At 42.9% G+C, this 144,179-nt stretch overlaps 1 protein-coding gene across 4 annotated transcripts; it reads left to right on the top strand.

Moving 5' to 3' along the window:
- The first annotated feature begins 32,389 nt into the window (after positions 1-32,389).
- XPNPEP1 (X-prolyl aminopeptidase 1) lies at positions 32,390-99,068 on the top strand. Of its 4 annotated transcripts, none has more exons than XM_049855071.1 (21): positions 32,390-32,511; positions 52,824-52,912; positions 59,012-59,136; positions 72,662-72,725; positions 73,888-73,992; positions 77,303-77,395; positions 77,714-77,857; positions 79,039-79,134; positions 80,792-80,873; positions 82,546-82,756; positions 84,284-84,373; positions 85,026-85,076; positions 86,211-86,269; positions 86,476-86,553; positions 88,763-88,834; positions 89,876-89,936; positions 91,403-91,472; positions 92,403-92,576; positions 93,244-93,320; positions 94,527-94,625; positions 98,527-99,068. In XM_049855071.1, exons 1-21 carry the CDS (start codon positions 32,480-32,482, stop codon positions 98,653-98,655), a joined length of 2,001 nt encoding a protein of 666 aa, XP_049711028.1. In that variant the 5' UTR covers positions 32,390-32,479; the 3' UTR covers positions 98,656-99,068. The 4 variants fall into 4 exon arrangements, with proteins under 4 accessions (XP_049711028.1, XP_049711030.1, XP_049711029.1 ...); XM_049855073.1 differs by lacking the exon at positions 32,390-32,511 and adding an exon at positions 32,762-32,884; XM_049855072.1 differs by lacking the exons at positions 32,390-32,511; positions 52,824-52,912; positions 59,012-59,136; positions 72,662-72,725 and adding an exon at positions 72,749-73,792.
- Positions 99,069-144,179: the final 45,111 nt, after the last annotated feature.

Below are 144,179 nucleotides of genomic sequence, written 5' to 3'. Positions count from 1 at the left end.
TCCTACGTGCTTTTGCTCGGAGACCACATTCTTTACACAGTATTCACACACTTTTACAAAGGGTTAAAAAATAGCAAGACACATTTCTGTCTCCTGGGTGTTGTATTTCTTATTCATGTCACAAGAGACCTCTAGGGCAAAAACCGAAAAAAGAAAAAAAAAAAATCAAAACTTGCTGTTGAGTAGATTTCAACTCATAGTGACCCAATGGGACAGAGTAGAGCTGCCCCATAGGGTTTCCAAGAAGTGACTGGTGGATTCAAACCGCCAACCTTTTTGTTAGCAGCTAATCCCTTAACCACTATGCCACCAGGGCTCCTATAGGAGGACATGTTAGTTAATTAAAAGAAAGTATGCATAAATCACCTTTCTTTTATTCACAAGGTTGACTTTGAAAAGTAAGTATAGTGTGGGTGTGTATGGTTGTAAAGTTACTTCACAGCAAATGTTTGCAAAGTTCTTTGAGATCCATGGAGGGAGGCTGATTGGCCAATGCCAAGAATTATTAGAAACACAGACTTTGCTGTTTTTGGCCCCACTCTAGGAGACTCTTATCATCTACAAGTGTTTGGCTTTAGAAAGGGTACCTCACAGGAAGTCTAGGGCATTTTATGACTTCAGTGCATTCCCCGTCTGTCCAGGTCTGAAGAGTCCACTATATGGTTTCTCAGTCTGCAGCATTTTTAAGACATTTGGATATTTTGCTCTCCCTTGTCCTTTAGTGGAGCCAGGCTGAGCGTGTGTTATGTAACATCACCACCTCAGTCTGTAATGAGCAACTTCTAAGGCGGAGGCAGTGGGGGGAGCAAAGCTACCTGCCCTCTGCCAACTCCTCCATGCTCTGCCAGCACACCTGCAGAGAGCTCTGATGGCTCGGCCTGGAAAAGAGACTGCTTATTAAGTTTCATTGTGTGAGATGACACAGGGCCTTTCCAGGACAGGCTAGACTGAAAAATCTCTGCCTTCGTTTCTTGGCCAGGTTTTATCCAAGGTCTTTCAGGGCCCAGGGATCATTAAGCAGCTGCCTTCCTGAACCCCTGCCTTTCATTCTCACCTGCTTTGAGAAATATGATCAATTCAGACAGAAACATGAAATATTCATAGGTAGCTCCCAGCCATCAGTGTCTCAAGAGCTGACAGGGTTAAACTGGGAAGTGTCACATGTTGGTTATGCCTCAGTAGCACTTGTCCAAGTTCTGAGTCTGACCCATTAGTGTGCTAAGTCAGATCAAAATTTCATCACTATGTCTTAAGTATAAGACTGGCAACACTTCCTCCCCCACTTGCCTGTTATTGCTAGAATGGGAGAAGGTATCAGTTAGGGCCCTTTTGTTGAGGCAGAAAACCCAATTCAAATTGGTTTAAGTGAAGAAAGAAATGTGAAAGACCAAAGGTAGGTTGATTTCAGGACTGACTGCCTTCAGAGCTCAAATGAGGTCATCAAGACTTGGTTTCTCTCCATCTCTGCCTTCTGTTAGATTGGCTTCATTTTTAGCCTCCATGTGGTGGGCCCAGCAGTTCCATACTCCCCCTTGTGGCTACAAGATGGCTGCAATAGTAGTAGCCTCTATAGTATAAAGCAGAGGTCAGGAACCTTTTTCTTTAAAGGTGCCAGACAGTAAATATTTTAGGTTTTGTAGGCCATACAGTATCTATTACAACTACTCAACTCTGCTGTTATACTGTGAAAGCAGTCTCAGATAATATGTAAGTGTTCCAACAAAGCCTTGTTTACAAAAGCAACCAATGGGTTGGATTTAGTCTGTACTCCATAGTTTGTTGATCTCTGGTGCTATAATGTTTTTGTAAAATGGCTGTCCAGCCCGGGACTAATCTCCCAGCTTCCCTTGTAATAGGGTATGGCCATGCGACTGAGATCTAGACAATGGAATGTCAATGAAATGACATGGACTGTTTCTGGGTCAAAGCTTTTAATAAACACATACGCCTCTTTGCAGGAGTCACTGGGTGGCGCACATGGCTAAGTGCTTGACCTAAGTTCAAACTGGAGGCTTGAACTTACCCAGAGGTGCCTAAGAAGACAGACCTGCTGACCTGCATCCGAAAGGTCACAGCCTTCAAAATCCTATGGAGCATAGTTCTACCCTGTACACATGGGGTTGCCATGAGTTGGAATCGACTTGACGGCAACTGACAACAAGAATAACATGCCTCTTCACACTCTCTTCACCTTCTGTGGCTAGATGCAGATGATGATGAAATTCCAGGAAGTGGCAGAGCCACTAGATAAGGGAGTCTGACAAGAGACAGCTGCCTCAAACTGTATGGGAGTAGAAAATAAATTTCTGTGTGGTTGAGTTATTATACATTTTGGGTCTATTTGTTACAATAGTTTACCTACTTTTACTAATACAGATGTTGGTTTCAGAAGGGCAGTGATTAAGTCACAAACACGTAAAATATGTGGCACTAGCTTAGTTGTGCAATGGGAGACAAGGAAGTAGCTATAAAAATAGTGACCCATGTTATGGAGTGGCAACATGTTGTTATAACTGTTGCCTACAATCACTTGGAAGGTAAGCCAAGTGTCTATTCAGTCTGTAGCTCAAAGAGGGAGTCATTAGAAAGAGACAGACTATTAGTGTGTGTTACAGTTGAGTTCCTTGCTGCTTATGTTACAAGAAAAATATGATTCCTTGCAAGAACTGACTGGTTCATTGAGCAGAAGTAAAAAGGAATGAAGAGAGCCCCAAAATTTGGAAAAGCCTATGAATTCTGAACACCAAACAGTAAGAAATAAAACCTGTTTCCCTAGAGTTGATTTAGACTGGAAAAAAGAGAAAACACAAAGCTTTGAGAGGACAAAAGCCCATTAAGAACTCCCAGTTAAATATAGGAGCTAAACCCTGTAGCAAAAATCAGATTAAGGGTGTAGTTTCCCACCCAAGCCTATTGTTAAGATAGCCTCAAAGTAGTCACCATTTTGTAGAGAAAAAGCCTTGGAGACAAAGAAACAAATAATTTATGCTTTAGACTATGTTTAGGAAAGAACTTGGGGTGTGGTTTCTGGCACTTGGAATTTATTGGATGCACATAAGTGAGGAGCTTATTAATTTTTTGAAGGCATCGTACTACCAAAGAAATTAGAAGCTTGGATGAAATAATCTTTGATTGGTCAAGCCTTACCCTTGGGTCCTAAAATTTGAGTGAGCAGGAAGCTGGCTGTGAAGGTTGTCCAGTCTTCAAGAAGGGCAGTTTAAAAGTGGCCACAAAGAAAACAAAAGACAAGAATCACCTGATTTTATCAATTGATGCAGAAAAGGCATTTGACAAAGTTCAGCACACATTCATGATAAAAACTTTCAGCAAAACAAGAATAGAAAGAAAATTCCTGAACATAATAAAGGGCATTTATACAAAGCCAATAGCCAACATCATCTTAAATGGAGAGAGTCTGAAAGCATTCCCCTTGAGATCGGGAACCAGACAAGGATGCCCTTTATCACTGCTCTTATTCATCATTGTGCTGTAGGTCCTAACCAGAGCAATTAGGCTAGATAAAGAAGTAAAGGGCACCCAGATTGGCAAGGAAGAAGTCAAAGTATCTCTATTTGCAGATGACATGATCTTATACACAGAAAACCCTAAGGAATCCTCAAGAAAACTACTGAAACTAATAGAAGAGTTCAGCAGAGGATCAGGATACAAGATAAACATACAAAAATCAGTTGGATTCCTCTACACCAACAAAAAGAACACTGAAGAGGAAATTACCATATCAATACCATTTACAGTAGCCCCCAAGAAGATAAAACACTTAGGACTAAGTCTTACCAGAGATGTAAAAGACTTATACAAAGAAAACTACAAAACACTTCTGCAAGAAACCAAAAGAGACCTGCATAAGTGGAAAAACATACCTTGGTCATGAATAGGAAGACTTAACAGTATAAAAATATCTATTCTACCAAAAGTCATCTATAGATTTAATGCAATTCTGATCCAAATTCCAATGACATTCTTTAATGCGATGGGGAAACAAATCACCAACATCATATGGAAGGGAAAGAGGCCCTGAATAAATAAAGAATTACTTAAAAAGAAGAACAAAGTGGGAGGCCTCACTCTGCCTGAGTTTAGAAACTATTATACCGCCACAGTAGTCAAAACAGCCTGGTACTGGTACAACAACAGATACATAGATCAATGGAACAGAATTGAGAATCCAGACATAAATTCATCCACATATGACCAGCTGATATTTGACAAAGGCCCGAAATCAGTTAAATGGGGAAAAGATAGCCTTTTTAACAAATGGTGCTGGCATAACTGGATATCCATCTGCAAAAAAATGAAACAAGACCCATACCACACACCACGCACAAAAACAAACTCAAAATGGATCAAAGACCTAGATATAAAATCTAAAACGATAAAGATCATGGAAGAAAAAATAGGGACAACATTAGGAGCCCTAATACATGGTACAAACAGTATATAAAACATTACTAACAATGCAGAAGAGAAACTAGGTAACTGGGAGCTCCTAAAAATCAAACACTTATGCTCATCCAAAGACTTTACCAAAAGAGTAAAAAAATTACCTACAGACTGGGAAAAAGTTTTTAGCTATGACATTTCTGATCAGCATCTGATCTCTAAAATCTATATGATACTGCAAAAACTCAACAACGAAAAGACAAATAATCTGATTAAAAAATGGGCAAAAGATATGAACAGGCACTTCACTAAAGGAGACATTCAGTTAGCTAACAGATACATGAGGGAATGCTCAGGATCATTAGCCGTTAGAGAAATGCAAATCAAAAGTTCAATGAGATCCCATCACACTCCAACAAGGCTGGCATGAATCAAAAAAAAATAATAATAATAAATGTTGGAGAGGTTGTGGAGAGACTGGAACACTTATACACTGCTGGTGGGAACGTAAAATGGTACGACCACTTTGGAAATTGATTTCGCTCTTCCTTAAAAAGCTAGAACTAGAACTACCATGTGATCCAGCAATCCCATTCCTTGGAGTATATCCTAGAGAAATAAGAGCCTTTATACAAACAGATATATGCACACCCATGTTCATTGCAGCACTGTTTACAATAGCAAAAAGATGGAAGCAACCAAAGTGCCCATCAACAGATGAATGGATAGATAAGTTACGGTATATTCACACAATGGAATACTGTGCATAGATAAAGAACAATGATGAATCTGCGAAACATTTCGTAACATGGATGAATCTGGATGGCATTATGCTGAGTGAAATTAGTCAGTTGCAAAAGGACAAATATTTGTATAAGACCACTATTATAAGAACTGGAGAAATAGTTTAAAAAGAGAAGGAAATATTCTTTGATGGTTATGAGAGCAGGGAGGGAGGGAGGGTGGGGAGGGGTATTCACTAATTAGATAGTAGACAAGAACTATTTTAGGTGAAGGGAAAGACAACACACAATACAGGCGAGGTCAGCACAACTGGACTAAACCAAAAGCAAAGAAATTTCCTGAATAAACTGAATGCTTCAAAGGCCAGCGTAGCAGGGGCAGGGGTTTGGGGACCATGGTTTCAGGGGACATCTAAGTCAACTGTCATAATAAAATGTATTAAGAAAACGTTCTGCATCCCACCTCAGAGAGAGGCGTCTAGGGTCTTAAACGCTAGCAAGCAGCCATCTAAGATGCATCAGTTGGTCTCAACCCACCTAGATCAAAGGAGAATGAAGAACACCAAAGACAAGGCAATTGCGAGCCCAAGAGGCAGAAACGGCCACATAAACCAGAGACCACATCATCCTGAGACCAGAAGAACTAGACGGTGTCTGGCTACAACCAATGACTGCCCTAACAGGGAACACAACAGAGAACCCCTGAGGGAGCAGGAGAGCAGTGGGATGCAGACCCCAAATTTTTGTAAAAAGACCAGACTTAATGGTCTGACTGAGACTAGAAGGACCCCAGTGGTCATGGCCCCCAAACCTTCAGTTAGCCCAAGACAGGAACCATTCCCAAAGCCAACTCTTCAGACAGGGATTGGACTGGAAAATGGGATAGAAAAAGAAGGTGGTGAAGAATGAGCTTCTTGGATCAAGAAGACACTTGATACTATGTTGGCACCTCCTATCTGTAGGGGAGATAAGAGGGTAGAGGAGGTCAGAAGCTGGTGGAATGGACAGGAAAAGAGAGAGTGGAGAAGGCTGTCTCATTAGGCAGAGAGCAATTAGGAGTATATATGCTATGCAAGGTGTATATAAATTTTTGTATGAGAGACTGACTTGATTTGTAAACTTTTACTTAAAGTACAACAAAAACTATAAAAAAAAAAAAAGTGGCCACAAAGGACGATGTACAAGGAAGGAAATCCTAGAGGGTAGAATAAGGGATCCCAGAGAATAATTGACAAGCAGTTCCTCCCAGAGAACAAATTAAGAGTCCAAGGGAGGAATTCCCTCTCCCCCCGCCTGGCAAGTTTTCACATTGCCCACCCAGCAAGGTTCCATCACTGCTATCAATCAAGCACTGCTGTTTTCCTCATTCTTTCTTTCATGGATCCAAGTTTTACTGCAGTTATCAAGTCTCTGCTCCTCTATGGTATATGGATGTGTGTTAGAAGGGCAGGTAATTGTTCTTTTAGTTAATTAGTTACTGGACCAAGAGGAGTCACATATAGACCTGATTGGGAAGATATTGTGTCCTCGAGAGTTCTGGACTTTGAGCTCCATGTAGAGACTGAACAGGACTTAGGGTAGTCTTCCTCAAGGAGGACATGAGTATGGTCTCTGTGTGGGAAGAAGGGTGCAGATGGACATTTAGTGTCCAGAAGGGCAGACCATGATAACTGGTGGCTGTTTACTAAAAATTCATTTTCTCTTCTTCCTGAACACACAGCCAGACCATAGTTGTCAGGCTACACGTGCAGTTAGTGTGGCTATGCAAGTGAGTTCTAGCCAACAGAGTGTGAGTGGAAGTGATGTAGGCTATTTCTAGGCTAAGCAGCTGGTATGTCCCCTATTTGTTTTTGTTCCTCTTCTGTTGGCTAGATAAAGACAGTGATGTGGCCCTAGGTCCTAGAGGATAGTGCAGCCACAAAATGGAAGGAAACTGGGTTTCTGAGTCATCACATGGAGTAGAGCTGTTTGCTGACCAAGATTATCCGCTTCAGACAGTTGGACGAATGAGAAATACATATCTATTGTTTTTGAGCAACAATAAAACTTCCTCAGTTTGTTGCCACAGCTTTTGTTGTTGTTCTTAGGTGCCATCGAGTCAGTTCTGACTCATAGAGATCTTATGCACAACATAATGAAACACAGCCCAGTCCGGCACCATTCTCACAATTGTTGCTATGCTTGAGCCCATTGTTGCAGCCACTGTGTCAATCCATCTCATTGAGGGTCTACCTCTCTTTCAATGACCCTCCACTTTGCCACAGTTTGGCCTACTTAATACAAGAAGCAACATGGTTTCTCTTTGTCTGCTTACCCTTTCCCCTTCTGCGGACTGGCTTTCTTTGGTCCTCATTATGTAACCCAGATGTTACTGGGACTTCCTTTCCCTTGATCTGTAGGTGAAATTGGAAGGAACTCCCCTTTCTTTGTTCTATGGATACCCAAAGTTGGTCCCCAAATTCTCTGAATTCCTGATGGAGCTTCAGTTCTCATGAAGTCTTTCCCCTCCTCAATTCTTCAGCCCATATGGTCTTCATTTGGTTCCATGGTTACCGGGCACAAAATTCAGGCCCTTTTTTAAGCTACACATGCACACAAACACACACACACACACACAAACCCACCCCTTATTCACATAAATCATTTATGAGCGTGAGAGATTGTACTGAGGAACCGGTGAGGAAGCAATGGAGTAAAATCTTACAATCACAGTAGTGCAAACTTCACATGAAACAGCAGATATCACCATTATTAAGCTACCCCACCATGGTGAGTTTTGCTGGCTCTTCATTTTACCTAGACCCAATGTGTCTCTTTAGTTTTCACTCTTCTTTCTTCCTCTTTCTCCACTTTAGTTGTACCAAGAGCCAGACAAACTCCCTTGGATACTATGGATAGGCTAACAATTTTGTACCCTGGAAGACTAACAATAAGGTGTCTTTTCAAATCAATATTCGGAAGGAATCAGAGCCCTGAATGAAGTGAATGGGGAAAAGCAAAGGAAGAGGACCACACTCAGCCTCTCTTTTGTCATCCTGAGCAATTCAGCCCTGGCCTCAAATATGCATGTCTCACTGAGAACAAGAAAAGAACTGCATTTGGCAAACTTACCCTCCTTAGAAGTTATTGTTTTAAAATCAACTATTTTTATGTAGTGGTGTCCTCGGGGATCACCCCCAACCCCATAAAGCTTATCAAAGTATTTGTTACACAATAAAGCAATATTTCTCCCCATAAATTCTAAAAAAAAAAAAGTATTTGTTACAAATCTATCATTCTCTAAGAGTAGGTTTGGTAGTATAAGGATGCTACAATTTGTAAGATCTTAATATAAGCAAAAATCAAACAAACAAATCTCATGATGCAAGACTTGTCATAGCAAAGGATGGCAGCGATTTATGTTGGCCAATGCAAGAGAGTAAGCGGAGTTTATAGTGCACTGGAACCTAGGTTGAAACTTTTGCAATATTGAGCATATTTTAAATTTTAGAGTATTTGTATTGTTTTCCAAATTAAAAAAAAAATGAGTTTTTACTACTACTTTTGTATCACACTCTTTTTAATATACCCAAATGAAATGTGCTTCAAAAGTTGCTGCACCGAACTTCAAAGATTTGAGAGAAGGAGATAAAAAAATGCACTTTGTGAGGCAAAATGAATGATCATTTATGGTCCTGCACAGCTGCATGTTCCAGTATCACGTTAGCCTCTGGATCTGCTCAGCATTCATTCTGGAATTTTTAAAGTGTTGTAACAGTGTGCTTTCAGAATAATATGCTCATGCACCCCCACCCCCAAGCGTGTAATAGTGTCAGGATGTTTTATCTGCTGCCATATATCTTGCGCATGACAAATTCATTTCCCCCTCAAAAAAACCATCGCACATGTCCACACTATCTATAATTTTTAAATCCTGACATCTACGCTATTACCCTCTGACGTTTAGATTGGCCTGAGTTGGGCATAATTGGTGGATGATGTTTTTAAGGAATGAAGGAACGTCACTCTTTTCTTCCTCATGGGTCCCCTTGGGAGAAAGTGATGTCAGGAACATGCCAGACTTAACCATGCTGAAGAAAGCCCCAGTACTCTCCCCAGGTTAGCAGGAGCTTAAGCAGACCCGATATGTAAGCATCTTCACCTCTGGGAATGCTAACAAGGTTATCCTGTACTTAGGTTTGGCTTTATAATAATACATCTGGAATCAATAGAGTTTCCTAATTTCCAAAGTGCTTTCCTATTTATGATTTCATTTTGCCCTCACAGGAGGAGGAAAGGGAGCTGGCTAGGATGAGCAAACGTGAGTTTCCCCTGCTGTGTAGCTGGGTGAGTTCCTTTACCTCTCTCAGGCTCAGTTTCTCCAACTGTGAAGTAGTATCATAATTGCTGTTGGCTGCTTAGGGTTGTGTAAGTGCAAACGTGCCTGTGAGTTGAGTGGAAAAGTACATTGGAAAATATAAAAATGCATAGATAGAAATGAGCTGTGATGATAAAAGCCATTCACATACTTTGAAAGTTTTAGAATAAAGTTTAGAATAAAGAAAGAAAACACACAGAGGAATCACGGTCACAAACAGGACATACTACTTTGGTAGGCTCAACTTTTGGTCTCACTTCAAGCAATACCTAAGCTGTAGGTTGAAAGCCATTGCTGGTATTGGCTCTTTTTCTACTGTATCCTCTCCCACTCAGGAAAGCATATTAGAATGCAATTAAGTGAGAGATGTTATAAGGATAATCTTGATTTCACTTTATTTTCTAAAAACTCAGGATTCTCATATGTAATGAAAACCCTGCCCAAACTGACTTAAGTTAAAGATGAAATTTATTGGCTTGTAGACTGAAAGAATATTCAGGAGCAGATGCTGCAGTTGTGGCTAGATCCAGGGCCTCAAATGGTATCACCAGAACTCTTATTTATCCAACTCTTGGTTCTGCTTTTCTTTGTATTGACATCATTTTCAGACAATGTCTCTTGTTGAGTGACAAATGGCTCCTGGCAGCCTTAGACTTGTATCTTCAAAGCTTAACGCCCTCTGTGGAAAAAGAACATTCTTTTCTGTATAGCTTCAGCATAAATTTTGGGATTAAGACTCATTGGACTGATTTGAAATCGCTGCCTCTTGTCCCTGAACACCAACCACTGTGTTCAGGTCAATGGGATTTGTCAATTGTTTAGGACTGTATTTTCTCTCTCTCTCTCATCCTCCTAGTGGGGGAATAGGGGAAGGAGGAGGTGGAGTCAACTTCATTGGAACCATATGGACTAAGAGTAGGTGTGAGGTGTTCCCAAAAGGAAAATTGAGGGGCTCCTACCAGACAATAGGAGAATGGACACTGGGTGGGCAAAACCAACAGATGTTCACGATACTAAACATGATACTGAAACAGTTATTACTAAAAAACTATAACATACCTTAGAAATAGGTTGTGTTAGAATAATACGGTCGAAAATTTGTAATCTAGTGCAACTCCCTCATTTTGTAAATTTACCAGAGCTTGGTAAGTTTGTTTTGGGCATAATGATTTGAAGTTTTGCCTGTGATTTTGACACATCATTAGAGGCTTTCTAAATGTAAAGAGCCAATATAAAGGCTTTTCTCACAAATTGCTGGGTAAGAAATTGTCCCTCCAAAGGTGAGGAGGAGATTGCTAAAGTCTGCTTTGTATAGACAGCATCTGTATTTCTTACTGTGAAAACCAGAAACTTACAAGATGTACTACTCTGATTTCCCAAATTTTCACAACTCAGGGGCAGCAGAAGGAAGTGTAAGTTTTATCATCTGGGTTAGAGACAAGAAAATTGAAATAGAGAAAGAACCAGGCTCATGTGTAGGCAGAGTGGTTAGCCACCTCCATGGCGTGACTGGAAGCTCTTCACAATGCCCTGCTATTCTTGGGAACTTCTAAAACATGCAGTCTCTGCCATTAGAGTCATAGCTGAAATGCTTTCTTAGGGAGATATGTGTAACTTAACTGGATCGAGGCATTATATTACCAGAAGGCCAATGCATAATTAGTGTATTTTTAGGGGTTCAGTTCAATTGAACAAATAATTATTGAGACCTACTACTACTTTAAAGTGTTAAAAGCAAAGATGTCATTTTAAGGACTATGGTGCACCTGACCGAAGCTGTGGTATTTTCAATCACCTCCTATGCGTGTGAAAGCTGGACAATAAATAGGGAAGACAGAAGAAGAATTGATGCCCTTGAATTATGGTGTTGGCAAAGAATATTCAATATACCACAGACTGCCAGAACAATGAACACATTTGTCTTGGAAGAAATACAGCCAGAATGCTCCTTAGAAGCAAGGATGGTTGGACTCCATTTCACATACTTTGAACATGTTATCAAGAGGGATCAGTCCCTGGAGAAGGACATCATGCTTGGTAAAGTGGAAGGTCAGAGAAAAAGAGGAAGACCCTCAATGAGATGGATAGACACAGTGGCTGCAACAATGGGCTCAAATGTAGCGACAATTGTGAGAATGGCACAGGACAAGCCAGTGTTTCATTCTGTTGCACATAGGGTTGATGTGAGTCAGAACTGGCTTGACAGCATCTAACAAAAACACTACTAGTTACATCACTTAGGGTGATTCTGGTTGCAAGTAATAGAAAATTCAGTTTAAACAGTCTTAAAGTATAAAAGGAATTTATTGACAAGCTCAGTGTGGAGGTGGCCTTCAGGAGAGACTTGATCCAGAAATTCAACAATGTCATCAAAGACTCAGTTTTTTCTCTCTTTCTTCTCAGATCTCCAGAGTGCCTGATTCCTCCTAAGGTTAGCTGCCTCACGGTTACATGACAGTTGCAAGAATGTTCTAGGAGCTAAGTGCTTCCATATTTACATCTATCAGAAGAAAAGTAGCTGTCCAAGGAGTTTATCTACAAGGTTGAAGCAGTTTTTTCCCAGGGAACATCTCCTCCCATCTTACTGGTTCAAACTGGGCCAACTATTGTCTATCCCTAAACAAAACACTGTGGCCAGGAGGATGGGATTTGCTGATAAACAAGAACCATGCCCGAAGCCATCTTCCCCAAAGCCTTTGCGCTGTGTGGGGGAGGAGTCTAACTTGAATGGAAATCCATGTACTGCCAACGGAAGGAGGAAATCTAAATATGTGTCTCACCAGGAAAATTGGAATCATCAAAAATGAAATGGAATGCATAAACATCGATATCCTAGGCATTAGTGAGCTGAAATGGACTGGTATTGGCCATTTTGAATCAGACAATCATATAGTGTACTATGCTGGGAATGACAACTTGAAGAGGAATGGCGTCACATTCATCCTCAAAAACAACGTTTCTAGATCTATCCTGAAGTACAATTCTGTCAGTGATACGGTAATATCCATACGCCTACAAGGAAGACCAGTTAATACAACTATTATTCAATTTATGCACCAACCACTAAGGCCAAGGATGAAGAAATAGAAGATTTCTATCAGCTTTTGCAGTCTGAAATTGATCGGACATGCAATCAAGATGCATTGATAATTACTGGCGATTGGGATGTGAAAGTTGGAAACAAAGAAGAAGGATCAGCAGTGGAAAATACAGCCTTGGTGATAGAAACAATGCTGAGATTGAATGACAGAATTTTGCAAGACCAATGACTTCTTTACTGCAAATACCTTTTTTTAACAACATAAACGGTGACTATACACATGGACCTCATCAGATGGAACACACAAAAATCAAATTGACTACATCTGTGAAAAGAGACGATGGAAAAGCTCAATATCATCAGTCAGAACAAGGCCAGGGGCTGACTGTAGAGCAGACCATCAATTGCTTATATGCAAGTTCAAGCTGAAACTGAAGAAAATCAGAGCAAGTCCATGAGAGCCAAAATATGACCTTGAGTATATCCCACCTGAATTTAGAGACCGTCTCAAGAAGAGATTTGATGCATTGAACACTAGTGACCAAAGACCAGACGAGTTGTGGAATGACATCAAGGACATCATACATGAAGAAAGCAAGGGGTCACTGAAAAGACGGGAAAGAAAGAAAAGATCAAGATGGATGTCAGAGAAGACTCTGAAACTTGCTCACGAACGTCGAGCAGCTAAAGCAAAAGGAAGAAATGATGAAGTAAAAGAACTGAACAGAAGATTTCAAAGAGCCTCTCGAGAAGACAAAGTATTCTAATGACATGTCTAAAGAGCTGGAGATGGAAAACCAAAAGGGAAGAATACTCTCGATGTTTCTCAAGCTGAAAGAACTGAAGAAAAAACTCAAGCCTTGAGTTGCAACAGTGAAGGATTCTATGGGAAAAATACTAAACGAGGCAGGAAGCATCAAAAGAAGATGGAAGGAATATACAGAGTCATTATACGAAAAAGAATTAGTTGATGTTCAACCATTTCAAGAGGTGGCATGTGATCAGGAACCGACGGTACTGAAGGAAGAATTCCAAGCTGCTCTGAAGGCATTGGTGAAAAACAAGGCTCCAGGAATAGATGGAGTATCAACTGAGATGTTTCAACAAACAGATGCAGCGCTGGAGGTGCTCACTCGTCCATGCCAAGAAATATGGAAGACAGCTTCCTGGCCAACTGACTGGAAGAAATCCATATTTTTGCCTATTCCCAAGAAAAGTGATTCAACCAAATGTGGAAATTATAGAGCAATATCGTTAATATCACATGCAAGCAAAATTTTGCTGAAGATCGTTCAAAAACAGCTGCAACTGTATATCAACAGGGAACTGCCAGAAATTCAGGCCAGTTTCAGAAGAGGACGTGGAACCAGGGATATCATTGCTGATGTCAGATGGATCCTGGCTGAAAGCAGAGAATACCAGAAGGATGTTTACCTGTGTTTTACAGACTATGCAAAGGCATTTGACTGTGTGGATCATAAACAAATTATGGATAACATTGCGAAGAATGGGAATTCCAGAACACTTAATTGTACTCATGAGGAACCTTTACATGGATCAAGAGGCAGTTGTTTGGACAGAACAAGGGGATACTGATTGGTTTAAAGTCAGGGAAGGTGTGCCTCAGTGTTGTATTCTTTCACCATACCTATTCAATCTGTATGCTGAGCAAATAATCCGAGAAGCTGGACTATATGAAGAAGAATGGGGCATCAGGATTGGAGGAAGACTCATTAACAACCTGTGTTATGCAGATGGCACAACCTTGCTTCCTGAAAGTGAAAAGGACTTGAAGCACTTACTAATGAAGATCAAAGACCACAGCCTTCAGTATGGATTGCACCTCAACATAAAGAAAACAAAAATCCTCACAACTGGACCAATGAGCAACATCATGATAAATGGAGAAAAGATTAAAGTTGTCAAGGATTTCATTTTACTTGGATCCACAATCAACAGCCATGGAAGCAGCAGTCAAGAAATGAAAAGACAGATTGCATTAGGTAAATTTGCTGCAAAGGACCTCTTTAAAGTGTTGAAGAGCAAAGATGTCACCTTGAAGATAAGGTGCGCCTGATGCAAGCCATGGTATCTTCAATCACATCATATGCACGTGAAAGCTGGACAATGAATAAGGAAGACCGAAGAAGAATTGACGCCTTTGAATTGTGGTTTTGGCGAAGAATATTGAGTACACTATGGACTGCCAAAAGAAGTACAGCCAGAATGCTCCTTAGAGGCAAGGATGGCAAGACTTCGTCTTACATACTTTGGACACGTTATCAGGAGGGATCAGTCCCTGGAGAAGGACATCATGCTTGGCAGAGTACAGGGTCAGTGAAAAAGAGGAAGACCCTCAACGAAGTGGACTGACACAGTGGCTGCAACAATGAGCTCAAGCATAACAACGATTTTAAGAATGGCTCAGGACCAGGCAGTGTTTCGTTCTGTTGTGCATAGGGTTGCTATGAGTCGGAACCAACTCCACGGCACCTAACAACAACAACGATTAGAATGATATTAAATATTCACAAATATAGCAAGGGAATCAAGTTTCAAGGGAGGGAAGAGAGGATGATTTTAATTTTTGATTTGAAGAGCTGGCAGAATATCTGGGTGATGTGTGGAGGAGTTAGTGAGAAATAAGGACCCAGAATTAAGATATTCAGGTTTGGGTCAGAGATATAGATTTGGTACTTAAGCCCCTGGAGGCAAGTGTCCAGGGGTAGGTGGGGGGTGACCTCCCCCGTAAAGTGCAAGGCAATTTCCCAGGGATAGGTGCAGGGTGAGCACCCAGGTATAGTACAGGATGAGCACCCAGGTACAGTACAGGGTGACTGTCCAGGTATAGTACAATGTGATGCCCAGGTCTAGTACAGGACAAGCGCCCAGGGGGAATGCAGGTTGAAGGAGAAGGAGCCCTGACACCTGTAGAAGTAGGAAGAAGAAAGGACACCCAGAGGGCTGGAGAAAGTGAGGAGACCGCTGTATGAAGAAGGCCCAGCATTTCATGCAGAGCCCTGACACCTGTAGAAGTAGGAAGAAGAAAGGACACCCAGAGGGCTGGAGAAAGTGAGGAGACCGCTGTATGAAGAAGGCCCAGCATTTCATGCAGGAGGGAGGAGTCATCTCCGAGGCTGAGTAAGCTGAGGCCTTAGCAGTGTCTGTTTAGTTTGGCCACTGGTAGAGCATTGGTGACCTCTCTGGATGGAAGCAGAAGCCACCTGCATGAGCTGGAGGAGGAGTCAGTGAAGACAGATGAGAAGTGAAGGAGTGGAGGCAGAGACATGGGACAACGTTCTGTAGAACCTGGCTGTGAAGGCTAAGAGGAGAAGAAGAGAGGGCGGAACTGAAAGGAGAAGGAGAGGCTATCTTTTTCCAGACAGGACTTTAGAGAGCTTAGGTTTCTTTTGTTTTGGTTTTGGTATTGTGCTACTTAGTCTGTTGGTGCTTCTCTCTCTGAACAGACTGGGCAGGTGTGTGTATAGGAAGTGGGGCTGAAGTCTACCTACTGCAGATGGCAAACTGCAACCCCCCAAAATACTTCTTCCTCCTCAACTGGGTAAGGACTGGTATCACCTTGGTGGCCCACCTGTAATGGGCTCAGGTATCCAGGTGCCTTCCTACTGTCCTCCCAGCTATCTCCACCTCACCTGGAAGAAGGTACTGAGGCCCCTCCCAAACTCCAGGCGAGGACCTCCTTAACTCCTAATGTGGAGACTACTTGACACAACCACGGGGTTCACCCTCCCTCCCACTCCTATCTTCATCTTACAACTTGACCTTCATCTGTTTCAAAATTCCTATTTGGGTAATGCCTAGGCCTTAGACTCTGAAGAACATTCTTCAAAAGGCTCTAGCCTCTTATCTCTTCTGATTCCTGTCAAACAGAACCCACAGCCCCTTCTCTTCCTGTTGCTGATAGGGCCCCTGCTGACCCCTCACTGCCAGCTCCCCATGGAAAACACCCTGGACTGGGGCAGAGGCTAAGGACAAGCTGTGGTGACAGGGCCCATGTAGAGGGTGTCCCTGGGCTCAGGCTCTTCTCTTGAAACCTTTGCTGTTCAGTCAGCACTGAACTGCAAAGGGAGAAAATCTCAGTGCAGGCATTTCAGAGGCTGGGAGAAGGGAAAGGAGAGTTCATGGGTTCGAAGAAACGCTCGGTGAATGATTCTAATTAGCATGGAGGCTCCCTCTGATCTGCGGCAGGGTAACGGACTCTGCACTCCTCAGACCAGTGTATATTCTGGAATTGTAAGTGACTTCTGAGATACCAGAAGAGGACTCCAGGAAATTGCAGGAAGGACTTGAAGGAGTGTAAGTACTTGGTCTGGGCTGAAGCTTGCCCTCATTTGGGCCCTGAGGGCTGGCTTTTGTACCAAGTGAGCTATTAGCTTCTTCTCCGAAATTGTCATTCCAATCCCACACCTCAGTAGTGGAGCATCAGCTACTTAGGGTTCCAAGTGCTCCAGGCTTTGTTTCCATCTTCCTCTGTTTTGAGCCCCAAATGATTTTGGCAAGAATTTATTGAGACCAATCTGTTCTGTGCTCAGCAGTGTGCGCCGATAGTAGGGTCACAAAAGTAGATTTTTCCTACCTTTAACTCACTCCTGAATTTATGTTAATAGTCCAGCTCCAAGGACAAAACTTATGCAAATAAAATGTTGAGAGAATCAATCAACTTTATATTCAGTTCTTGGGAGAATATAATCAGGCAATGCAGGGAGATGTCAGTGTAGTCTAGAACTGTTGTCGTTAGCCACCTATGAGTTGATGGGATTCATGGTGACACCACGCACAATGGAACAAAATGCTGGCAAGTCCTGCGCTATCCTCATGATGGGTTGCAGATTGGACCTTTGTGATTTTCACTGGCTGGTTTTCAGAAGTAGACCGTCAGGTCTTTCTTCCTAGTTGTCTTAGTTTGCAACACACAAGTCACCACTGAGAGACAGGTAGCGGCTACACATTGAGGTGCATTGACCAAGAATAGGAAACAGGTCTCCCTTACGGAAGGTAAGAATCCTATCACTGTACATCAATAGGGCTTAGAACAGATTCGAAGAAATTTCCTGGAGTCCGGCTTGCATTTCCACCCCAGATATATTGAATCGTAATCTACATTTTAACGATATCCCCAGGTGATTCTTATGCATAATAAATTTTGAGAACTACTGCTGTACTGGTGGTTCTCAGAATTGGTTCCCAACCAGCACCATTAGCATTACCTGGGAACGTGTTTGGAATGCAAATTCTCAGCAGGGCTTCAAACCAAAACTAAGCGGTTCCAAGCCCTGGCCGACAATGCCTCATTGGTTTAGCACTACCCTGTCCAATAGGGTAGCCCCTAGCCACAGGCGGCTATTTAAATGTAAAAAGTCCACTGTGGACCAGTCAGTTCTGACTTACAGCGACACTGTGTACAACTAAATGAAATACTGCCCTGTCCTGCGCCATCCTCACAGTGATAGTTATGCTAGAGCCTACTGTGTCAGTCTATCTTGTTGAGGGTCTTCCACTTTTTCGCTGATCCTCTGCCAAGCATGTTGTCATTCTCCAGGGACTTGTCCCTCCTGATAACATGTCCAAAGTACATGAGATGAAATCTTGCTGTTCTTGCTTTTAAGGAGCATTTTGGCTGTACTTCTTTCAAGACAGAAACCCTGGTGGCATAGTGGTTAAGAGCAACATCTGCTAACCAAAAGGTCAGCAGTTTGAATCCACCAGGCACACCTTGGAAACTCCATGGGTCAGCTCTACTCTGTCCTATAGGGTTGATATGAATCGGAATTGACTCGAAGGCAATGGGTTTGGTTTTTTTTTTGGTTTGGCCCTTCAAGAAAGATTTGTTTATTCTTCTGGCAGTCCATGGTCTATTCAATATTCTTCACCAACACCATAATTCAAAGGCATCAATTCTTTGGTCTTCCTTATTCGTTGTCCAGCTGTCACATTCATGAGGCCATTGAAAATACCATGGCTTGGGTCAAGTGCAGCTAGTCCTCAAAGTGACATCTTTGCTTTTTAACACTTTAAAGAGGTCTTTTGCAGTGGATTTGCCCAATGCAACATGTCATTTGATTTCCTGACTTCTGGGCCAATATTTCCCATGTACCCTGCTCACTGCTCTTCTCCACTAGTTGTGCTTTGTGAAGAGTTTGTTAGTTTCTCTATCTCTGCACGTCTAGATTTGAGGCACCTGAGCTTCTTGGGGGAGGGAAAAGTCCTGAGTAGTGTGGACTGTGTATGCTGTCCATATACTCTTTCATTCCTATATTCAATAAAAATGAGCATGGGCTCTGTGCTAGGCTCTGAGAATGTAATGGGAAACAAGACTGGGATAGCTCCTACCATCAGAAGTTTGGAGTTGTGGGTAGGAGAGCATAGATAACACCTAAAGTGGTGGAGAGGGCAAAGAAGACTTTCTTATGGAACAGACATTTTACCTGAACCCTTAAGATGAGTACAATTAGCCAGGTGAAGAATGCCTTGGGGTAGAGATGCAGGAAGGTTTTCATTCTGAGGGAACAATGTGCAAAGGTCCTGAAGTACTCTGACCAATACGGTAGCCTCTCACCACAGGTGGAAAGTGACCCCTTTGCAGACCTGAAGGTGTGGCTACAGCCCAGTGAGAGAGGGGCACGGACGAGGTGGAGGGCTGGACAGAGCTGTGTACTGCACAGCAGTTAAGGTTTTTAGACTTTTAAAGCCTGTTTGCAATTGACATACCCCAGGAGCTGAAAATCATGGTATACAATAAAACTTTCTTTGGAGAGTTTTAACTGATTTTTTTTCTCATTATTTTACACTCACGTGATTTCAGCCCCACTTCACTTCAAAGAAAGGAAAAAAGACCTGGCTGGTGATGAGGTCATACAACAGCAACTTTTTTGCTCCATTTAAGAGCAGCTCCTCCCTGGCTCTTGCTTTCTTAAGCCGCTTGCGGGCCTTGGTGCTGAAGAGCTGGGGGAAGCCATGGGGATAGGCTGTTTTTACAGCTGTGCTGAACTCCAACCCCAGAGCCATCCATCCTACTCCTCACACACTCCAGCGACTCCGGTAAAAAGGAAAAAGATGTAAATTGTGCCCTTCCACATGTGTTCTGAGCTCATTTGTCTCTGAGTCTCACCCAGGGGCCTCTTAAGATCTGACTTTTAAGTAGTGAGCCGAAACTGCCAGGAAAGGTGACTCTTTAGCACAACAGTAAGACCTACCCCACAGGCAAATCTACTCTAGTGTCTACAGGTGTGCCTTGCTTTACACAATAAGGGCATTGATGAAACCCTCTACTGATGGGATCCTGCTCTGCTCAGGGTCATCACCCCATCTTCTGGAGGAGGAAACTGCTTTTCTCACGAATGTAGCGAACTAGATAGTCTCCAAGGCCCCTGACAGTCCTTGATTTTCTGAAGACGTAGAGTTATCAAAATTTTTAAATGTAGCCTGGGAGCTTACCAATAATAATAAAGCCAATGTTTATTGTGTTCTCTCTCTGCTCCAGACACAGTGTGAAGAGCTTCCCTTGTGTTCTTTCTCTTAGTCTTCAGAACAACCTTCAGAGGCAAGTATTATTTTTCCCACTTTGCAGATGGAGCTTTGAGAGGTAAAACAAGTTGCCCACAATTTCACAGCTAGTAAGCAGCAGAGAGTCAGAATCGACTTGATGGCACTGGGTTTTTGGTTGGGAAGCAGCAGAGTGGGAATTCAAACCCAAATCTATTTGAATCTAAGTCCTGTGGTTTGACATACCTGGGAGTGATTGGAGAACCAGGTTATGACAAGGTAAAACTCCTTTCAGCATCTGGCACTCAACTGCAGGCTAAGGTTTGGTCACCTCCATGCATTGGGCAAATCTGCTGCAAAAGACCTCCTTAAAGTGTTAAAAAGCAAAGATATCACTTTAAGGACTAAGGTACACCTGACCCAAGCCATGGTATTTTCAATCACCTCATATTTAAAAGCTGGACAATGAATGAGGAAGACCAAAGAAGAATTGATGCCTTTGAAGGATATTGACTATACCTTGGATTGCCAGAAGAACAAACATATTCATCTTGGAAGAAGTACAGCCAGGCTGCTCCTTAGAAGGGAGGATGGCAAGACATTGTCTCACATACTTTGGACATGTTATCAGGAGAGACCAGCCCCTGGAGAAGGATAACATGCTTGGTCAGTGAAAAAGAGGAAGACCCTCAACAAGATGGATTGATGAAGTGGCTACAACAATGGGCTCAAGCACAGCAACAATTGCGAAGACGGCACAGGACTGGGCAATGGTATACTTACATAGGCTTGCTCTGATTGGAATCGACTTGATGACACCTAACAATGATACAACATGGGCTAATAGCTTGTGGAAACCATAAATGGGCAAATTGCTTTTGATACCCAACACTTGAGTCCAGGGATGAAAAAAACAAAAACCAAACCCTTTGCTGTAGAGTCAATTCTGATTCAGGGTGACCCCATGTGTTACAGAGTAGAACGGCTCCCTGGGGTTTTCTCAGCTGTAATCTTTACAGAAGCAGATCACCAGGCCTTTTTTTCTGCAGTGCCGCTGGGTGGGTTCAAACTGCCAATCTCTGAGTTAGTAACTGAGCGCAAACCATTTGCGCCACCCAAGGACGTGAGTCCAGGAACACCAGCTGACGGTTTAATTTGTAAAATATTTTGCTCCAGGGCATCTGCTGGCCTGGGATCCACTGGGGCCTGTAGGTTACTATGCCCAGGTTCCCAATTAGCAATTGATGAGATGAACTGATAGGCTGCGCAGCAGAGCCAGCTAGATGGCACTTTCTGGCAATAAGTAGGGTCCAGCTCCTCACATTTGGGGACTGGTCTCTATGAGTCGGAGTTGGCTCGACGGCACTGGGTTTTGGTTTTGGTTATGTTGTTCCCAAACATTCCCATTGTGGGGACTGATGGTTTGTGGCAACACACTGGCTTTTTTCTTTCTCTTCGAAGTCTGAGGAGGCCTTGCTGCAGTTGCTGCTTATTTTGGGAACTTTGGCCAAAGGGAGGTCCCACAGCCTCCTTCTGACCCTACTGCTCGGAGGATTCTGGTGTTCCTGTTTTGATCATCTGCTCACCTGATAAATCTTTTGTCATGGATTGAATGGTGTCCCCCCAAAATACATGTATCAATTTGGCTAGGCTATGATTCTTTGTATTGTGTGATTGTCTACCATTTTGTCAACCGATGTGATTTTCCTATGTGTTGTAAATAGTATCTCTATTATGTTGATGAGATGGGATTAGTGGCAGTTATGTTAATGAGGCAGGATTCAATCTATAAGGTTGAATTGTGTCTTGAGCCAATGTCTTCTGAGATACAAAAAAGACAGGTGAGCAGAGAGACAGGGGGACCTCATACCACCAAGAAAGAAGATGCAGGAGAATAGTACATTTTTTGGACCCAAGATTCCTGCCCTGAAGAACTTCTAGTCCAGGGGAAGATTGATGACAAGGACCTTCCTCCAGAGCTAACAGAGAGAGTAAGTCTTCTCTTGGAGTTGACACCCTGAATTTGGACTTCTAGCCTACTAGATCGTGAGAGAATAAAATTCTGTTTGTTGAAGCCATCCATTTGTAGTATTTCTGATATGGCAGCACTAGGTAACTAAGACATTCTTCAAACCTGCAAAGATTTCTGTTGCTCACCAGTGTCTGCCTGTCTGGCTGTCTGCTTGTCATGGATTGAATTGTGTCCCCCAAAAGATATGTGTCAACTTGGTTAGGCCATGTGTGGTTGTCCCCCATTTTGTGATTGTAATTATATGTTGAGGGGATTAGGGTGGGATTGTAACATCACCCTTACTCAGGTCACCTCCCTGATCCAAGGTAAAGGGGGTTTCCCTGGGGTGTAGCCTGCACCACGTTTTATCTCTCAAGAGATAAAAGGAAAGGGAAGGAAGCAGAGAGTTGGGGACCTCGTACCACCAAGAAAGCAGCACCGGGAGCAGAGTGCATCCTTTGGACCTGGGGTCCCTGCGCCTGAGAAGCTGCAGGGGAATATTGAAGACAAGGACTTTCCTCCAGAGCTGACAGAGAAATAAAGCCTTCCCCTGGAGCTGACATCCTGAATTTGGACTTGCAACCTACTAGATAACTAAGACACTGCTGTTTTTCTGTCTCTCTTTTAAGCAGGGCCATAGAGTTGGGGTGCTTCTGCAAACAGCAAATGTGCAGACACTTCATGCATGTGTGTGAAATTTCTTCATTTTTATGAGTTGGCAACTATTATTGGATTAAGAAACCAGCCAAACCCATTGCCGTTGAGTCAATTCTGATTCGTAGTGACCCTATAAGAGAGAGTAGAACCGCCCCATAGAGTTTCCAAGGAGTGCCTGGTGGATTCCAACTGCGGACTTTTCGGTTAGCAGATATATTCTTAACCATGAAGTCACAAGGGTTTATTATTTGGATCAAGGATCTTAAATTCAAACGCTTTAGAAAGTGGGCAGGTACGTGATGAATGTCTTAGTTATCTATGCTGCTATAATAGAAATGCCACAAGTGGGTGGCTTTAACAAACAGAAATTAATTTTCTCACAGTTTAGGAGGCTAGAAGTCTGAATTCAGGGTGTTGGCTCTAGGGGAAGGCTTTCTCTGTCTGCTCTGGAGGAAGGTACTTGTGTCTTTCAACTTCTGCTCCTGGGCAATCTTCATGTGGCTTGGCATCTCTCTTCCCCCATCTCTGCTTCTTTCACTTGCTTGTTCAATCTCTTTTATATCTCAAAAGAGGTTGGCTTAAGACATACCCGGGAAACCCCAAAGGCTTGTTGGTTAAGTGCTACGGCTGTTATTCAGGCTGTTATTCAAAAGGTCGGCAGTTTGAATCTAACAGGTGCTCCTTGGAAACTCTATCAGGGCAGTTCTACTCTGTCCTTTAGGTTTGCTTTGAGTCAGAATCCACTCGAAGACGGCAATGTGTTTGGCTTTTTTGGTAAGACATACCCTACACTAATCCGGTCTCTTTAACGTAACAAAGACAACCTCTTCCCAAATGGGATTATAACTGCAGATTTGGGGGTTAGAATGTACAACACATATTTTTTGGGAACGCAGTTCAATCCATATGAATGAGTGAGGCCTGCTGGGTGGGGACTGGATGGTACTACTCAACACCAGCCTGTTTGTTGCAAAATTTAAGCAGGAACCATGGGCCCACTGTTAATAAATGTTTGTGTGTGTGTGTATGTGTGTGTGTGAAATTTCTTCATTTTTATGAATTGAAAACTATTTTTTTCAAATCTAAAAATATTATGTAGGACAAGGTAAACACATCTATGGGTGAGAATCAGCCCATGGTACCCAATTTACAACTTTTGATCAGGGTCTTTCACTTGAAAGTAGGTTACGTGGTAGGAATTATCCTGGGAATCACCGAATTCTCCACTTTCCTTTGTGTGTATGGGTGCAGCCCTTGTTCTAGAATCACAGCTGCCCCAAATGTTTGCTAAGCACAGCTAACTGAGAGATTGTGGAGTGAACTGACAAGAGCAATTCAGGGGAAGCAGAAGCTGGGTTCCAGTCTTGCTCTGCAGTAAACCAGCTGTTTGACCTTGCACACATGAATCTCTTTGGTTTGAGTACCTTTATAATCCCATAAATCTATGGCTTTGGTTTAAATGATTGAATTGTATTCTTTTGTTTGTATCTAAAATATATAGACTAGTTACTTAGAGATTCAGGCTGCACTGAGAAAACAAATTTGATTTAAAAGAGTAAGGGGGACCTTCAAAGTGTTAGTTTTCTAATGGTTTCCCCAAAAGGAAAGCTAAGAAAGGGTTCATTCTAAAATTAAATGCCACTCCTAATCCCCAAATGGCAAAAGCCATTAGGAATTTTATTTGAAATCTGGAGAAAGTTGATGGAGGGATGAGGAGCAATATACAAAATAGTAAGAATAGGCAAGGATGTGGAGAAATTGGAACACTTATTACTTACTGCTGGTGGGAATGGAAAATGGTGCAACCACTTTAGAAAACAGTTTGGCAGTTCCTCAAAATACTAAACATAGAGTTACCATAACTCAAAGTAAACCCATTGCCATCAATTCTGATGCATAGCAACCCTATTTACTCCTAGGTATATACCCAAGAGAAATGAAAATACAACACTTGTACATGAATGTTCATAGCAGCATTATACATAATAGACAAAAAGTGGGGACAATCCAAATGTCTACCAATTGATGAACCGATAAATAAAATACAGTATATCCATATAGTAGAATGTTATTCAGCCATAAAAGGAATGAAGTACTGATATGTGCTAAAACATGGATGAACCTTGAAAACATTGGGCTAAGTGAAAGAAGTTGGTCATGGATGACTACATATTGTGTGATTCTATTTATATGAAATGTCCAGAATGAGAAAATCTGTAAAGGCAGAAAGTATATCAGTGCTTGCCCAGGGCTGGAGGACGGAATAAGGGGTGATTGGAGAGTGACTGCTAATGGGTACAGGTTTTTTTCATGGGGTGATAAAAATATTCTAAAATTGATGATGGTGATGGTTGTACAACTCTGTGGATATACTAAAAACTACCAAATAGTACACTTTAAATGGGTGTATTTTATGGTACATTAATTATATCTCATAAAGCTGTTTTTAAAAAAAAAGAATAAAAGAATATTTTAAATGAAGAGATGAATGAATAAAATCCAAAACGAAGGTCAAAGAGAAATAGAGGAAAAGAATGTTATAAGACTAGGTTAAGTTATTAAGATATCTTTTTAGAGATATTTTGTTTTGAAAGTGCTGCTTTTAGCTGGCAAATTGTGATCAGGGAAAGGAATAACTAGCAATAATAGTGTTTTTCTTTCTGGGTTGTGGTCCTAAACAGTAAGTTGTTCTTCTGGGTATTCTTGTATAGTGTTTTGAAGCTCAAGCAGCCTGTTGCTGTTTTTCAGCTCCATTTACTTGAATTTGACTGGCTTGAGTTAGTAATGAGGATGCATTATGGCAAGTGACATTCATGACATCAGTATCAACAGGACTGACAAAATTCTGGGAGCCCTGCCAAGCCCCAGTGAGTCGCCCCATGCCTTGCAAAATCCAAATTACAAAACAGAAAGAATGAAGGACTTGCTAGTTTGGTGCTAACTTTAGAGGAGCCCTGGTGACAGAGTGATTAAGTGCTCAGGCGGCTAACCAAAAGGTTGGCAGTTTGAATCCATCAGCCACTCCTTGAAAACCCTATGGGGGCAGTTCTGCTCTGTCCTGTAGGGTTGCCATAACTTGGAATTGACTCGATGGCAAGAGGTTTTGGGGGATTCTGTGTTTAAGTGCCAAAGGTGAAAACATTCTGGCAAGAAATAGTTACTTTAACGCAACTGCTAGGGCAGTTTCAGTGGAGTTGAAATCCAGGCCATGGTTTGTCAGATTCTCTAGGAAAAGAGTCACAAACATGGTCTGGCAGGTAAAGTAGAAGAGCTTAGGTGGTCAAATGGAGGGCTTCTTGTCCTATGTCAAGGGAGAAAGACCCTGATCAGTTCTTGCTGCTTGTGGCTGCTGAGAAGAGCCAATGTTGCCAAACCAACCTTCTGGTTTTCCAAAAGAAACTGAAGATAATGCATTTTTAAATTGGAAAATCTTCCTTTTTGAATGCTGGCATCTAATTAGAATTAAATTAGAACAGAATGGGAGAAAATATTCGCAAATCATGTATCTGATAAGGGACTTGTATCTGGAATATATAAAGAACCTTTACAACTCAACAATAAAGAGACAAATAACCCGATTTAAAAATGGGCAAAGGCTATGAATACACAGTTTTCCCAAGGGGTTATACAGATGGCCAACAAGCACATGAAAAGATGCTCAACATCATTAGCCACCAGGGAAACACAAATCAAAACCACAATGAGATACCATTTCACACCCACTGGGATGGCTATAATTAAAAAAAAAGATAATAGTGTTAGTGAGGATGTGGAGAAATAGGAATCCTCATACACTGCTGGTGGGAATGTGAAATGGAAAAGTTTGGCAGTTTCTTAGAAGGTTGTGTATAGAGTTACCATATGGCTCAACAGTTCCACTGCTATGTATGTACTCAACAGTAGTCAAAACATTACCCATGCAAAAACCTGTACATGAGCGCTCATGGCAGCATTATTCATAGTATACAAAAAGTGAGATTAACTCAAACATTCACACAATGGAATATTATTCAGCCATAAAAAGGAAATGAAGTAATGATACATATTACAATGAAGATGAACCTTGAAAATGTGCGAAATGAAAAAAGCCAGTCCCTAAAGACCATATATTGAATGATTTTATTTATATGAAAGGTCCATAATAGGTACTATAGAGACAGAAAGTAGTTTAGTGGTTGCCCAGGGCTGTGGGGATGGGGGGAATGGGAGAGGATGATTGCTAAGGAGTATGGAGATTCTTTTTGGGGCAATAAACGTGTTCTAAAATTGATTATGGTAGTGGTTACACAACTCTGTAAATATATTAAAAACTATCGCACACTTTAAACGAGTGAATTGTATGGTATGTGAATTATTGCCCAATAAAGCTGTCACAAATATATATATATATATATATATATATATATATATATATATATATATATATATATATATATACATATATATGTGTATATATATAGTGAGGGCCACCCAAAACATATCTGCCAGGCTGTCAGCTTCAAGTCTTCCTCACAGGACTTGATCATTGCATGGTAGCCTTGGAAGGGGTTCATTAAGCTCAATCCTTTAAGAAACCAGAAAAGAGTAGACTCTGCCTGTTTTAAAGTCACGCACCTATTTTCCGCCAGAGGGCCAGAACTTATCTCTTGACTATGACCTCTAGGTTATGCTGCCTTTATCCAACTTTTAGGACACAGCCAGGAAGGAACTGGGAGATGTCAGCATTGTAAACATCTTTGGAGAAGTCAGCATCATAAACACCTATTCCTTTTCCCACAATTTGCAAAGGTCCCCCAAAGGCTAATAGAGAAGAGGATAAAATGTGGTGAAAACAGATACTCCTTAAAGGAAGGCACAACTGCAGTGCTTCCCTGAGTCCTTGTTCGTGTAGCATGGGAGGGTCTATGTGTTTCAGAGAAGGCTTACTCTGAGTATTTTTGATTCATTTACACTTAGCTCATCAATATGTTGTTTGTGCAAGAACCATTTGATGTCCAAGAAACCCTCCGGGCCTCTTAAAGTTTTATTTGAACCAGAGAACTGAACTTTGCCAAGAGTAAATGGAATTCAGATATCAAAAGGTCTAAGTGTAGTTTTCATTGAACACAAAGGGTAAGTGGATTCTGAACTGAGCCAAATGCATTCTCCCACCCTTAATTTACAGTACATTGTTTTGGCAGACTCTGAAATCCTGAAAGTTGGCTTTTCTTCTCCCATTCCTTTCTGGGGTGTAGCCACAAGCCTATCTTTTAGCTAACTTTACAAAAAGGAAGGAAAGAACTTGGCCATAGTATAACAATTTATGAGAGCCTCACTCATCACTGTTTCTATAACTATCGGTTTTATTAGAACAAATCGAAATGTTTGGAAAGATGAAAATCCTCCTCTGAAGTTGTAATTTAGTTTGATCTTGTGCAAAAATTTCTATTGTTTAGTCTTCTCATCTGGGGTTTAGCAAAAGGGAAGTTGTCCCCTATCCAGTAAGTGGTCAGGCCATCAACCAGTTATCATGTTGAATGCTAGAGGCATACTATTGCCTGTAGAGCTCAGATTTGGAGGATGGAACAGGTTCTTTCGTGATGTGTTCAAAGGAGAAGGGGTCAGAGAAATGATTAGTACTTTGAGCTTCTTTTTAATAAAAAGAATTTTTAAATAAAATAATTGTTTTGCAATCTACCATTTTCATTTATCATTTCATGATTATTTATATTAAGAAAATATCTACTTCATGCAGAAAATTTAATTTTACAGACAGAACATAATCAATTCTGTAGAGTCTCTTGGCCACAGGCAACAGAAAACCCATGTCAAACTGACTTAAACGAAAAAGGGAATTTTGGGGCTGACATCTGAAAAGACCTTGTTTAAGGCGTGGCTGGATTCAGGGCTCAAAAAATATTAGGAGGTTTCTGTTTCTCTTCCTCTGTCTCTGCTCTGCCTTCTGGTGCTTTGGTGCCATTCTCATGCTGTGTGCAGAGGCAGCAGTTCCAAAGTATATGCGTCCCGGTTCTCACCTGGCACAGGGGAGCAAGGCTCTGTGCCAGCACTCACAGTGAAATTCTCATTGTATTGCAATCCCTGAGCCTTTCACTGTGGCTTATGCCTGTGTCACATGATACACCCCTGGAATCCAAGGATTTCACCAGGATAACATAAACTGAGACGAGTGAGAGAGGAGGGGCAGATCTCTAGCAGGAAATAGGATGGTTACCAGGAGCATAAATGGATATTAAAAAAACAAAAAACAAACCCATTGGTGGAGACAATTCCGACTCATAGTGACTCTACAGGACAGAGTAGAACCGCCTTATAGTGTTTCCAAAGAGCGGCTGGTGGATTCGAACTGCAACCTTTTGGTTAGTAGCCTGAGCTCTTAACCACTATGCCACCAGGGCTCCAAAATGTTAGGGGACCAAAGTAACAGGTCCATAGTTTATATACTTGGACATTTAGTACTTGTTTCCATGCACTTCAGGTTTCTGTTTACATGAAGGCCCATACAGTCTGAGTTTGAATGATGAAGCTGACTGTCTTCCTCTATCCTCTGCATGGACTAGGAGGTTGGATGAAATGACCTCTAGAATCCCTTCCATAGTTAATGCCCTCAGCTGCTGACCGAAAGGCTGGAGTTTCAAGTCCATCCAGAGGTGTCTTGGAAGAAAAGCCTGGAAATCTACTTCTAAAAATTCAGCCACTGAAAATCTTACAGAGCTAGGGGCACCATGAGTCAGAACTGATCTGACAACAGCTGGTTTTTCACTTGTGCAAGTTATTAAATCTCTATAGGCCTCAGTCACCTGAATCAGTACAATGAGGATAATAATAGTACTTCACTCACTGGGCTGTTGTGGGCACATGTCGTTGTTAGGTGCCATCAAGTCAATTCTGACTCATAGAGGCCCTATGTATAACAGAATGAAATATTGCCTGATCCTGTGCCATTCTCACAATCGTTGCTATGTTTGAGCCCACTGTTGCAGCCACAGTGTCAATCTACCTAGTCCAGGGTCTTCCTGTTTTCGCTGACCCCCTGCTTTACCAAGCATGATGTCCTTCTCCAGGGACCAGTCCCTCCTGATAACATGTCTAAAGTACGTAAGACGAAGTCCTGCCATTCTCGTTTCTAAGGAGCATTCTGGCTGTATTTCTTCCAAGACAGGTTTGTTTGTTCTTCTGGCAGTCCATGGTATATTTGATATTCTTTGCCAACACCATAATTCAAAGGCCTCAATTCTTCTTTGGTTTTCCTCATTCACTGTCCAGCTTTCATATGTGTATGAGATGATTGAAAATACCATGGCTTGGGTCACATGCATCTTACTTCTGAAGGTGATGTCTTTGATTTTTAACACTTATGAAGGTGTTTTGCAGCAGATTTTCCCAATGCCATACATTGCTTGATTTCTTCACTGCTGCTTCCATGGGCGTTGATTGTGGATCCAAGTAAAATGAAATCCTTGACAATTTCAATATTTTCTCCATTTATCCTCATGTTGATTATTGGTCCAGTTGTGAGGATTTTTGTTTTCTTTACTTTGAGGTGTAATCCTCACATCACATAGCACTCAGTAAACGTTGGTGTGACTGTTAACACCTCTTAAAAGATGTGAGGACTACCAGAACCAGGAGAAGAACCTGTCAGTCTGGGTCTTTTCATCCTGTGGTTATAATTCTGCCTAACTTCTCCCTGAGGTGTCTTCAAAGAACTTCTAGAGGGGAGGGAAGCTTTGTTGTCCTGTAGACAGGAATTCAAATCGGGCTCAGGGAACACAAAGTGTTTCTCTTTCTTCTCTAAATCCAGATGCTGTAAATTCTGAGCCAAGGCTTCTTCTCCTAGGCAAAGTGATTATGAAATACCCGTTCTCTTCAGGTCCTGCCTATCTGTCTCTCTGGTATCAACTTTTCTGTCTTACAACTTCATCTTTCCCACCCTGTCTCAGGTGAGGCCTGGGATCAGTCATTTTATTTATGGTCTCCCTCTTCCTTTGACTCCTTAAATTTGGGAACAAGAAACAGAAGTCTGTTGCTTTCCAAGGACACATGTTTTAGTACTTTCATACTCTTTCTGCAGGACCTAGTTTAGTTTATCTAAATGCATATTGAATAACAACTAGAACTTTGAGTTCTTGCAGGCAGCAAAAATTATTTGATAAAGGTGCATTAGGCCTTCATCAGGGTCAAGAAGGAAGTAACACTCAACCTTTGAAAAAACATGGTCATTTTTATTTAGTGCCAACTCTGTGCCAGGTGCTGTTCTAAGCAGCAGGGACATTAAAAATGAACAGGAGAGCCACCTGCCCTTGAGAAGAGTACGTTTTGGGGGTACATGTTAATGCAGAAAATATATATTGAGAACATACTGTGTGTCAGGTATTGCTCATCATGAAAACAGACACAACCCCTATACCACTGGTTATGTCGCATGTGTGTCTGTGTGTGTGGGGAGGTCGAATACAATACAGATAAAATCTTTCAGCATGTTAAAAGGTTAAAGTGCTATGGGGAAAAAAATAAAGCAAGGTAAAGGGGATTAGAAATGATGGTGGTGGGGGCTAACAATTTTAAACTGGGTGGTCAGGGTAGGTTTTGTTAGAGAAGGTGACACTTGAGAAAAGGCTAGAAGGCAAGGTGAGGTTTTAAGGTGAAGAAGGCAGCCTGATATCTGGGGGGTAAGAACTTTCCGGGCAGAGAAAAAGAGGCAAGTGCAAAGGCCCAAGGCCATGAGTGTGTCCAGCTTTTTCAAGGACTAGCAAGGCAGTCAGTTTAACTAGGGCAGAGTGAGCTAGGTAAGAGGAGCAGGAAATGAGGTTTAGGGGCAGATCATGTAGAGGTTTTACCTTGCCAGAAGTGAGGAACCATTGGGAAGTGCTGAGCAGACAAGCAACAGAATCTACGACTTCAAAGAATCCCTCAGGCTGCGGCTTCTGCGTTTAGGCTAGACTGCAGGTGCAGGGTGACAGCAGAAAGGCCAGTCAGGACCCTGTGTCATTACCTGGGTGACGCAGTAGTGACCAACGCCAGAAGGGTGACCGTTGAAGGTAGTTAAGAATTTGTAGATTAATGGATCTATTTTGAAGGCAGGGCCAAAAGTATTTTCTGGCAGATCGAATGTGGGGTGTGAAAAAGAAGAGGCATGATGACTCCAAGATTTTCGGCCTGAGCATCTGAAAGAATGGAGTCGCCATGGACTGAGATGGCAAGATCGATGGAGCACATTTTTATTTTGTTTTGGTGCCTTGGATCAGGAGTTCTGTTTTTACACGTTAAATTTGAACTACGTATTAGTTATCCTAGGGGGCTGGATTTGGAGGCTGGCTGGGGAAATAATGTAGGGATAGCTCTAAAGCTCTGAGAAGTGAGACCCTGCTCCAAAGCACGGCGACCCCGTAGACATTCTTCCAGAACTGGCCACGCCCCCCTCCTCCTCTTCCTCCTAAAGGCCGGAATGTCCCCGGGACAGCTCGTCGCGCCTCAGCTCTTTCAGCCAGCAGAGCCCTTCTTTCTTCTCTTTGGGAAATGGCGAGAAAATAGAACAGAAATGATGACACACCCCTGCCTGGCGCCTTAACCCCCTGCAGGAAAAGAGGCAATGCCCGCGGGGGTGCAAATACGAGGGTGGGCGGGGCCTCGGCGCGCGCACGCCACAGAGAGGGGCGTGGCCGGCCCCTGGCCGGCCTGTGCGCGCGCACCCACAGCCCTCCTGCCCTTTCCTGGCTGATCAGCTGGTCTGCGCGCCTCTGACGTGAGCCCGGGCACGTCACCGCCGAATGGCAGCCTCCAGAAAGCCACCGCGAGTAAGGTGAGCGCAATCTGCTGGGGAGCCGGCGTCCGGGCAGCGCGCGACCCTCCGGGCCTGGGCGCTCGGGTTACACCCGGAGGGCACGGACGATCGCTGAGGAGCGGAGGGCCTGCCCGAGTCGGGCGAGACCCGGCTGGCGGGAGCCCCCCGAGCGGGCGCAGGGGAGGGAGCCGAGCAGCCGGCAAGTTCCGGCTAGTTTCCGGCGAGGCCGCGGGCATCCCTGGCAGTCGGAGCCCGGCGACTAGCCGAGTGTGTCCACGGAGCTGCCGCTCGCGGCCCTGAGGGCAGTGGCCCTTGCCGCCCCCCGGCCCCGCAGGAAGGCCACGCTGTTGCAGGAAGTTGGCCCCTTCTGGCTGCTCCCGGGTCCGAGAAGGTGGGCGAGCTGCACTCGTCTTCCCCGATAATCTAATGTTCAAGTTACAACGCTGACCATGCTGACACCTGCAGTTCACCTTACTGATCTGCCACCGTCACAAAGATAGGCAGCCACGGACCCCCCCCCGCCAAATGGTTTCAGAGCCTCCGTGAGGAAATACTTGGGCATAATCTCCAGGGAAATCTCACCACATAGCCTTCTTGGGCACTCCCTGCCACAGGAAGGTGAGAAGGAAATCCCCCGGCCTCATCTTAAACAGTTTCAGACTATCCTCCCTCCCCCCAGCCCCCAACCAGGTTATACTTCTCGGAGCTGCTAACAAGTGAGAGACTCATATGATCAGAGTTCACAAAGGCCAGAAGCCAAACTCCCAGGGTCACACCCTCACTCCCCTCCCCCTCCACCAGTTGAGAACTGAATGAACACACTTGACGGCATGGCCAGGCTTGTTTGCTAAACAGGGACCATGGCTTCTGTTTGTGAGTGGACAGATCCCAAGGAGACCCTGACTTGGACTTGGTATTGCCACACAATATGTTAGAGAACCAGACTTATCTTGTGGGAGGGTGTGGTGAGGCATGGTGAGGTGTAGTGAGTGTAGCCAGGTGTTCTGGAAGGAGCTTCCTGTTAAATACTGGAAATGGGTTCAGGCAAATGGATTACGATGCACTAGGCTATAGGCCTAGAGATAGCCTTTGAAGATCTCCATGGTTTTTACTACATTCATAGAATCCCAACATTTTAGAGGCAGAAGGGCCTTTAAACATCAGCTGGTGGAGCTTCTTTACCTTACACATGAGGCCCTGTGTGAGGCTGAGAGAGGGGGGAATGGTGATTTTCCCAGGCACTTCCCCTAGTGGCAGAATTTGAGTGCCATCTAGTATAAGAATGAGGACTCTTTCAGTTTAGATGGTGGAAACAACTCAAAATGACTTAGGCAAAAAGGGATTGAGTTGGCTTCTAGTGCAGCTGGGTCTAGGAGCACAATAATGGCGTCAGACTTGCCTCTCTTATTTCTTCAGTGTTGGCGTCATTCTCAAGTAGTCTCCTTATGGCAGGTTTGGACAGTTTTAGGTTGTCAGCACCAGCAGAAATGTTCTTGGGTGCCGTCATGTCAGTTTCAACTCACAGCAACCCTATGCACAACAGAATGAAACATTTACTGGTCCTGTGCCATCCTTACAATTGTTTTTATGCTTGAGCTCATTGTTGCAGCCACTGTGTCAATCCGCCTTGTTGAGGGTCTTCCTCTTTTCCGCTGACCCTGTACTTTGCCAAGCATGATGTCCTTCTCCAGGGACTGATCCCTCCTGACAACATGCCCCAAGTATGTAAGACCCAGTCTTGCTATCCTTGCTTCTAAGGAGCGTTCTAGTTGTACTTCTTCCAAGACAGACTTGTTTGTTCTTTTGGCAGTCCAGGGTATATTCAATATTCTTCACCAACACCACAATTCAAAGGAGTCAATTCTTCGATCTTCCTTATTTATTGTCCAGCTTCCGCATGTATATGATGTGATTGAAAATACCACAGCTCGAGTCAGGTGCACCTTAGTCTTCAAGGTGACATCTTTGCTTTTCAACACTTTAAAGAGGTTCTTTGCAGCAGATTTACTCAATGCAACGCATCGTTTGATTTCTTGACCGCGGCTTCCGTTGGTGTTGTTTGTGATACAAGTAAAATGAAATCCTTGACAACTTTAATCTTTTCTCCATTTATCATGATGTTGCTCATTGGTCCAGTTGTAAGGATTTTTGTTTTCTTTATGTTGAGGTGCAATCCATACTGAAGGCTGTGGTCTTTAATCATCCTTCGTAAGTGCTTCAAGTCCTTTTCACTTTCAGCAAGCAAGGTTGTGTCATCTGCATAACGCAGGTTGTTAATGAGTCTTCCTCCAATCCTGATGTCTCATTCTTCTTCACATAGTCCAGTTTATCGGATTATTTGCTCAGCGTACAGATTGAATAGGTATGGTGAAAGAATATAACCTTGACAGACACCTTTCCTGACTTTAAACCAATCAGTGTTCCCTTGTTCTGTCCAAACAACTGCCTCTTGATCTATGTAAAGGTTCCTCATGAGCACAATTAAGTGTTCTGGAATTCCCATTCTCCTCAATGTTATCCATAATTTGTTATGATCCACATAGTCGAATGCCTTTGCATAGTCAATAAAACACAGGTAAACATCCTTCTGGTATTCTCTGCTTTCAGCCATGATCCATCTGACATCAGCAATGATATTCCTGGTTCCACATCTTCTTCTGAATCCTGCCTGAATCTCTGGCAGTTCCCTGTCCATATACTGCTGATCTTCAGCAAAATTTTGCTTGCATGTGATATTAATGATATTGTTCTATAATTCCCGCATTTGGTTGGATTGCCTTTCTTGGGACTAGGCATAAATATGGATCTCTTCCAGTCAGTTGGCCAGGAAGCTGTCTTCCATATTTCTTGGCATAGACGGGTGAGCACCTCTAGCGCTGCATCCATTTGTTGAAACATCTCAATTGATATTCCATCAATTCCTGGAGCCTTGTTTTTCACCAGTGCCTTCAGAGCAGCTTGGAATTCTTCCTTCAGTACCATCGGTTCCTGATCTTGTGCTACCTCCTGAAATGGCTGAATATCGACTAATTCTTTTTGGTGTAATGACTCCGTGTATTCCTTCCATCTTCTTTTGATGCTTTCTTCGTTTAATATTTTCCCCACAGAATCCTTCACTATTGCAACTGGAGGCTTAACATTTTTCTTCAGTTCTTTCAGCTTGAGAAACGCCAAGCATATTCTTCCATTTTGGTTTTCTATCTCCAGCTCTTTGTACATGTCATTATAATAGTTTACTTTGTCTTCTTGAGAGGCCCTTTGAAATCTTCTGTTCAGTTCTTTTACTTCATCATTTCTTCCTTTTGCTTTAGCTGCTTGATGTTCGTGAGCAAGTTTCAGAGTCTCCTCTGACATCCATCTTGGTCTTTTCTTTCTTTCCTGTCTTTTCAGTGACCTCTTGCTTTCTTCATGTATGATGTCCTTGATGTCATTCCACAACTTGTCTGGTCTTCGGTTACTAGTGTTCAGTGCGTCAAATGTTTTCTTGAGATGGTTTCTCAATTCAGGTGGGATATACTCAAGGTCGTATTTTGGCTCTTGTGGACTTGCTCTGATTTTCTTCAGTTTCAGCTTGAACTTGCATGTGAGCAATTGATGGTCTGTTCCACAGTCGGCCCCTGGCCTTGTTTTGACTGATGATATTGAGCTTTTCCACCATCTTTTTCCACAGGTGTAGTCAATTTGATTCCTGTGTGTTCCATTTGATGAGGTCAGTGTGTATATCGCTGTTTATGTTGGTGAAAGAAGGTATTTGCAATGAAGAAGTCATTGGTCTTGCAAAATTCTGTTATTCAGTTTCTGGCATTGTTTCTATGACTAAGGCCATATTTTCCAACTACCAATCCTTCTTCTTTGTTTCCAACTTTCGCCTTCCAATCGCCAGTAATTATCAATGCATCTTGATTGCATGTTTGATCAATGTTAGACTGCAGCAGCTGATAAAAATCTTCTATTTCTTCATCTTTGGCCCTAGTGGTTGGTGCGTAAATTTGAATAGTAGTTGTATTAACTGGTCTTCCTTGTAGGTGTATGGATATCATCCTATCACTGACAGTGTTGCATTTCAGGATAGATTTTGAAATGTTCTTTTTGACGATGAATGCATCACCATTCCTCTTCAAACTGTCATTCCCAGAGTAGTAGACTATATGATTGTCTGATTCAGAATGGCCAATACCAGTCCATTTCAGCTCACTAATGCCTAGGATATTGATGTTTATGCGTTCCATTTCATTTTTGATGATTTCCAATTTTCCTAGATTCATACTTTGTACATTCCAGGTTCCGATTATTAATGGCTGTTTGCAGCTGTTTCTTCTCATTTTGAGTTGTGCCACATCAGCAAATGAAGGTCCTGAAAGCTTTACTCCATCCACGTCATTAAGGTCGACTCTACTCTGAGGAAGCAGCTCTTCCCCAGTTGTCTTTTGAGTGTCTTCCAACCTGAGGGGCTCATCTTTTAGCAGTATATCAGACAATGTTCCGCTGCTATTCATAAAGTTTTCACTGGCTAGTGCTTTTCAGAAGTAGCTTGCTGGGCCCTTCTTCCTAGTCTGTCTTAGTCTAGAAGCTCAGCTGAAACCTCTCCTCCATGGGTGACCCTGCTGGTATCTGAATACTGGTGGCATAGCTTCCAGCATCACAGGAACACACAAGTCCCCGCAGTACAACAAACTGACAGACACGTAGGGGCCAGCAGAAGTAGAACTACCTTTTCCCAGTGGTTGGACCAGAAGTCCCAAGTCTGCTTCTTACTGGGCTGACTTGAGACATGTCCATCTCTGAACCAATTATTGTGGCCAGCGGGACGGATTGACCAGGCCTGGGTCCCAGAACCTGGTGGGTAAGTAGATGAGACGGACCCAACCCATATTGACTGAAAATGGAGAAGAGACATTTTCAAAAGGGAAACCAAGGTGCTCCTGTCAAGAAAAAGAGGGATGAATACTGGGTAGGCAAAGACAACTTTGCTCACTGCCACAGCCTAGGACTTGTTCTAGTCTACTGCCACTCACCTCACTAGGCATGATTGAACATTTTGATCCTTGTTTTACTCCATCGTGAGTGTTAGGCATGTATGGCTCTCAGCATGGACTTCGGGTGGATGCTATGCAGAGCCCTGCCAGGATTTCTTTTAAAAAAGAGAAAGCGAAAAAAATGTGTAGTTTGTAGTAGTTCTGCCATGACCATCTCGTACAGAGATTGAACAGGACGTGCTCTGCACCCATCTTTTCCCTTACCCACCTTGTAGCTCATGATATTGAGAAGGTATAGGCTGAAGAACTCCTGGAAAAGGCAAGAACCCTGTGCTGGAAGTTGGGATTCTGGGCTCTGGTTGAAGCTCTGCCACCAAATAGATTGGAGACCATGAGCAAGTCACTCGATCTTTCTCTTCTGTGTCTTTGTCTAGAGGAGGGAGTTGAGTTGGATTGTCCCTGAGGTATATTTCTAGGTCTAATATTCAGTAATAATCCTGATTCAACTTGGAGCCTGAGACCGTATCTGCCCAAGTAAGTGATGTGTAGATGGATCTTGGACTCTACAGAGGCAAGAGCAGGGCCACCATGGTGACCCCTTTGATACTGCCATAAAGGTAAAGGTGGGGTGATGCTCAGGTAGAGAGCTTGAGCTCACCTGTCAAGAGACTTGGTTTCTGGTCTTGGCTTTGCAGCTATTGAGGTGTATGGACTGTGGCAAGTTATCTTTGTTTTCTTTCTTGTAAAATGAATGGATAGGACTACCTTTGGATAACCTCTCTCCTGCTCTCTAGTGCTGTGTCTGAGCCAGGCACTGGGGCTAGTTAACTTTGAATATAAAGAGAAACTGACTTCCTTGGCTCACTATCTTATACTTACATCTGAAGTCAAGAGGGAAATTGGGTGAGAATGTGACTTTAATCTCTGTCCAAGAAAAGCAGGTGTTTTACATTTTACAATTTATAACAGCTTTATTGAGATCTAATTCACATACTGTACAATTCACCTATTAAATTATATAATTCAGTTGTTTTTAGTGTATTCATAGATTTCTGTGACCATCACTGTGATCAATTTTGGAACATTTTTATCACCCCCTCAAAAAACCCTGTACTCATTAGCTGCCACTCTTTTTCTTTTAGGCTTATCCCAGTTCTAGGCAAGTTTCTGTCTCTATAAATTCGCCTATTCTGGACGTTTCATATAAGTGGAATCATAAAATATGTAATCTTTTGTGACTGGCTTTTTTCACTTAGCATAGTGTTTTCAAGATTCATCTATTTTGTCACATGTATCAGTACTTCATTCCTTTTTATTGTCAAATAATATTCCATTGTATGGATATACCATATATTTTTTTTAATCTACCATCAGTTGATGGGCATTTGAATTGTTACAACTTTTTAGATATTATGAGTAATGCTACTATGAACATTCGTGTACAGGGTTTTTTGTGGGTGTACCTAGGAGTGGAATTGGTGGGTCATATGGTAATTTTATGTTTAACCTTTTGAGGAACAGCTGGACTGTTTTCCAAAACAGCTACATTATTTTACATTCCCACCAGCAATGTATGAGGGTTCTAGTTCCTTCATGTCCTTGCCAATACTTGTTATCGTCTGTCTTTTGTATTATAACTTTCCCACTGGGTTTGAAGTAGTATTTCATTGTGGTTTTGCTTTGCTTTTCCCTAAAGTAGTTAAGGGTTCCACTGTTACCCAAAAGGCTGGCAGTTCGAATCCACTAGCTGTTCCTTGGAAAACCCAATGAGGCAGTTCTACTCTGTCCTGTAGGGTTGCTATCAGTTGAAATTGACTCAGTGGTAGTGGATTTGGTTTTTTTTTTTCTGGTTTAATGACTAATGATGTCAGCGTCTTTAGTGAAATGTCAATTCAGACATTTGCCTATTTTTATATTGTGTTATCTAAGAAATCCTTGCCTAAGCCAATATCATGAAGTTTTATGCCCATGTTTTCTTCCATTTTATAGTTTAGTTCTTAAATTTGTGACTACGATCCATTTCGAGTTAATTTTTTATATGGTGGGTAGGGATCCAACTTCCTTCTTTTGCGTATGGATATCTAGCTGTCTCAGCATCATTTGTTGAAGAGACTCATCTTTCCTTATTGAATGGTCTTGGCACCCTATCAAAAATCAGTTTACTGTAAATCTGAGGGTTTGTGTCTGAACCCTCAATTCCATTCCATTGACCTATAAGTCTATCCTTATATCAGTATGACAGAGTCTTAATAACTGTAGCTTTGTAGTAAGTTTGAAATCTCAAAAGGCAAGTACTCAAACTTTGTTCTTTTTCAAGATTGTTCTGGCTATTCTAGGTCCTTGGCATTTCCACATAAATTCTACGATCAGCTTATCAATTTTTGCATAGAAGTCAGCTAGGATTTTGATAGGAATTGTATTGAATCTGTGGAACAATTTGAGGAGTACTGCCATTTTAATAATATTAAGTTATTCAGTATTCCAGTCCATAAACACGGAATGTCTTTCCATTTATTTAGGTCTTTAATTTCTTTCGATAATATTTTATAGTTATTCCCAAGTATTTTATTGTTTTTGATGCTATTGTATATGGAATTTTCTTAATTTCATTGCAAGTATATAGAAAGACAACTGATTTCGTATCCTATGTCTTTGCTGAAGTTCTTTTTTTTTTAAAAAATGGTGCTTTAGGTGAAGGTTTGAAGAGCAAATTAGTTTCTCATTAAACAATTAATACACGTATTGTTTTGTGATATCATTTGCCGGCCCCGGGGCATGTCAGCACTCTCCGCTTCTCGACCTTGGGTTCCCCATTTCCATTCATCCAGCTTTCCTGTCACCTCCTGCCTTTTTGTCCTTGCTCCTGGGCTGGTGTGCCCATTTAGTCTCACATACATGGTTGAGCTACCTTTATTATTGTTTGTTTTATGGGCCTGTCTCATCTTATGCTGAAGAGTAAACCCCAGGGTGTCTGGGGAACATACTCTTGGGGTTTCTCCAGTCTTAGTCAGACCAGTAAGTCTGGTCTTTTTTGTGAGTTACAATTTTGTTCCACATTTTTCTGCCGCTCTCTCTGACACCCTCTGTTTTGATCCCTGTCAGAGCAGTCAGTGGTGGTAGCCGGGCACCATCTTGTTATGCTGGATACAGTTTGGTGGAGGTTGTGGTAGCTGTGTTCCACTAGTCCTTTGGACTAATCTTGCCCTTGTTCTTTGGTTTTCTTCATTCTCTCTTGCCCCACATGGGGTGGGGCCAGCAGACGTATCTTAGATGGCCGCTCACAAGCTTTTAAATCTCAGATGCTACTTACCAAAGTGGAATGTATAACATTTTCTTTGCAAACTATATTATACCAATTGAGGCAGATGTCCCCCAAGACCATGGTCCCCAGTCCTCAGTTCAGTAACTCCAGTCCCATGGAAGTTTGGATGTGTCTATGAAGCTTCTATGACTTTGCCTTCATCAAGTTGTGCTGACTTCTCCAGTATTGTATACTGTCTTACTCTTCACCAAAGTATCCACTTGTGTGTTGTCTAGTTGGTAACCACTTATCTATTGTCTGTTTAGTGTTTCTTCCTCCCCACCCCTCCCTCTCTAGTAATCATCAAAGATTGTTTCTTTCTGTGTGTAAACCTTTACATGAGTTTTTACAGTAGTGGTTATGATTGAGTTGTGTCCCCCAAAAATGTGTGTCAACTTGGCTAGGCCACAATTCCCAGTACCGTGTGATCATCCACCATTTTGTCATCTGATAGAAATTTCCTACTGTTGTGAATCCTACTTCTGTGATGTTAATGAGGCAGGATTAGCGGCAGTTATGTTAATGATTCAGGACTCAGTTTACAAAATTAGGTTGTGTTTTAAGTCAATCTCTTTTGAGATTTAAAAGAGAGAAGTGAGCAGAGAGATGGGGGACCTCATACCACCAGGAAACAAGAGCCAGGAGAATAGTGTGTGCTTTAGAACCAGGGTCTCTGCGCTGAGAAGCTCCTCGATCAAGGAAGACTGATGACAAAGACTTTCCCCCAAAGCAGACAGAGAAAGACTTCCCCTGGAGCTGACACCCTGAATTTGAACTTCTAGCCTCCTAGACTGTGAGGATAAATTTCTCTTTGTTAAAGCCATCCACTTGTGGTATTTCTGGTAAGCAGCACTAGATAACTAAGGCATTGGCCTTATATAGTATTTGTCCTTTTGTGATTGACTTATTTCACTCAGCATAATATTTTACTCCAGATTCATCCATATTATAAGGTATTTCACAGATTCATCATTGTTCTTTATTGTTGCGTAGTATTCCATTTGTGTATGTACCATAGTTTGTTTATCCATTCATCTGTTGATGGACACTTAGGTTGTTTCCATCTTTTTGCTGTTGTGAATGCTGCAGTGAACATGAGTGTGCATACATACATCTATTCATGTGACTGCTCTTATTTCTCTAGAGTGTATACCTAGGAGTGGGATTACTTGATCTTATGGTATTTCTATTTCTAGCTTTTTAAGAATCATCATATTGTTTTCCAAAATGGTTGCACCATTTTGCATTCCTACCAGCAGTGCATAAGAATTCCAGTCTCCCTACAACCTCTCTAGCATTTGTTATTTTGCGTTTTTTTGATTTGTGCCAGTAATGTCGGGGTGAGATGTTATCTCGTTGTTGTTTTGATTTTCATTTCTCTTTTTTAATGGCTAGTGATCGTGAGCACTTCATCATGTGTCTGTTAGCTGCCTGGATGTCTTCTTTGGTGAAGTGTCTGTCCATATCTTTTGCCCATTTTTTAAATGGATTATTTGTCTTTTTGTTATAAAGTTGTTGAATTTTCCTGTAGATTTAAGAGATTAGACCTTTGTCAGATATGTCATAGCCAAAGATTTTTTCGCAGTCTGTAGATTCTCTTTTTACTCTCTTGGTGAAGTCTTTTGAGGAGCATAAGTGTGTAATTTTTAGAAGATCCCAGTTATCTAGCTTATCTTTTGGTATTCATGTATTGTTATTTTGGTGTGTATCCTATTTATGCTGTGAAGGGACTTGAAGCTCATACTGGTGAAAATCAGAGACCAGAGCCTTCAGTATGGGTTGCACCTCAACATAAAGAAAACAAAAATCTCACAATTGGACCAATAAGCAACATTATCATAAACAGAGAAAGGTTGAAGTTGTCAGGAATTTCGTTTTACTTGGATCCACAATCAACACTGATGGAAGCAGCAGTCAAGAAATCAAAAGACCCATTGCATTGGGAAGATCTGCTGCAAAGGACCTCTTTAAAGTGTTGAAAAGCAAAGATGTCACCTTGAAGACTAAGGTGTGCCTTACCCAAGCCATGGTATTTTCGATTTCATCATATACATGCGAAAACCGTATGATGAATAAGGAAGACCGAAGAAGAATTGACGCCTTTGAATTGTGGTGTTGGTGAAGAATATTGAATATACCATGGACTGCTAAAAGAACAAACAAATCTGTCTTGGAAGAAGTACAGCCAGAATGCTCCTTAGAAGCAAGGATGGCAAGACTGCACCTTAAATACTTTGGACATGTTGTCAGGAGGGATCAGTCCCTGGAGAAGGACATCATCCTTGGTAAAGTCCAGGGTCAGCGAAAAAGAGGAAGACCCTAAGGAGAAGGATTGACATAGTGGGTGCAACAATGGGCTCGAGCATAACAACGGTTGTGAACATGGTGCAGGACCGGGCAGTGTTTTGTTCTGTGATACACAGAGTCGCTTTGAGTTGGAACTGACTCAACGGCACCTAACAACAACAATAACATTAGGGCCTTTAGTGTTGACCCTATTTTTTCTTCTATGATCTTTATAATGTTTGATTTTACATTTAGGTCTTTGATTAATTTTGAATTAGTTATTTGTATGGTGTGAAATATGGGTCCTGTTTGATTTTTACGCAGATGGATATCCAGTTTTGCCAGCATTGTTTGTTAAAAAGACTTTTTTCCACATTTAATGAACTTTGGGCCTTTGTCCAAGATCAAATGACCGTACGTGTATCCACATCTGAGTTTGCGATTCTGTTCTATTGGTCAGTGTGTCTGTCATTGTACCAGTGCAGTGTGATTGATTACTTTTGTGTGTGGCCTTTCTAGCCATGGTCTTGTAACTCCCACCCAGGTGATTCGGTGGGACTGTGTGATAAGGTATTGTGGCCCACCAAGGGGATCTGTCAGTTTTACCTTAAAAGAGAGCCAATTCCAGAGCAGAGAGAAGGATGCTACCATCACCAAGGAAGAACAGCCAGGAGCAGAGAGCGTGTTCTTTTGGGCCTGAGATCCCTGTGCTGAGAAGCTCCTGGAAGCAGGTGACAGAGAGGAGAGCAAGTAACTTTGAAGGCGGTGAGAAGTGGAGGCAGGAGAGATGCAGAAGCAGAGACCCTATGGTGGGGTTCATAGCCCACAGAAATAGAAAGCTGAGTGCCTTTGTGAAGAGAGCTATGGCTAGGGAGAGGTGTGCCTGTGAGCACGGTTGGGAAGAGGCTGTCCTGATGGAAGAATTGTATCCTGAGTGTTCCTGAGCCTGAACTGTAGTAGCTGTTACTTCGCTAATAAACCTCATAATTGTAAGTATGTTCTGTAAGTTCTGTGTAGCGATTGCAAATGAGTTATTGAACCCAGCAGAGAAGTAGAGTGCTGTGTGAGGGATGGTTGATGTCAGAATTGGTAAAAATGGTGGAGAGAGGAGGCATGTCTGACCTTTGCCTCATAGGACTCAGCCTTGGGTTGTTGATGATGATTCTCCTTTTTTTGCCTTGTGAAGTTAGAGGAGGTCCAATACCACCCCTACACTGTTTTTACAACAAGTACCAGGTTGTTTTGTCTACTGTGGATATATGGTAGGTTCTGAGGTTAGGTAGTATGAGGCCTCCTACTTTGTTCTTCTTCAGGAATGCATTGCTTGTCCGAGGCCTCTTTCCTTTCCATTTAAAGTTAGTGATTAGTTTTTCCATCTCATTTAAGAGTGCTGTTGGTATTTAGATTGGGATTGCATTGTATTTGTAGATTGCTTTGGGTAGAACTGACATTTCCACAATGTTGAGCCTACCTATTCATGAGGATGGTATATTTTTCTATTTATGTAGGTTTCTTGAGTAGCATTGTTAGTTTTTTATGTATAGATCTTTTACGTCCTTGGTTAGATGTATTTTTAAGTATTTTATTTTTTTTAGAGGCTATTATAAATGGCATTGCTTTGCTGAGTTCCTTGTCTTAGTTCCCTTTGTTGGTGTATAGGAATCCAACTGATTTTAGTATGTTCGTCTTGTATCCTGCTACTCTGCTGAATCTTTTTGTTAGTGTCAGTAGTTTTCTTGTGGAGTCTTTTGGGTTCTCTATGTATAATACCGGAAACCCTGGTGGTGTAGTGGTTAAGTGCTACGGCTGCTAACCAAAAGGTCAGCAGTTCAAATCCGCCAGGTGCTCCTTGGAAACTCTATGGGGCAGTTCTTCTCTGTCCTATAGGGTCGCTATGAGTCGGAATTGACTCGACGGCATTGGGTTTGGTTTTTTTTTTTTAATGTATAATATCATATCATCTGCGAATAGGGATAGTTTTACTTTTTCCTTACCAGTCTGGATGTCCTTTATTTACCTTTCTTGCCATTTTGCGCTAGCTAGGATTTCCAGCACAATGTTAAATACTGTGCTCCAGCAAATTTGAAAACATAGAGGAAATGATGATAAAGGGCATCTTTGTCGTGTTCCTGTTCTCAGGGAAATGTTTTCAGCCTCTTTCCATTGAGAATGATGCTGGCTGTTGGTTTTGTATAGATGACCTTTATTATGTTGAGGAATTTCCCTTCTATTCCTGTTTTATTGAGAATTTTTATCATGAATGAGTGTTGGACTGTATCAAATGACTTTTCTGTGTTGATTGAGATGATCATGTGATTCTTTTTTTTTTTAATTTGGTGGATTACATTGATTGATTTTCTAATGTTGAACCATCCTTGCATACCTGGTAGGAATCCCACTTGGTCATGGTATGTTTTTTGATATGATGCTGAATTCTGTTGGCTAGAATTTCATTGTGAATCTTTGTGTCTATATTCATGAGAGGTATTGGTCTGTAATTTTCTTGTGGTGTCTTTGCCCAGTTTTGGTACTGTAGTTATGCTGGCTTCATAGAATCAGTTTGGAAGTATCCCTTCCTTTTCTGTGTTCTGAAGTAGTTTGAGTAGTATTGTGTGAGCTATTCTCCAATGAAGCCATCTGTGCCAGAATTTTTATTTTGGGGGCGAGTTTTTTTTTTTTTTTTTCAAAATACGTTTTCAGTCTCTTCTCTTGTTGTGAGTCTGTTCAGATTTTCTACATCTTTTTGTATTAGTTTAGGTAGGTAGTGTATTTATAGAAGTTTGTCTATTTTCTCTAGGTTTTCAAATTTGCTGGAGTACAGTTTTCATAGTACTCTGTTATGATCCTTTTTATTTGAGATGGGTATGTTGTAATGTCCCCTATTTCATATTTTATTTTTTTATGTTGTAATGTCCCCTGTTTCATTTTTTATTCGGTTATTTTCTTCCTCTCCTGTTTTTTTTTTTTTTTTTGTCACTTTGGCCACTGGCATGTTGATTTTGTTGATCCTTTCAAAGAACCAACTTTTGGTTTTATTGGTTCTTTCTATTCTCTGTTTTGTTTATTTCTGCTCTGATCTTTATTATTTCCTTTCTTCTGGTGACTGTGGGCTTCTTTTGCTTTTCTTCTATTTCTTCGAGTTGTATAGCTAATGTTTTGATTTTGTCTCTTTCCGCTTTTTTTTTTTATTAACTTCTATTGAGCTTCAAGTGAACGTTTACAAATCAAGTCAGACTGTCACATATAAGTTTATATACACCTTACTCCGTACTCCCGTTTGCTCTCCCCCTAATGAGTCAGCCCTTCCAGTCTCTCCTTTCGTGACAATTTTGCCAGCTTCCAACTCTCTCTATCCCCCATCCCCCCTCCAGACAGGAGATGCCAACACAGTCTCAAGTGTCCATCTGATATAATTAGCTCACTCTTCATCAGCATCTCTCTCCTACCCACTGTCCAGTCCCTTTCATGTCTGATGAGTTGTCTTCGGGAATGGTTCCTGTCCTGTGCCAACAGAAGTTTTGGGGACCATGACCGCCGGGATTCCTCTAGTCACAGTCAGACCATTAAGTATGGTCTTTTTGTGAGAATTTGGGGTCTGCATCCCACTGATCTCCTGCTCCCTCAGGGGTTCTCTGTTGTGCTCCCTGTCAGGGCAGTCATCGATTGTGGCCAGGCACCAACTAGTTCTTCTGGTCTCAGGATGATGTAGGTCTCTGGTTCATGTGGCCCTTTCTGTCTCTTGGGCTCTTAGGTATCGTGTGACCTTGGTGTTCTTCATTCTCCTTTGATCCAGGTGGGTTGAGACCAATTGATGCATCTTAGATGGCCGCTTGTTTCTTTCTGCTTTTTTGATGTGTGCATCTATTGCTATAAATTGACTTCTGAACACTGTCTTTACTGTGTCCCAAAGGTTTTGGTATGATGTGTTTTCATTCTTGTTTGATTCTAGGAATTTTTTTGATTCCATGTTTGGTTTCCAATATTATCCAGTGGTTTTTAAGCAGAGTGTTATTCACTTTCCATGTATTTGATTATTTTTCCTTGCTCTTCCTGTTATTATCAATTGAGATGTTTCAACAAACAGATGCAGTGCTGAAAGTGGTCACTTGTCTATGCCAAGAAGTTTGGAAGACAGATACCCGGGCAACCAACTGGAAGAGATCCATGTTTATGCCTATTCTCAAGAAAGGTGATCCTGCCAAATTTGGAAATTATTGAACAATATCATTAATATCACAGGCAAGTAAAATTTTGCAAAGATAATTCAAAAGCAGCTGCAGCAGTATGTTCAGGCCTGATTCAGAAGAAGATGTGAAACCAGGGATATCATTGCTGATATCAGATGGATCCTGGCTGAAAGCAGAACTGACTCAAAGGCACCTAACAAGAACAACAACATGTCCTGTTATTAATTTCTACTTTATGGTGTTGTGATCTGAGAAGATGCTTTGTAGTTTTATCTCAGTGTTTTGGATTTTGTTGTAGGCTACTTTGTGGCCTAACATGTGGTCTATTCTGGAGAACGTTCCATCTGCACTGGAAAAGAGTGTATACTTTGCTGCCCTTGGGTGGAGTGTTCTGTATATGTCTATGAGGTCAAGTTGGTTGATTGTGGCCTTTTGATCTTCTGTATCTTTGTTGAGTTTCTTTCTAGATGTTCTGTCCTTTACCAAGAGTGGTGCGTTGAAGTCTCCTGCTATTATTGTGGAATGGGCAATTTCTCTTTTCAGTGCTGTTAGAATTTGTTTTATGTGTTTTGGATTCCTGTCATTGAGTGCATAGATATTTATTATGGTTATGTCCTCATGGTGGATTTTCACTTTAATCATTATATAATGTCCTTCCTTGTCTTTTGTGGTGGATTTTTGTATTAAAGTCTGTTATTTGTGATTAGTATTGTCACTCCTGCTCTTTTTTGGTAGTTATTTGCTTGATATATTTTTTTCCATCCTTTGATTTTTAACATATTTATATATTTTTTTCTAAGGTGTGTCTCTTTTAGACAGCATATTGATAAGTACTGTTTTTTTTTTTTTAATCCATTCTGACACACCTTGTCTCTTTATGAGTACATTTAAGCCATTGACGTTTAGTGTGGTTATCGATAGATGTGAATTTATTGTGGTCATTTTGTAGTGCTTTTTTTTGTAATGCTCACATTTTCTTTGTTCTTCTTAATCTCCTGTGCTGAATTCCTTTTGTTTGTGGATTGTCTTTTCGTTTCTTTTGTTCTTGTAGATTGTGCTGAGACCTTGTTTTTCTTTATTTTGATGAGTAAGCTTATTAACTTTCTTTGTGGTTACCTTGAAATTTACCCCATCTTCCTAAGTTTGAGCCAGTCTTTTATTACTTGATATCACCCACCTTGAGTTCCTCTCCATTTGAAAGTTCTATACCTACACTGTTTATTCTCTGTTTTATTGTTCTGACATTGTTTTCATTTACAGATTGATGTCTCTGGTTCCCTGTGGTAAATCTCTTAGTTTTGTTTTACCCGGGTTCGTATTTGGCTGATGCTTTCCTGAGTTCTAGATTCAGGCCGCTGTCTGATGCTGTTTGTTCTCTAACTGAAGGACACTCTTTAATAAGTTTTGTATGTTTGGTTTGGTTTTTACATATTCCCTTCATTAGGACATTTTCACTATCATATTTGAGCGGGAGTTATGCAGGATAGATTATTCTTGGCTGCAGTTTATTTCTTTCGAGGTTTTATATCTGTCATCACATGCCTTCTTGCCTGCATGGTTTTTGCCAAGTAATCAGGGCTTCATCTTATTGTTTCCCCTTTGTATGTGACTTTTCGTTTTTCTTGAGCTGTTTCCAGGATTCTTTCTTTGTCTTTGATTTTGGTGAGTGTGATTATGATATGTCTTGGTGACTTTTTTGGGGTCTGTCCTATATGGGGTTTGTTGAGCTTTTTGGATGGTCGGCATCTGTCTTTCATGATATTAGGGAAGTTTTCTGTCAGCAAATCATCAATGATCCTCTCTGTGTTTTCCATTATCTCCTCCTGTTCTGGAACTCTGATCATGTGCAAATTTTTGCTCTTGATTGTATCCCACGTATTTCTCAGGTTTTCTTCAGTTTTCCTCCTTATTTTCTCTGATTTTTCCTCAATAAAGTGATATCCAAGGATTTGTCTTCAACGTCGCTGATCCTGTCTTCTATTGTTTGAAATTTCCTCCTAGAACCTATTGTATTGTCCATTTCCGAAATCTTGTTGTTTATCTTTTGGGTTTCTAATTGCTGTTTTTGTGTGATTTCTACTTGTTTATTTTGACATTTTTTCCTGTATTATTTTCCTGAACTCCTCCGTTGTTTTGTGTTTTCCCTGATTTTGTCTGTATTTTCCATGATTTTGACTATTTTTTGCTTAGTTTTATCTGTTTTCCTTCATCTCTTTCCTAATATCTTGGAGAACCTTGAATATTAGACTTTGGAATTCCCAATATTAGACTTTGGAATTCCCTATCAGGTAGTTTCAGTGCTTTTCCTTCTACTGGAAGGTTGTCTGATGTTTTATTTTGGTCGCTTACTGGAGCCATCCTGTCCTGCTGTTTTTGTTCTTTGTTTTTAATATGTTTTGATATTGTCTGCAGTCTCTGGGACATTAAGTAGTTATTTTCTTTGTTTATTGATTGTAGATTTGTTTGTTTCATACTGCTTTTCTGTTTTATTTGATTATGTCTGGGCGGGTAAGCTGGGTGTGCTTTGTTGCTTGTTCATCTATGGGCATGATACTTCTCACCACCTTGTCCAGGTGGGCAGGGCCCATTGTTCAATTATGGTGCAGCAGGGTGGGTCCAGCAGGGGCGAGAATGGGTCATTTGTGGCATGAAGTGGGTGGCAGTATGGTGCGGGGTTCAGGGATCTGCACTGGTGCTGCTCAGGGGCACGTTGCTTGGTGTGTAGTGCAGATAGGCAGGGGGGACAGAAGAGAACATGATGTGTGGAGCTAAGTGGAAGAGAGAAAGAAGTGAGAAAAACAGAAGCAAAAAAAAGAAGAAGAAAAAAGTAAATAAAACAGCACAGTAGGAGTTTCGTGGGTGGGGGCAGGGCAGACTGGGGGAGGCCGTGTGCAGGTGGTTCTCTAGTCCAGCAGTGTGGCATGGCCTGTTGAGAAAGAGCCAGGGTGGCACACCAGGTGAGGTGGGCAAGAGAAAGGAAAGGAAAGAAAGGAGAGAGAGAGAGAGAGAAGAAAGAAACCCCCCCCCCCCAAAAACAACAACAATATGGCACTGAGGGAACTGGTTGTTGAGGGCTTGGCATAGTGTAACCGGGGTGGTGGCGAGGTGGTGTCTGTCTTGTCAGGTGATGCAGTCCGCAGGAAGGGACGAAAGCAGCACAAGGCCTAGTGCTCTGTCTCCTGTTGGGAGCTCTGTGAATTTGCCTGCCCGTACTCCCTGTCTGGGGTCCTTGGTGGCTGTGGTCCAAGATGGCAAATCCTTGCTGTGTCAGCTGGCAGGAAACCTCCACTACATAGCTCTCCTTGTTCCCTGTTCTCCGTCAGTTTCTTCTTCCATTCGATGCTTGATTGAGGTTTTTTATCCCTTCATTTGACGCTTCGGGTTCCAGGATTGATGTCTGTATCTGTTTTACTTAGTTTTTCAGGTCTTTGCCGCAGAGGGACTGTATGGTGCTTCTGTCTATAGTGCCTTGTTGGCTCTGCCTCCAGCCGAACTTGTTTATTCTAATTTTTTTGTAGAGTCTAGGATTTTCTATATTCAAGATCATGCCATTTCCAAATATTCATACTTCTTTTTTAATCTGGATGCCTTTTATTTCATTTTCTTGCCTAATTCTCCTTACTACATCTTCCAGTACAGTGTTGAATAGAAGTGGTGAAAGTGGACGTCTTTGTCTTGTTCCTGATTTTAGGAGGAAGGCATTCAATATTTAGCTGTGGGTTTCATAATGCCCGATACCAGGTTGAGGAAGATCTCTTCTTCTAGTTCACTGAGTACTTTTGTCACAAAGTGTTGTTGGATTTTGTCAGTTGCTTTTTGTGTCTATTAAGATATTCATATAGTTTTTTGTTTTATTGATATGGTACATTACATGAATTGATTTTCTTATGTCGAACCAACCTTGCTTTCCAGGGGTAAACCCCACTTGGTTATTGTATATGATCCTTTTGTATGTTGCTGGATTTGGTTTGCTAGTATTTTGTTGAGGATATTTGCATCTATATTCATAAGAAATGTTGGGATGTTTTACTTCTTTATGAAAGAATGTATGGTTTCCCCAGTAAACATCTTATTCTGTCTAGTGACACTAATGCAGCAGCCATCTGAGAGCAGGCCTGGATTGATTAGTGAAAATGTCTAGTCTTCTGGTTCTGGCCATGTCGTAGACTGAACTAATGCGGGATTTAAGTTCATAGCTGAGTAGAATTCAGAACCTTTTCTATGGCCTACAATATGCCCCTTGGTCCCTCTCTGACCTTATCTCCTAACACTGAGCTCTGCCTTCCCTGACAAACACAAACACAGCCATGCTGGCCTCCAAGGTATATGAGGCATACTGTGCCTTGTGGCCTTTGCGCTTTCTGTTTCCTCTGTCTGGAATGTTCTTCCCCTTGATATCCACATGGCTTGTTCCCTTACCTTTTTTAGGTCTCTGCTGAAATTTCATCTGTTATCATAGGGGTCTTCCCTGGATGCCCCATATAAAATAACCTCTCTCCTTCTTCCCTGACGCTCTCTCCCTCTTGTCCTGCTTTTTTTTTTTTTTTCATCGAACATGTACTTATTGCCTGATACCATGTGTACTTGTTTGTTTCTTGCCTTTTGCCTCTCCCGGTGCCCCCTTCTCTTACTCTTTGTAAACTTCTTGATGTTAGGGATGTTGTCTGTTTTGTTCAGTGTTGTGTCTAGAATAGAAGATCCTATAGATTATAGAAGATTCTCAATAAATATTTGTTGTTGAATGAACTCGAAAGAAAAAGAAATCCTTAGGTCCTAGAAATTCAGAACTTAAAGCCTGAGTGGTACGTGGTAACCTGAGTCTGGGTAGGTTTTCAGACACAGATATAGGCTTCATGCCTGGGGTCCCAGGGCATCAAATATCACATTGTAGGGACAGAGGACTGTGTACAAATCTCTTAGCTAAGAAATTAATATAAAAATTAGTCTGAGAAGTAAACAACTGTGACAGTAATGTTTGTACAATCCAGGGCACTTGGTGTTCTCATAGAAAAAATAGTCTTTACTGAAGATAAGCATTTAATAAAAGATGACAAAGTACACAAGGAATGGCCCACCAAGAGGGAGAGGCAGCTGACCAGCAAACCTGAGGGTTACTGTCCCAAAACCTTCTAATGGAACAGTCAGAAATAAATTATAAAATAAGTGCTTCAAATGATTAAAGAGCTGAAAGAAGGAATAAAATCATAGTGAAAGAATGGAAGCTCTCTTCACACCATGAAGAGAGGAACAGGCAGATTTGAAAAAGAATCAAATATAACTTAGGTAAGTGAAAAATATAGTCACTGAAAATAGAATCATCATAGGCTAGTTAATAGACTAGACATAGTTGAAGAGAATTCATGAACCGGAAATTAGACCTGAGGAGATTTGCCTACCATTGTGATATTTTACTTTTAATGCTTACCTGAAACTTTTATTTATCCCATCACTGATATTGGGCTGAGAGTTCTTCCCATTTAGGAAAGAAAACTGCTAAGTCAAGTTGATGCCCCTCTGACTAAGCCTTGCCATGTTTATTGTTGTCAAAGTCTGCAAAATCCTGTTCTTTCTCTTCTGAAGGGCTAATCACCAGGATTTTCATCTGAGAAATTTAAGAATAATTGAACCTAACGAGGTGACACACTCAGGAGATCCAGGTGCAGAAACAGGTAATAATTTTGCCTATAAATTAGATTGAATATCTCAAAAGGATTTCAGACTTCTCCTCCACTCCCCCTTTTTCCCCCTACCCTGTCCCAAGTTGGGACAGAAGACAGAATAAGGAATTAGTAATTGATCATGGCTGAGGGTAAGAGGGGATGTATCTGGAAATTAAAAACCATTTTGTCCTGTGGTTTCCTGGGTGGTTGGTTACTATTTCTATATATTTATATTTTCAAGGTAGTAAGTTAGAGAATTAGATTTTTTGCATTTTCTATTCCATATTAAAAAAGTACTATTCTAGTTTTTCTGATCTCTAATATATTCCTTTATTGACTGTGACTGCTTTAGAAATTAGCTTACAGTTTTCATCATAGCATGAAATGAGAAAAGTTCATCATATATTTTTGTTCTTTGTAAACTCAGCGTGCATCTAGGAAAATCTTTTTTGGGATAAATTTTTGTGACCATTTGTCATGGATTGAATTGTGTCCACCAGAAATGTATGTCATTTTGGCTAGGCTGTGATTCCCAGTATTGTGTCGTTGTCTACCGTTTTGTGATCTAATGTGAATATCCTGTTGTTGTAAATCCTAACCTCTGTGATGAGGCAGAATTAGAGGCAGTTGTGTTAATGAGGCAGGGGTCAATCTACAGGATTAGTTGGTATCTTGAGTCAATCTCTTTTGAGATATAAAGGAAAGAAGGGAGCAGAGAGACAGAGGGACCACTTATCACCAAGAAAGCAGAGCCAGGAGTGGAGCACACTGTTTAGGCATGGGGTCCCTGTGCTGAGAAGCTCCTAGACCCAGGGGAAGATTGGTGGCACGGACTTTCTACCAGAGCCGACAGAGAGAGAAAGCCTTCCCCTGAAGCTGGCACCCTGAATTCAGACTTCTAGCCTACTAGACTGTGAGAGAATAAATTTCTGTTTGATAAACCATCCACTTGTGGTATTTCTGTTATGGTGGCGCTAGATTACTAAGACACCATCCTTTTTCCCCAGAGCTGGCTAGTTATCTCTTGAGTTGCCAGAAACCGAAATTTTGAATAAGTGTTGTACTACTGTATTTCTATCCCATATAAACCAGTACTTTTCTACAGACTACCCAAGAGAACCACAGCATTTCCTTTTAGCTAATGAAAAATTGATCCCTTGAAGCTCATAAGAAACCATGACTATCTAATCTGTCTTTGGAAGACCAGTGCTATAATTGAATGTGGTTCTAGATTCTTTTCCTTTAAAAATATGGATGTTTCCAACAATATTTTGGGCCATGTTAGGAGGTAGAGGAGGAAGGAGAAGAAGGAATGGGAAAAAAGGAAAGGGAATAAAAAAGAATCATCAGATTTAGAGCTGGAAGAGAACTTCTCTTTCTAGTTCTCCCTTTTTTTTATATGTGAGGAAATACAGGTTCAGGGAGCTTCAGTTGTCCGAGTCGTAGATCCCGTGTAGAAACTGGAACCCACTTGTTTTGATTTCATTGGTCTTAGAACAATTTAGGCCTATTATGCCTTCAATAATACGGTATAACAGAGCATGGAATTGAGAATTGGGTAGACCTTGGGTCCTCGCTCCTCATGATTTAAATGTATGACTTGGGTAAGTATTTACCTTGTCTTTATTCCTTTTTATCTGTAAAGTGGGAATAGTGATACCTCCCTTGGAGGCTTATTGTGAAAACTAACCACTAATGTATGTAAACTCCTTGAATCTTGCTCAGTTGTAGGACAGAAAGACAAATCTGTTGATGCTGGAAGGGCATCTGGGCATCTGCATGTGTTAAGATGTGCAAATTGGAGTAAGTGAGCCCTTTCTGGTCTTATAACAAGGCATGTAGGAACCTCAGCTAGTGCTTCAGATCTAGATTCACATATTTCTTGAGCACCTAAAATGTGCCAGATGCCGTGCTCGGTGCTTTCACACACGTTAATCTTGTGTAATTCTCCTAGCAACCCAATGAGGTGATTGTGGTGTGCTTTTCATGTACTTACAAGCAGTGAAGAGTCTTGTGTGTGATAAAGGCTGAAGATTGGGGAACTAATTTTTAAAGCAGACCCTTCTATGTAAGAGACTTAAATGAGTCATTCTCTTTAAGGCATGGTTTAAAAGTGCCTGGCAGTATATGAGCTAATGTTATATCATGTACTAGGCCTGTTGCTCTTGGCTTCCCACTTCTCTGCACACCCTGCTTAGGTCTTGGCTGCTTCGAACATTTCTGCAGAATGAGCAGATGCTATAATACAACATCTTCTAAGATCCTGTCTTTCATTCTTCCCTCTGAAAGGATCATAGACACAAAGTTGTGACATTTATTCAGCTGTCCTTGGTTGAGCGTATGCTGTATGCTTTGTGTTATGCTATACGCTGAGTGTTGGATGCTGGATGTTAGGTGGCTACAGAGACAAAGGTGACATGGTTCCTGCCTTAAGGAGAAGCACTATATATGCCTATTGTACCACAGTGCTTTCATAGTTAATTGCGTTAACTATTAATTAATTTAGCTAACTTTTAATAATAACTACAAACATTTGCATAATATTTACTATGGGCCAGTCAGTGTTTCTGAGTGCTTTTCTTCTAGTAACTCAATTCCCATAAAAATTACCCTTGAGGGCCACCAGCTATGACTTCCACCTCTTCTATCTTGGCTGCCTTTTCACCTCAATGGTTGGGTCTTGTAAACCCCCCCGTTTTGCCTCCTCCTCCTCAGTTGCAGCTGCTTGACCACTGAGTCACTTTCAAGGTCTGTCGTCCTTGTTGCTACAGCTGTCTGAGCCACTGCCGTGCGTTGTATTCACTTCAGTGGCAGCTGCCACCCTTGCCACAACCCATTGCCTCAGCTATCGTCCATTGCTGTCTTTTCCATCTTTGCTCACTGTTGCTGCCACTACCTTTCACCACATCCTGTTTGTTGCAGTATTGAGAGTTCTTTCAACAGGTATGATACAGGTGAAAAGAAGTGGCTGCATTTAACCAAGGAGACCAGTCTAACATGACGGGCCTGAAGGATGAGGAGAAAAGAGGAGGGAAAGTATCGAGAGTGATGATGGGCAGGTGGTGTGGTAGAGGGCAGTATGAAAGTGTCACGGAAGTAGAGTGAGGCTCACGATCTTGATGGTTCTGAGGAGGCTGAATACACCAGCAAAAGGAAGAATGTGGTGGCAAGGAGGCAGGTTATGGTGACCAGGAAGCAGAAGGTATCTTTGGCCAACTCCATTTGCCTTGGATGCTTTTCAGTTTGTCATTGAGGATTTTGAGCTTACCACTGATTAGGTTGATTTTATTGATGAAGTTAATGATTGATAACGTTGATACATACTATTAGTCAGTGCTTGGCTTATGTGGATGCACACCCAGTCAGTGCCATAAAAATTCTTGATGTAGAATATGCCCAAATAGAAGCCAAATTCTACAAGGAAAGTAATCATCTTAAAAGAAAGTATATCGGCATCTATCGTGTACTTGTTTTTTTAAAATTCTGGATGCCCAGGCTGTACCCCAGACTAATTAAATCAGAAGCTCCCCAGCTAGTTCTAACGTGCAGCCAAGGTGAAAATATTGCTCCAAAGAAAGCCTTCTTTTTTTGTTTGACATTTAAAAAAAATTTTTTTTTATTGTGCTTTAGGTGAACGTTTACAGCACAAATTAATTTCTCATTAAAACCTTATATACAAATTGTTTTGTGACATTGGCTGCAATCCCTGCAGTGTGTCAGTACTCTACCCCTTTCCATCCCGGGTTCCTCATATCCATTAGTCTAGTTTTCCTGTCCCTTTCTGCCTTCTTGTCTTTCCTTTTGGGCAAGTGTTGCCCATTTGGTCTCATATACTTGATTGAACTAAGAAACACGTTCCTCACGTGTGTTGTTGTTTGTTTTATAGGCTTGTCTAACATTTGGCTGAAATATAGACTTTGGGAGTGCTTCAGTTCTGAGCTAACAAGGTGTCCCTGGGGCCATAGTTTTGGGGGTTCCTCCAGTCTCTGTTAGACCAGTAATTCAGGTTTGCTTTTGTGAATTTGAATTTTGTTCTACATTTTTCTTCTGCTCTGTCCAGACCTTCTATTTTTATTCCCGTCAGAGTGGTCAGTGGTGATAGCTGACACCATCTAGTTCTGGGCTGAGGCTGGTGGAGGCAGTGGTTCATGTGGTCCTTTAGTGCTCTGGACTAATATTTTCCTTATGTGTTTGGTTGCTTTCAATCCCCTTTGCTCCAGATGGGATGGGACAAATAGATGTATCTTAAATGGCCGCTCGAAAACATATAAGACCCCAGAAGCTACTCACCTCTTTTTAAGAATTTAAATTGCTCAGAAAGATGCTTTGGAAACATGATATATCTATTCTGAAGCGCTTGAAAGATATCAGAGTAAAATTTTCGGGTGCTGGCAAGCTTATGAGATCACAATAGGCTTTTTATCTTTCTTTTTTTGAGTTTTTAAAATAACTTTATTCAGTAATCAGTTGTTAGTTTTCATCCACAGTGACCTTCTGTAGATTTTTGAAAGCAGCGGCAGATGTATAGGTAACCAGTGTATAGAGCTTTTTTGGTGAATCTTTGCCCTCATTATTTTCTGGACAACTGTACATGGATACGGTGTGAGACATGCCTTATTCCTTTGTCCCAGACACTTATATTAAGCCTTTTGTCAATGTGCATATCGACATTCCCGTGTCCTTTATGGCAGATTTCTGAATCTCTGAATGCCCAAGGGACACACTTCTTGAAGCCCACTCTGTTGACGCACTTGTAAATGTTGATGGTATATGTTCTAGTCACCACCTTGTTGATGGCAGAATGGTCTTTCTCATCTTGCCACCCTTGTTTGCAGGAGCCATCTAAACCCAGGTAACAAGGAGGCTCAGACCCGAGTGAGACAAGCCAAGTCCTCCCTCCTGGGCTTGGCCTCAACCTGCAGCACTTGGGGTGCTTTTGTGTATGGAGGGTCCGGCTAGGCCCCTGAAGCCCTAGGTCTGGGCAAAGCCAACCCAGCTACCCCAGGGCCCAGCATCCATGCCTCTCAGTTGCCCCTGCCCCCAACAGGCTTCTTTTAGATCCCAGTGGAGGTGTTGACATATAAACTTAGGTCAAATCAGGTAGACAAGGAATTCTAGGCTCGGTATATTGGACAAAAGGAAAGATTGCCCCTCTGAAAAATATTCAGAAGGAACTGTAATGCAGTCGAAATGGACATGTTGCAATCACAAGTTAGGTGGTTTCCAGTGACTCTCTTTGAGTACTTTGGCACTTTTTCAGTGAGTCCCAAGATTAATATGGTACCTCACAGGAGAATGTACCGGAGATAACCATGATGACTGAGATACAAAAGCCCAAGGTGGTGGTGGTGAAGGGGAAGAAGCAGATGAAAATGTTAAAGTAAAAGAACCAGAAAAGGATCTATACCCAGCAGGGCGCAGGCCACAGCGAGTTGGGTGTGAATCCTTGAGGATAGTCCTGTGTAACGGCCTCAGTGTAACTCTCCATTTCGTACACTGGGATGCATTAGGATGTTTTTGGTAAAGTAAAATATTTTTGTTTGTTTTAAAAATGAATTGGAAACAATCTATTTTGAATTCTAGTAGTATAGTTTTGTGCAGTTATGTGGGAGGATGTAGTAAAATATGTATAATCACTGATCTGTAATTGGTTTAATGTGAAGTCATTTTATGTAGCCAGGGGACTACAGCTATAATATTTATCAAAACTGTTAACTGCTATCAATATTTGCAGAAAAAAAGATTTTTTTGAGGAACCAACTAAAGTGGTTTTTAAGTCAGTTTGTGTTATCTGTGCCTTCATCACACAGAAATACAGTCTTGTACTCATTAGGAGGCAGTGAAACAGGTAGCCTAGGAATTTGGAAATGAGTGTCAGCGTGAGTATTCTTGCCACATAGTAGCCATTTGGAAGTGGTATTTAAGGACTGTAAGCTTTAGTGTTTCTGGCAGCTTTGGGCTTGGTTTGTTGGTGGGGTGGTTAGTTTGAAGACATAGCTGGAAGTGGGACAGAATGTGGAAAGTGCTTCTCTCTGGGGCTTCCTTTGAACCAATCATTGAGTTGCACAGGGCAGGCTGGTTTTGGAATAAACTTTCCTGTTGTTGCAGACGGCAGAATGGCTCCAAAAGTAACTTCAGAGCTGCTTCGGCAACTGAGACAAGCCATGAGGAACTCGGAGTATGTGACAGAGCCAATTCAGGCCTACATCATTCCGTCAGGAGACGCCCACCAGGTACTGAGTGGAGACAGTGATGGAACTCATCAGCCTCTCTTTCATTCTGTCCCCCGCCCCAACTCCAGTGTGTTTGCAGGGCTTCTAGTTGTCATCCTTAACTAAGCATGTCCTCCACAGCTTGACATAGGATCTTGTGTCCTGTAGAGTCTCACCAAATAGTTGTTGATTTGTCCCAGGCTTGTTTCTAATGAATATAGCCAGTTTTCAGTAAGTTCTAGAAGAATTTGTGGATACATTAAGGGGCACATACCTTGGGCCTTTTCTGTTTGCTGATACCCTTATCCCTGTTCCCCCACAAATCCCTACCCCATGGATTTCTGCCTTCACAGGTGTTAGGGATGATTCTGAACCATACCCCACCCCCATGCCTTGCTATCTTTGACAGAAGCAACTCAGTAAATGTGTTTTCTCTCTAAGAGCACTATTGATCTAAAAAGGAGAGAGTTGGGTTTAGAAAGGTGGGGACCTCATATGATGGGGCTGAGGGGCAGGAGAATTAAAGGATTCTAGGATCTACTCTTTTAGGTCATTGAGTCATCTAGTGTTTGAGTGCCTACACCATGGGCATGGTACTGTAGGGGTTACAAAGATAAATTTGAGATTGTGTTCCTGCCCCCACTGTGCTTACGGTTTATTAGAGTAGATGAGACAAAATACAACGTACTGATGTTCCATAAAGTTATCCATACATATTTTTTTCCCCTAGCCTTTACTATGTAAAAGGCGCTACCTTAGGTATTGTACAGGATACACGGATGAGAATTGCCCCTGGTCTAAAGAAGCATACAGTTTAGTAATGCAGTAATGACATATATAAAAATATGTCTTGCAAGGTAGAGTGTGGTAGGTACTATCAAGAAAATCTGGATGGGGAAGTTGGAAAATGAGAGGGGACAATGAGGGAGGATCGTCATGGGGTAGTGGAGGCATTTGAGCTGGACCTTGAAGGATAGGTAGAATTTGGATAAAGAGCAGGGGCAGGGGTGTGGGGAGGGATGGGTGGGAGGATTAGTAGGAGCAAAGGCAGAGGAACAGGGAAGCTTGGAGTGTATTTCAGAAACAACTTGGCAAGTTTCCTTAGCAAGAGCCTAGGGAAGTGAAAAGCAATACTGGGAAATAAGGCTAGTGTTGTAGGATTCTTTAGTTGTAGGTAACAGAAACTGCCTTGGAGTACCGTGAGCAATAAAAATATTCTTCTTGAGGCGTTAGGGCAAGGACCACTGCATTGGTACAACTCCAGGTTGTGAATGGTGCCCTCTACAATTGTGCAATGTCAGGGCTCCAGATAGGGGTGTCTCATGGAATCTGAGGGCAAGAATGCAGCTGGCCCTCAGGAAGAACTGGGATGGAAGGATTTTTCAATTTGTGCTACAGATCATTTTCTTTCTCAGCCAGCAAGCTAGGTAGTAGGTGGCTATTTGAACAAGTTTATATCTCTTTATCTCTTACTTCCAAGATACCAGATTGAGCTAGAGTGTTAATCTCAAATCCAGAGTCCTGTGTGAGAACTTGATTGGCATAATAGCTTGGTCTGGATTACTGTGCATGTGTAGGGGGGAGTGTCATGTGGTGCAGACATGACTGATGGGGGCCCACCATGATGGAGAGTGTAGCAGAAAAAAGGCATTATTGTAAGTTGAGCAAAGATCTCAAAAGGTGTCCACTCCAGCTGCCTTCCTTTTGCCCCTCCCCAAATGTCTAGCCCACATGGTCATGACAGAATGTCAGACTGGTGTTAACCTGGGGACAGCCTTAAGTTTGGACCTCTGCCTGGAGACATGGGATTTCCTGGCTCTGGGAACAAATGAAGGGCTGAAATGAATAACCAAAGTGATTGGATGATTTGAGGCAACAGCATGAAGTTTAGGATACTTTGATATCTAGAACAATATTCTCCAAACCTGGTTCTGTAGCATTCCTTTTGGTCTCCTAAGATGTTCTATAAAAAATGTATTCAGTGGTCAAGAAAATAGTGAAATGACTATCTTACTGCAGGACTTTTCTGAGCCTTTTCTATTCTGGTGAACACTGTGAAATTCTAAGAAGGAATAAAGTATTCGGCACTTTCCAACTTTAACCTGTGCAATTCCCACAGCCATCTCAGGGTATGATGGGGGACTCTGGTGTTCCATGGGTTACTGTAAAAATGGCATGGCAGAGGCATCTGACCTCCTCTAACTTTACAAGGGGGAAGGAGAATCAAGATCAACAGCCTAAGGCTGATTCCTATGAGGTAGAGGTCAGACATACCTCTTCTCTCCACCATCTTTGCCAATTCTGACACCAACTTTCCCTCCCACGGCACACTGTACTTGTCTGGTGGGTTCAATAATTCATTGCAGTGGCCACGCAGAATTCACAGGCCATACTCAAAAGTTACGGGGTTTATTAGGGAAGTAACAGGTTATGACTCAGGTTCGGGAATGCTGAGGATACAATTCTTTGATCGGGACAGCCTCTTCTCAGCTGTGCATATAGGCAGGTCTCTCTCTGGCCTTCAGCCCCTCGACCTGGCCTCTGCCCTGCTCACACAAGTGTTACAAAAGTCTTTTAGTTCTGCCAATAAGTGCCCTGAGGCACCCCACTCCACCAGCTTAGGGTGGGATTTGGTAACCGAATCTTCTCACGTCTGTTCTCCTTTGGTATTGTCTAGAATAGACAAACAAGATTCACTAGCCAGATGGGAACCAAAGTTTTACCTTGGATAATGGCTAGTTGAGTAAGTAGATTGGTGAACATGGCTTGGGACCAAGTCACGGTAGGAGCTGTAAGAAGGTGAGGACCTGGGTATTGCACTGGTTAAGGAGGTAAGATCCTAGCATTTCCTCAAAGAGCTCCTTTTTTCTTTTTTGCCGAGGCTCCTCTGGCGGGCTTTCCCTGCCTCCTCCCAACCTGTCAGCCCTAGCCTTTGGGAGGCTTGGGCTACATGTCATGGGGGTCTCTGCTAGATTCATAGGTGGTGTTTTTCATTAATTGGGTCACTTCTCTGAGAGGGTCGTACAGGCTGGGGCTGTCGTGGAGCTCCAGCTAAAGACTCCTCAGAACTCTATTTGTGAGCCTTGACTTCGGGGGTGGTCTCATTGTCGAAAAGTCAAAGAGCCATCTTGATTGACTTTTTTGTGTTTCTTGAATTAAAAGTCAGAGGTTTCTGGTTAAGGGTATGTTGGAAGCTTGTAATGTTTGTGTTTTGGTTTTTCTTTGCCTGGTTTTAGAATACAATCTGTATGTTTACTAGTAAGGGATGTTCTTATAGCCAAGCCAAGTTTATCTTGATATCCTTGAGTCCTAGGTGCTCTTCCTGAGGCAACTTTTTTTATTGGCCATCATAAAGCTCTTTTTTGGCGAGTACCCTGGTTGATATTTAAAAAGTGTCTTCCTTTGATATTAGGTGAAGCCTAACACACCCAAAGCAGTCCCGTGTTAAACTTTGGGAGGACAATGGGGCTGGCCAAACCATAGGTGATGACAAGCCCCCATGTTCCGTACTTTTTCTCCACTCTTCATCTCCTGCTAATGATCCTTGACTATCAGAATTGGATGGCTTCTCCCTAGATGAGGAAAGTGAGGCTTTACTCCCAGAAAAATGTGTCATCCGGGAACATTCTGAGAATAAAAGGTCAGCCTTGCTCTACATCAGCTGTTACCTCTGTTGCGGAAGTCACTGCTTAGGCTTCACAGATTTTAATTTTTGTCCTCTGTTGTCTTTCTGTTCCTGCCTGTCCCTGGCCATTTTTCTTTTTATAGTCTCTGTCATTCCTAGTGCTGTAAGCTAGCTGTTGCCCTGCATATGTGGGGAAGTTGTGTTTCTTTTGTTCGGTGCCTGGGGCCAGGTACTGAGGCAGATGCAGAGAGCAGGCAGGTTAGTGTATAGGTAAACTCGAGGGCTCTAGGCCTGTCTGCGGGCAAACGCAGGATTTGCCACCTGCCAGCTGCTTGGCCTCAGGCAAATTACTTCACATTCCTAAGTGTCAGTTAAACTCTCTGGGTCTTAGTTTTCCTGTCTGCAAAAAGGGGATTTTTGACAGTATCTGCCTTGGTGGTGCAATGATTAAAGCGCTCAGCTGCAAACCAAAAGCTTGGTGGTTTGAACCCACCAGTGACTCAGAGGGAGAAAGACCTAGTGATCTGCTCCTGTAAAAATTACACCCTAGAAAACCTTATGGGGCAGTTCTCCTCTGTCACATTGGGTCGCTGTGAGTTGGAATTGACTCGACGGCACCCGACAATGACCACCGCTACCTCATAGGGTTGTTGTCAGGATTAAATGAGTTAGTAGATGTGAAATGCTTAATGCATGTCTGGCACCTAGGAAGTGTCATTATATTAGCTGCTATTATTGTTGTTGTTATTACTATTATAGAGACGAATGAGAGAAAACCAAAAAAACCAAACCCACTGCCGTTGAGTTGGTTCCGACTCATAACAACCCTGTAGGACAGAGTAGAACTACACCATAGAGTTTCCAAGGAGCGCCTGGCGGATTTGAACTGCCCACCTCTTGGTTAGCAGCTGTAGCGCTTAACCACTACGCCACCAGGGTTTCCTCTGAGAGAAAACAGTCCGTTAAAAAAGATCAGAGTAGATAAGCCACACAAATGCTGACGCAAAATGGAAAGTGGTCGTTGTCATAGGTCAGGACTTGGGAGTACTGCCCATTGAAAATATACTGTGAGCCACATATGTAATTTAAAATGTTCTCATAACCACATTAAAAGAAAAGAAATTAATTTTAGTAATGTGTTTTATTACTCTAGCACGTCTACAATATTTCAACATATCATCAATATAAAAAAAATTAGTGTGATATTTTACATTTCTTTTTTTCATACTATGTCTTCACAATCTGGTGTGTATTATACACTTATAGAACATCTAAATTTGGATGAGAAATTTTCATTTGAAGTATTTGATTGTGTTTTGATTTCATAAAATTTACAGTTGAAAAAGTGGACCTATGCACCTGAGTTGTTCCAGCCTCACTTAAAGGTTTTCTAATAACTGAATTTTAAGTATCAGTTTTAAAATTTATATGTAAATTAATTAAAATGAAATGAAATAAAATAAAAATTCAGTTCCTCAGTCACATTAGCCACATTTCAAGTGCTCTTTAGCCACATACGGCTGGTGGCGACCGTAATGAACAGCACAGGTCTAGATAAAGTATGGACTGAATTCATGGGCAAGGGGGGCTTATTTTAAAGCTGGTAGAATCAAGGAAGCCTTCATGGAGGAAGTGGTATTTGAATTAGAATGTGAACAGGTAGAATTTGGATACTTGGAGATGGGCAGGTATAAGAAATAACAGACAAATCCACAGAAGTAGGAAAACATGAATAATGATAAGCTTGGAGAAGAAAGAAAAATAGATACCTGGTCTTGGGAGGCCTTGACCACCAGAATCAGGAGGGTAGGTTTTTGTTACAAAGAAGGGAGCCATCAAGGGTCTTTGAACAGGAGTGTTACATGATTAGAGGGAGCAGTGCTTAGTATGGATGGGAGAAGGGAGACACTAGAAACTGGGAAACCTTTTAGGAGGCTGTTGCAGGAGTCCAGAGTCAGGGTAAAGAGGGCCTGGACTTTGGTTCTGGTATTAGTAGCAGAAAACAGGGAAAGAATTTAGAGGAGAAGCAGTAGGACATGGATTGATGATGGTCCTTGCAGGTGAGCTGGTCAAGGGAATTTGGGAAGTTTGGAACCTGAGAGTGTTTGTGGTGCCATCAGTAGAAAAAAATGGGAAATCGCACTTTCCTTGTTTTGGTTCCTATATGGAGAGGAGAGACATGGTTAGAGTGACTCTGTTAAACAGGACTCTGGGTCCTTGACAGGATTGCAAGAATAAGGAGGAAGGGTTGGCTTTGAGTGTGACCTGCCACAGCAGTCTCGCAGCAACAGAGAGGCTGCTCTTCTCTGTGGCTGTTATTCCTAATTGCTTCATTTTTAGGGTAGAGTCAGGGTTGTTGGGATTTTTCCTGTAGGTGGGGAAGGGGTACTGTTGGAGAAGTAAAGGAGCATCTCGCATTCTGTCCTTTGTGTACTTTTCAAAACACAAATAACACACACCCACATACTTCTGGAGAGAAAACATACCCCCAGTGCAAAATTACTCAAGGTTTTGACGCTCTAGTGGTCTGCTTCTCTTTGTCTTCTGCAACTTTAAAGGTTTTTTTTTTTTTTTGTCTTTTTAAACCCAGAGCAAGGGTGGTAGTTTTGATGTGTTTGGGTCAAAGAAAATTTACAGTGAATAGTTGTCCATTTTCTCTGGTACTCTGGACACTTTCATGTGCCATCTAAGTCAGCCGTTGGGATTTGCGGACACTGCTGGCGCCAGACCAGGAGACTCATTGGTCGGACCAGAGCTGTGCCAGCACTGCCTTTTAGTAATCCCAATTTCTCCCTCTCCGCATCTGTAAGGCCCCATATTCTGCTCTTGGGCTTGGCTTAGTCAAAGGGTCATGATCTGCCAGGGGTCTCTGCCAACTTGAGTTTTTGGCTGTTTATGGTTCTTCCTTCTGGAAGACATGAATCAGATTTTCCTAAACTCTTTGGACACAACTCCTACTCCTCCTGGCGTTGGCCTCCTGTTTTGTTTTATATTTCTTAAACATGCTCTCTTTTGGGTAGTGATTTTTATCCCAGGGTGATTTTATCTACTGTGTTAGAGTGATGCCAGCCATACTAACACGTCTCAGAGTTTCAGTGACCTGGTACCGTGGAGGTTTATGTTTTATTCATATAGCAGTCCAGAGTGGAGTTCCTGATGCGGGGATGGCTTTCCTCCACCAGGAGGAAAAGCGATTTGGGAACCAGGCTTTTTCCATCTTCTAATGCCACCATTCCAGCTGGTGGAAGGGGAAGGAGTATGAACAAGGCACACCTGTTTTAACTCTCCTGGCCAAATGTCACTTCCCACCCACGTGCCACTGGTAAGAACTAGTTACATGACCCCATCTAGTTGCAAGCAGGCCTGGGAAATGAAGTCCTACCTGGGCAGCTACTTTCAACGAGTTTTCTACACTGAGGAAGAAGGGGCATGAATCCTTGGACAGCTATCCATTTTTTTCCCCACACACCTTGACTTGGTTTCATTTAAGAGAGAAGAAAAATACCACAGGCTGGGAGGTGTCTTAGTATTTGGGAACACAGGAGCCTGTGTCTCTGTTTGCAAGTCTAACTCTGGGGCTTCCTGCTGACAGACAGCCGTTGACTCATTCAGTTTCGTTTTTGTTGAGAACCTGATATGTCAGAGGCACTGGGCCAGGCTCATGGCTTATGGGGGCGGCGGGTGGGGGAGAGGAAGAAATATCACCCCAGCACAAGCCCTAGTAACTTCACTCTTATCTGGGCACTTAGCCATCAGCTCTACTTGTCTTGTTCCATCCCGCACATGACCTTGTTGACCACTCTTCTTGAAAGAAAGTGCAGCTCTGGCCATGTCACCACCCTTCTCTTGAACTTTTAATGTCACTGTAGAACTTTCAGAATAAAGTTCAAGCCTCTTAGTGTGAGGTTTGAGGTCCTTGACCATTTGTCTTCAGGCTGCTTTTCTGGGCATCTCTGCTGCCTCTCTCCCTTGAATGTCCTGCCTCTGCACTCAGGCTAATCTCCTCACCACCTTCCCACAGACCTCTTACCTCCTGCTTCTGGTCTTCTCATACCTTTCTCCCTTCCTAGGCTGCCTTCTCAGTCCTCACCAATCCATGGTGGCCCAGGTCAAACCTCTGAGCCAGTTTCTGAACTTCCTTCAAACTGTAGCAAATACTGTATTGCATATTCAGACGAGTTTATTGGCTATTTATTAGGCTGATGTTTCACGGATATCTGTCTTATTTTGCTGGCCAAGATTGTCCACTCTGAGAGGTACTTTCTTATGTCTCCTGGTGAGTCTAGCTCAGTGCCTGGTGCATAGTAATAAGAGCTGCAGTTAATCAAATGCGTAGCAAGTATTAATTGCATTATGTCACACCTCAGCCCTCTGAGATGGACATTATTATCATCATTTTACAGAAGAGGACATCGAACCCAAGGTTACACAGCTAGTAAATAGAGGAGGTAGGCTTGAACATAGGTCTGACTCCTGGGTGTAGGAGACATCTATTATGTTGTTGATGAAGGTACAGGTAAATTTGAGGTATACCTTGTATTCCTTATTCTTGAAGAGTTTATAATCCAATTGTGCAGACTTAAAAGAGGATGCTTGGCAGTGTGGCAAGGGTGTGGGCTTCTTAAATTCAGACCCGAGTTCAGATCTTGTCTCAGCCACTTACTGCAGTGGTGCCTTGGGGAAGGTAACTTCTCTGAGTTTCATTTTTTTTTAAATCTGTAAGTGGGGAGGATGAAACCCTCCAGAGCTGCTACCAAGATTAGAATTAGAGGAAATGAATACAGTGACTGGCAACTGGTAGGTGTTCAGTGAATCTTAGCCAGTATTTTTGTTGTTATTATCCAAAGAAGGTTATGGCTAAATGACCAAACCAAACCTCCTGCTGTGCAGTCAGTTCTCACTCATGGTGACCCCGTATGTTGCAGAATAGCAGTGTGTGTTCCGTAGGGTTTTCAAGACTGTGACCTTTTGAAGCAGATTGCCGGGCCTTTCTTCTGAGGTACCTCTGGACCAACTTTTTGATTAGTAGTTAGGTGTTTAACTCTTTGTACCACCCAAGCGCTGCTGGTTAAATGACAGTGTCCTGTAAGATTCAGAGACAAGGGAGACCTCTGAAAGCTGGAGTGGATCGGAAAGCTTCATGGAAGAGGGTTGTTGAGCTGGATTGTAAGGATGGTGTCTTAGTCACCCAGTGCTGCTGTGACAGAAATATCACGATGGCTGGCTTTAACAACGCGGTTTAGTAGTAGACGTAGAACCTGCCGTGGAGTCAGTTCTGGCTCATAGTGACTCTATAGGACGGAGCAGAACTGCCCCACAGGGTTTCCAAGGAGCGGCTGGTGGATTTGAACTGTCAACCTTTTGGTTAGTAGCTGAACACTTAACCACTGCACCCCCAGGGCCCCTCTCATGGTTTAGGAAGCTGGAAGTCCGAATTCAGGGTGCCGGCTCTAGCGGAAGGCTTTTGCTCTCTGTTGGCTGTGGAGGAAGGCCCTTGTCTCTTTGAGCGTCTGCTCCTGGGCGATCTTCATGTGGCTTGGCATCTCTCCTCCCCTGTCTCTGCTTGTTTCGCTGCTTGTTTAACCTCTTTATACCTCAAAAGGGGTTGATTTCAGACACACCCTGTTTGCAGATGTGCTTTATTTGGCTGTGTAACATACACAGTTTGAATTAGATGCCAACATTTAAAAATCAAGTGATTTCTCACAAGCACACATTTCTAAGCTTCTCCTGAAATATTAAAGATTGGCACCCTGTTGCCTGCATTCCAGCAGGAGAGGAATTAGAGCTGAGCAGGAGCTGCTGTCTTTAGAAAAGACACCCCCTTGTTCTGCTTGACTCATTTGTTAACCTGCCTATACCCGAGGGTATTTGAGTTGGAAACCCCAGTTGTAATCCCTCTGGTCTTTTTCCTGGTATTAGTTTCCTAGTGCTGCTGTAACAAATTACCACACATTTAGTGGCTTCAAACAGCACACATATATTATCTTGCAGTTCTGGAGGTCAGAAGTCTAAAATAGGTCAGCAGGGCTACCTTCCTTCTGGAGGCCCCAGGAGAGAATCTATTCCTTGTGTTTTTCTGTTTCTAGAGGCTACCTGCATTTCTTGGCTCATGACCCCTTCCCCCATCTTCAAAGAGATGCCGAAGATTTTAACTGGGTAGAGGGAGAAAGGTTCACCTCTTTCTGTTTGTTCATTTATTCAGTAAATATCATTGAGGACATACCATGTGTCACCTGTGCTATGTACAGGGACAGACAAGATAGACAAACACCCTGATCTCCTGGAACTTACATTCTAGAGGAGGGAGACAATATGATAAAAGTATAAAAACATTTATTAACACAAGAAACATTTGGAAAACTGTGCTATACAGACAGTTAAGAGTGGCTGGGTGGCTACGTTAGCTGGGTAGTCAGGGCGTGCCTCTCTGTGGTGGTGATGTTCAAACTGAAATCTAATGATGAGCAGGAGCTAGCTATGCCACAATCGGGGGTGAGTTTATAAGCCTGCCTTCGTCTGGTTTCTCTACAGGAACAAAACCAGTGAGGTGTGTGTGTGTGTGTGTGTGTGTGTGTGTGAATGTCTGTGTGTGTGTGTATGGATATATAGAGAGAGACTGATTTACTTAAAAAAAAAAAAAAAAATGGCTCATGCATTTGTAGGGACTGGCAAGTCCCAAATCCATAGGTTAGGCTGCCAGTAGGAGACCTCTGTTAACTTATGGGATTGTGGGTCTGGCGAATCCAAAATCTGCAGGTCAAACAGCATGCTGGAGCCTTCTGCAGGCCTCCATCCCAGGAACTGGAGGACAGGGCAATGAGAAGTGTGCAGGGTTGAAGGAGAGTGAACTTCACCAGAATATCCATTTATATTCTGGAGGCAGGCCACACCCCCAAAGAAACTCCCCTTTCAGCTAATTGGCTGATCACATCATGGAAGATGATTACATTATATTACATTATGGAAGGTCACAAAGTCCAGTGTCTGCAAACCACTGAGAATCATAGCCTAGCCAAGTCGACACATGACATTAACCCTCACGAAGCCTAAGGTAGAGCATGTGCAAAGGCCTGAAGCAGGAATGAGCTTGGGGCCTGCAAAAAGCCGAAAGGAGCCAGTGTGGCTGGAGCATGGTGAGTGGGAGGGAGAGTTGGATGACAGTTCCAAGAGGACAGCAGGACCAGATCATGTGGGGCCCCAGGGGACTGGATCAGGGGTTTGGATTTTATTCTAAATATGATGGGAAGCTGTTGGAGGGTTTTAAGAAGGGCGCTAACATGATCTAATACGTAGATATTTGTAGGGACAGTGGTCAAGATAAGGGATGATAGAGGCTTGGATTGAGTACTCCTGTTAGAGATGGAGAGAAGTGAATGGTTTTGGAGAAAAAGCTGACAGCTGTGATTTCTTTTTGCCTTTTTTCTACGGCTTTGGCTTCCTTTCAGCCTTTTGCTATTCTCTGGGGAGAATGTTCCTGGCCTTTACCAGCTTCATGGCTAGAGGAAAAGACTGGGAGGGCTGGACCCAGTGGTTGTCTGTCCTCTGCTTAGCCTTTTGGCATGGAGGTGAGGCTGCGGCCAGTCTCGGTCAGCGACGTCTTTCTGGTGTGCCGAGCACTTAGGTCATGTCTGGATGCTTTTGCCCAGATCTTGTCTTAGTCCCAAACCAAACATGTCAGCTTCTGTTAAGTCTACATCCCTTTGGAGAAACCTTTTCCTTCCTTTGCTGATGGGCATCTCTAGGTCTATCTTTGTGGGTCCCCTATCCCTGCTTGTCAGATAGGGATGGGACATTCCTAGACAGCTGCATCCCTGATGGGAGTCCAGCCAGGCCAAGACCAGCACTGCCTTCTTCGGCCGCCTCCCTCCCTCTGTAGTCACAGGTAGGAGAGTCCCGAGGCAGTGGAGCCACTTTTTCGGTTGAGAGTGATCCTCTCTGTGTATTCTGCATTGTGTCCAGTGATCTTTAGCACAAGAGGTATTTTTTTAGCTTAGTTTTCCTAGTCCCTTAGATGCCATTTTGTTGTCTGGGAAGAAGGGAATAATAATATCTTTTCCATTGCATATGTGTGGCACTCTTGGGTTTCTGATGGGTTTTTAAAACATTAACTCACTTGTTGCTCACAACAGTTCCAGAGGAGAGGTGGACCTCCTTCCCCCCCTCTGCCCCCCCCCCCCTTAATTTGGTGAATTTCAGATAAAAATGGAATGAGAAGAAAAGATTCTGACCATGTAAGGGAGAGAGGATAAGTGAGGTCACTGGACAGTTGGACAGTGAAAATGTCTTAAGCTAGTCCTCCTTACCAGTGTTGCTTCCTTCTTCATCTTCTAACCTTCTAAAGCCATGGATTCTCTAAACCTTACTACTTTTTTTATGTGTGGCCACAGGGCTGTTGGTGTGGAGGGAATTGCTATAGCATTGTCTACTCAAAGTTGAGGGCAGGAAGGGTCTCCGATCTTCCAGCCTGGATTTCTCATTGAAACATTGAGCAAATTGGGCTGCAGAGAGGGCAGTCTCTTATTCAGGCAAAACTAATGGGAGGGAGACAGATGTACGTAGGGCTAGAATCCAGGCTCCTCAACCCCAGTCCAGCACCTTTTTGTTTTGCTACATACATCACGTTGACTGTCCTAAAAATGCCTTGGGGTCTGGCCAGAAGCCCCATTCCCATCTTAAGCATTGATTAACCCTATCAGGGGCCTGGAAAAAACCTACCACCAGTGGAAGGAGCAGCGACTCTAGACTCAAACAGACCTGTTCTTGTTATTAGTTGCCGTCAAGTTGTTAACGTGCAGAATAGAACTGCTTCGTAGAATTTTCAAGGCTGTAACCTTTGGAAGCAGATTGCCAGGCCTGTCTTCTCAGGCACCTCTGGGTGGGTTTGATCCACCAACTTTTTGGCTAGTAGATGAGCGCTTAACCATTTGCGCCACCCGGGGACTCCTCAGCCCTGCTATTAACCTGCCATTGGGCAAGTTGCTTAAAGATTTTCTATGAACCTTAGTTTTTCTCTTTCCTGTTAGTCTGTCCTGGAGAGTCATTATAAGGATGAGAGATAAGGTGTCAGATGGGGGCAGCGTGGCATTGGGCTTCAGAGTTGAGGCTCTGGAGCTGACTGCCCGGGTTCCAATACTGCCTCTGCTAAGTACTAGCTGTGTGACTTTGAGCAAGTTGCTTAAACTCCTTGGGCCACATTGCCTATTACTAGAAGGTGCACACCTCAACCTCATATCTTTTGCCCATGAATGCGAATCTCTTTCTTCAGTCTGCAACGTTCTGTTCAGGGGCAGGGGGATTATCGGCAGGGAAGAACCTGTTGTGACTTTGGACATTTGTTTTATTTCACTGAGCCTCCTGGATTGGAGGAAGTGTTTCCGCTCCTTCCCTAACAGGAAAGGACAGGGTCTGCATGGGAGAGATCGTTGGTGCTACCTTGGAGGGGGACACAAACAGGAAGTTCAGAAACAAGCTTATGTCTAAAGAGACTCACGTTAGAGAATTATTGGCACTAAAAACAGAAATTCAGCCCTACTTTTCAGAAAAATAACAGATGCTTAAATGTCAGTGGCAAGGAAGAGAGGAGGCTATTGGTTTGTTTTTTGAGTAAGATCTCGGTGAGGCGAGAATTTTTTTTACCTGTTTCTGTTGACTTGCTTTGATCTCTGAATGAGGAAATAGAAGCTAAATAAAGGGAACAGCTCTGTTGGCCCTTAATTAACTAGGGTCTCCTGCAGTGTGCACTAATTAAAAAAAGTTCAGGTTGTCTATTCAGCTAGACTGTTGGCTCCTTGAGGGCAGGTGACAGGGGTTCCCCGACCTCTGCTGTCCCTGCTGGGCCTGGCACAGGGCTGAGCAAGTGGAAGACAGTCAGTGAAGCAGCTGATTGAGGTCCATTTCCTTGTTGTCTTTGTTTTCCAGAGTGAGTACATTGCTCCGTGTGACTGCCGGAGGGCCTTCGTCTCTGGATTCGATGGCTCTGCGGGTGAGTCGCCAAATTCTCCCTCTGTTCTTGCTGTATCTTTGTTCTCCTCCCAAAAATAACTGGGCCAAGTTTCAGCTTGTGATACAGAACCAAAAAGAAAATGCAAAGCAGACATGCCCCATTGAGCCTTTGTGGAAGGGGTGTGAGTTCCCAGCATGCCTGGCTCCCAAAGGTCACCTTTCAGTGACCCTTTCTCCTCTCTCTGCCTTTGCGTTTACATTTTGAACAATTTTTATTAAATTTTTTTTGACTTTCTTCTTGACTATACTGTGTTTACTGAATACACCTGTGTCACTAGCACCCTATGTAAGAACTGGGATATTAATAGCACCCTAGAACCCTTGCCTTAGCTTTAAAGTCAGTCTTGTAATTCTCCAAGCGCTTGGCTTTTGGTTTCTGTTTCCACTTGAGGCGTAAATAACAAAATTTAACCACATTGGTGCCCTGCCCTAACTTTTCTGAAACTGTGTGCCTTTAAATTTAGGGTGGATTTCCCCTTTTCAGGCTTCCATCCCTTAAACTAACTAGACCTGGCAAGGCTTCTCTCCCCCGGCAGTTAGCACACTGCTTCCTTTGGTGAAACTGCTTGTGGTGGTTGGCATATTATGATTGGTTTTGGCTAATGCCTCTGCTGAAAGCCCCGTATTCTGCCAGGCCTGTGGGAACTGAGGGCAGGTAGAGGTGGGAGGCACAGAAGCCCTGCTGGTGACCTCTGAGTCCCTGTGAACACTCGCAGGATCTGTTGATCTCTCTCTGGGAAAGGTGAAACAGCAACAGAGTGACTGTGATCGCTGAGCAGAAACTGTTCCAGCCCAGCCCTGTGGATCATGAGACTGTTGGCCGTAGCTCCATAGACCTCTGCTCTGTTGGCCTTGACACATGCTGTGGACACCGGGTCCTTTCTGTGCAGGGACGAGTGCCTAGGCAGTGCGGGTCCCAGGACTGTTTCCTTCAGAGTGTGGCCTACAGCTGGTTCTTCTCTTGATGCTTGGTGGTTTCCCTGGAGCTGAAGACCTATCTACCCTTTAGTCAGAGGGGTGGTGAGTGGCTGGGCCACAGAGGAGCTGGTGCGTCTTGCTGTTCTCACCCGTCTGCTGCCACTCTGTGCAGCTTCTGGATGGTTGTCAAGAGCCTTTCTCTTTTCCTTGCTCCCCTGCTCCAGGCACAGCCATCGTCACAGAAGAGCATGCAGCCATGTGGACCGATGGGCGCTACTTTCTCCAGGCTGCCAAGCAGATGGACAGCAACTGGACACTCATGAAGATGGGTGGGTAGAGGCACGACCAGCCCAACCTGAGGGCCAGCCCTGGGAAGGGACCCTAGACCTCTTTAGGGCTCCTGGATCTTAACCCTTTTTGGGGGCTACAGATCCTTTGAGAGCTAAAGGAAAACCAAGAAAATGGCCTACTTCTACTTACATACCAGCGTGCATTGAATTTTGGAGGGCCCTGGCTCAGGGTGGAATCCCTGCGTGGCATAAACTGTTAAGCGCTTGGCTGCTAATTGAAAGGTTAGGGGTCCGAGTCCACCCAGAGGTACCTCGGAAGAGAGGCCTGGGGATCTACTTCCAAAAAATCAGCCATCTAAAAGCCCACGGAGCACAGTTGTACTCTGATGCACATGGGGTCCCTATGAGTGGGAATTGACTTGATGGCAACTGTTTTTTGTGTTTGTTTGTTTTGGTTTTGGTTCAGGGTACTCATTTTACTGAGGGGAAACTGATGGACAGAGAAGACAGCTGATTTGCTACAGATCACAGAGCTTGCCAGGCATCTGACTCGTGTACTGGGGGCCTTTCCACTACTCTTTGTGCTTCATGATTCAAAGTGAGCTAAAGGCAAGGGGCCATTGCCAACAGACGCTAGAAAGCTCTCCCTGAAGATCTCCTGAGGGGTCCTAGACTTGCTTCAGGCAGCTCAGCTTTGGAGAAAGAGCAGTGTGCGGGGTGAGAGCGTGGGTCTTGAACTTGGGCAAGTTACTTCACTTTTCAGTGCTTCAGTCTCATCTGTAAAATGCGGTAATACTACTAAGTACCACATAAAAAAAAAAGTGAGGATAAATGAAATAATATGGAAAGAGCATAGTTCAGTGTCTACGGAATAGTATGTGATTGTGTGTGTGTGTGTGTGTGTGTGTGTGTATGTGTACTCTACCTTTTCATTTCACTTTGGGCTATGCATATTCTTCCATGTCATTAAAATATTCTTTAGAAACATGGTTGTAGTGACTGTGCAAAGGTCCCTACCTTCTATTTTGAACCTGGGGAACAGAAAATAAGTCAGGAAAAAAAGGACCAGGGCCGAGTGAGAAAGAGATGATGAGGTAAAATACCTGATATTTCTTGTTTGTTGTAGGAGGCAGTGAGGAAAACAAGCTGTCACCAGCCTTACAATTCAGGGGACAGAGGGCTGGACCATGGTACTGAGGCCCAAAAGCAGCTAGCACACTGAGGTGTGTGTATGTTGTGTGTATGCACTCATGTCTGGTTATGCGCCACACTGTCCGCGTGCATATATATGTGTTGTTTGTCTCAGGAACAAATTATGAACGTTTTTGATCTGGCAGTGGATTTAAACTATTTCTCAAAAATCTTATATTTTTAGAAATATAAAAGCTACAGTTTGGTTATTGCCACAGTTGTTTTCTCTCAATTTGTCTCTGTTGCACTCTCTCTCTCACACACACAGACACAAGCATTTGGGGCTGATGTAAAGGGACAGACTAGTGGCCTGTAGACTTTTTTCACTGTGTACCTCTGTCAGTGGAGCCTTGGCCTTCCATGTGTCTTTGTTTATACGTCGTATACATGTGCTCACATCCATCTGTCAGGAGTCCTTGCGTGGCCCAAATGGTTAAGTGCCTGGCTACTAACCATAAAGTTGGCGATCAGAACCCACTCAGAGGCTCCTTGGAAGAAAGGCCTGGCAGTCTACTTCCAAAAGATCACAGTCACTGAAAAGCCCATGAAGTGCGGTTCTACTCTGACCCACGTGGGGTCTCCACGAGTCTAAACTGACTCAAGGGCGGCTGGTGGTTTTTAGTGTCCATCTGTATTTCAAGTATTAGTAAAAATTAGTAATATTAGTAAAAAAATTAATACTTTAGAAAAAAAGAAACACAAACAGAAGTTCAAATGCTTTCTTCTTTCACCCCAGTGGAAGATCTTATGCCCTCTGGGGCCAGGGCACCCCCCTTTGGGACCCAGAGACTCAAGCTGTTCAGTCTGTTAGCACTTTGGGGGTGAGAGTGTCAGAGGAGTGGATACTGCCTGCTCTCTTTGAAGCTGGTGTGTGGTGGCATGGAATGGGGTTCGGGGGGAGGGTGAGTCCTTCCTTCCAAGCCCTTCTCTGCTTTGTCATATATTCCCAAAACCCACCTTTCCTTGGAGTGTCTCTCCTAGGTAGGAGAATTCTGGTGGGTTTGGCTGGCCAGTAAGCAGTTCATCCCTAGGGTTTTGCCAAAGATCTGTCTGTTAGGAAATGAAATGACTTCATCTTGTGGAAGTTCTACTAAGGGCATGGAAAGACATTCCATTAATAAGTGGCTTGTTTAGCGGTTTGAAAAAAAAAAAAGTAAGAATCAAATAGCAAAATAAAAACTCAGTGTCGGCTTCTAAAGTTTTTTATAACTGGGATTCGTGAGCTCATTTCTTTAGAAACCTTTGAACCTCCCTTCTGTGGTTCTGTGGTTATCAGTAGTCAGTAGGGAAAATAAAAATATAAGTACTGTGTTAAGAATATGTGCTGTTTCATAAAAATGTGTGTGTGTGTATAAACAAAGGCGCTAATTATTTAGCAAAAATCTGACCAGTTAAAAAAAGTATATTTTCCAAAATAGAAGATAATAGCTTGGAATAGAGGAAAACTGGAATTTAAAAACAATTTTGATTCCTTTCTTGAAGCTTATTTGGTTTCCTGTGACTAGTTTCTTAGAAACGGAAAGGCTGATCTTGGAGTTGGGAAGTTCAGGGAGCCTTGTTAAAGACTCTGACGGCAGATTTCTGTGTGTCCCTTTTGTCATCTTTACAAAGCTTTCTTTGCTGCCAAGACATATACTCAACCCTCCAGTCAGAGGCCTGGTGGTGGGGCAGGTGGCCTTTGTCTCAGAGACTCTTCCCCTTCTTGATGAGGAGAGAGCACTGGTGGTGTGCTCTTCTGTTTATCTGGTGTGTGTGGGGTGGGGGGCTCCCAGCTCGAAGCCTTCGCCAAATCACCACCCCAGTTCTCATCAATGACCAGTTGTGTAAAGTGACTGAGGCCTGTGAGAGGATCTTCGCGGTGACACCGTGTATCTGTGTTGTCCTAGGATGATGTATTTTCCTGATGTCCTTTTTTTTTTTGGCTTCTGTCTCACCCATACCTTTTTGCCTTCCTTACATACCACCTTCTTTCTGCAGCCTCCTCCCCGTCTTCCTGCAGTCTTCCAGGATTAAGGGAGGTTCAGATTTTCCAAGTCCTGCCAATCCAGATAAAGATAAAGACCCTACTATGCCGATGTCTGTGAACTGCATCCTTCTGGGTAGGACAATGGGTTTGGGTCCACTGGGAATTGTTTCTTATCCGTCCTTCCCTCCATAGGTCTGAAGGACACGCCAACTCAGGAAGACTGGCTGGTGAGTGTACTTCCTGAAGGATCCAGGGTTGGTGTGGACCCGTTGATCATTCCTACAGGTGAGGAGCTCGGTCCCTTCCAGCTGGAGTAAGGAGGTGGGTTCTGGGCTCCTCTCCCCCTTCTTTGTTTGCCTGTGGGATGTGGAACATTTGATGGCTCAGCATGACTCCATGTCATAGTAAAGGTCAAAGTGAGGAGAGGAGTTGTGTGAAGGAGGCAGGGGAGTGCCATGATGGGTGGACGTCCTTCTCCATTTCCTCATCCTGCACACCTGGCATCGGGCCATGTCAGTATCTCCTTTCGGAAGGCTCCAGGCCCTCCAGGTCTCAGCTGAAGTAGGCTTTCAGTTCATGGCTGGGCTGCATGTGTTTCCTCAGATTACTGGAAGAAGATGGCCAAGGTCCTAAGAGGCGCTGGCCACCACCTTATTCCTGTCAAGGAGAACCTCGTGGACAAAATCTGGACAGACCGTCCTGAGCGCCCATGCAAGCCTCTCCTCACCCTGGGCCTGGATTACACAGGTCAGAGCCACAGCTGTGCCCAAAGTGCCCCCGCCATTACCCCGACCCTGCCATTGTCTCCTGCCTGGTCCTCTGAATCCAGGCCGAGCTTGAGCTGGTTGGGGGGATTTTGTCTCAGCCTGGCACAGCGAGCATTTGAGAAGGCAGGAGCTTTGTTTGCCCTGTTGCTACTTACTTTGGCTTAGTTTATTCCTGAATCGCTCTTTAGATGCTGTTAAGATGGCTGAGTTGTTTCCCACTCAGTTGCTAACTGCTACTCTCATGAGTCTGCTATTAGAAATAGCTTAGAGGTTTCTATGTTCTACTCCCTTACTTATGTCAGCATTTGTAGGTTGACCTTCCTATCCAGCCCCCATCTTGTACCTTCTGCTTCAGAGATTTGAGGTACAGGTGGGTTTCTTTGGCCACTGTGATAGTGGTGGGTGAGAAGCAAGTTCTCTGAACTGTTTGTGGAGACAAGGACAGTGTGGATTTCTGAAACAGTGAAGGGTGCAGACGGAGAGGCCTAGGGGGTGGGACTGCAGGGGAGGGAGGCTTGCTATAGAATCAGAAAAGGCAAAGTGGATGGGGGATGGCTGGAATGTAGGCAGACTGCCCAGAGGGGTCCTGGGAAGAAAGCATTACACCCAGACTCTTGGCCGAGTTTTAAACAGCATTCCCGTTATGATGTTCAAAACAGTCTTTGGTTGTGGGGCAGCCCCTGGCTCGCTTTCCTGGGGGACACCGTCACTGGAGGGTATCACAGACTGGGAGGATGAGTCCAGTGAGTGGCCCATGGTCAGCTTTCCATCAGCATGGCTTGAATTTTTTTAGGTGAGGTGGGAAGGTGGGGCAAGGGCAGGGACTAGATCCTGCTCCAAGCTGTAACCACAGTGGCTAGCATGGTGCCTGGCAGACATCTCTGCCTAGATGCTTAATACCTATGTCTAGATGCTTAACAGACACTTGTTGGCTGAACAAATGGGTTAATTTTGCTGGCGGAGCAATTAGGGCTTGCCGCAGTCAGATGGCTTAGACAGAGTCACACCTTTTGTGTTGGCCTTGAATCTAGGCCTCCTGCCTGCTCCGGCTCCCAAGAAGATGTTGTGCTGGTTAAGAATGTTTGGGACGATTTCTTTCACCTGGATCTCATAGTGCCCTGGGACCAGGGCTGGGGTCTCAGGCATATTTGTTTCTTGCAGGTATCTCCTGGAAGGAAAAGGTTGCAGACCTTCGGTTGAAAATGTCCGAGAGGAACGTCGTGTGGTTTGTGATCACTGCCCTGGATGAGATTGCGTGTGAGTGCTCGGGTTTCACTGCTCGGGCCTGTTACGTGATCTCTCCTTTGGCTCTCTGGGAATCTGTGTGTTCATGCCATTCAGCATTCTGAGTGGCCAGGGGATAAGCAAAAGACTATGTCATCAAATGTGTACAAGAGATGCCAGTTATGAAGGAGAAAGAATTACAGGGTGCAGCGGAGGGGCATGTAGCCTTGCCCAGGGGCAGTGTTACAGGAGGTGATGTTAAATACATGGGTTATGTCCATCTCCAGCCTGTCTCTTCAAGGCTGTGGCACCTCTGAGGAGGGGCGCTTCTCCTAAATGTTTCATTGTATAGAAGTGGGATGATAGGAGATATTTCTTCTTTTTACTTTTCCTGTTGTTTCCAAAGGTCTTCACAATGAGAATGTTGTGGAAGCATTTCTGCCTTGGAAAACTGAAAGTTCCTGACCAAGCCCCTCGACACCTTTACAATTTTTCAATCTTTAGACATTAAATAGCTCTCATAAATTGTCTAGTACCTTCTGTCATCTTCTTGGACTTGACAACAACTGTGTTTTTTTTTTTGCATTATGAGTTAGAGGGTATGTGTGTGGTAAGGCTTTTGAGCCATCTTGACATTTACCTGCCAGAAAGGTTGAGTGGTGTCTGAAAATGGCCATCTTGTCACACCCTTACCCACCCCATGTACTTTAATTTTTTAAAAAGTGCTAGTATATAGGCAAAAAATGTTGCCTCATTGCTTTATTTTAATTACAGACAGTACCTTTTACCCCAGGGTCTTGTTTTGCACTCTGATGCTCACTAGAGCAAGCATCAGGGAGCTGGAAGCCCTGGGACCAGAGTTATGCCCTCTGCCAGTCCCCCTAAAAAAAAAAACTAACCCATAGCCATCGAGTCAATCCCTACTCATAGTGACCCTATAGGACAGAGTAGAACTGCCCATAGGGTTTCCAAGAAATGACTGGTGTGGATTGAAACTGCAGACCTTTTGGTTAGCAGCTGAACGCTTAACCATTGTGCCACCAGGGCTTCAGTACCCCCTCGCTAGTTTTTCATATGTGTAGTGACCTCACAAAACACGCCCCCGCCTCCACACTGGCTGCAGGTGGGTCTTCCACCCAGCGGCTCTGGTTTCACTCCCAGACTGCAGTCCTGCTGACTCACTGCTTTTCTTTCTGCCTCTGACGGGAAGCTCCACCTCCATGGGGCTAATTGAACCCTTAATGAGAGGGCCTCATTTGGCCTCCATTGTGGGTGGGTCTCAGTTTTTCTACCCTAGGCCATTTACCTCAGAAGGGAGAGAAAATGATTGCCTTCCCTTTATTTGGGAGCCCTAGAGGTTTTTCTGCTACAGGGCCAGCCCTGTCAGGCCACCACCAGGGGGGCCATTTCAACTCTTTGTTTGGAGGGCATTTCTGGTGTTTTCTAACTAATAACTCTTCCATTCCCTTTTCGGGACAGTCTTGTGGCGGCTTAAGAAACAGCTCTGGTGCCATCATGTGGCAGACACGAGCAACTGCAGCTCAGAGGTGGAACTCAGAGCTAGGTTCCCGCCTTTCTGAGGTGCTGCTGAGTTCTTGGATGGCAGCTGGCACCCTTTTCTCCTCCTACAAACTGCTCCTTAAAGTCCCAAGTCAGGGAGGTGACAGGGACTTTGGTTTTCTTTTTTTAGGGCTGTTCAATCTGCGAGGATCAGATGTGGAGCACAATCCGGTATTTTTCTCCTATGCAATCATAGGACTGGAGACCATCATGTGAGTGAGTGCCCCACACCTGGACCTTCCTCACGGCTCCTTGGAGCCCTATAAACCCTTTCTAGTCAGGGCCCACCAGTCGCTGCCTGAGGTTTTGCTGATGTGCTTTTTTTCTTGCCTTTTTCTCTCGTTTCCTTTTTGGCTTCCTTACCCATTACCCCTTGCTGTTGAGTCGATTCTGACTCAAAGTGACCTATAGGACAGACTAGAACTGCCCCACAGGGTTTCCAAGGAGTGGCTGGTGGATTTGAACTGCTGACCTTTTGATTAGCAGCCAAACTCTTAACCACTGCACCACTAGGGCTTCCTTGTCTTCCTTAATAGGCGACATTCGTTTATATCCTGCCTCTTTCAACCCCCAAAATGATGTGAAATCTTCTATGAAAATATCTGTTTTACTCTGAGATAAAAAATAAGTAGTGAGGACATCGGGACAAACCTAGACAAAATTCCCCTTCAAAGTCTTGTTCAGGCCACAAATGTGATTCCAAGCTTTCTAGCAGCCAGTGCCAATGGGTATATAGGCTTAGCTACATAGTACTGAGTTCACAATACAATTTAGCCCAGTTGTTTAGACGGTTAGGTCAGAAACTACCCAGGAAAACCCCCTGAACCTAGCCTGGCTGAATTGTCAGTTATCTTCCCAGTGTGTTGCTGTGGCCTTCCCACTGCTGCTCTTCTATTTGGATGGCTTTCTTCATTCAGACATCACATTTACTGTGTGCCTGCTGTGCACCAGGGGTCTCTAGTGGGTGCTGGGGACACAGTGGTGAACAAGACAGACAGGGTCCCAAGTTAGAGCTGGGGATATGATGGTCTCCTTGGGGAATCAGACACATAAGTGGCACTGACTTGCCAGTAGGGTTGGTTTCGGGGGGGGAGGTCTTAAGAGGGCCTCACCTAGACTTGGTGGTCAGAGAAGACTGAGGAACATGACTGAAGCAGAGACTGAGGATGAGTATGAGTGAGCCAGGTGAGGGGGCAGGAAGGGAAGGGTGGGCCAAGCAGAGGGAACGGCCCTTTCAGAGTCTGTGGCAGGAGAGTCGGTGTGTGTGGAGAAGCTGAGGTGGCTCAGTGTGGTTGGAACCAGAGTGTGAGGCCGGAAGGTGAGCAGGGGCCACCACACGAAGGGCCTTTTGAGCCAAGTTTGGGCGTTTGGACTTTGATCCTGAGGATAGTGGGGAGCCATTGAAGGAATCTTTGAGAGCCCTATGATCAGACTTGTCAATTATGAAGACTGTTATGGCTGTAGAAACAGTATGAGTGGGGACAAGACTAGAGGCAGGGGCAAGTTAGGAGGCTATGGCACTAATCCAGGGGATAGGTGGAGATGCCCGAGTCTGGGTACTGACTGGGCGTGGATCAGGATAAAGGTGGACACATTTCATGGGGATTTAGGCTATGGGTTGAAAGAGTCTAATGAAGGTGAGGGGGGCCATCAAGGAGGACAATGTCCAGGTTCCTGGCTTGGGAAACTGGGTAGATGGTGACAGCGTGCGCAGGGACAGGGAGCAGAGTTCGGGGAAGAATGGGGAGGGGAGAAAGACTGCTTGGCTTTGATTCCAGAAGATAGAGCCAGTGTGTCCGTGCGTGTCCAGGCATGTCTGTGTCCTCATTCACTCACGTGTGTGCCCCCCCCCCTTTCCTGCCACCCACCTTGGCCCCTCTGCAGGCTGTTCATTGACGGCGACCGCATAGACGACCCCAATGTGAAGGAACACCTGCTTTTCGACTTGGGCCTGGAAGCTGAATACAGAATCCAGGTTGTTCCCTACAAGTCAATCCTGAGCGAGCTCCAGGCCCTGTGTGCTGACCTCTCCCCGAGGGAGAAGGTGTGGGTCAGCGACAAGGCCAGCTATGCCGTGAGCGAGGCCATCCCCAAGGTTGGTGGTCCCACCTCGGCCCTAAACCCTGTCACACTCCAATTGCCAGCCCTACCTGCTCTGGCACTGGGAGGCTTTGTCTTTGAAGCAGTCATCCCCCTGACTGAGCCCTCTGCAACTGGAGTCATATTGAAAGTTGGAGAATTTAGAGCTTTGAAGGACCTCGTCCTGTGTTTCTCAGAGAGTGGCATGAGAGCTGATTTTTGGTTATTTAAATGTATCTGTTTTAACAGCATTTTGGCGTGTGCTAGAAAAATATAGCATATGAGACCATGATATAAAAATTATTTCTTAAGGACAAGTTGAGTTTAATAAAGCAAATTGATTTGAAGGTGGTTGAAAGAAAAGTATTAAGTAAATAAGAGTCCATGAAGATGGTATCAGAGTGCCTGAATTTGGAAAATACTTCTCTACCCCCTTCCCATCCCCCACCACCACGTTTTATAGCTAAGGAGACCTGAGGCCTCAGGAAGCTTGGTGAGTTGGGGATTTGTGAAAAGTCAAATGATAGTGATAGCTCCACCCTTTACTGAGCCCCTGCTGGGCAGTGCTAAGCAGCTGACACCTGTCTCCTCATTAATTAGGACGTGGGGCAGAAGTGGAATAGATGTAGCCTTTTCTGCTGTCCTGCCCTGGGTGCCTGGGCCTCTGGCTGCTGCATTGCCTATGGCAAGCCCAGCGATGTCCTCTCCACTGAGCAGTGGGCCACCTGGGAAGAGCCCAGGGCAGGCCTCGAGACCTGGCTTTCCATTGCATTCCTGCCGCTGTCACACAGTGTGTGACCTCTAACAAGCCACCCAGTTACTCAGAGCTTTACTTCCGCACCTAAGTGGGGTTCACACCAGCCTTCCTGATTTTCTGAGGGGCGAGTATGTGAGAGAGAGACTAAGAAGAGTGAAGAGAATGATGCCCTTTGAGAAGTGCTGCGTGAGCACAAGACGGCATTGAGTCCCCTTTCCTATATCACAGGGCTGGATTCTGACTTGTTCTTAAATTGGGAAGGGTCTTGTCCAGCCCTTTATGATCAGACCATTAACAGTAGCTGAGGTGTGATTGCTGAGTGTGAAGGGGGAGGGGCCAGAGATGTCCCTCATGGGGCCGTGTGCATCCCCCCAGAGAGCGGGAAGGAGCCCCTTTTGTGCAGCAAGAAGGGGATTATTTCCGTCAAGCCGTGATCAGTTAGTGAACTCTGACCACCAACCATGGAGGCCTGGAGAAGCAATATCTTGCTGATGGCTGGCTGCCAGTAGTTGCAAAGAGTTCAGGGGGCGGGAGAGAGAAGAGAAATAGCTGTTTGATGTGCTTTCTCTTTTTGGATGAGCTCAAGCCCCCCTGTCATGCTCAGGCTCATCAACTAAAAGGGCCAGCTGGTCTTGAGGCCCTGGGGGACAGCTGGGTGGGTCCAGGGGGGAAACACTTCAAATTGAGTTGTCTTAAGTGTGTTGTGCTGGGTAAAGAGGTGGTTGTCTTGGTCTTAGGTAAGTGAAACCAGTTTTGACTTCCCTTATTACTGCCCTCTGCCCCTAGGATCATCGCTGCTGTATGCCTTACACCCCTATCTGCATCGCTAAAGCTGTGAAGAACTCAGCCGAGTCAGAAGGCATGAGGCGAGCCCATGTGAGTAGAGTAGCCTGTGCAGAAGAAGGGGTGTGTGGTTGGCAGAAGGCCCAGCTACTTTACCAACTGCGGCCTTGAGCCTGGAACAAGGTCGTATGAAACCTCTTACCCTCAGTCTCCTGGCTCTCCTGGCCTTCCAGAGTTAATGAGAAAATGAAATAAGATACTCAATGGGCTAGATCTTTACAAAGTTTAAGGCACAACACAAAGAGATATTGGTAATAGTGTAGATAATGAGGAGGAAGCCTTTTAAAAACCCAGATTGGGTTTCAGGGTCAAGGATAGGTCTAGAAATATCCGGGGCCCAGAGATGTCTTTGACAGTGACCTGTCTTTCCTGGCCTCTGTAGGGTTGGAGTTCACTCCAATCCTCTGGCATAGCTAGCTGCCTGTGGTCTGAGGCTGGGCCCCTTTCTGTTTGTGCCTGAACCACAGAATGGCAGAGGAGCTCTTTCCTTGATGAGGGAAAATGCTGCAAACTGGCTTGCAGTCAGTGCCCGCATGTGAAGCCCTGGTTGCTCCTGGTTTGGTTCTGTAGCTGCAGAAGTCTCTCAGTATCTCATTAATCAGCCAGGACCCTGCAGGCTGGGCTCTGAATCTGGCCATCTGATGTCTAGTAATAACTTTTAAAAATGTCTCCATTGTTTGCACAGATTAAAGATGCCATTGCCCTCTGTGAACTCTTTAACTGGCTGGAGAAAGAGGTTGGTTCTTAGTCTTTGTTAAACACATGGGTATAGCGTATTTAGAAAAAATCTACATATGATTCTAACTCTGGTTTTCTCCGTGCTCTGTTGACCACGAGGTATAGGATCTTGATTTAACTTTGATGCTCTTTTAATTTTTCTTTCTAGAATTTTAGTGTGTGTGAGTTTTAAAATTCTTTTTAATTGTAGGATTCAGGAAGAAATTCTGTAACACAGTGAATCATTTTTGGGCTAGGGAATTATCTTGTAGCTAAGGGGGATTTCACCATGTAAAAATGACCCTTATGATAATATTATGAGCGAGCTGATAGTGTTAGAAGATGATAATCTTTTTGCACATTTTGACCTTCAGTTTAAATCGTAAAACTTTTTATATCAAATTGACAGTTGGCCATTTGTTTCTTGCCCTTTCACTCCTTGTAGTTGGCAGGTGGGTGATTTCTTTGTGTTATTAAACTTTATTAAAATATTATATAAAGAGAAAACGTCACCCTTATTCCCACAAATGTAACTCTTTTTTTCCCTGTATTTCCTTATCATCTATTTTCGTAAAGCATTTTTATATGTCTCAGTGTACAGCTATGGCATTATATTTTATTATATTCAGTTAGTATCATAGCATGAGCATTTTCTGTGTGGTGGGAGGGCTTAAAAAATGATCCCAGTGCAGATGGCATCCCTTGGCTAGACTAATTTATTTACCCATTTCTCCTATCTTGAAATGTTTAGGTTAATCTTTTGATATCATCGATAATCCTGCAGTAATGTCTTTGCGTTTATCTTTTATATTTCTTTTGGATGATTATCTTGGGATGAGTTCCTAAGAGGTGATCCTTTTGAATTTCTAAACTTGGATATATTAAATTTGGGACCCTTTAGGATGTGATAATACTGAGGGAAATAGTTGAGCACAAAATTAAATGGATAGAAACCCTTCTGTTAAGGTGGTTTTGGTGAAAGGCTTTGGGGAACCCCTCCCTGCTAAAGATGAGAGACATAAGCGGTGTCCTGCGGCGCAACCATGGGATAAGGGAATTGAGGAAGAAGTAAGCTTTTGGCTTATGCCATGTATAAGAGATGCACTTGAATTTAATTATCTCACCAGATGATTTATAAGCAACTTCCTCGTAGGTTCCCAAAGGTGGTGTGACAGAGATCTCAGCTGCTGACAAAGCTGAGGAATTTCGTAGGTAAGGATGGTTTGGGAGACCCATGGGCCTTGTGCTGATTCCCAGGGCCAGTTAAATGAGGCTGGGAGGGCCCTAAATTTTGGCACAGTAAAAAACCATTGAGCCACCTTGCCTGTGTGTGTGCGCACGCGCATGCGGGGGAAGGAGGGGCAGTCATATTCCACATTCATCGTCCCCCACCCCCAACCTTGGCCTTTCTGTTCCAGGCAACAGGCTGACTTTGTGGACCTGAGCTTCCCAACGATTTCCAGTACGGGACCCAACGGCGCCATCATTCACTACGCGTAAGGCATGCGGAGGCGCACACTGCCGGGCTTTGCTGTCGCTTCTGCAGAGGAGCCTGAGCAGGGGAGAGACAGTATTCTGCCAGAGGCCGCTGTGCCAACCTCCGCGTGTCTGTTGAGATTTGCCAGCCCCGATTTGTTACGTTCTTTGAGGCCTTATTTTCTCTAAATCCCCAAGTCTCTGCCATTTGAGAGCCTCCTCTTGGACTCAGATGCGCGGTGTTGCCATTCTCCAGATGCCCCACGTGTAGTCAGATGGGTTCTGCTTTCCTCTCTGAGGCTGTAGGAGCTGTATTCATAACCCCTAAATTTTGGTGATCAGACTTCTTGAATGTTTTTCTTTCCTGATGGCAGCCTTCCTGATGCACTGGTCTAAACATCTTGTGAGCTCCATCATCTTCATACCAAAAAACCTCTTTATTATTAGGTGGTGAGAAACTGATTTTCTCCTCCCCCTGGGCTTGAGGGAAACCCTGGTGGTGCAGTGGTTAAGTGCTAGGGCTGCTAACCAAGAGGTCCACCAGGTGCTCCTTGGAAACTGTATGGGGTAGTTCTACTCTGTCCTATAGGGTTGCTATGAGTTGGAATCGACTTGATGGCAGTGGGTTGGCTTTTTTTTTTTGGTTTTCTGGGCTTGAAGCCTGGCATCCCAGTCTGTGGGAACTTTTACCGGATAGTCTCCAAGAGCTCATGGACGCAAACGGCTGAACCATGAGACCAGAGAGGGACTGGTGTGTTTAGGACTGATGCATCTGCCCATGGAGATGATGAGGAATGCTGTTAGGTTTGGCCATTGGGCCCCAGCTTCACTCAGCTCAAATCATTTTGCTTTGGGCATTTTGAGTCCTGGGCTTCCCCATCTGTGATGTGTGTCATCCATGAAACGATATTTCCGTTCTGTCTCTATGTGCTATACTTGGGCACAGATTTTTTTCCCCTTTTTTAATAATTGTTTTTTGATTTGTTAGTCTTGGAGCAGATTTTGAAGCATATGGGGGAGAGAGTCAAGATGTGACAGTCCAGTTCTCTCACATGAAAATATTAAGGGGACTTCAGTTTTTGTTCTATGTTTAACTCAGATGATGAATGTCTTGGCTGGGTACTATCCTAGAATTTTTATATAAAATGAAGGCATTAAGGCAATTAAGCATTATATGCTTTTAAAGAATTATCTATATGTGATCAACTTGACAACAGCAACTCCAAAAGACAGATGAGAAGCATAGGGGGGCAGTGATTTTGTGTTAACGATGATGAAATAATTTGGAAAAGGTTGCTGAGAGAAAAAGAAAGAAAAAAAAAAATTTCACACCAAGGGGGGAGAAATTAGCTTCTCTTTTGGAGTCTTTTCGTTGCAGTCTCTTAGAAACCCATTTAAAGCCAGTGCCCTAGAGGTCTGGGCCCTTGTCTGGTTGTCCGTTTTAGTTGCTCACCTCATATGCCCATTGGTGGCCTCATTGCTGAGGAGGGGGTGGCCCCCGGAAATGAAGGAGGACTTCCCTTCACCAGCAGCTGGAAGCTGGGAGTGCTGTCATTCTTTTTGGCATTTCCCAGCACAGTGATGTTGCCTGGAAAATGGCGTAGGGAAAGTGAATCACTTTTTAAGAATACCTCACTTTGATGTGAAAAACAACTCCAGCGCGTAAGAGTATCGTGATCCATTCCTTTCCCAGCAAAACCCTTTTATTTTTTATCCCATATTGGGATATTCACCCGTTGCCTATCTGGTGGTCTGAGAAACAAGTTGGGAGGTACCTGATGGGTCAGGACTGAGGGAAGGAGCAGGAGGCTGAAGCAGGGGCCTCGGATTCCTGAGACCAGTGAACGCCACTCTGACCCTGGGGTGCTCTCCTCCCAGTTCGTGGGACTCCATCGTGGGCCTGTTGATTCTCTTGGTGCCTGTTTTAGCAGCTCTTCTCTCGAACATGTTTTGTTCCGGACACAGAGAGAGATATAAAGAAATATAAGTTATTCTCCATTTCCTTGAGCTTCTTATCTGATAGAGGAGATAGTTCTGCTGAGTCTTAGAACAGTAGAAAGTTAATGTTAGTTGGAATAATTAATTTATTGGGTAATGTATTTTTATGATACAATTTCAGACTTAAAAAGAAGTCACAAGAATAGTACAAGAAACTCTTGTATACCTTATCCCCAGAGTCACTGAATGTTTATATTTGTGGAATAATTAACTTTTAATTAACTTTTGCAGGCCAGTCCCTGAGACAAATAGGACCTTGTCCCTGGATGAGGTGTACCTCATTGACTCGGGTGCTCAATACAAGTAAGTGAACTGGGCTGCCACAGAACTTGACTCAGATGGGTTGAGGCAGTTGAGTAGGCTGACAAGCCAAGTTCCAGCCGAGAACAAACAGCTGGTAATCTCATTCTGTGCCGGCCACTAATGGACTGGTTCCCCTGTCTTGTCCTTTTTTTCACCCTCGTTGAAATAGCCCAGTTGTGTCTCTGTTTCCTTAAGACTGTTTGATAGAAATGTTTAGTTCCCAGCAGGAAGTTGTTACGTATTAAATAAATAATACAGCAAACTTTCGGAACCAGAGAAGAGATTCTACCCCAGCCCATAAACTGCCCATAACTGTATTTACAGCTCCCCTAGGGCCTTGTCAAGTGAGGGATTAATTTTGCATGAGTCAATAAGTAAGAGCTTCCCCTGAATTTCTGAATTTCCTTATTTATGTCCTGCCGTTTTTACAGTCATCCTTTAGAATAGTTTCTTAGAGAAGGACTTACGTTTGAGTTGGTCTCCTTGAGTGGGACCTGTGAGAAGGGATAAGAACAGGCATCTGCACTGAGAGCAAAGGGATGCAGGACTAACAGGTGGTCCAGAGCAACATCTTTTAAGCCTCCATACCCCTGGCAGTTGGGAGCGTGGTTAATGGAGAACCTAATTATGAAATGAGCTCAGGGTATTGGGATCACTTGATTAATGGAATTCTGAAAGTGGAATTCCAGAAGTTATCCTTTCTGTGGCAGGGATGTAGGTGAGGGTATTCTAACAGATGCACCTCAGTGTTTTCAGGGTCGCTGTCCGGTAAGCCCCATGTCATCTGAACAAGAGGTATTGGATTTCAGCCCTCTTTTGCTAGAAATAGGCTTCTATTTACTTTGTCCTCCTCCCACTGGTTCATAACCCAGCGATGGTACCTCCCATGAAGCAGTCCTCGCAATGGAGACCAAGAGTCTATGTGTCAGGGGCTGGCCAAGTTAATGCCCACACAATGGGCCATCTTTGTATTCCTGCTGTCTCATTTTTAGGCAAAAGCTTATTTTGACTGAAAACTAACCTGTCCTTTCTTTTGGGCAGGGATGGAACCACAGATGTGACCCGGACCATGCATTTTGGGACCCCTACAGCCTATGAGAAGGTAAGGTACAAGCAAAACACTTGAGAGGCCCTCTCTGCTTAATTAAGAAGATAATTGCTATTATCAAAAGGGATTGTATAAATAAGTACAAAATTGTATGTGGGACAATAAAATAGCTCATTACTGTGGAGTCAGGCTTATCTGTTTTATGGGTTCCATTTAGTTAATTATTGGAGGGTAAGCCATTTGGAGAAATTTTAAAAGCATTCTGTTTAGGCCAGGGCAGCTCAGATTCAGGTTTAAACAGCTTTGGTCTTTCTGTTGAGTCAGGAAATCTCTTTGGAGGTGGGAGTGGGATAATGGAATATATGCTTTACAAGCAGTACCTAGATTTGATTCTGAAAGGACCCCATCCATCCTTTTTTTTCAAGTTCAGTGGCTTAACTCTCTAGGAACCCTCTGAAATGACAGACACTGTTCAGTTACTGGTGTGTCTGACATGGAAACAAGGAAACAGCTATGAGGTAGATCCGTACAGGAGTTCAGAGACCTGGCCTTAGACCTTCTCTGCTACTTCCCAGCTCCCTGACCTTGAATGAGTCACTTGTTGCCTGTCAAAACGAGGAAAACAGTATTCACCTGTCTGGCTGGTCATGAAAGTCCCATGAGACCAGTGAGTTCCTGGCTCATAGTTACTGCTCAATGAACCTTGGCCAAGTCTCTTGAGTAAATCTTTTTTCCATGGGGAGCTCCTTCAGGTGGTTTCTCCAAGGAAGAAGGTCTCATGAGATGCAATGGGGCAAGGTTCATAGTCTTGGCCTCTTGCCTTGTCTGTTTGTGGGCACCAGCACCTTAGGAGTTTGGACCCTGTGTCCAGGATACTCTTGGTGTGACCTTGTGCTGCGAGAAGAGCCCCAGACCAAATTGAGGATTGTAGGATTTTAGTCCTGACTCTGCACCTTACTGGCAAACCACATAACCTTCTGAACAGAAGTTTTCTTGTCCGGGTAGTGAGGGCCATCCTTGAGTATAGCATGGTGGTAAGGAGCCTGGACACTGATGCAAGATGGCCTGGCTCTGAGGTCAGCTGCTGCCACTTAGGAACTGTGCGGCCTGGGCAAGCTACTTAATTTCTCTGTAAAGTGAGGATAACAATAATGTCTACACCGTGAAGCATGGGGTTAAATGTAATACAGTGCCTGACACAGAGGGATTGCTCAGTAAATGTTAGCTGGTATCATCAGTACCTTTTATTGCTTTTCCGGGGCTTACATGACCCAGAGCATGTCAGAATGTTCATCACGGGACAAGGTTCTGTGGGGTCATTTCTCTGACAGCTTTCTTTTTTTTACTTTCAAGATTTTCTGGAATGTTGGCCCCATGGCCAGGCTTTTTTTTCCACCAGGTTTTTTCTTTTTTACCCCAGTTCTCTCTGTGGCATTGCTAAAAACCTTAACAGGCAAGAACTAAGCTGAGAAAGCATCTACCCCCTTTCTGCAACATGCCCTCTGGGCTTTCTTTGGCAGGAATGTTTCACGTATGTCCTCAAGGGTCACATAGCTGTGAGCGCAGCCGTTTTCCCGACTGGAACCAAAGGTAGGTGGTTCCTTCTGCCATGTGGTGGCCCTCTTTCTTGTTCAGGAATCAAGCATGTCTCAGTTTGAGTGGAAGAACATGTCCTATCTCTCACTGTGGCAGCCCCTAGCCTGCTTCGGGCCCCGGCCAGGCACATGGGCTGCTGCATGTAGTCTCCTGGCCGCTGACTGAGCTCAGAGGGCCTCCTGGGGAGCCAGGCTTAGGACTGGGCCACATGTCAGTGGTGTACTGCTCTCCTGACCACCTATGCTATTGGAGGAAACATGTGGGCAGCTCCCAGGATGGGGCAAACCGGGCGTGAGGGCGTCGGGGCCTCGTGGACAGTGGTGCAGCCTCACCTCGGCCCTTCGGCGTTGGGCCAGTGCCTCCTTCCAGGGTTCTTGTTGGGATTTATTTTACCGGCATCCTGACTTTAGATATATACCCCTCTTCCCAAAGACTTATGGAAGGGACATTGGACTGGGTGTTCACAAGACCTGGGCCCTGAGTCTGGTCAGGTTGGGCACGCACTCATCTCTCTGAGCCTCAGTTTCCTCATCTGTTGTGCCTGTCTGCCTGCTTGCAGTCTGGTCAGACTCCTGTCTTTGTAATTCTGAAATCTTAGGATCTCAGAGCTGGGAAGGGAGCTTACGTGCCATCTAATGGAGCCCATACCTGCTGTAGGCATCCATCCCCTCACCACCATCCGGGATGAATGGTTCTCCAGCTTCTGACTGAACTCCAGGGTAGCTCGGGAGCTGCCCTCCTCAGGGGCTTCGCTTATTAGAAAGTTCTTCCTTGTGCTGGGGTGAAACTGAAACGTTCGTCCAGTAAATTTTACTCATTGGTTTCTGTTTTATCTCCTGGAGACAGACATAATAAATCTAATCTCTAAAGTGCTTTGTAAATTGAAAAGTACTGTAAAAATAGCATCACGTGGTTCTTTTTCAGGCCACCTTCTTGACTCCTTTGCTCGCTCAGCCTTATGGGATTCTGGCCTGGATTACCTGCATGGAACAGGACATGGTGTTGGGTCTTTTCTGAATGTTCACGAGGGTCCTTGTGGCATCAGTTATAAAACGTTCTCTGATGAGCCTTTGGAGGCAGGCATGATTGTCACTGACGGTAGGTGACCCTCACGTAGAGATATGCGTGAATCCTCCAGCTCGTATTGGAAAGCTCTTTGTTCTTATTTTTAAATTATTTTAAGGCAATTTGAAAATAATTTCCCCTTCCTGTCACCTTCAATGAAACAACAACTTTTCTGACTATAAGAGTGATGTATGTTCATTTTAGAAAAAGTGAGACTATGGAACAGTGTAGTAGAAAATGAAAATCATTTGTAATCCAGCTACCCAGGGGAAACTTGACTTAATATTTTGATGTGAGTTTTTGGTCTTTGATATAAGTATGCATTTTTTTTTATCATTGAGGTTATACTGGTCAGAAGGTCTCTATTTTGCTTTCTTAATATATTGCCTTTCTCAGTCTTTGTGAATATATTTTAATGGCTGCATCCAGCGTCTTACAGGAATGCACTGTAATTTGTTTAATGGATCTCTCGCTATTGTAGCCAGTTTTCAGTAACTGCTGGCCTTTTTCTCTGTGCTTCATGTGCCTGTTAAAAGTGGCCAGCTGGGAGGAGGCATCGGGGTTCTGGCACCTGGGTTGATTGGGCCTTTCACATGTGTCTTCTTCTCCTTCCTGGGTGGGGCTGTCATCCCAGGAATGAAAGCTCTGTGTGTAGGTCTCCGTTGTAGGCTGCTCTCATTTGGGGTTTGCTTCGTTTTAGAGCCAGGCTATTATGAAGATGGGGCCTTTGGAATTCGCATTGAGAATGTTGTCCTGGTGGTTCCTGTGAAGACCAAGGTATTTCTTTATTTTTTGACTTCCTGTGTTCCTCAGTGTAGGACAATGAAGACTTGTCTTTGGAGCCAAAAGTGTTCTATTCTGGGGCCAAAATTGAGCCATGGAGGAGCGAAACCTTGATATTGGGGACTTCCCTGGATATCGTTATCCTCTCTTGCAAGGCCAGAAAGAAAATCTTTAATGAACTGGACCTCTTAACTTGAGTTCACAGAGACCCTGGTGGGTCTGTGCTTGATGTGATTTGGAGCTCTGAGTTTGTCAGTGGCAGCATGTCATGAAGTCTCCCCTGTTCCTGGGGTGTTTGTTAAAGGAGCTGATTTCCAGGCCCCTCCCAGGCCCTGAATCGGAATCCCTAGGGGAGGGGCCTGGGAAGCTGTATTTTTAACACATTCTCTCCAGGTGATTTTTATCAAGTTGAGAAACCCTGAATTATACTGTGGGTCAGGCTGCACATGCAATAAAAGGTGTTTCATCGTCTTTCCCAACCCTATTACAAGAGGTCACAGGGTTTTGGCACTATGCTTTACTTTAAAGACCTGTTTCTCCTCTGTTGGTGATTAAGGAAATAGAACAGTTGGAGGGAAGTAGCTTCATAAGCCTTCGAAGAGGCTGACTACAGGGATCTGCTCTCTGCTTCCAAGCTGAGGTCCTATTTTTAAGGGGGCCTCTTTTTTTCTCACCTCACTCCAAGATCCTGCATCGAGCAGAGACCCTGCGTGCTCTCGTGTGTCCCTGGCCAATTCCATATCAGATGGAGTGGACAGACATGCTACCTGGTGGGCGTGGTTGGGTTAAGGCAGACACATGGTTGAGTGTTAAAAAAGAAAGATTTTGGGAATTTATACCCCAGCACAATCTTGAAAAGCAGAACCAAAGGTGACCCCAACCCAAACACATGCCCTACCCCTGCTTCCTCTCTGTTACAGGCAGGCATTAGCCTTGTGGGCCCACTGCCATGAACTCCTTCACACCTTTTGTATGGCTTTCCTGTTGACGCAGGCTTCTGACTGTGCAGCAGAGCAGCTCCTTGGAGGGTAGCACTAGCTGTGTTCAGTGTACACCCATGTGCCTATTAAAAATAGTGACCAGCTAACTGACTCTTGGTTCCAGTTACACCAAGCTCTGAGGGGTGATCATGTCTGGTGGGCCTGGCCTTGTGGTAGTTCACTGAGGTAAAGAGTAAAAGTTTCTGTTTTCTTTCCACAGTACAACTTCAATAACCGGGGAAGCCTGACCTTTGAACCTCTAACTTTGGTTCCAATACAGACCAAAATGATAGATGTGGATTCTCTTACAGACAAAGAGGTAATGGAGAAGACTGGGAATGGGAGGGGGATAGCCATCCTATGTTCTCTACCTTATTCTCACTTTTTAATTTAGAGCTCTAGTCTACGCCAAGTGAGTCTGAAAATTCTAGGTCTCCTGAGGACCATGGTGGCATTTCCTATATTTGTTGGGCCTTTGAGTAGACCTAGTTGTGCTTCCCCAGCCATTGTGCGTACTGTAGAGTTTTGTAGGTAGGAGCAGTATGTGATTGCTATTTAGGAGGACAGGAGTCATAGCTGCACCAAGGCAGGTTTAGCCTGTGGCTTCCCTACAAAAAGCCAGATGGGTTGTGGGGCTTCTTGGCCATTACACATACCAGGTTGTTTTCATGTGTTTCATGAAACATTAAGGAATGAGAAGCAAAATTTGTTGTTGTGTGTTGGGTTTTCACGCAGATGAATTGAGAGGTGGTACCAACCCTCTCCGTTGTTACTCTGATCACTCTGGGGCTTTGAAACCCTTCACAAAACCAGGAGCACAACAGTGCTCACTTATCAAGCCTAGAGGCTGGGTCAGTGCATTCAAGATGTTTATAGGTCTTGAATCCCCTTCAGATCCTAGGGTGGGTTCCAAGGCTCTCGAGGCCAGGTGAGGTGGCACGTCTGGGGACTCTGATTAGAACTTGAGGGATCAGGATGGTGATCAAGGTCAGAGCAGGAACAAGGGTCAAAAACAGGGCAGGAATAGTCAGTACTGGATAGACAAAATGGTTCCCAAACCAGGAAGCCAGAAGGACACAAATTTTAGAGGGCAGAGCAAGGCAGATGGTCGGAAGTCCTGGCAAAAAGCAAATAACTCACTGGAGCCAAGGGCAGGGCCAAGCAGGGTGGGGTTACTCCAGGAATAAGACATTCTTGATGCCCTGAGGCAGCCACTGCCGTCACTCCAGGGAGTTTCGTGTATCTCGTGAGGCAGGAATGACTCCTCATTGGGGTCTCTTGGCCTCATGCTTGGCACTGAGGAAAGTGCCTCTGAGGACTGAGGAGTGGCAGGGATGCTTCTACTTCCCTCTGCAGGAGTTGTGGCAGGGGATCCTCCCAGTTAGAGGCCTCTTCCGCCCTTATCTAGCTCACAGATGAGTGATGGAGACAGGTCATCTACTTCCTGCAGGCTCATGTTTAGCTCTCCTCTGTGCTTGTGTAACTCTACTTGGCCATCGTTGCGCTTGGTTCAACCACACATTCCCATACACAGGACCTAGATGGGCTCCGCTGGTATGAGTTTATTCAGTTTTGTAGATGGATGCAGGACAGGAAACAACATCTCAGCAGAACAGTGTCAGGTGTATCTTCAATGCCCAGAGGCTCCAGCCTCCATAAATGATGGCTTAGGTGAAAGGGAATGAGACCATATAAGTGGGCGTGGGAGCCACTTGGCTTAGACTTGCCCCATAGGAGCCAATATCTCTTGTAATGGCCCTTGGGCACAGCTTCTGGAGTCTTGGCAATGGACCCTCCAATTATAAGTCACTCTGCATTCAGGGAAGCCCCAGGGTAGTTCTAGGACATTCATAGCCTTTACTGCCTACATAATATATTAACCAGGAGGCATTTCTCCCATATGATATTCTACTTTATCAGGTTCAGGGAAACAGTGCATGAGGAAGGTTAACAGTTTTCCTTGAAGAAGGAGAAGTTTTGTCAACCCTTGACTCACAGTTGACCCCCATGACATTGGGCATAGACTAGTGGGATGGTCTATGCAATGGTTCATTACTATACCTTGTCTACCCAAATCACTGGGCTATTCTTTTGTCCAATTAGTTTTTATATGGCTCATAATTAACCTTATCCTAGGAGTCATCAGCAAGTTTATACCAAGTGACAGTATTTAGCTCACCAAGCAGAGTACCCCCCCCCCCAAAAAATCCAAATCCATTGCCACTGAGTCAATTCTGACTCAAAGTGACCCTACAGGACAGAGTAGAACTGTCCCATAGGGTTCCCAAGGAGCAGCTGGTGGATTTGAACTACTGACCTTTTGGTTAACAGCCAAACACTCAACTACTAGCGCCACCAGGGCTCTCTTTTAAAGGGGCCCTTTCCCACAGACTACTTAATAAGTCTGGGGCTTCATTTTATCTGAAGGCACAGTCATACCCCAGAGCGAGGTTCTGTCTACTGAGCTTTTAAAACACTTGGTCATTGCCCCTTACTGTCTCCCAGACTATCTTTAGCAGTTACTTTAGGGAGTTTCCATCATTTGTTACCAGATGGCAGCAGAAGACTTTGGTCAGACAAGAACATGGGAAGCCTGCAGACTTGTCAGAGCCCTTGAAATGTTGCTTAGCCAACCAAAAGGGCCTTGGGAGTTTCCCTGTGACCCCAGGGCTACCCGAGGCTACTGCTGTCGTCCTCACTGTTGAGCTGCTATGTAGCAGGCTGCCTTGTAGCTCCACTGGGCTTGCTGTGACCCGTAGCTTTTTGTCTGCTTTTGACACCATCCCATCTCTCCCCTATCTCCGGGCAGGGGCTAGTAGGCTATCATTAGATTGAAGCCCTGGTGGGGTCAGAGCCAATCGTCAGTGCTACCATCTCTCTGCTCTCAATCTCTCATAGGCTTGACCCCTCAGCCAGACTTCAGGGCCTGATCCGAACTGTTGTCCCCAAAGCCAGTGTTTTTGTAATGCCACTGCCTCCCCAAATGGTATTTGGCTCATTTGCAACAGTCAAACCAGTGGTGGTATTGTTCTTGCCACCTTCACTGCAGCCTGGGTATCTGGTCAGGTCTGCTTCATGGGCAACACGAAGAGAGTAGGTTGTTATCCTCTTGGTAAAACTTGCTTCTCTCTAGATGTCGTCTCCTCCTCCTCTCATTAAGGGGAGGATTTAACCCTTTCACTGCTGCATAGAGCTTTTACCATCAGGTCATAGAAGGGTCAGCCCCCACCCAGGCAGCAAGTCTAGTCAGCACCTCCTTCTTTATCCTTTTGTTTCCTGATGTGACCACATTTGGTTGAGGGTCGGAAAGTCACGCTACACCCAGCACCACTCTGCAGCACCACAGTCCTTGACCACCAAAGGTTTTGAGTTCAGCTAGACAACCATACGCACAAGAGCCACATGGGCTTGGCTGATCTTAGTTTATTCCACTTTGTCAGCATATACAGGACAGGAAACTCAGTGTGTTGGCAGGACAGTTTCAGGTCTGTCTCTTAGCAAGAGTTTTCACCCTAGTCCAGGGGTTGTTCTTCAGGCATTCCCCTCTCCCCTGGCCACCTTCCCAAGAGGTAGCTCAGGTGTAACGGAATGAGCCCATCTGGGTGGGTGTAGGAGCTCCTGACTGAGAGACACTCTGCCCAGTCGGGACCAGTTGGAACCAGGCTGTCTTGTAGTGGCCTGTGGGTATGGCTCCAGGATTCCTATCAAAGGGAGCACCTAGTTACCAGTTACTTCTCACTCAGGTGGCATAGTGGTTAAGTGGTACGGCTGCTAACCTAAAGGATGGCAATTCAAATCTGCCAGGCACTCCTTGGAAACTCTATGGGGCAGTTCTACTCCGTCCTATAGGGTCGCTATGAGTTGGAATTGACTTTATGGCAATGGGTTTAGTTTTCCTCACTCAGGGAAGCCTAAAGCCATGGCTTGTCACCAGATATTTATGGTTCCCTCACAGTGGTTCCCAGTGCACATGCAGTAGACTAACCAGGGAGCATTTTCACCACAAGTGATAATAGCCTGTCACCCAGCCAACAGGCCTCTTTCTCAGGTCTCCAGAGGAATGGAATACAAGAAAGTCACTTGCCCATGAGGAAGGAGAAGGGGTTTTGTGCACCTTACTCTCAACTTGTGACTTCAGCCCTGGGACCCCTTGCTCATGCCCGGGTCGCCTTTTGGTGAAGCTGTTAGGGTGAATGCTGTCTGTCCTTCTCCCCCTGCAGTGTGACTGGCTCAACAATTACCACCTGACCTGCAGAGACGTGATTGGGAAGGAGCTGCAGAAGCAGGGCCGCCAGGAGGCCCTTGAGTGGCTCATCAGGGAGACTCAGCCCATCTCCAGACAGCATTAATACCTCCCTCGTTTTGTCTTTGTAAAAACCTCTGGGGAAAGGGAGAAATGTGGCAGACCCTGGCCATCGTTCTCCTCTCCTCTCCTTCCTCCCTGCATCCCCTTTTTACTTTTAGACTCTTAAGAATTGAAAACCTTCTTACCTTCTTTGATATTTTCTTGCAAACATTTGGTCTTATGATTTTTTTAATTGTTGAGAACAAGCCAAGAATAAAATTGCTACACCAGAAGCGGGGGCCCACAAAGTTGAGCACTCGGTCGGGCGGCGCCCCGTGCAGCCACAGGGAGTCCCCGGCCAGTGACGTGGAATGGAGCGCTGTGCGATGGTCAGGCTCCAGGTGCTAGTGCATCACTCATGATCACCTTCATGCCCATGAGACTATTTATGATCTGTGAATAAACATGTCAGAACTCTGCCCTGTTCACTTGCCTCTTTCTGCATCCTGCTGCTCCCCTGCCTGTCAGGCAAGCTGATCTTCGGTGCTGGGGACTCTGGTAGATGTCTTTTAGGTGGAAGGCCCCTCTCTCAGGAGAGATCCCTGGCCTCCCTACTCTTTCTGGCTTAATTGCAAACTTTTTTCTTCTTTAGAAAATCTATTATTTTGGTGAGTATTTTTCTTATCTCAGTTTGCTTCTGATTTTAAAACTTATATGTCAAAAAAGCATATAAAAATGTCGCAAATGCAATCTTCCATAATCCAACATATAGCAGATGCTGTAGGCACCTCCCTCATTGCCACAGCTCTCATTGTTCCTTACTTGCACCCTAGTGGGTTTTCTCTTGACTTGCACACATGGGGGAAGCCCAAAGGGTGGGGAGGGCTAATGTCCCTGTGACCTGAGACCATGATGGTTGGGAATGGGAAAATAGACTTCTTCATCCTGTGGCTGGGATACCTGAGGCATGTTCTGTGCTATCTTCTTGGGTTTCCCAGTGGGGTTGAGCACCAGTTGCCCACCATGATACCTTGCCCTGTGTCTCACTTCCCCACTTGCCTACTGGTGCTTCCTGGGTTCATCTCCCAATAAACTACACTCAGATCCTGGTCATAGGGTCTGCTTCTTTTGGAATCCAGTATAAAGATACCTCTTAGATGTAACCACTATTACTTGCTATATAATTTTTGCCGATTTCTTTCTTTGTATTCAGTAACATATAGAATGAGTATGTGTGTATATGTAAAGGAATATACATGCACACATTGAGTCATTGTACACCTATACAATTGGCTTTTTTAGTTTGGTAATATAGCCAAGTTATTTTTCCATATCGGTACATATAAATCTATTTTTAATGACTGTAGACTATTCCATTGTGTGGCTATATTCTTTTTTAAACTAGTCTCATTGAGACTTAAAATTAAAACTTTAATTTGAATGGTCTGGAAAGAGGGATAAGTACAAGCATACTTTGGCCATTCACCCAAGTGTGGTGGGCAATATTCATTACTTTCCCCAACTTGGGTAGCAGAAAATGAAATGAACCAATCTTTGTTTACCATTCAGAACCAGGGTGGCAGCTAAGAAAATCTTAACGAACAGGGTGAGCCTACACTGACCGTGCCTAACAACAACTTAGAGCCTCGTGGCAGAATAGTTAAGAGCTCAGACTGCTAAACAAAATGTTGGCAGTTCAAATCTACCAGGTGCTCCTTGGAAACCCTATGGGGCAGTTATACTCTGTCCTATAGAGTCGCTATGAGTTGGAATCAACTCGACGTTTGTTTTTTTTTTAAACATCTTAGCCAAGGTTCCCCTACTTCCTTTTTTTCTTTTAAGGATCATTGATTCCAACCTGCTACGTGAGTGAAAGCAAAATACATGGTCGGTTCTCAGGTTGTATTTGTAACAAGGCCAATAAAGCATAGGAGCAGTGCCTTACAACAGCAGCATATATTTTGATCCACCACAGATTGATTTTTGAATACCATTGGTCCACACTTGCTCATACTTATGCTCTGTAAGATTGGGCTGAAAAGGAGAAGTTTTTCCTCAAATGATAGAACATATTAACCATGTTTTTCATCTATCATCCCTCTAAAAGTCGGATGACAATCTCCGTCAGGACTCAGTCTCCTCTGTGATATCCTCCTTGCGTGAGTTGAAGCTGATTTGGAGTTTAAACAGACCGTAACTCAAGTGTGACGGCAACTCCACTGTTTGTTCATCAGGCTGTTGAGCCTGTCAGTTCCCAAGCAGCCTCAGAGGAAACTTTTATTTAATTGGCTCACGCCTAAGAAGCAAAGTTTCCAGGTGCGTGATGCCCAGAGCTGCTCGCTTAGACCTGCGTTGCCGTGTCCAAGAGACCCTAAAGTAGATGAGGTGGCCCTGTGAAGAGTGAGGACCAGGATCAAACTGATGTGCCAGAGGGAAAATAGGGAGATAAAAGTGTGGATCAAAACAATCACTTCTTTTCATTTTAAAATAAAGGATTAAAAAAAGTGTTTTTTTGGGGGGGAGGGTGGGTAGTATGCTAAATTTATAGAGTAACTCCAGGGAAGCTGATCTCGTTTCTTTGTCTCGCTCACTACATCCCATCATGAGGTTTTATGTACTAGGTAGTGAGCATGTAAGAAGGATACAGATATGGGGGTCCTAGCCTTGAACACCCCAAGAATGGACTACAGGGAAGCTTGTCTACCCTCTGGTAACATCTCCATCCATGACAGTGGTGCCAGGGAGAGAAGCCTGCCCCCAGAACCCGGCTCCTGGCACTTCTCCAGCGGAGGGACGATCGATCATTTCTCATCAGATTAGTGGTGCCAGTGAGAGAAGCCTGCCCCCAGAACCTGGCTCCCCGGCACTTCTCCAGCGGAGCGACGATCGATCATTTCTCATCAGATTAATCAGAATTAGGAGCGGGCAGTTGTGAAAGGAATCAGTGTTGTACTCAGCCGTAAGAGAGGTTCTGACCTTGGTGTTTCCCAACAGCTGGGGGACTTATACCAGCAATGACATGAAGACGCAACATGAAGCACTTTGTGACGTTTCAAGCAACAGCCGTAGCTGTGCTGGCTTCTGAGAGGCGATGGGTAGGGAGGAGGGCAGGATAATGGAGGGTCACAGGGTTGGCTTTCTTAAGCCAGAATGCTTTGTGTTCTACTTGTCCAAGTGGACCCTAAACACACACACACACACACACACACACACACACACACACACACACACATTTTAAAGTTGGAAGGGACTACATGAGGAAACTGAAATACAGTTTGAAGGCCCACACTGACTTTGGGTTATAATGAACACTATTTTGTGGCTCAAATTGTCCCAGCTGTGGCTACTGGGAGTTCTTTCAGTTGACACCTGTATCCCTTTGATACCCTCATCGTGGTTTTTTTTTTTTTTTTTTTAACACTCAGTTTCTGGCGCTACAAGATGTTCATCTTGTGTATTTCTTGTCCCAGTCCTGGAATCAGCCATTTCTCCAAGGGGCCCAAATCCTGTTATTGAAGAATTGTATTAGAAACAACGATCTGGGCACTAGTGTGCTCATTGCCACTGAAACCCACAACTTCCTGCTTGGACCTGCTTGGTGTTATTGTGTTTAGGCCCTCTTAGCTGACAAAGCAAGGAAATGTATGTGTTTAAACTCATATACACACTTATATATATATCTACAAATATATACATAACCATCTGTGTCTATATTAAGCTAACCATGTGTTCATATTGAAATCTCCAGCTCGAATCCATTACCGCACAGATCATCCTAGCTTCTTCCCCTTGCTTATCTATAACCCCCGACCACCCACCATCCACGTATTTAATTGTTCAGTGCTGGCGTACATGTATAGCAGCATCAGGATTGTTACCCTTTACCACCTACCAGCGTGGGAAAGAACTTACCAACTCGAATACTGTGCTTATGTGCAATTCCTTTGTCTTTAGTTTTGCAGCCTCCATTTCCAAAGTTACATGGGTCGGCACCTCTCTCCCCCATGCCCCTTCACACATTTGTAATACAGATGGGTTGTTTTGTCACTTTCTGTGTTCTATTGTGGGATTCCTCTGATCTCCTAAATACTTTTTCAGCTTTTGCAGTCATTAAGTTTTACTCTTTGTGCTGTAAATTCAGTGGGTTTTGGCAAACTCATAGTGTCATGTATTCACAATTACAGTGTTATACAGAAGAGTTTAAAAAATTCCCTGTGTCTTTCGTATTCAAACCTCCGTGGCCTCCCCTAAGCCCCTGGAAACCACTGATTTTTTACTATCTCTATAGTTTTACCTTTTGCAGGATGTCATATATTGGACTCATATAGTATGTAACCTTTTCAGGCTGTCTCCTTTGACTTAGCAGTAAGCACGTAAGATTCATACTTGTCATGGATTGAATTATATCCCCCCAAAACTTGTGTTTTAACTTGGTTAGGCCATGATTCCCAGTATTCGGTGGTTGTCCCTATTTGTGATTGTAATTTTATGTTAAAGAAGGTTAGGGTGGGATTGTAACACCCTTACCAGGTCATATCCCTGATCCAACATAAACGGAGTTTCCCTGGGGTGTGGCCCCAGGGAAAGCAAGCATCCAGAGCAGAGTGTGTCCTTTGGACCTGGGGTTCTTGCTCAGAGAATCTCCTAGCCCAGGGGAAGATTGATGAGAAGGACTTTCCTCCAGAGCCGTCAGAAAGAGAAAGCCTTCCCCTGGAGCCGACGCCCTGAATTTAGACGTTTAGCCTACTAGACTGTGAGAAAATAAATTTCTCTTTGTTAAAGCCATTCACTTGTGGTATTTCTCTTCTAGCAGCACTAGATGACTGAGACAATACTAATCCACGTCTATTTGTGACTTGATAGCTCATTTCGTTTTATTACTGAATGATATTCCATCGTGTAGATGTACCACAGTTTGTTTATCCATTCGCTTATTGAAGGACATCTTGGTTGCTGCCTATGTCATTACTTTTTTAAATCAAAAGGGAAAGTTTGTTTTTTTAGTAAGGAAAATTTTATTTTTCCATTATATAAGTAACTCGTGAAAGGCTATCGTGGTTAGGAACACATATTCTGAGGCAGATGGCACCATGAACTAGCTGCGAGCTTCTCTGAGCCTCAGTTTCTCCTTGTTTAAAGCTAGTGGGAGGTAGAATCTCCTCTTAGGGTGGTTGTGAGGACTGAACCAGAAGCTCTTGTGAGGGGTCTCCCTGAACGCCAGCACTGTATGTACGTCCGTGTCTTCCAAACCAAAATGTGTTCTAAAAAAGCAGCAGCTTCCTTGAGATATAATTCACATACCTTATAATTCTCCTATTTAAAATGAGACACTTTTGATGCTGGCGCTTTCTTGATCTCTCCAGAAGGTTTCAAAAGAAGGTTTCACACAAGACATCATGGCTCTAAGTTGCATTCTCATTTCTGAGTAGCTAACATTTAAGGCCAACATACAACAACCCTCATGGTAGAGAACAGAGGCTTCTCAGGTGGTGTGACCAGGGGCTGTAGTGGAACCCCTTGGAGAATGCGTGAGCCTGCAATAGAAGGTGACCTGATTCTCTCCACCACCCCTGCACACTTTCCTTTTGCCTGTGGGTAGTGTGGTGCAGGGCACATGTTTCTGAATAATAAGAGTTTCAAAAAAGAGGATAAGTCCCGGGAGATGCTTGGGGAATCACAAGGAGTGGAGCCTGAGCTTTCTCCAGCTACCAGTGTCGCCTGCCAAAGGTTAGGTGGGCGGGGGCAGACTATCCAACATGCAAGGTAAGCACGCGGCTTATCTTAAAGCTGCATCTGAGGCCCTCCTGCGTGTTCTGCCAGCAGGTGGCAGTGTGGTCCTATGGCGAGAGGGATGATCGCCGGATGACCTAGGAAGTGGGTTGAGGTACACTGTGAGCTCTGGGGTAGATCTCAAGTAAGTCCTGGGGAAGACCCTCACTAACTCTCTTACACTGATATGGAGGCTGGCACGTGGCTGCCACTCGGCTGTCCTCAAGAGGTTGGAACCCAGCCCATGACTGTAGGCAAGAATGCAGGTAACGTTCATTTAACAAAGATGGACTGGAGTGCTGGCTCAGCTGGGGTGATGGGAACAGAAAGATAATGCTCTAATAGTGATGTCTGAATGTGACTACAGTACTGGCGAGTTTATGATGGAAGTGGAACAGGCAGGTGACTTCTATGAAACCAGTCTAGGGTCTCTCCTGGTTGGGTCCCAGTGCTCTGATCCGTTGGCACATCCCTGGCCTGCTGTGCGAGCTCATTTTAGTAAGGAGAAAGGCCCACTCATGACCCCTGCGTAAGACCGCTCACCACCCTAGAAAGTTGTCACAGCCTCGCTTGACAGCCTCTTCATCTGCACCGTCAACAATCTCAACCTCCTTTCCTTTGTCCTCAGGGACTCTTCCTTTGTGGCACTTTGTGTCTTTCCCCTGACTTTACCCATTTTGTCTTATATGGTGAAACCTGACTCAGCTCTATTCGCTGAGATAAAAAGGAGAGGACTAAGTGTTCCCTTCCATTATGCTGTTTCCTATTTAAACAAAGTGTTTGTGCTGTTACATCACTAGTGGTTTATAGTCAGTCTGACCCCAGAATCTTCTTCTGCCCCCTTCACATGCTGTATTCTGTGCAGCCTCAGGTAGTCTGGTTAGCTCAGTGGTTGGGAGCTCAGCACCAATAAGATCAAAATCCTTTGTTGAGTCCCCAAGAGAGCTAGTGGATTTTCTTTTCTCCATGATCACAACCAATACCTTTATCTTTAGTCTTGTTGTCATGGTGTCCTGGCTTTTTCTCCCCCTCCCCATCCCTTCAATCCAAAACTGAGCTCCTTTATCCCCCACCTTCAGGGCCAGCCCCTCCCCAGACTCCAGGACCATTGCTATCCCCTGTCAAGCTGAGTGCTGAGCTGATTCGGAGTCCCCTGTTTACTACTCCTGTTTCTCTCTTGTGCCCACTTCCAAAAATTATCCTCACTGCCTGAGATCCAGCTTTGGTTTCCTGCCTGACCCCCTGGTGGCTCCTTGGGAGGGCAGAGGTGCTAGCTTGGTAGGATAGAGTGAGCATGGGCTTTGGAGTCACCAAGACCTGGGCCCAAATCCTTTCTTCATCACTTAGAGGTATGTGGCCTTGGCTTGGTTCTCTGGCTTCTTCGATCCACATTTTTTCCTTTCTTCAAACAGATGGGAGTGGTTAATAATGGTGCCTTGTAGGGTTTAGTGACCAATTGCTAGAAAAGAACACAATGTTTGGTAAAGTAGAGGGTCAGTGAAAATGAGGGAATCCCTCAATGAGAGAGATGGACACAGTAGCTAAAACAGTGCACTCAGTCTTACCAATGATGGTGAAGATGGTGCAGGGCTGGGTGATGTTTTGTTGTATTATATATAAGGTCTCTGTGAGTCAGAGCTGACTCGATAGCACCTAACAGCAATAACAGGGTATAGTGAAGATTGAAAACAATAGGTATGAAACGATCTTGTACAAAATAGTCATTCACTCAATGTTAGTTCCCGTTCTCCCATTTTCCCCTTTCTTTGCATTCTTGGGGCCTGGAATGCCCCAGCTTGATTGAGGCCGACTTTTTACCTGGAAATTTCTGTTCTCTTCACCCCCAGACTACAGACCCCCATGTTCCTTCATGGATGATGGGACACTCCCCTTTTTGCCAGCAGCCTGGACCCCCGCCTGTCCTCACTCTCCAGCACTGCTCTGTCGCTGCGTTTTTGTCTTGCTGCTGCACCGCTGATCATGTTTAGGTTAAGATTTCCAATCCTGCCAGTCACCCTTCTCTTCCCAGTGGAGTCAGCAAACACACTGCCTACCCCTCTGCACTGCTGGGTTTGGTGGCAGCCAGGGAAGAGAGGGCGTGGATGAATCAGTAGAGCCCATCACTGGGCCTGGGAACCTTGTTCAAAGAGTATCTGGTAAGGAAGGGGGACCACCTGTAGAAAAAACAGGGCGACACTGCTGATGATGAGGAACACTTGAGTCTATGGGATTGCTGTGAAGACTGGCAGAAAGGTCTCTTCAGATGCCTCCTTGAAGGCAGAGCCATAGCAAACACCTATTTTACTGTGTACTTCTTAAGTGCCAGCCCCTCTTCTAAGTGCTATGTACTCGTTGCTTCATTTAATCCTCCCAACAACGCTATGAGATGGGTACTATTAGTAGTCCAATTTTACATGCAAAGAAACCAAAGCTGAAAGAAGTCAAATGCCTTACTCAAGGTTGCACAGTTGTGAGTGATGGAGCCAGGGGTCTCACTGAAGCGGCCCGACTCCAGAGACTTTGCCCCTATCTGAGAGGCTCTGTTGCCTCCCCCAGCACAGGCTGATCCTGGGTAGGCAACGGCCATTTGCAGATTTGTTATATTCCCTGCATAAGCTGGATGTGGTAGGAGGGCCTGGAAAGGTGTATGTGTGGGGGCGGGACTACTGGTGATTCTGTTATGAAGGCAAACGCATTTCCCATGATCATGGGCCAAGGAATAACATCTACAGATGCAAGTGTATGTGTTCCAGGTGTCCTTTGCCAAGGAGGGGACAAAAGGTGAGGTAACAGTGGGTGAACAAAGCCCATGTGGGTAAAATGAAAGAGAGGTGGCTATTGCCCACCCCCCACCCCAACGTGTGAGTGCAGAATTAGAGGACATACGTGTAAGAGCTAGATCTGATGCTAATTAACAGAAATGCTGCTCATTGCCTGTGAAGCAAGGTTCATTGATTAAAACATAATGTTCAGCGTGACTTCAAAATTAAACACCTAAGACATAATATCTCATGACGTATACATGTAGAGTAGTTATTTATATTCTTGTACTTTTGTACATTGACTTCTTATATTATTTAAAACCAAATCCGCTCTAGGAGATTTTAAGATGCTTCTGTTTGGCCTCTTCTCAGTGAACTTCATTGATTGATATATTGACTTGTGAGGTCATCTAATCTCTTTCCCTATCTTTGGTCAGTATCAGTTAGTGTCACCCAGCTCTTCTTGAACATCTAGTTTTACTGGTAGAATAGAAAGAGATGATAGAAAATGTGGTCTCTACCATTGAAGAGAGGAAACCCTGGTGGCGTAGTGGTTAAGTGCTCCAGCTGCTAACCAAGAGGTCGGCAGTTCGAATCCTCCTGGTGCTCCTTGGATACTCTATGGGGCAGTTCTACTCTGTCCTATAGGGTTGCTATGAGTCGGAATCGACTCGACAGCAGTGGGTTTTGGTTTGATTTTACCACTGAAGAACCTGCAATGAATTGGAGGTAGTTTATTGCACAGACATGTGGTTGGACACATTACACACGTGATAAAAACTTTACCAGCTGGGCCCTCATTTGCAAACATAAGAGACCAACTCTGCTGATATTTAGGGGAAAAAAAAAGGTGGGAGGGGAAGGGATTTATGGGAGGTTACTCGTGGTCTATGGACTCAAACACACTAACAACTATGAAGGTGGGTCAGAGCCGACTTGACAGCAGCTAACTAAGTAACTAACAACAACAACAACATTGGTAATCTTGGTGTTGGAGCATCAGGACTAGTTGCTGTCAAAAGGCTACTGTCACTGCTGAATTTGCCCTTCAAACATTCCCTCTACTTGGAATCACTTGGCCAAGATACAAAGTCCCAGGAATAAGCATCTGACTGGCCAAACCTGGGTCACTGGCCTGCCTAAGGGAGTGGTGGAGAAACTCTGTGGTCTCCTTGACTTTCACAAGTAGATGAGGCAGTACTATCTGGTGGGGATTACCAAGCAGTCACAAGTTGGGGGATTCTCCCAATCAGGAGATGGAGGTGCTAACAGAAATGAAATGGTGGGTGTTGAATGCTGGATATCTAAAGCCAAACCAAACGAAAACTGTCCCCTGTAGAAACAATTGCAAGATGCTAGCATATACAGTGAATCCTGTGAGAGCCGGAACTCAATGGGATTGCCTCGTTTTCCTGGATCTTGAAGAAGTTTTTCATCTCTGATAGGGTACAGTCTTACCACTCTTTTATCGCTCATTTTAGTGGAAAATATTTGTGTTTTCCTTCTTTAACAGGCTTCTACTTTATACAGGTTCCAGCATTTGCAGGTTTTGCTGTATTTCTTTTTAAGCAATATATAAAGATTTTAAAAGGTTATGTTTATGAAGAATCCTATGTCAAAAGGACCAGGACGATACCTATTAAAAGGAATTCTTGCTGCATCCTTTTGCAAACTAGTGATGCATGACATAGCTTCAGATTGATTTGGTTTCGAGTACATTGTCCTATAATGGATTGCCCCACAGGAGATTCAGCTGCATATGTAACTCAGCACCCCTGCGGAAGGGATTTCTGAGTTGTCCTGAACACACAACTCTCTTCTCCTCGAATAGATCATGATGGAATATTCCATTACAGTTCCATTCTCTTACCAGGCAATTATTCCGTAAGAACTGGGTACACTGGGGCCCTCTTTCTTTTCTTTATTCTCTGTGTGTCTGTTTCTTCCTTGGCTCCTCCCAGGGCAGGGAATGAGACCACATGTGATTTTTCTTCCAAGGTTCCTCCACAGGTACTCATGTTGGATGGATGATATTGCAGACAGATTCAAAATCCACCACAACAGTCTTGTTTGCAACAGCACATGTTGTTTTTTCCCCCTTTCCAGAGTGAATTTTCCTATCCCTCTGCCAGGGAAGTTAGTGCAAAAACCTTTGGTTTTTTTTTTAATTGCGTGCCTGCCATGAGCCCCTGCATTTTCTTCAAGGTTCTGCCTATGGCTTTGAGGACCTCCTTAAAGACCACAGTCTACAGCCCTTCTTCCTAGAATTCCACAGGCCTGAGTGGAAAACACAGCCCTGGGCTTGGTTCTCTCTATCTTGCTCTGTTTTCTTGTCCTGTCCAGTAAGTGGGTAATATGGTCCCCCCTCCTGGATTTTTGGCTGCCTAACAAAAGCTTTTTTTTTTTTTTTTTAACAAAAGCTCATCTGGTCTGTTTTAGAGGAAAGTTGAAAGTATTGTTTACTGTCACTGTTTAGGTGCAGTGTGCAGGGGCTACAAGCCCTCAACAACTCTCCCCTCCATATTCCCTCTCAAGAAAATCAAGAACGTTATTCCTGTGATGTCTGCAGCTACCACTGAGAGTCTCTGGCCTTCAGGGGCTTTAATCAGGAAGCTCAAAGCTCAAGCTGGGTGCAGTAAATCAGTGCCTTGAACCCTAGAGGCCATTTAGACTAAAGTAAAGCCAAAACCAAACCTGTAGCCTTAGAGTCGATTTGTGCCACCAGGGCTCCTCCCCTATTTAGACTAAACCAAACCCGTTGCCGTCAAGTTGATTCCGACTCATAGCAACCCTAAAGGACAGAGTAGAGCTGCCCTATAGGGTTTCCAAGGAGCACCTGGTGAATTTGAACTGCCGACCTCTTGGTTAGCAGCCGTAGATCTTACTATGCCACCAGGGTTTCCATTTAGACCAAAAGGACCTATATTCAGACAAAAAACCAAAAAACCAAACCCATCACCGTTGAGTCGATTCTGGCTCATAGCGACCCTATAGGACAGAGTAGAACTGCTCCATAGCGTTCCCACGGAGCACCTGGTGGATTCAAACTGCAGACCTCTTGGTTAGCAGCTGTAGCACTTAACCACTGTACCACCAGGGTTCCCTATTTAGACCAAAGGGGTCCATATTTGGTGAATTCCCTGCCCAGCCAAATTTTGAGACAACATAATTCACGAACTGAATTTGCTAGTGACAACAAAAAAACCCCAGACAAAAAAAACAAACTCCCCCAAAACTAAAAATGAACAAACGAAAAAAAAAAAAATTAAACTAACCAGCCAAACAAACAAAACAAAAAAAGCCATTGCCATTGAATCAATTCCGACTCATAGAGACCTTATAGGACAGAGTAGAATTGCCGCGTAGGGTTTCCAAGGAGCAGCTGATGGGTTTGAGCTGCTGACCTCTAGGTTAGCAGCTGTAGCTCTTAACCACTATGCCACCAGGGCTCTGTAGGGAGATTTTAAAAAGCAACATTTTAATTGCAAAATAGATGGAAGAACATTATCTCAGAATAAAGGGCAATCATTTGTTTAATTTAAATACATTCAGCTTGATGAAAGCTTCATTGTATTGCCTTCATTTTCACGTTTTTGGAATGTATTGCTGTAAACATGATGATTACACATACCACCATGAGTGAATCTCAAACATAATGCTGAGTGGAAGAAACCAGATGCAAAATATGGTACGTTCTAGGAATCAATCCACTTTGAGAGAGGACGAACTCAGACGAGGCTAATCCATGGGGTTAAAACCAGTTGTCTAGGAGTGGATTCCGACTTTCTACCCTCTATTTTGAAGGTAATTTATTCACAAACACTGCACCTGCCACTGTTCTCGTGTCTGTCTCCTGGCCATTGTCATTAGCCATGGCAGTCTCTCTTGGCATGTCCAGGACAGGAGAGTTGTTGTTGTTAGGCATGGTTGAGCCAGTTCCAACACACAGCGACTGTATGTACCACAGAACGAAACACTGCCCTGTCCTGCACCATGATCCCAATCGTTGTTATCCTTGAGCCAATTGTGCAGCCACTGTGTCACTGCATCTCCTTGAGGGTCTTCCTCTTTTCCACTGACCCTGTACTTTACCAAGCATGATGTCCTTCTTCAGGGACCGATCCCTCCTGACAACATGTCCAAAGTATATAAGATGCAGTCTTGCCACCCTTGCTTCAATATTCTTCACCAACACCACAATTCAAAGGCATCAATTCTCCTTGGGTCTTCCTTATTCATTGTCCAGCTTTCGCATGCATATGATTTACATTGAAAATACCATGGCTTGGGTCAGGTGAACCTTAGTCTTCAAGGTGGTATCTTTGCTTTTCTACATTTTAAATAGGTCCTTTGCAGCAAATTTGCCCAATGCAATGCGTCTTTAGATTTCTTGACTGCTGCTTGCATGGGTGTAGATTGTGAATCCAAGTAAAATGAAATCCTTGACAACTTCAATCTTTCTTCCGTTTATCATGATGTTGTTTATTGGTCCAGTTGTGAGGATTTTTGTTTTCTTTATTTTGAGGTATAATCCATAAGGAAGGCTGTGGTCTTTGATCTTCATCAGTAAGTGCTTCAAGTCATTCTCACTTTCAGCAAGCAAGGTTGTGTCATATGCATTTCATAGGTTTTTAATAAGTCTTCCACAAATCCTGATGCCCCATTCTTCTTCATATAGTCTAGCTTCTCGGACTATTTGTTTAGCATACATATTGAATAGGTATGGTGAAAGAATACAACCCTGGTGCCCACGTGTCTTTCAGTTTGTCGTACTATGGGGCTTGCATGTTGCTGTGATGCTGGCAGCTATGCCACTGTTATTCAGATACCAGCAGGGTCACCCATGGCGGTCAGGTTTCAGCTGAGCTTCCAGATTAAGACAGACTAGGAAGAAGGACCCGGCAGTCTACTTCTGAAAAGCATTAGCCAATGAAAACCTTATGAATAGCAGCAGAACATTGTCTGATATAGTGCTGGAAGATGAGCCCCCATGTTGGAAGGCACTCTAAAGACGACTGGGGAAGAGCTGCCTCCTCAAAGTAGAGTTGACCTTACTGACATGGATAGAGTCAAGCTTTCAGGACCTTCATTTGCTGATGTGGCACGGCTCACAGTGAGAAGAAACAGCTGCAAACAGCTGTTAATAATCGGAAACTGGAATGTGCAAAGTATGAATCTAGGAAAATGGGAAATTGTCAAAAATGAAATGGAACACATAAACATCAACATCCTAGGCATTAGTGAGCTGAAATGGACTGGTATTGGCCATTTTGAATTGGACAATCATATGGTCTACTCTGCCGGGAATGACAACTTGAAGAGGAATGGCATTGCTATTTGTCATCAAAAAGAACATTTTGAGATCTATCCTGAAGTACAATGCTGTCAGTGATAGGATAATGTCCATATGCCTTCAAGGAAGACCAGTTAATGCTACTATTATTCAAAATTATGCACCAACCACTAAGGTCAAAGATGAAGAAATTGAAAATTTTTATCAGCTGCTGCAGTCTGAAATTGACCAAACATGCAATCAGGACACGTTGATAATTACTGGTGATTGGAATGTGGAAGTTGGAAACGAAGAAGAAAGATCGGTAGCTGGAAAATACAATCTTGGTGATGGGAACAATGTCGGAGATCGCATGATTGAATTTTGCAAGACCAACAACTTCTTCATTGCAAATACCTTTTTTCACCAACATAAACAGCGATATACACATGGACCTCACCAGATGGAACACAGAGGAATCAAATCGATTACAGCTGTGGAAAGAGAAGATAGAAAAGCTCAATATTGTCAGTCAGAACAAGGCCAGGGGCTGACTGTGGAACAGACCATCAGTTGCGCATATGCAAGTTCAAGTTGAAGCTGAAAGAAAATTAGAAAAAGTCCACGAGAGCCAAAGTATGACCTTTAGTATACCTCACCTGAATTTAGAGACCATTTCAAGAATAGTTTTATGCATTGAACACTAAAGATCTAAGACCAAACAAGTTGTGGAATGACATCAAGGACATCATACATGAAGAAAGGAAGAGGTCATTAAAAAGGCGGGAAAGCAAGAAAAGACCAAAATCGTTGTTAGAAGAGACTCTGAAACTTGCTCTTGAATGTTGAGCAGCTAAAGCAAAAGGAAGAAATGATGAAGTAAAAGAACTGAACAGAAGCTTTCAAAGGGTGACTTGAGAAGACAAACTAAAATATTATAATGACATGTGCAAAGAACTGGAGATAGAAAACCGAAGTGGGAAAACACATTCTGCATTTCTCAAGCTGAAAGAACTGAAGAAAAAACTCAAGTTCTTGAGTTGCAATAGTGAAGGATTCTGTGGGGAAAATATTAAACGATGCAGGAAGCATCAAAAGAAGATGGAAAGAGTACACAGAGTCATTATACCAAAAAGGATTAGTCGACATTCGACCGTTTCAAGAGGTAGCATATGATCAGGAACCAATGGTACTGAAGGAAGAAGTCTAAGTTGCACTGAAGGCATTGGCGAAAAACAAGGCTCCAGGAATTGATGGAATATCAATTGAGATGTTTCAACAAATGGGTGCAGTGATGGAAGTGCTCTCTTGTCTATGCCAAGAAATTTGGAAGACAGCTAGCTGGCCAACCGACTGGAAGAGATCCATATTTATGCCTATTCCCAAGAAAGGTGATCCAACTGAATGTGGAAATTATCGAACAATAACATTAATATCACATGCAAGTAAAATTTTGCTGAAGAGCACTCAAAAGCGGCTGTAGCAGTATATCGACAGGGAACTGCCAGAAATTCAGGCAGGATTTAGAAGAGGACATGGAACCAGGGATATCATTGCTGATGTCAAATGGATCCTGGCTGAAAGTAGAGAATACCAGAAGGATGTTTACCTGCGTTTTATTGACTATGCAGAGGAATTCGACTGTGTGGATCATAGCAAATTATGGATAATCTTGCAAAGAATGGGAATTCCAGAACGCTTAATTGTGCTCTTAAGGAACCTTTACATAGATGAAGAGGCAGTTGTTCCTGCACAAGGGGATGCTGCGTGGTTTAAAGTCAGGAGGGTTGTCATGGGCTATTTAATGCTACTGAGGGCAGGTGCCAAAGCAGGCTCTGAGGTGGATGTTGCGCAAACCATACCAGGTGTTTTCTCTGCCCTGAGGGAAGGTGAAGCTGAGTCAACGACCGAGCGCATGCCCGCGCATGTGCGTGCGTGCGTGTGTGTGTGTGCGCGCGTGCACGCACATGCGCGCACGTAAATGACTTAGGGACTTTCTCAGAGCAGTGCGTACATTGGTGCAGATTAAGGCCACGTCCCCAAGAATGATGACCGCTGAGAGGATGCAGAGCAGGGAGAACTCAGCCTCGTGTATTACAGGAACAGTTCGGCAGAGGAGGCACAGAAGCTTGAAGGTGCCAGGATTGGCTGCTGGTAGGTGGGGACCCTGAGCAGGGGCAGTCATGTCTGTTTCCTCGTCTGCCTGCAGAACGGTTCTTTTTCCAGTTGTGGGACCTCTCTCTGTTTCCTCATCTATCTTCAGTGTGGTCTAGTGATCAGGAACACAGGCTTTGGCATCAGAGTGACTTGGGTTTAAATCCTGGGTCTCCTAGAGCTGGCTGAGTGACCTTGGAAAGGTCATCTGGGCTTCAGCTTTCTTATCCTCGTAGGACTGCATGAGATCGAATGAAGTAGCGTGTCTGAGTGCTCAATACATCTTAGCTGCGATTACATCCTAAGCCTCAAGCTCTTCGTCTACAAAATGAAGACAACTAATAACTTTCTCTTAGGGATGTCATAAGCTAGTCTCTGTGAGTTCTGGGGACATAGCACTCAATTAAATCATAGATTTAAAAAACCCCAAAGCAAGATGTGCCTGGGGTTAATTAAAAACACTTGATACCACTGTATCTAATTAATTGTCCGTCTAGAAAGTGTTATCGTTTTTTTAAAGGTAAAATAATAACTTTCATGTAAATATAAAATGAATGTATGTCAAAGATTTTATCTAATTCATTACGAATGAGGGAGTCTATGCTCTTGCTGCCGCAGTCTCTTTTTTTGTCCCATTTATTGTTCTGATCTTCTCCCATAGGTCGTAATTCCCACTGTACAGACTGAAAAAAAATTTGTGTGTGTATGTGAGAGAGAGAAGAGTAACCTTTTATTCTTGCTTTTGAAAGTGAGTTAAAATGTGTTTTGTTGTCTATTTGCCTGATTAATGACAAACTCTAATTAGATCCTATGAGGGGAGAGGTTCTGTGAGGATGAGTTCTATGGAGAAAGAGACAGAAGAGAAAGGAAGAAAAGGGAAGAGACCTTGTCATGGAAATCTAACTGAGCCATGATGGAAGCCTACAGTCCTGAAGAGTGGCCAACATCTTTATTTATCAGCATTTATTGAACACGTACTATATGCAGTGATACAGTACTAGGCAGTGTGAGAATTGCCGAGATAATTATGACATGGCCCCTGCCCTCAGTGGGCTTTAGTTTAGTTGTGGGGAAAGATAGAATCCAACCTCTTGAGGATCTTGATTTTAGTGGTCAGAGAAGACAGACCAGGATGATGAAGCAGCTTGCAAAATTGTCTTAAGAGAGAAGTTCTGGTAGGAACAGGTCAGAGTCTTCAGTTTCTGAGAGGGAAGAGGGTCAGACTTGTTCCATGTGACTCTGAGAGGCAGAGCTCGTTCATCCATTCATTCAGCAGATACTTACTGAGGGCTACTGTGTTCTAATCCAGAGGCACTGAGGTTACAAGCAGTGAAAAAGAAGACAAGTGTCCCTCCATCTAGAAGCTTATTAGTATTATTTTTTTCCAACAGGAAGAAGTTGCTTTAGCTTCCAACAGGAATACAGAGTTTTAGCTCAATATCAGGATGAACTCTGTATAGCCACAGCTGTTCAAGGATGGCCATTGAATTTCTTGAGGGGATAAAGGGAGCATTCAGCAAATGGTTGACAATCCTTTGGTGATGATGTGGGTATAAGGAATCAAATTTGCAAGTGACAGAGCCAAACGGCTGTTTTATTCATCCTCTTTGTTTTCTGCTTTGTTTTGGCCCTTTTGGAAGACCTAGAACACCTTCTTCCTGGCATAAGATAGGATGGTGCTGATAGAGTCCATTCCTGGTGCTGGGCTTAGCAGGGGCAACAGAATGCGCTGTCTCTCATCAGCTCTTGAGATTGTGCCCATAATACTGGTCAGAAACAGCAGCTCTTTAATGTATTCCTTCTGTGTGCTCACTTCTGTTCCAGGTGACTGAAATACTGGCAAGACCCAGATCCTGCCCTTGATGAACTGAAAATAGAACTGAGAGAATCGAATACGCTCTGAGAGGTGGGGTGGGCTATCCTCGATCTGTGGTTCCAAGAACCCCAAATAGCCTACTTTATTTATAAAGACCTAGGTTAGGTTTTATCTTCTGAAAATATGCTTTTAACATGAAAATAATTAGGGAAGTGGTAACCCAATGTTAGTAACATTATTTACTTTTATCATGGTAGCAAGGTATATCTGTTTCCACAAATATTTGTGGTATTTATACTGCATACCGGGCACCCTTTTGGGTACTGTAGATACAAAGATAAAAGTGGCTCTAATTTCGTAGCAGTATAAGGTCGGCCACGGGTTAGGTTTGGTTTTGGTTTATAAGGTTCTGTAAGGAAAGCAAACAACTGCTTACATAAATAAATAAGCTCCACGTACAGTCCCTGACACGCTTCTGTTGCTCTTTTTAGCGATTTTCACACATTTGCATACTGGGATTACAATTTTCTCAGCTACCAAGTGTCTCTTGGTTGGCTAATTTGGATTCATGTTTATTATTATCTTTGCTGCAAGACCACCCAGCCCAGCCAATGGAAATAGCACCTCAAACATGAGAAACGTATTTTTCTACATTGTCCAGACAGCTGTGGGAAGGCTGGGATGTAGTTAGGGGTTCTCAGGGACCTTCAGGGGGTCAGTTAGTGTTGGACTCAACACGTGGAGCATCCCCTAAAACCTCAGCACATAGGAGATGCTCAATTGTTTAGGAAGGGTGTATGCATGGGGGCATTGTATGAAAGGCAAGATATGCTATAAAATTTTTGGGAGATTTGGAGAAGAAAGATATTATGGCCCTTTGAGGGACAGTAATCAGGAAAAGCTGAGTAATTTTCACAGAACCAGAGGAAAAAGAGATGGACCTTAAGAAATTGTATTTGGATTCATGAACATGGCAGATCTGACAATCAACAAGATCCTTCCCCAGGATATAGACTATTCCGCTTAATTAGGAAGACAGAAATTAAGAATAAAGGCTCAGATTCTTCAAATGTCTTTGTACAACAGTTCCAATATTAGTCCCATAATCCGTACAAAGATAATTAAGTGTGAGAGTAGGTAAGATTCTTATTTAAAAGCTTCCCCACTGATTGAAGTCTCATCATATGTACTAGGAACTCAGGGGTTACAGTGAGAGATCACTGTCATTAAAAAACCCTAGAGGGAAGAGGTGGCACACGATCAGCTGGTCCATTGTGACTGAGGCCCTCCTGCAGTATTGGTCATCACAGGCCAGTTCAGTCAGGAGCTGGGTTACGGTGAAACGGCGCTTCCCAGTTGCTATGGAAATGCCCACCAGGGGGCCTCTGAGCTGTAGTCTCCCTTGAAGCTGGATGAATTACTGACCACCAGGAGGTGCACCATCCTTTCAAATGTCTGGCCACAGATTGATGATCTTTTCATTATTTTCATTGCAAAGGTATTATCTCTGAAGGCCAAAGGGCAGTAGAGCCTGGCAAGGACCTGCTTGGAGATGATTTCAAGTAGACTATTCCTCTGGGGGAGAAATTTGTCAATTTAGCAGAGTGGGACACAGAGCTCAGTAATGAAAGCATGTTGATAATATTAACCCTCTGGTTAGTATTCCCCACTTCTGACCAGGCAGTTCTGCTGCTGCCTGCCTCCCTTTGTATCATTAATTTTCACACTGGTTTTGAAACCCCAGCCGAATCATGTCATCCCTCTGCATTAAAATCCTCCAGTGACTTCTGTGGCTTTTAGACTAAAGATCCTGTAACATGGAGCTGTGAAGTCCCTGGGTGGTGCAAACAGTTAAGCTCATGGCTAATCACTGAAAGGTTCGAAACCACCCAGAGGTGCCATGGAAGAAAGGCCTAGTGATCTGCTTCTGAAAGGTCACAGCCATGAAAACCCTATGGAGCGAAGTTCTGCTTTGCAACATGTGGGGTTGCCATGAGTCAGAATCAACTCAGTGGCGACTGGTTTGATTGTTTTTTTTTGTAACATGGAATTAAGGGCTTGCATGACTTTCCATAGCTCTCCTTCTCTAGACTTATCTGTTACTACCCTCTCCCTAACTCTCTTTGCCCCAGATTCCTTCCCAGAAGCTTCTGCACCTGCCACTCTCTCTGCTTGGCATGCTTCTCTCCTCTCTCTTCACTTGGTCACCTCCCACTCACCTTTCAGATCTCTTCTGAAGCTTTACCCTCTCAGGAAGTGCTCCTAACATTCCTGACTGGCTCAGAGCTTCTGTTATAAGCTCCTTACACCACACATGCTACTCTCTCTCTCTCTCTTTTTTTTTTTTTAGCACTTCTTGTGTTTATAAATCAACATGTGTTTTGTGATGATTTGACTAGCGGCCTATCTTCCCTACTAGACAGTAAACTCCACAGTGTAAGAGGCTGTATTTGTTTTTCTCACAATTTCATCTCTAGCACCTAGCATAATACCTGGCATGTGGTGAATAAGTTTCAAAAATAATTTTCTGTTTATTCAATAAATATTTATTCAGCACCCACTACCTGATTCTAGTGCCTATCGCACAAAGTGATCATGGAAAAGAAAGAAAAGAAAATGGTTGTGGAACCACTGGAGAAAAGGAAGTTGCAGGGGCAACACAATTTAAAGAGGCAAATGAATAAAATGTAGATGGTAAAACAGTTTCAACCTCTGACAAAGAAAAGGCTCCTGGCATGTCTCACTTTAATTCATGTGTACTACCAAATACTTGTGGTTTCCAAGGCACTACAAACTCCCCAATATAGCCAGCACTTCCTGTGAGACATCAAAACAGTCATGGGGAGTTGTTCTGAACTCTGGGAAATTCAACTGAGAAATTTTTATTTCATTTAGTAAATACGTGCTTAGATGTAGCTCCTTATGGAGTAGCTATAACTTGTTAGGAGTGGCATGAATGGTCTTACCTGTTCAGAAATGATTCAGCCACAAGGCAAAATGTACTTTGAAGGCTGTAGGAAAGAGCTACAGGCTAGATTTATTTATGTAATCTAAGACATATCCAGAAAACACCATCTTTCAGAACGAAAGTCAAATTCTCCCCAGGAAGAACAATTTTTTTAAGGGAAGTTTGTTTGCATTGACATGATTGCTTGAGAACATCAGTTTGAGTCTTTGTGCCCAGAATTTACTGAACTGTAAAATAAATGTACTACATATCATCTGTGTTTGGCATTGCATTGTAAATATTTCATGACTGTAAATATGTGCAATGATTAGGCATGTGTTTCAGTAGTCAACTGAATGAGGGTTTAAAGCAACAAAATGAAAACATTTCCTTTTAGTTCAGTTTGTTTTCATCCGGGGGCTTTAAAAATATATCACAAAGGAAGTTCTGTCTCCAAGGCTGAAATTCTTTGAGTGATACCAGAATCGAGCAATGGGAAGGAGATCCTGAATCTTGGTTTCCAGCTCTCTATTTTTCCAGAAGAAAATTCCTTAAAAATACTGAACATCCTCAGTGATTTCATAAATTTATTTTGGTGTTAGATAATATTACTCCAATAAAACCTCAAAAAACCGAACCCACTGCCGTCGAGTTGATTCCGACTCATAGCGACCCTATAGGACAGACTAGAACTGCCCCATAGAGTTTCCAAGGAGCACCTGGTGGATTCAAACTGCAGACCTTTTGGTTAGCAGCCGTAGCTCTTAACCACTATGCCACCAGGGTTACTCCAAAAGCTGGCACCTTTTGCTGTATAACAGTTGTGCTGACCTTGGTTGGATTGTCTTTGACTGTTTCATGTGAGGAACCTGATGCCCTACTGCACAGCCAAGGTTTAACAACACCCGGGACTATCCACATGCTTTAGTTTACTCTTGTGTCTGCAAAGTGCTCTCCACATTGCTCTCCCCTATCACTTCTGGGATTGAATTAGACCGACAGTGACTATATAAAAGTAGGCTAAGATAGCCAATAAATTATCCCCTCTACCTCGTTAAAGACCAAAAGGGATGTCAGAAGAGACTCTGAAACTTGCTTTTGAATGTAGAGTAGCTAAAGTGAATGGAAGAAATGATGAAGTAAAAGCTGAAGAGAAGATTTCAAAGGGCAGCTTGAGAGGACAAAGTGAAGTGTTATAATAAAATGTGCAATGATCTGGAGTTGGAAAACCAAAAAGGGAAGAATATACTCAGCATTTCTCAAGCTGAAAGAACTGAAGAAAAAAATCAAGCCTCGAGTTGCTATATTTAAGGATTCTGTGTGCAAAATGGAAACCTTGGTGGTGTAGTGGTTAAGTGCTACAGCTGCTAACCAAAGGGTCGGCAGTTCGATTCTGCCAGGTGCTCCTTGGAAACTCTATGGGGGCAGTCCTACTCTGTCCTATAGGGTTGCTATGAGTCAGAATCGACTGGACGGCACTGGGTTTGGTTTTGGTATGGGCAAGATATTGAATGACTCAGGAAGCATCAAAAGAAAATGGAAGCAATACACAGTTATTGTACCAAAAAGAACTGATTGACATTCAACCATTTCAGGAGGTAGCATAGGATCCAGAACTTATGGTACTGAAGAAAGAAGTCCAAGATGCACAATGAAGGCATTGGCAGAAAAACAAGCCTCCAGGAATTGATGGAATACCAATTGAGATGTTTCAACAAACAGATGCAACACTGGAAACGTTCACTCACCTATGCCAAGAAATTTGGAAGACAGCTACCTGGCCAACTAACTGGAAGAGATCCATATATGTGCCCATTCCAAGGACGTGATACAACAGAATGAGGAAATTATCAAATGATATCATTAATATCATACTCAAGTAAAATTTTGCTGAAGATAATTCAAAAGCAGTTGTAGCAGTACATTGACAGGGAACTGCCAGAAATTCAAGCCGGATTCAGAAGAGAACATAGAACCAGGGATATCTTTGCTGATGTCAGATGAATCTTGACTGAAAACATAAAATACCAAAAAGATGTTTACCTATGTTTTATTGACTATGCTAAGGCATTCAACTCTGTGGATCATAATAAGTTATGGATAACTTTGTGAAGAATGGGAATTCCAGAACACCTAATTGTGCCTATGTAGAACATGTACATAGACCAAGAAGCAGTCATTGGAACAGAACGCAGGGATTCTGCATGGTTTAAAATCAGGGAAGGTGTGCGTCAGGGTTGTATCCTTTCACCATATTTATTCAATCTGTATGCTGAGCAAATAATCCAAGAAGCTGGACTATATGAAGAAGAACATGGCATCAGGATTGGAGGAAGACTCATTAACAATCTGCGATATGCAAATGGCACGCCCTTGCTGAAAGTGAAGAAGACTTGAAGCACTTACTGATGAAGATCAAAGACTATGGCCTTCAGTATGAATTACACCTCAACATAAAGAAAACAAAAATCCTCACAACTGGTCCAATAAGCAACATCGTGATAAATGGAGAAAAGATTGAAGTTGTCAAGGACTTCGTTTTACTTGGATTCACAATCAACGCCCATGGAAGCAGCAGTCAAGAAACCAAAGGATGAATTGCATTAGGCAAATGCTGTAAAAGACTTCTTTAAAGTGTTAAAAAGCAAAGATGTTACCATAAGGACTAAGGTATACCTTACCTAAGCCACGGTGTTTTCATCCGCTTAATACGGATGCGAAAGCTGGACAACGAATAAGGAAGACAGAAGAAAAATTGATGCCTTTGAATTATGGTGTTGGTGAAGAATATTAAATATACCATGGACTGCCAGAAGAATGAACAAACCTGTTTTGGAAGAAGTACACCCAGAATGTTCCTTAGAATCGAGGATGGTGAGACTTTGTATCACGTACTTTGGATATATTATTAGGAGGGACCTGTCCCTGGAGAAGGACATCTTGCATGGTAAAGTAGAAGGTCAGCGAGAACGAAGACGACCCTCAAGGAGATAGACTGACATAGTGGCTGCAGCAATAGGTTCAACCATAGCAACGATTGTGAGGATGGCTTGGAACTAGGCAGTATTTCCTTATGTTGTGCATGGGGTCACTATGAGTCAGAATCGACTGGATGGCACCTAATGACATAACAACAATACGTCATCCTTTGAAAGGAAGATATGGCTATGACAAACATGGAGGTAAATTACCTTCACCACAAAGATACTATTGTGAAGATAAAATTAAATAATTTGTGAATACAGTGCTTGAACATGGTTAAAAAAAAAAAAAAAACCAACCAGTTGCTCTCGAGTCAGTTCTGACTCACGGAGACTCCGTGTGTTTCAGAGCAGAGCTGCACTACATAGGTTTTCCAATGGCTGGGACCTCTTGGAAGTAGATCACCGGGACTTTTTTCTGAAGTACCTCTGGGTGGATTCAAACCACTAACCTTTTGGTTAGTAGCCGAGTGCCTAACAATTTATGCCACCCAGGGACTCCAGGCATGTTGTCTTGAGTCAATTCCGACTTACAGCAACCCTATAGGACAGAGTAGAACTGCCCCATATGATTTCCAGGGAGTGGCTGGTGGATTTGAACTGCCAACCTTTTGCTTAGCAGCCAAGCTTTTAACCACTGCGCCACCAGGGCTCCAGGCATGTACTAGGTCCTTAAAAAAAAAAAAAAAGTTTTAAGCCAGAAAGGACTTCAGAGATTAACTGCTGTAAAATACTGCCATCTCACAGATCTAACTAAGGCCCAAAGGGGTTGGCTATTTAGGGGCTGAATTAGGAGGAACTGCAGATCTTCTGAGCCTGAGATCTGGGCCCTTTTGACCTCACCACAGTCAGCCCTCATCCTGAGGCTCCATCAAATACTTTGATGTTTTATCCTCTTAGCTGGAAACAAACATCATCAAAAAAAAAAAAAAAAAAATACCTCCCAGTCATTCATTGAATCGGTTGAGTTCAGATTTATCTCCAAGGACCGGGTTCTTTGTGATTTTTCCTGTATTCCATTCTCCAGGGGTGGGAGGGAAGTCAGTCTTTTTCCAATCCCATGGGTTAGTATCCTTGGAAATTCTCTTATTTGTATTCCTGTCAGTGCCGTACTTAATGTACCAAAGTCTGTGTTTAGAGCAATAACCAGCCTGAAGTTTATGAAATAAAAGATTGATATCAGTCTTGATGAAATTCAAGCAAAAGCAATATCTTTTCTATGTCTTGCTATGCCTTTAACTCTGGGAACTTTCATATTAGCTGGCCACTGAAAAATGAAATAACAATAATAAAAATAGAAGATCTCTTCCAAGAGCCACCATTTTGAGTAATATTGCTTTTGATTTTGTTATAGATTTAATGACAAGGAAAGATTACACTTACTACTTTCTTCAGTTTACCAGTACAATTTCACTTTTTAAAGAAAGAGTTATAGTCTGTAGCTTAAGGGTTAATATTTTGTTTAAGGGTCACCGGCCTTATTTATGCATTGGGGGCATAGGCAGCTGAAGTACATGTCTGTGGTTACCCCATTCTTAATGAGGAAGGTAAAAAGCAGGAGATGAAAGACATTTTTTCTCATGAAATATAGCGTTCCGGTAAGTCAGTTAGCTTTACACCTGTTCTTCCAGAAGCTCACTGTATTTAACACACCGGGCTTGTAGGACTACAGAGTTTGACATCTATGATCTGCCATAATTTGTCTTCAGTCAGCCTTTCCTTTTTTATTTCCCATTACTTTATTTTACAAAACTGATGAATTGGTCAAACCGAACACTTGCCATTTCTCGTGATTGCTTTCATTTTTTATCCAGTCAGATGACTTCTGCCTTTTAATTGGAGTGTTAAGTCCATTTACTTTTAATTGGGTTTAAGTCTACCATTTACTATTTGTTTTCTATTTGTACCCTCTATTATTTATTCATTTTCTTTACTTTTTTGCCTTCTTTTAGATGATTAAATGAGATTTTTAATATGTTGTTTTATCTCCCCTAATAAAAAACCAACCAAACCCGTTGCCTTCAAGTTGATTCTGACTCATAGTGACCCTATAGGACAGAGTAGAACTGCCCCATACGTTTTCCAAGGAGCACCTGGTGGATTTGAACTGTTGACCTTTTGGTTAGCAGCTATAGTTCTCAACCACTATACTACCAGGTAGCTGTTTTAAACCCTTTCTGTTAACTACGTCATCTCTTTAACTTCTGTATCTGTTTCTATTGCCTGATTTCTCTCTTGGTTATGGGTTACATTTCATACCTTTTCACATAATTAGTAATTTTTGGCTGTATGCTGGGTGCCACAATGCTGAGTGTCTTGATTTCACTGTGTTCCTTGACAGAGTGTTAAATTTTGTTCTGGCAGGCAGTTAATTCATTTGTGCATTCCAAACAAACCCTGCTGCCGTCAAGTCAATTCTGACTCCTAGCGATCCTATAGGACAGAGTAGAACCGCCCCATAAGGTTTCCAAGGAGCGGCTAGTAGATTTGAACTGCTGACCTTTTTGCTAGCGGCCAGGCTCTTAACTACTGCACATCAGGGCTCCAGTTGTACATTAAGTTGATATTTTCAAGGATTGTTTTATGCACAAAGTAAAAAAGGGGAGAGAGTGATAATAGATTAGAAAAGTAGGGACCAAATCACCTAAGACTTTGTAGAGTACTATATGGCATTTGGATTTTATTATAAGTAAACCGGAAGTTATTTGAAGATTTTTGTCTGGAGAATGATACAATCTGATTTATCTTTTTAAAAAGATTATTTTCTCAGTTCAGTTATGTAAAAACTTATTGAAGACCCATTAAGAGCCAGGTTATCTGATCGGCACTGGAAACAAGGCTGACCAAAACAAACCAAACCAAACCAAAACGAACAAATCCGTTGTCATTGAGTTGATTCTGACTCATAGTGACCCTATAGGACACAGAAGAACTGCCCCATAGGATTTCCAAGGAGCAGCTGGTGGATTTGAACTGCCAACCTTTTGATTAACAGCCAAGCTCTTAGTCACTGCACCACCAGGGTTCCTGAAACAAGACCATGAATGAATATAGGAAGTCCCTGCCCTTGAAGAGCTCACAGCCTAACTGGGACTGTTATGTATAAATGTCATGATGGAGGCTAGAACACAGAAGTATTGAGAGAAAGATGGGGCCTCAGGGATGGTTTCCTAGAAGATGTTACTCTCAGCTAACTCTTAAAAAATGACTGGACTCATCCATGTAAACAGAGGGGAAGTATCACAGGCAGGCAGAATACCCTAATTAAGACATGGAGATGTTCAAGAGCATGGTGTGTGTGGAGATACACACAGAGTTCAGTTTTGCAGTTTAGTTTCAGTTTAGTTGCTGAGCTAATTGCTTCATGAAGATTCTTTATACAAGCCCAGCCTGGTCCTGTTAGTGACAATTAGCTTGAGTGGAATTATAAATTGGTAGTCCTTCATGACTTCAGTTTTGGTCACGTTTGCATAGACTCGGATTACTGCAGAGGTACTGGTTTCCCTCCCTTTTAAATTTGAGGTTGGGGAAAGGGGAGATAAATTGCCAAATAAAATCAGATTGCAGAGGGTAGTCTATCACAGCTTCCAGGGAATCAAAAAGGGCATGATCTTTATCATAAATCATAAATGTGCATAAACTGAGATGCACATATTACAGCAGCTGAAGCCCAGCCTACACTGGTGCATTTTTGTTTCAATAGCATTTGATTATTCTTGTAATATTTTTACTATGATCACAATGGTTGCAATTTGCCAGTGTATAGAGATGGGTTGCCCAAAGAAATGCAACTTGAAATCAAGAATAACAGAGATGATATCCTCTGAGTACCCATTTGGAAGGCAATTGGTCTGGCAGCATTTCATTCAGGAAGCTGAATGTGTTAGGAAGAGCCTGGACACTTAAAACTGGAGAAAGATGCTGTGAAAAGGGCATGTGGCAATTGCATATCACTAGTAGGAATATGCCAGCTGAGAACACCAGCTCCTCCGCACATTTAACACATTGTCTTCTGGGAGGATCAATACCATAAGAAATGGGAATGAATCTGAAGGGGAAAATGTATTGTCCTTGCAGCTGACGCTTCATTTAGGTGCTTTAAAAAAAAACAGCTGTATTGAGATTTAATTTGTACACAATGAAATATATTCTTTTTAAGTGTACAGTTTTATGAGTTTTGACAAATATACACACCCATGTAACCATCATCACAATCAAGATATAGAACATTTTTCACCACCTCAAAAAATGCTTTTATGTCTCTTTGCGTTTAATTCCTCACCCCCCAGCCCCGACAATCACTGATCTGCTTTTTGTATAGATTAGTTTTGCCTATTTAGGAATTTTAAATGAATGGAACTCTTCTGCTGCTAGCTTCTTTTGCTCAACATATGAGTTCTGAGATTCATTCATGTTGCCATGTATATCAGTAATTCTTTTTTTCTTTCTGAGTAGTATCCCATGGTATAAATATACCATAACTTGTTTACCCATCTACCTTTTGGTAAAACATTTGAGTTGTTTTCAGTTTTGGGCTATTATGAATAAAGTTTCTATGAACAAATGTCTTTTTTTGTGGACATATGCTTTCATTTCTCTTCAATAAATGTCTAGGAGTAGAACTGATGAATTATACCGCAAGTGTAGTTTTCAATTTTTAAGAAGCTGCCAAATGGTTTCCCAAGTAAATGCATCAATTTACATTCCTACTAGCAATGCCTGAGAGTTCCGGTTGCTCCATATCCTCACCAATGCATGGCCTTGTTAGTCTTTTTTAATTCTAACCATTTTAGTGTATGTGTAGTGGTACCTCACTGTGGTTTTAATTTGAATTTTTATGCTAAGTAATAATGTTGAGCACCTTTTCCTGTGCTTGTTGGCCATTTGTATATCTTTTTTTGTGAGTTGTCTATTCAAATATTTGGCCAATTTTTTATTGCATGTTTTCTTTTTACTGTTTTGTAAGTCAAAAAAATTCTGCTTTTAAATCCTTCGTCAGATATATGTAACTCAAATATTTTCTCACAGTCTGTGGCTTGCATTTTTATTTTTGATTGTGTCTTCCGATGATCAGAAGTTTTAACTTTTGATAAAGTCCAATTTTTCTTTTTTTATGGTTCCTGCTTTTTGCATACTATCTGAGAAATCATTGCCCACCTCAGGATCATAAAGTTGGTTTTTTTCCCCTAAGTTTTTAAGTTTTAGCTTTTACATAGAGGTCTATGATCCATTTCAAGTTAATTTTTATATATAGTGTGAGGTGGGGTCAAGGTACTTTTTCCGTAAATCATGTTCTGAAAGGAACCCTGGTGACACAATCGTTAAGCACTTGTCTTCTAACCTAAAGGTCAGCAGTCGAACCCATCAGTTATTCTGTGAGAGAGAAGACCTGGCGATCTATTCCTGTAAAGATTACAGCCTTGGAAACCCTATGGGAGAGTTCAACTCTGTCCCATAGGGTTCCTATAAGTCAGAATTGACTCAATGGCACATAAAAACAGCAACAGTTGTTCTGGTGCTGTATGTTGAAAAGACTATTATTTCTCCATTGAATTACCTTGGTACATTTGCCAAAATTCAATTGAATAAAAATACAGGTCTATTTCTGAACTTTATGTTCTATTCCATTAATTTATAAGTTCATACTAGTGCCAGTACCATTCATTACCATAGCTTTGGAGTAAGTCTTCAAATCAGGCATTGTAGGTATTCTGTAGTTAGTTGTGCTTTATCAAAGTGTTTAGACTATTCCATTTTTGGAATAGGATTTGTATTTTCATATAGATTTTGGAATCAGCTAATTGTTTTACACAAAAAAGCCTTTTTGGGTGTTGATTTGGAGTAAATTGAATCTATAGACAAATTTAGTGTTTCTTTAATTCCTCTCAACAACATTTTCTAGTTTTCAGTGTGCAGGTCTTGTACATATTTTGCTAAATTTATCCCTAAGTATTTCATGGTTTTTGATGCTACTATAGGTAGTTTTTTTTTTTTTTTTTTGATTTCACTTTTCAATTGTTTGCCACTTGTATGTGGGCATAAAAGTGATTTATGTATGTTGACCTTGTATCCTACAAACTTTTTAAACTAAATGTTCAGTTCTAGTAGATTTTGTTGATTCCTTAGGATTTGCTACACACACAATTATGTCATCTATGAATAAAAACAGTTTTACTTCTTCTTTTTCCAATCTCTATTCTGTTTGTTTATTTTCCTTGCCTTGTTTCATTGGTTAGCATCTCCAGTACAATGCTGAATAGCAGTGGTACGGGTGACATCCTTGACTAGCCCCCAGTCTTAGGGTGAAAGCATTCAGTCTTTCACCATTAAGTATGTTAGCAGTTGTTTTTTTGTAGATGCCATTTTTCGTGTGAGGAAGTTCTCCTCTCTTCCTAGCTTGTTGAGAGATATTGTTAAGAATGGGTATTGAATTTGGTCAAACATTTTTATGCATTTAAGCAAATGATCATATGACTTTTAACCTTTATTCTGCTAGTATGACAAATAACATTGAGTTTTGTATGTTAATCTGACCTTGCGTTTCTTGGAAAACTCCCGTTTGGTCATAATTTATTGGTCTTTTTTTTTTTTAATATATATATTGCTAGATTCAATTTCTTAATTAAAAAATAATTTCAAAAATCTATGTTCACAAGGGAACTTTAGATTTTTTGTAATAGCTTTATCTGGTTTGGTATCAGAGTAAATCTGACCTCATAAAACGATTTGGCAAGTATTCCCTTCTCCTGTATTTCATGAAAGAGTTTGTTAAATATTAGATTATTATCTTCCTTAAAAATTTTATAAGGTTCATTAGTGAAGCTGTCTGGAGCTTGACTTCCATTTTTGGAAATACTTTAAATTATGGATTCAATTTCCTTGATACATACAGGCTTGTTCACATTTCTATTTATTCTTTTGAAAATTTTGTCTTTCTAGGAATTTTTGTTTCCTCTGAGCTACTGAATGCAATGGCATATGGTTTTCCCAATATTTCCTTTTTCCCTTTTTAATGACCCTAGAACCTAGGAACTCTGGCGGTGCAATGGTTAAAGTGCTTGGCTGCTAACCAAAAGGTTGGAGATTTGAACCCACCAGCTGCTCTGCAGGACAGAAGACCTGGTGATCTGCTCCCATAAATATTACAGCCTAGAAAACCCTTTGGGGGCAGTTCTAGTCTGCTATGACTAGAACCGTGAGTCAGAATTGACTCTGCAGCACATAACAGTAACAGGACCTACAGCAGTGTCTTCTCTTTTATTCCTGACATCAATGTTTGTGTCTTCTTTCCTTTTTTCTTGACAAGTCTAAGGTTTAGCAGTTTTATTGAGGTTTCCAATGAATTAACTTTGGATTACATTGCATTTTTTTCTATTCTTTGATTCTTTTTATTCATTGATCTCTGCCCTTGTCTTTATTTTTCCTATATTCTATTATTAATTTGGTCCATTTTTTCTACCTTCTTAAGTGAAAACTTACATAATTGATTTTTATAACTTTATTTTTTAATATAAGCACTTAAAGTTAAAAATTTTCACTAGACACTGATTTAATTATATCACATATATTTTGATACGCTGTGTTTTCATTTTCATTTAATTCAACATTTGTTTTTCCCATTTCCTTTGTGATTTCTTTGAGACAAAAAGTTTCATTAGAAGTATGTTGTTTAATTTCTACATATTTGGGAATTTTTGAGTTACCTTTATATTACTAATTTCTAACTTGATTTTATTGTGGTCAGAGAATGTACTCTCCTAGATTTCAATTTTTAAAAGTTATTGATACTTTTTATGGCTCAGCATATGGTCTGTTTTCATGAATATTCCATATGAATTTGAAAATAGTATACATTCTGCAGTTTTGGGTGGAATGTTTTATAAATATCATTTAGGTCAAGTTGGCTATAGAATAGAATAAGATAGATAGGATGTTATTGTTCTTGTAGCATGGCCAGAAGCAAAATCTCCTTAGTTTACATTTGATAGTACATGCTACAATTAAACCAGATTGAAACAGGTACCGAAAGCTAGCTTGTATCAAATGTAACACAAATTCATATGGAAAGATCATTGCTGATCCAGTGCTTTTAATTAGTTCCTAGCTAAAAAGAATGACTTCTTTTTGGTGGCGGGGGCGACTGAAAGCGAGTAAAACAGAAAGTCCAAATTATTTACCTCTGGTTCTCATAACACGTAGAACTGTATGCCTAAAAATAATCAATTTCTAGATAATGTTAACTTTTGTAGATAGTTTAATTTTATTCATGGCCTTTTTCAGAAATTATTTATTATATGATAAAGGTGTTTGAAAATTATGGTCAAGATAGGGAGTTTCTTACCTCCATTCGTAGTCCAAAATCCCATTAAAAATAACGGTTAAAATACATTTTATAAACCTGCCAATTAAATTTGATCTGTGAACAAGTTCATTGATTAAGTAAAAAAGAATTCTGCATTAAATGATAATGGTGGCAATAGTGACTGAGAAAAAGGAAAGGAGAAGTAAGAGAGTAAGTATAAAAAACTATTCAGTCTTTCTTGAAGGGAGATTAGAAAACAGTGACTGTGGTCAGCTGCAGGTGGATCTCCCATGTTACAGATTGAAATGTGCCCCCCTGGCCCCTATACCTGTGGATGTGATTCTGTTCGGAAATCGGCTTTTCTTTGTTATATTAATTAGGCCATACCCATGTAAGGTAGGTCCTAAACTTAATCACTTCTGAGTTATAAAAAGAGAAGAATAGACATGGAGACACATGCCAAGGAACACCAAGGAATGTCAAGGAATGCCAAGGAATGCTAAGGAATGCCAAGGAAACCCTTAGGACTTCACGAGGCTCCTGCCAAGGAAGGATTTCCCTCTATAACCATGCCCTGTGTTCAGACTTACAGCCTCCTGAACTGCAAGAAAATAAATTCCTGTTCTTTAAAGCCACCCATTTAGGGTGTTTGAGTTACAGTAGTGCTAAGTAACTAAGACGTCTCATATAGGCTCTAAACCTATGGGCTTATGTGAACTTTAAAAAATTAAGCTTTTTATTAAAATGTTATAGGTGTGCACATAGCATTAGTGTCAGATAATGAATTTTCATGTATTGAAACATCTGTGTAAGTACAACCTAGATCTAGAAATAGAGCACTGTCAGTACACCAGGAGGTTCTTTTAAGCACCTTTCCAAGTATGACTCCTCAAAAAGAGAGCAGTTAGGATGATTTTTGTTGTAAGTCACAGAAAACAAAAAGCCAAACATAAACCCCGCCATCAAAATAATATCAAGCCAAAAGGGAACTGCGAAGTTCAAGGCTAATGTTTGTTTCAGCTGTCCTCAGAACATTGTCACCAGGACCCTCCTTCTTCCTCTCTTTGCTCACTGTTGCTTTCCATCATGTGTTGACTTTATTCTCATGCTCATTGGCTTTTCAGAATCTCCAAATTATATATCATTTTAGCTTCGCCTCCAACTGGAAAGGAAAAACCACCCCCCAACCCCTTCAACTCTCAATAGCTTAGGACCAGGATCTCATTCTATTGGATAAAGTTGAATTCCTGTCTCTGAAGAAATCACTATAGCCAGGAGGATAGGATATGTTGATGTGGTTATAATAGTGGTTCTGTATTTTGACTTCCCAGTACGCTGTAGAGTCGATTCCAACTCATAGCAACCCTATAGGACAGAGTAGAACTGACTCATAGGGTTTCTTAAGCTGTAATCTTTATTGGAGCAGATTGCTACAACTTTCTCCCTAGGAACCACTGGTGGGTTTGAACTACTGACCTCTCAGTTAGCAGCTGAGCACTTTAACCATTTTCTCGCCAGGGTAGAGCTGTTAAAAAAAGTACTTATATTGGGGCCACATCCTAGAATTATGGCAGAATATCTGAGGGGGAAATTTAAGCAATGGTATTTTTTAAAACTTCCCAGGTGACAGCAATGTGCACCCAGGCTTGAAAACCACTGGCTTAGACTACTCCACACTCAACCTGGAGGAGTGATTAAAGTCAATTGCACCTAAAGCCCATAGGTTGAGAATGAAAGAGGGGTGATAGCCTAAAGAATATTTGGAGCCCTGGTTGTACAGTGGTTAAGCGCTCGGCTGCTAATTGAAAGGTCAGCAGTTCAAACCCACCAGCTGCTCTACAGGAGAAGGATATGACAATCTGCTTCCATAAAGGTTACAGTCTTGGAAACCCTATGGAGTAGTTCTACTCTGTCCTATAGGGTCACTGTCGGGTCGCTATGAGTTGTAATCAACTCAGTGGCACACAACAACATTTTATCTGAACAATGATGAAAGGATACTAAAACCAAACCAAACCCATTGCCATAAAAATAACGATATTATGGATAGCGACCCTGTAGGAAGAGTAGAATTGCCCCACAGGGTTTCAAAGAACGGCTGGTGGATTTGAACTGTTGACCTTTTGGTCCGCAGCCAAGCTCTTAATCACTGTGCCACCAGGGCTCCATGAAAGGATACTAGGTGATAAAAAAAAGAAAAAAAAAAAATAGCTGTCTTCTACTTTAAGCTGAACAAAATTTGACTCTTCTTTCCTCCCAGTTTTCCTCCACGTTTTACCCTAAGCAGTTAGGAATTGCAATGCCCTTAGGCTTCTGTGGCCTCAAATAGACTGAGGGTTGGAAGCTCAAAGACAATTGGGTTTCAGTTGGGCAGCAACATCCTACTTTCTCTCAGGAAGTTATAGTCCAATACAGATCATCTGAGGATAGAGTATGGCCTTTCCCCAGGGGGATACTGATACCTTGCTTTTTCCCATAGATTTCTCCGCCTGTGAATTCCATCCCCAAAATTCATATCATTTCCATTTTCTCTTGAAATATAATACTTTCTATGGCCAGCCAACCCGTTTTCCCTAAGGAAAATGCATTCGCAGCTTCATGAAAATATAGGGCATTAACTTTCCGACTCATAGACCAGCACTATTACCAGGCAGTAAAGCATGTGAAATCAACATAAAATGCTAAGAAAAAAAAAAAAATAAGCTGAGCTTTAAAATAATACCCAGAGTCCTGACCGCATCTCCCAGGGGGCAGAGACTCAGCCAAGGCCCATGCTTACCTTACTCTATGTTTCAGAAGTTCTGCAGTTGCTATCAGTTTTAGAGTCTTTCAGAGATGCCTGCTGAGTTTGAATTGGATGACCCTCAGCCCTCTGTTCGCGGCTCCAGCAGTTTTCCTGTGCCAAATAAATTCCTGCACAGCCCTGAATGATGCATGTCTTATACCTAAAACCACACCTGGGCCTGGCCCTTCAGGTACCCACACCTCTATAATATCTGTCTAGACTTTTGTCCTCTTATTGACCTAATCTCTACAAAGGTCTTCAGAGGTAAAAATGTATGTGGTTAGGAAGAGAAAAGAAACTTCTCTGTGTTAGGCACTTTGTCAGATGCTTTCCGTATATTCTCCTCCCAACAATCCAGAGAAGTGGGTATTATTATTGTCCTCATGTAAAGCTAAGGAGACTTAGTTTTAGGGGGTTGCTTAATTGTTCTCAAGTCATACAGCTAGAAAGCTGTTGAGTTGAGATTTGATCCCAGGTCTTTCCCAACATACCAAAGTAAAGAATGTTAGGTTTTCCAGGAATAGAATTTTTCTGCCTTCAAGGATCACCAGCATCATCCGGAGCAGTGCCTGTACCTTGTGTACTGTGGAAGGCCTTGGAATCAGTCTCAGTTTGTGTTCCAGCCCTGCCATTTGCTAGCTCTGTGTCATTGAGCAAATTATTTCCCTCCTCTTCAGCTTCTGGATCTTCACCTATAAGATGGACTTCTTGTTGTTAGCTGCTGTTGAGTAGGCTCCAGCTCACTGCAACCTTATGTATGATAGAACAAAACATTGCCTGGACCTGTGTCATGTCCGTGATTTTTGATTAGGTTGAGCCCATTGCTGCAGCCACTGTGTGAATCCATCTTGTTAAGGGTCCTCCTTTTTCTCACTCACCCTCCACTTTACCAAACATGTCTTTTTTTAGGGATTGATCTTTCTTGATAATGTGTCCAAAGTGAGCAAGATGGAGTTTCGCCTCCTCACGTCTATGGAGCATTCTAGTTTTATTTCTTCTAAGACTGATTTGTTTTATTCTTCTGGCAGCCCATGGTATAGTCAACATTCTTTGCCAACACCATAGTTGAAAGGCATCAATTCTTCTTCAGTTTTCCTTATTCTTTGTCCAGCTTTCGCATGCATATGCAGTGATTGAAAAGACCATGGATTGAGTCTGGCGCACTTTAGTCATCAAAGTGACACCTTTGCTTTTCAGAACTTTTAAGAGGTCTTTTGCAGCAGATTTGCTGCTTCCGCATGCATATGCAGTGATTGAAAAGACCATGGATTGAGTCTGGCGCACTTTAGTCATCAAAGTGACACCTTTGCTTTTCAGAACTTTTAAGAGGTCTTTTGCAGCAGATTTGCTGCTTCCATGGGTGTTGATTGTTGATCTAAGTAGAATGAAATCCTTGACAACTTTAACCTTATGAATAACAACAGAAAATGGACTTAATAATACAGGTATGCCCCGCTTTTCAAAAGTTCACTTTATGCCACTTGCTTTTACAAAAGAGCTACATTAGTACCTGTTTTTACTAACTGAAAAAAATCTGAAGAGGATTTTCACTTTTACAAAAAAAGGCAAAAACCAAAAGAGCATTTAGCGCTTGTATTGCAGCAAGCCATTGAAGAGGCAGCACTTACCTCTAGCAGCGAAAGTGGCTTCACCAAGCTCCTTCCCCAGGACTACACTTGGCAGCTCAGCATCAAGCTGTCATACCTTTGAACTGTGTGAGCATGCGTGCTTTGTTTTGATTTATTTGTGCATCTGTTAGCAAGATGCATCATAAGGTATCAGAAGAGCCTAAGAGAGCTCGTAAGGGTTTTATGTGTTATTTGGTAAGATTTTGTAGATTGTTTTTTGAGCCTGGGAATGTTCAAAAACTTTCCCATATAAATTAACGGTAATTGGTTCTTTGCTTTACCCTGGTTTATCTTATGAAAGGTTTCATAGGAATGGTGTATTTTGGGGTAGCAGGGGAAACCTGTACCCAAATTAAAGCTGAAACCAGTGGATAGCTGTGAAAGAACTTATAAAGTACAAATGCTGTGTATGGGGTACTATTGGATTATCAAATCATGGTGGTTTTTTTTTAACCGGAGTTTTGGGGAGGGACAAAGTTTTTATGTGTCTGATGACATCGATGTAGAAAGCCAGAGGACTATTCCTTGGACTTGAGGGTGCTAGGCAGAGAGGACATTGATCTGCCCTCCTGTAGTAATGCTTATATTCCCCATATTTTGAGTTTGGAAAGGTTGTTGCAATGCTGTGCAAGGCTGTATATGAAAAAAAAAAAAAAAGAATAAACAGACCTCAGAGAAATTGCCAGAAATGTATAATAAGAAAACAGGTTGTGTTTTGGGGAGAAAGCTTTATTGCCTTATGTGTTGGTGGGCAAAAGTGATACTGAGACACTGTAGGAAGCAATGCATAACCCAGCAATTTTACCATGAAATGCGAGCAGGATTTACCCTCCTGTTTAAAAAAAAAAAAAAAAAAATTTTTTTTTTTTTTTTTTTCCAGAGTGTTTTTCCTTTGATTACAGAATTCGGAGCAGACCCAGGAGAACTGAGAGCCCCACACTGATTTTTCTCCCATGAGACTAGGGTATTTCTTGGTAGTTGGAGGAGGGATCCTTTAATATCTACCTTCTCTGCCTTCTAGTTTCTGATGAATTTAGCCACAGGAAAGCCGTGAATCATGCTGTCTATGAATATAGCTGATTTCAGCAGGAATTATAGAATTCAGCCTAAGAGAAAAACTGAACTGAAGACAGAAAAATCCTATTAGGATCATTTTCTTCATTCCAATTCAGCTGAAGCTGGGGGCTTCCTGGCAGCACATCCTTGGTGACTTTGTCCAGTTGATTTTTAAATAACTCGGTGATTGGCCTGTTACTATTTCTTCTGGGAAGTCATTCCACCATGTAATGGAGCTTACTTTTAGGCTGATCTTCTTGACATAATATTATTGAGGCCAATTTCTTCATACATTTTCCTTTATTCAATTTCACCTCCATAAAGAAATCAATAAAAATAGGAAGAGAAAAGGAAATGGTTAGGAGATAGACAGGGGTCTGGGAGGGGTAATTGAGGGCTGGTGGGAGGAAAGAGAGGAAGCAGGGCTTGTTTTAGGAAAAATATCCCTCAGGAATGGATCTGAGGAGGTGGCAGCAACCCAGAATCAACAGCAAACTCCCTTCCTAATTTTGAGCTCCCTCTGAGCTGAAGTGTGCTTCAAGATGTTGACTTCTAATCTCTGTGGATTTGGTCAGTTCTCAGGTTGTTAACTTCAAATTGATAATCCATTTCAACGCCGCACGGCTGTCCATGTTAACCTGGATGACAAAGTTTTAACATCATCCTGGGGAGGATTGGGGAGTGAGGATGAGGAAGATAGCTTTACTCTTTCCACACTGTTGTTTTTCCCACAGACCCCCGCACCCCACCACCCTAGTTCACATCTGCTGGTTTTTAAACTCTGATTTAAAAACAAGTGGATTTCTGAAAGGAACACAAGAGGGCAGACAGGTAGCACACACAAGGGCTCTACTGTCTCCAGAGCCAAACCACAACCAGACTCTTCTCTACCGGTCAGGGTAGTCAAGAGCAAAGATTCCGGGTGCATATTGAAAGGATAAAAGCATCAGATAAAATCCTTAGGGTTCCCCGGTAAAAAGCAGGGCTTCAAACTGGTTTGTTTTTGGTTTGAATCCCTGCTATAAATTTGCATTTCTAGCAAGTTCCTAGGAAGTTATAGGTAAGAATCACCTGGGGATCTTGTTAAAATGTAGATTCTGATTCACTATACTTGGAATGGAAATGCAAATTATCAGCAGGGGACTTACAGAAATGCAAATTCTCAGCTGAGTTTGAACCAGAACAAACTGGTTCGAAGCCCTGGTAAAAAGATATCCATCAAATTGGAGAGATATTAAAAGAATTATTTCTTCATATCGACCAAATACCAAACCAGCTGCCACTGAGTCAGTTCTGACTCATGGTAACCCCATGCGTGTCAGAGCAGAACGGTGTCCCGTAGAACTTTCCATGGCTGATTTTTTGGAAAGAGATCGCTAGGCCTTTCTGCCGAGGCACTTCTGGCTGGGTTTGGACTGCCAGCCTTTCAGTTAATAGTCAATTGCTTAACGGTTTGCACCAGTGCTTTAAACATTCAATCCTTGCTCCAATTGTGGAGGTGATCCCCAATCTCAAAGCCCTAAGCCAACTTTTAACACCCCCAATGACTCATCATTGCTCTTGGAATAAAATTCGAAATCATGGATGTGATTCACCAGACCCTGCCTGATCTGGCCCTTGTTTGTCTCTCCATCTGCAGAAAGTCTTGCCTGCATTCCGGCCACACTGGTTACTGTCCATTTCCTCAAATGGGTCACCCTCTCCATGCCTCGGGCCACGACATGCTGTCTACTCCTCAGTCCTCTCCCCTTTCCCTAACTAATCCCCACTCACTTCTCATAGATCACTTCACTGGCGCATGCACCCCTCCAGGCTCCCCGCCAGTCCTTGTTGTGAGCAGGTATCCACACACAATCACACCAGTATACATGCAAATAGTGTGGAAGTAAACAAAAACCACCCAAATGAGAATAAGCAAAGACTTTATTCAGAGCATGCCAGGAAGTCAAGGAAGTCAGCCTCTATCACTTGCTTTTGGCAGAGACGCAAAGGCAGGCAGAGAGTGGGAAAGCTTTATAGCGCGGGGATGCGGGGAGTGGGGGAAGACTTTAGGTGTGTCCTGATTTTTTTTGATTGGAGCCTGTTGGCATGGAGAAGCTGGAGGCAGGCTAAATAGAAGTGGGATGTCCTATGGGATTGGTTAGGAGAGCATATTTGACTTTGTCTGGTGGGTCCTTAGTTGGACATGGGGACGAACATTAGGGAAGCTGTTAGATATTCATCAAGTCCCGGTCATTTTGGGCTGATTGTTACAGAGGCAGTTGTTTGGCCTCCTGGGCTGGTTGCTCAGGTTGTGTGTCAGAGTCCAATTTTTATATGAGGTCTGGCCATTGTCCATTTGTATTTTCAGTCTCTGCCCATTCCAGTGGACTGCAAGCTCCATCAGGACAGCTCTGGAAGCTCTGCTTTGATCACCACTGTATTCCCAGGGCCTGTGCACACTGGAAGATTTACTCCTTTCTTTTGGATAAATCACTGTGTATGTTACAGCCATACTCAGAAACAGGCCTGTTCGAAACAAGTTGTGACCCGTCTGGGAATGGCCAGAGAGCAACCTGTGGGTGGCTGCTCAAAATGATTAGAACAATTAACACCTACTGTTTAGATGGAGTAAAGGATGCCTTTCCAACTGGAAACTAATTTGCTGTAGGTTTAAGTCATCAAAGTAATGTTCCAGCGGTCTCACAAGTACCTTCTTAGGGGTTCTTGGGTTTATTAAATGCCTGATTAGAAACATACACTAAAACATTCCTACACAGTAATTACCCATCTCCTGGGCATTGTGTCTTCTTTCTTGTTGTGCTTTCCCTGGCTTCTTAGAGTATGACTGTATATATTCATATATCTATACACATATTGTTGTTGTTAGGTGCCGTTGAGTCGGTTCCAACTCACAGTGACCCTATGCACAACAGAACGAAACACTGCGCCATCCTTACAATCGTCGTTATGCTTGAGCTCATTGCTGCAGCCACTGTGTCAATCCACCTCGTTGAGGGTCTTCCCCTTTTCCGCTTACCCTGTACTTTCCCAAGCATGATGTCCTTCTCCAGGGACTGATCCCTCCTGACAAAATGCCCCAAGTATGTAAGATGCAGCCTCGCCATCCTTGCTTCTAAGGGACATTCTGGTTATACTTCTAAGACAAATTTGATCGTTCTTTTGGCAGTCCATGGTGTATTCAATATTCTTCAGCAACACCCCAATTCAAAGACGTCAATTCTTCTTCGGTATTCCTTATTCATTGTCCAGCTTTCACATGCATATGATGCAATTGAAAATACCATGGCTTGGGTCAGGCGTACCTTAGTCTTCAAGGTGACATCTTTGCTCTTCACTTTAAAGAGGTCCTTTGCAGCAGATTTACCCAATGCAATGCGTCTTTTGATTTCTCGACTACTGCTTCCATGGCTGTTGATTGTGGATCCAAGTAAAATGAAATCCTTGACAACTTCAATCTTTTCTCTGTTTATCATGATGTTGCTCATTGGTCCAGTTGTGAGGATTTTTGTTTTCTTTATGTTGAGGTGCAATCCATACTGGAGGCTGTGGTCTTTGATCTTCATTAGTAAGTGCTTCAGGTCCTCTTCACTTTCAGCAAGCAAGGTTGTGTCATATGCATAATGCAGATTGTTAATGAGTCTTCCTCCAATCCTGATGCCCTGTTCTTCTTCATATAGTCCAGCTTCTCGGATTATTTGCTCAGCATACAGATTGAATAGATATGGTGAAAGAATACAACCCTGACACACACCTTTCCTGACTTGAAACCAATCAGTATCCCCTTGTTCTGTCCGAACAACTGCTTCTTGATCTATGTAAAGGTTCCTCATGAGCACAATTAAGTGTTCTGAAATTCCCATTCTTCACAATGTTATCCATAATTTGTTTATGATCCACATAGTCGAATGCCTTTGCATAGTCAATTATACACAGGTAAACATCCTTTTGGTATTCTCTGCTTTCAACCAGGGTCCATCTGACATCAGCAATGATATCCCTGGTTCCACATCCTCTTCTGAAACCGGCCTGAATTTCTGGCAGTTCCCTGTCAATATACTGCCACAGCCAATTTTGAATGATCTTCAGCAAAATTTTGCTTGCATGTGATATTAATGATATTGTTCTATAATTTCCACATTCGGTTGGATCACCTTTCTTGGAAATAGACTTAAATATGGATCTCTTCCAGTCAGTTGGCCAGGGAGCTGTCTTCCATATTTCTTGGCATAGACAAGTGAGCACCTCCAGTGCTGCATCTGTTTGTTGAAACATCTCAACTGATATTCCATCAGTTCCTGGAGCCTTGTTTTTCGCCAGTGCCTTCAAAGCAGCTTGGACTTCTTCCTTCAGTACCATTGGTTCCTGATCTTATGCCACCTCTTGAAATGGTTGAACATCGACTAATTCTTTTTGGTATAATGACTGTGTGTTCCTTCCATCTTCTTTTGATGCTTCCTGTGTCATTTAATATTTTCCCCATAGAATCCTTCACTATTGTAACTTGAGGCTTGAATTTTTTCTTTCAGCTTGAGAAATCCTGAGTAGGTTCTTCCCTTTTGGTTTTCCATCTCCAGGTCTTTGCACATGTCATTATGATACTTTACTTTGTCTTCTCGAGACGCCCTTTGAAATCTTCTGTCCAGTTCCTTTACTTCATCAGTTCTTCCTTTTGCTTTAGCTGCTCAGTGTTCGAGAGCAAGTTGCAGGGTCTCCTCTGATATCTGTCTTGGTCTTTGCTTTCTTTCCTGTCTTTTCAGTGACCTCTTGCTTTCTTCATGGACGATGTCCTTGATGTCATTCTACAACTTATCTGGTCTTCAGTCACTAGTGTTCAATGTATCAAATCTATTCTTCAGATGTTCTCTAAATGTAGGTGGGATATACTCAAAGTCATATTTGGCTCTCGTGGACTTGCTCTGATTTTCTTCAGTTTCAGCTTGAACTTGCATATGAGTAACTGATGGTCTGTTTCACAGTCGGCCCCTGGCCTTGTTCTGACTGATGATATCGAGCTTTTCCATAGTCTCTTTTCACAGATGTAGTCAATTTGATTTCTGTGTGTTCCATCTGATGAGGTCCATGTGTATAGTCGCTGTTTATGTTGGTGAAAGAAGGTATTTGCAATGAAGAAGTCGTTGGTCTTGCAAAGTTCTATCATTTGATCTCAACATTGTTTCTATCACATATTTTCCAACTACCAGTCCTTCTTCTTTGTTTCCAACTTTCCCATTCCAATCGCCAGTAATTATCAATGCATCTTGATTGCATGTTCTATCAATTGCAGACTGCAGCAGCTGATAAAAATCTTCTATTTCTTCATCTTTGGCCCTAGTGGTTGGTGCGCAAATTTGAATAATAGTCGTATTAACTGGCCTTCCTTGTAGGCGTATGGATATTATCCTATCACTGACAGCGCTGTACTTCAGGATAGATCTTGAAATGTTCTTTTTGACGATGAATGCAACACCATTCCTCTTGAAGTTGTCATTGCCAGCATAGTAGACTATATGATAGTCTGATTCAAAATGGCCAATAGCAGTCCATTTCAGCTCACTAATGCCTACGATATCGATGTTTATGTTCCATTTCATTTTTGACAATTTCCAGTTTTCCTAGATTCATACTTTGTACATTCCAGGTTCTGATTATTAATGGCTGTTTGCAGCTGTTTCTTCTCATTTTGAGTCTTTCCATATCAGCAAATGAAGGTCCTGAAAGCTTGACTCCATCCATGTCATTAAGGTCAACTCTACTTTGAGGAGGCAGCTCTTCCCCAGTCATCTTTTGAGTGCCTTCCAACCTGGGGGTCATCTTCTGGCACTATATCAGGCAGTGTTTTGCTGCTGTTCATAAGGTTTTCATTGGCTAATGCTTTTCAGAAGTAGACTGCTGGGTCCATCTTCCTAGTCTGTCTTAGTCTGGAAGCTCAGCTGAAACCTGACTGCCATGGGTGACCCTGCTGGCATCTGAATAACAGTGGCATAGCTTCCAGCATCACAGCAACATGCAAGTCCCCACAGTACGACAAACTGACAGACATGTGGAGGATCTATATACATATATAGCTATAATTGTTTGTTTCTTTTCTTCTGATTTAAATTGTTAACTCACTGAGAAAGGAACACATCTTTGCTTTTTCACAGCAGCCGGTGCGCTGTTAAGGAATGCTTACAACAATACTTAAGGATAACAACCATAACATATGTCTTGGGAAAATTAAGAGGCTTTTGGAGAACCTTTTTGTTTTTTTTTATGTAGTGGGTAGCTCAATGGGATATTTAAATCCAAGTTAAATATGGATTAAAAGAGTGAAGAAGTTCAGTGTAGTATACAGATAAGCAAAAATCATTGGACATTCAGAAGCTGTATCACTCAAAGACATGAGCAAAGGGAACTGGTAAATAGAAAACCCAGTGGTTTTAGGCACCACTGAAACACATGAACAAGCTAGTAATTTTAGGAGAAAGGAGACTGTTTCAGAGGACTTGTTAGGGAAAGGGATCATGGGTATTTGGAGAAATAGGAGTGAACAGTGTTAAGAGCCTGAGAGAAAGATATGGGGGTCTGGAAAATGTATAAACAGGACCATGATAACCATTGACAGTGTGTTAAGGTTGAGCTGATGAAGAACTTCCCATATAGCCCAACGCAGCGCTGGAGACACAAAGAAGCAGCACAGAAACAGGAGCTCACTTTCACAACTTTTCTAAAAGTCCTATGTAGAAACACGAAGAGGTCAGAAATGGATGATTTCTACAATGGCTCATATTGAACTTCCAAGGTTAAGATGGAAAGACCCAAGAAAAAGTGATCAGAAAGTGGGGGGAGAGCTCAGACTGGGCCCCTTGAGCCTGGGTGAACAGAATCCAGAAACACCTCCAGGGGTCTCTTCTGATTCCTCCTACTCCCACTGCCTGTTTCACACACAGCACTGACATTTTGATGCTTCTGGTGGTCATTATCTGTAGTGTGTAGCTGCCTTGTCCGTCCAGTTAGATCAAGGAGACCGTGGTCCATCTTCTGCCACTCTCTCAGTCACATCCATGCATGCATGCACAAAGCACAGTGCTTATGGGAGTCTTAAGTTTCAAAACAGTCTTCCTCTGTATCCAAGTCACACTTCTAGAGATCACCAGGCCTATCCTATCAACCACTCCTGATATTGTTTTGTTCTAATGCTGGGTTTCCAATTGAACAGCTGTATATATTCAGACCTGACTGTTTGCTGTGCAGGTGTCCTTTGGTGGAATATCAAAGAAACCACAGCCTTCCTCTCTTGGAATCAATCACAAGAGTGAGATTTTCTTTATTTTTTCTTTTCTCAAGGCTCCAACAATACTACAATTGTTTGAACAAACACTGGGTATTGATAATGCAGGTGGCCCAGCTTCATTCACTGCCGTGTGCTTTAATGAGCCTTGTTTCTGGGTCATGCTGTTGGCATTCTGCTGGGTGTTCCTGGGTCCTGGGCTATGTGGGTGGTCTGAGAGGGTTCTTGTGTTTACTTTGTGGAACCTGGGTGGACTCTTCAGAGATGATTACTTTTTGAAGATATTTGGGCCCCATGGGATTGTTTTGCTCTTGCTTTCTGAAATATGTCCATAATCATGTCTGTTCCTTTATCTTCTGACTAAAAACTTAGAGACATAATCTAGGACCAAGATGAAGTGGGAAAATCAACCAGATTCTTTCCCTATTTCTTTAGATAAAAATTTAGCAGGAAGCCAACCAAGAGAAAACTGTGGTGTCTTCAATCTTAGCTCTTAGGTAAGATAGCAGAGTGGAAGACGGACTGGAATAGATTTTAGTTTTTACTTTGCTGAATGACCTTGAACCTAGCTGAATGACCTTGAGCTAGGTTGAGCCTGTCACCTCAACTTTTGTGGTCATTGTTTCTTCATCTATAAAATGAAAAGTTTACATTAATTAAACCAACAGTAAAGATTTTTTCTGGCTTTAATATTCCAGGGAGACATGTCATGCTGATCTCAAAGACTTAGAGAGGGATGAACTATTCTAGTCCAGTGGGGGACTTGGGTGACTAATATAAAGGTTATTAGAAGTTGGAAAGTCATGCAGTGATGTCTTTCATTTTCTCCTATGTGAAGGAGTC

This window comes from Elephas maximus, chromosome 16 (assembly GCF_024166365.1).
Source record: "Elephas maximus indicus isolate mEleMax1 chromosome 16, mEleMax1 primary haplotype, whole genome shotgun sequence".
In the NCBI taxonomy this organism is placed as follows: domain Eukaryota; kingdom Metazoa; phylum Chordata; class Mammalia; order Proboscidea; family Elephantidae; genus Elephas; species Elephas maximus.
This window is presented reverse-complemented; position numbering and strand designations above follow the sequence as displayed.

Bases quoted from the DNA above. Each gene is read 5' to 3' on its own strand.
- XPNPEP1 (XM_049855071.1), top strand. From the start codon at position 32,480: ATGGCAGCCTCCAGAAAGCCACCGCGAGTAAG. The intron at 52,913-59,011 runs GTAATAATTTTG...CTGTTGTTGCAG, and splicing joins AGATCCAGGTGCAGAAACAG to ACGGCAGAATGGCTCCAAAA. The intron at 91,473-92,402 runs GTAGGTGGTTCC...GTTCTTTTTCAG, and splicing joins TTTCCCGACTGGAACCAAAG to GCCACCTTCTTGACTCCTTT.